Source organism: Telopea speciosissima, chromosome 2, assembly GCF_018873765.1.
Source record: "Telopea speciosissima isolate NSW1024214 ecotype Mountain lineage chromosome 2, Tspe_v1, whole genome shotgun sequence".
NCBI lineage: Eukaryota > Viridiplantae > Streptophyta > Magnoliopsida > Proteales > Proteaceae > Telopea > Telopea speciosissima.
The window spans coordinates 40,126,549-40,270,727 of NC_057917.1; the positions used below are offsets into that span (position 1 = coordinate 40,126,549).

General features: G+C 42.0%; 2 protein-coding genes across 2 annotated transcripts; both read right to left on the minus strand.

Moving 5' to 3' along the window:
• Nucleotides 1-5,193: 5,193 nt before the first annotated feature.
• LOC122652968 (ELMO domain-containing protein A-like) lies at nt 5,194-120,730 on the minus strand. Its single transcript, XM_043846855.1, has 10 exons — nt 120,520-120,730; nt 94,554-94,727; nt 94,340-94,442; nt 64,345-64,451; nt 62,010-62,078; nt 36,379-36,494; nt 36,239-36,293; nt 12,010-12,130; nt 5,745-5,887; nt 5,194-5,651 (listed from the first exon to the last, which is right to left on the minus strand). Exons 2-10 carry the CDS (start codon nt 94,692-94,694, stop codon nt 5,550-5,552), a joined length of 957 nt encoding a protein of 318 aa, XP_043702790.1. The 5' UTR covers nt 94,695-94,727; nt 120,520-120,730; the 3' UTR covers nt 5,194-5,549.
• Nucleotides 120,731-142,800: 22,070 nt separating this feature from the next.
• LOC122650706 lies at nt 142,801-143,160 on the minus strand. Its single transcript, XM_043844098.1, has one exon. It carries the CDS (start codon nt 143,158-143,160, stop codon nt 142,801-142,803), a length of 360 nt encoding a protein of 119 aa, XP_043700033.1.
• Between the last annotated feature and the right edge of the window lie 1,019 nt (nt 143,161-144,179).

Below are 144,179 nucleotides of genomic sequence, written 5' to 3' on the forward strand. Positions count from 1 at the left end.
AGGGTTTGACACTTTGACCACTATTGTGGTATATATGTAATGGAATGAGCCCTAAAGGCCTGCGACATAGGTCATGTGATGGACACTCAACCTATGTGAAGATGTTTAACTCCTGAAGGGTACAAACGAAAGTCATCAGATGACTTGACTAGTACTACTAAAATTTGCTCATTCTGGTTACATGGGAAAATAGTAGCACCACAATGAAATGAGGTTGAGTCAGATACTCTCAATCAAGCCAAATCCTACGATGTGGGTTATGTTAACTGTGATGCATATTGGCTGACCTAAGTGGATGTAGGAGGTGAGGCCGCCTACCAATGAGAGTTTTAAAGACGAACTCATCCATGAGACCAAGATAGGGGACAAGGCCGATTTTAAAAAATGTCCAATTTTATCATGAATGAGATAAGTCACGTAAGGTCGACTAGTAGGATATGGATGGTGAGTTTGTCGACTACGCCAATGAGAAAATGTTTAAGAAGTTTGACTTCACCCGTACACTGTAGTGAAGTTCATCAGACCTAGTGTAGGTTCAAGTCCGAAAGACACTTGCATTGATGTATCCTACTATGTTTAATATATTCACTAGTTCAGTGTTTTGTTTTATCAGTGTTTTGAATCTTGTGGGGGATTGTTGTATCTTTATTTTTTTTAATTAAATGTTCAAAATACGCTTTTGTTGGGTGTGTTAAAGGATTGAGTCTTTCCTAATAGACACCTAAATAGCCAATGGGTGTGCCAATTGGAAGACTTGTTTGAGTGGCTAACAAACAAGCCTTGTAGAAAAAGACATGATTTGGGGCATATCTTTTGGAGATATCCCTTAGTGGTGTCTCTTCCTCTCCTATATAAAGAGAGGACGCCTTACTCATGCTCTAACTTTGTTTTGAAAAACATCTTTAGAAGCAATTTTAGTTTATGTTTCCTTCCCCGCCACCATAGTCTATCAATGTCAATAAGTTAGCGAATATAGTCTTTGGATGCCCTTTGTAATCACATTTGGAACTGCAACCTATGTGATTAGAGAGTTGTTTTATCTTGGAGGTATAGGTGCATGGTCAACCCGGATTGCTGAATTGGGGCATCTAAAAACCTTAAGGAGAGCATTGTTTGATGCGACTCAACTCTACCATTTACTGTTCGGGTTACACAAGATGACGTGTATTGCTATACTTCTTTTTACAAGGATATTTCAGAGCCATACTACTTGCCTTACTATTCAGATAAGCCTTTGTTCATTTATTATATTTCTAGTCTTATACTTTCTGTCCTACAGGTTGTATTCTCTGCATCTCCAATTGTTGTTTAGTCTGAAACGAAATGTCTTTACCAAAGGAGAGAAGACTAGTACTCCTGCAAGTACTGCGATTATTGTTGGTATCTTTAGGAGAAGAGGTGAAGGCGACCATAAGTGAATCTCAAGAGATCCCCGAGGAGATATGTTGAGGTTCTGTGGAGTTGAGATTGAGAGAAATTAGGCTTTGCAGGAGTCTAGGAAGCAGAGGAAGAGGAGGAAGAGGCTTTGGTGGACATTGAAGATGGAGAGGGAGAGAAAATGCCATGGGAGAATCTGCAAACTAGAGAGAGAGATAAGAATAGAGTACAAACCGGCATTATACCTCTCTCGTTGGCGGTGACCAGGCAAGGGGTGGAGGTGATGGTGAATGGAGATGGAAGAGGGTGTAAAAACGTCAAGAAGATATAAGAAGATGAGGGAGGGCACTGTTTTGGGTAGTTATGTAATACTCATCTTTATTTCGTATAATTTTGTTAAACGCAAGATTTGGTGGTTAATTTTGTAAAGTAAAACCCAATTTTAAATAACCTTGTAATTTTCCTAAAAAATATAAGGGGAGAGTTTTTGTACATGGTCATGCATGGTGCACAGTCGTGCTTTCAACCATTGGATGGACATGATCGTATACAATACACGACTCCTCATTCCCATCCAACAGTTGCAGGTACGATCATGCACCATACACGGCCGTGCACAAAACCTTTTGCCAAAATATAATTTCACCTCAGTGCTTATTTGATTGGCTTGAGGTTAAAAACTTATAATATCTGCCATTCTGTTTCACCAATTAAGTAGGGAGAAGTGAAATAGAAACCGGTGTCCATTGTTAGAAGAGGAAGCTGGGCTCTCTCATTAGCAGAGAGAAATAACGTACCATTTTTTTCGGCACAACTAACTCAACAACAGTCCTCCCCCACCCCGCCTCTGTTATAAACTAATTTTTACTCTTTCTTTTTTTTTTTTGTTTTTTTTTGTTTTTTTTTTTAAATTATGGGATAACAATTAGAAGAAACTCTGCCATCGTTTTATGTTGCCAGTCCCAAGTTTGGATAAAGGAGGGTTGATGTGTTAGCAACTGATATTGTAAAAATTTACCCAAACCCTTTTTCATGGATCCTAGAATATTATATTTTCAATATTATGCTAACTTATTCCTCAGAAGTGACACACTGCATTATGATCAGGGTGAAGTGGCTAGTGAGCAAAGGTTTACTAGGACATCTTCTGTAAGTGATGCACTGTTTCAGATTGCGATGACGTGGGCAAGGATTCTTGCACCATGGACGAGTGCGAATAAAGAAGTTAGTCTAAATATGTAGACTTAGATTAGTATATTAAAACATTGGAATTTTACTCGAAAAAAAAAAACAAAGAATTGTTAGGTGTAATGAGAAGAAACCCCAATCCACACTCTTGAAACCCATTATCAAAGTCACTTAGAGATCCAAAATGGAGAGAGAGAGAGAAGTTGAGTGGGTGGTGGATTAGGAAAAAGGTGATGTAACTGGAAGTGGATTTCAAAAGGTTGGTGGTAAGGTTGGCAAAGGGTGGTAAGCTTTTTTTATAGGTAATATCAATTTATTGCAAAAAGAGAAAAACAATTACAATACAAAGGAAACCTTGCTAAGAGATAGGCACAAAACCTCTATACTCAGAAGACTCCAACACCACTAAGCTAGGAAGGCACTATAAAAACAAACTAATACCTTGAACAAGGCAAGAAAAACCTACAAGGATTAGCTCAACAGGACCAATTCCTCTCAATCTAGATTGAATGCACTCTCCATTTCTGAACAAGGTAGAGGTTCCTAGGGGATTGCTTGCCCTTAGAAATATCAGCTTTACACCTATCCTCTACATTTTCTTTGATATCTCTAATGATATAAAGTAAAGTCTTCATTTTTTTGTGTGAAATAAACGAAAGTTTCTCTCCTAAATATGGGAATCGTGGCATAGCCATAAGCTTGGAAATACAATAAATATGATATAACACATATGCTCCCAAAGAAATATATTTATACAACCAAGTCCCTGCATTTAACAAGATCGTACAATGAATATGAATATGTAAACAATTACTATCACCACCCTAATTCGTTAGAATGTCTTTTGCGAAAAATCTTGACCATGGATTAGAAACCAAAACAATTTCCATAACCTTTGAAAAAAATTATTAATACTTTAAGACAAAAGGTTTTGTGCACATCTATGCATGGTGCACAATTGTTCATGGGACATAGCCGAGCCTTCAACCATAGGATGAGGATGAGGGGCCGTGCACTATATAGTCATGCCCATCCAATGGTTGAAAGCATGACCATACACCATGCATGGCCGTGCACAAAATCTCTCCTCATTTTAATAATATTTTGAAACCTTTCGTAAACCATTTACAAAATGTGACACCAAATCTAAAGCTTCATCCAATCATGATCAAATATTCTCTCTTGATATTCATCATATCTGAGAAATAGATTCTTTAATTCATTGTCAAACACCATGAATCTAACGAGTGACATCAACCATTGGTACACCCAAACCTATAATACCTAACAAAAAAGATAAATCTTGTTCCTTATACATTTACTAATAGTCAATTTAAGATTCTTAGGTGATCGATCCAATTCAATATACATACAATATTTATACTCACTTGTCTCTAGGAATCTCCATTCCTGAGAGGTTATAGAGTGACAACCATATTACCAAAATGGCCAATTCTTTTCTTAATTGAAAATAACTTTTAGGTTAAAACCTATAGATAACATCTACCCATTTTAATCATGCAAATTAGCCAAGGATAAACAGTTTAGGGAAAACAAAGGCTATCAGGTTTTGTGTCACCTATGCGCCTCACCCCCGTGAAATGAAAATTCCCACCCATATTGGATGCCCCGTGAGTGCTCTCATTGCCCCCCGAGCTGGTGTAAACACCATGCAGCCTGTCATTATCCCCCTCCCAACAATTTATATATAGATTTGATGGACACTTCCAACACATGGCAGATTTAGGTGCTCACCACCTTTGTTACATGTGGGTTGATATTCAGCACAACCCCATACTAATAAATCACTTCTTTGTAATAAATACCAGATATTTTATTTGGTGTTTACAACCTTTATCATTAAACCTTGTTTTGATAGGACTAAGGTCTGTTAATGGATCTGATCCGAAGCCAAAGCAATATGGCTTACGACCAATGAAGCATTGATTTGATCTAATCCAATAGGGTGACTAATAACAAGTGGATCAACTTCACATTTACACCTAACTGATCCAATCCGACTGATCATATAGATTTACATTTACATTCATTTCTTTTTTTAGGTGGCTTGGATACAACGTCATTACTTGTTGATTTGCATAAGCTGGATTTATATAAGTTAGCTACGTGACATGGGCCTGACCCAATCAACCCTAAAATGCATTTGTTAGGGGGAGGAACCATCCCACTATATATGCCCAAGATCTTCTCCATAAATGGGTGATGTGTGACTATTGGGAGTGGAGTTTGAAGCCGTGACATACAGCTCTTGACTTGCAGAAGAAGATATTTCCTTACTGCTCTCACACTTTTGACCCTGAAGAAGCTCTTGTTTTGCACTGCACACACTTTGGGTGCTTATGTATTGGTGAAAACCCACCCCCTCCCATTCCTACCAGATTTCAATACAGTGAATTCTAATAATTGTTTGTGCATACAGCTACAGACAAGCAATGAAAGAATACCCATCTTCTACATGAGAATTACTTGATGCTTTTCTTGCTCTTCAACCTATAATCCATTATGGACTACAGTGCAACATCAAATGGTGAAATATATATTGTCGTCGCACCTCTTGGAGTTGCCGATCCTCTGAAACAGTCGAATGTTTAAATAGGATGAAAATCCTAAACAACAGCAGAAAGAGTCACAAATTACACTTGCCTGACTAGCAAGGACAGGTACAAGTGGAAATCTTGCTGTTTGAAAGACAAAAGGAAATGCAAGTACATGCTATGGTCATCTCTCTGTGTTATAAAGGTCAACTTGGCCCACTAAGAATGTTGGTGATGAGACTCAATAGGCAAATTTGCTTTTATAATGTAGTGATTTACAGATTAAAAAGGGGTTATATTAATTGAAATCAGAACTTTTCACATGAACAAAAATTTTCATGTGATGTCATCAAGCTGAATGAAAAATCTTCATAGCTTACAGAGGGATAAAATGCTTTATACCTTCACAAAACAGGCAAAAGTGGCTGGCTACCATTTCAATAAGTTGTATGCAGGTAAGTCCTTTACACTGGCGACATCTTCGAGAGCAAGCTCACGCTCCAACTGCGTTCTTGTTGCCTTCAGAACCTCCTGCAGGATAAGGCCAAGGCATGAAAATTAGGGAAGAGAAGTTACTTAACCCTGACATAACAATAGGCACCGTCAAGCTGGTGGCATATTTACATTGAATTCCATGTAAGTAGCACGCTTTGCAAGCCATTGGGCATCCATCATTTGAAATGCAACACAGAAAAGATTATCAAAAGCCATTTCATCTTCTCTCAACAGTTCTAAGAACTGGATTCCTGCCATTGATGTTGGCTTGCCTGGAAGAAAACCAAAATCCTGTAAGTTATATTTTCCAAGTAGTCCTTTCTCCCTTGCTTATCTATAAATAAATAAATAAATAAATACATAAATATATAAATAAATAAATAAAGAGTTTAAAACTTGCAACGCATATGGATTAGGTGAAAGGGTAAACTTGACTATCTGGAAATTCAATTGACATGTATCTGAATACTTAAACTACCCATTATATGGTACAGGTTGGAAGAAGTTTTTGTCAGTTAACAAAATTTAAAATAATCTCAATAGAGCCTATTGGAGGGCAAGGATCCATGTAGCAGACCCCATTTAGCTGGGAGTCTCCTGAGTTGGTGGGTTGTGCCTCTTTCCTCTTACTTTCATCTTTTATCTTTCTTTTGTCTATTGATTTTCATTTTTTCTTTTGTCATCTTCCAGTTTTCATTTCTCATCTCATTTCCCATCCCCCCCCCCCCTTTTTTTTCTCTCTTGTTTAAACAGTATAGCTTTCCCTACTTTGTTTTGTTTGGATCCATGTAGCTGACCCCGTTAAGTTGGGATAAGGCTGAGTTTGTTGTTGTAGAGAGGAAAAGGTTGGCAGCTGCAAGCGTCATGTGGCAGCCCACCTGGCACCCAAATTCAGAGCATATTTATGCCCCAACCTTCCCTAATCATGTGTCCGCCAAAACAAAGCAAAATAATTGAAAAAAGAAATGTCGATGATGGCAGAAAAGTTGAATGGTTCAAAGATGTATGGAAATTGCAATACATGATGCCCATACAATTGAGATAGCCCATGAAATTTGAAACAAGGCCAATTTCAGAAAATTACATAATTACCCTATCCATCAAATAGTTCAGACCAGACATTGTGCTCCATGTGGCTCAATTTAGGCTGCAAGCTGCTAAGCCAAACTAACAACTGTCCATACAACTTATTGCCATTTGCAAATAAAAAGTTTAAGAACATATGGATAAATGCTTGATATAGAGTAGGTCCCCATACTAGAAATCACCACAATGGACACTAATTTTTATTATCCTTAAGAATAAGTAGTTTTGTGTCATTTCTACAAAATATCTCACAATTCCTGCTCAAACATTAGTTTTTTCTTTAACCATTCCATCTGTTAGCAAATGTACTGGGAAAACCTTCACAATAACATGGGGAAGAAAAAATAAGTAGAAAAAAAAAGGCTTAAAAGGTTAGTTCTCAACCCTATGGGGTCAGCTAGATTGGCCTTATGTAGTTATACAGATTCTGTTCCAGCATTCAACTCTATTCAAAGCTGTACTTCTTGTCAACCCTAAAATCCATGCATGCCTTTTCTCATTACTTCCCTCAAAGTAATTTTGGGCCTAACCCTTGTTGTTGTTGCTTCTACAATGGTACAATCAGAATTATATCACTCCTTACTAGTGCATTTAGAGATCTCCATTGCACATAAAGCTAGTCTTACTAGATAATAACAAGAAGGTGTTGGGGGGGGGGGGGGGAAGCGGAGGTGATGCATATCTGAAAGTGTACTCAAGGAAGAAGAAGAAGAGGCTGCTACCCAGCAGCCACGATTTTGAATCTTGGGTTGTTTTGAGTTATTTTGTTTTATTTCAATCCCTTATGTCTTAGTATGAACCGGTTGGTTCAATTTAAGTTATGGTCCAGCCTAGTGGCCTAGTTGATGTTAGCTACTTTCTATTTTGTTACCTTCTATTTTCTTTGTTAGAAATTGTCAACAATTAGTTCACATCAGTTTAGAAACTGACTGTGCCTTGTATTCCAAGCAAAGGGGGACCAATTGGAAACTTTCTAATTTTGGACCTTGCTACTCCTTTCTATTATTATATAAAGCAACCCAAGGGGGCAGAAGAGCTCCACGCTTTTTGCTTCAAACCAATTGTTGTTGTTGCATGCTTGCTCCCCATGGAGATTCCTTGGTGTTTGATCCAAGGTGGAAGGGGTTGGTGTTCAATCCAGTCGACTCCCTGAGGTGTGAAGCCCGAGAGGTTGTTATCAACATGGTTCTTCATCCCAACACTGTTCTACAGCCATTAGAGGTTGTCTTCAACCTTCAATCCTCTCTGATGGAAGTTTCAGAGCAAAACTCTGGTTAGTTTATATTTCTGTGCCTTACCCTCTAATTCCATAACCGCAACCCCCAGTCCTATCCTGCCATCAACTCCCCTCCATCTTTTGATCGAGTTTTGAACCCACCAAGAGAGATACCCGATCCAATAGGAAACCCATTCTGACTAGCTGATCCCCCGTTATCAGAAATTTTTCCTATCCTGTCCTTGCTTGATTTAAACCCAGTTCCAGACCCAGTTTTGAAATCGGTATAGGGTTTTATTCATAGTTGCCAAGTCGGCAAGGCGACCTAAGGTGGTGGAGGGGTGCCTAAGCGTTGAGACAACAAGGTGCCTGCTTAGGCGACCAAGGCGCACGAGTGTTATTTTTTATTTCCCCACTTTTCTAACATTATTTAGTATGCTACAATATGTACGTTATATCATCAAAATCAACATTAAGCCACATCAAGTCATAAAAAATCAATATTAAGCAACATCAAGTCATCAAAAATCAACATTAAGTCACATCAAGTAATCAAAAAATCAATATTAAGCCACGTAAAGTCATCAAAATTCAACATAGAACTAGAAGACAGCAGAACTGAAGAAGCAAGCTATTGGAAGTTTGAAACATAAATTTGGTTTACTATTCTTAGAAAATATGATCTTATCAATAAATAATTAAACTGCTCTCGATTTAGAGAAATGTTCTTGTTCTCTAAGAAATTTGACTGATCAAATGATTTTATTTTTACAAGAGACTTTTTTGTATCAGGTAGAACACCAAATGAGCTTTTCAACAAATCCAAGATTGCTTAAATCTGTTTTATATTGAAGGAATTATGTTCTGGTCAAGCTTTATTTGGTGTGCACGAATGCTGTCAAAATCGCTCTGAATGAAAATATTTTTTTAAATATAAAAACAAATTAATATTTTACTGCACATAGGGTTTTACCATATTAAGATTTATGGAATTTTTTGGTTTGAGAAAAACCCAGCATTAGAAAGTTGAAGATTTTACCTACCACCAAAAATCCAATTTTTGTTCTTGAACTGAAAGGTTGACTTTTTATCCTTTTGGAATTTGATTTTTTAACTATTTTTATTGGATTCAAATAGTGATATTTGCTTATTTATGACTAATATCTTAAGTAAATGAAATACAAATATAGAAACATTAACTTAAATGGTATTTGGCATAAGTGTCAGAACCTGGTTCGATACCAATTAAACCAATGCAAGGCACGTTGCACTAAGGCGGCAATCACCTAGGTCCGTAGAGATCCACCTGGACGCCTTGACAACTATGGTTTTATTAATGCTGTTTATAGATTGATTAGTGGTACTGACTTATCACTTGTTTCAGACCATTATTCAATATATAATCAAACCCTAAACTCTGTTATTCAATTTCATTCTCTGTTTCACATCCCTAGTACTGTCACCGATTGCATATCCTTACCAGTGTTGCTGTTCTGCTGGTTAGGATACTTTCAGATTGTCTCCTTTATTGTGCTTTGATTCCATCGTAGTACTTAATCTTTGTTTCATACCCATAACCCAGAGCCTTATTACCACCTGACCATCCCACAAGTGTGACCTAATTTCCCTGTTTTGGGACTATTTGAAGCCTTCAAATCTGTCTTACATTAGGAGGTTGGAGACAAGTGCCTATAAGAAAGTTTGCATCAACTTCTTAAGCTTTCTTATGCACCCTTTTCCATAGTATGCAAGAACATCTAGGTTTCTCCTTGTATCCTCCAATTCACATGGCTACCAGAATTACAACATCCGCCATCCTTGTATGATGCAGATTTATCACCAAACTGGGCTTCTTTGCTTAGGAATAAGTCTAGGGTTGGGTTATATACACGTTGAGCCTTTGACCCCACAGGTTTCCAATGTAATAGATCACTTTTATGGACCTAAAGTATGGGTAATTAGGTTGCATACGGGATTTGTTGTTTAGTTCCATACTTAGTTTTATTTTGGTGTTTTTGTTCATAAATTGAACCGGTTCAACCAAAGGTTCAATTTAAGTGATTTTAGTAGTTTACTTTTAATTGTTTAGTAGGGCTGGAATCTGGATTAGGACTTTGTTTGAGTCTATTTCAGTTTCCTAGTCAGTTTAAGTTACCTAATAGGTCAAGGATTGGTTAGGCCTTTCCTTTTTAGTGTAGGAGTCTATTTTTGAGTTTTTATATAAGGTTGTAAGGGGGGCAAGTATTGAACACGAATTTTGATACTAATGGAAAACTTTTTGCTGCTCTTCTTCTCCATTAAAGATTTTTGTCTTGTGAATGATCAAGGCTGGTGGGAAAGATGTTTGATCCAATCGACACCTTGCAGTGTGAAGCCCGGGTGGTTTGTTCAAGCTCTCTTTGTTCTTTTGAAGCCCTACTTTCAAGTTCAATTCAAGTTTTGATTTTTATTCAAGATCCACAATCAAACAAGCTGCTGCCAAGGAAATCTGTAACAATAGTGAGTTTGAATCATCCCCATCCCCAACCATTCTTCTTCTAATCCTCTCACAGCCCAAACCCTAAATTTCACCTATTTGTTTTCAATTTTCCCAATACCTAAATTCTGGCCAGACCAAACCAGCCAGCCAAATCACACCAAACTTTGATTGAATTCTCCTCTCATACTAGGGAAAACTCAATCCAAGTTGCTCCCTCATCTGAGCATCATACATCGTAAAAATCCATTTTTTCATCTTTTCAAAAACCCGAAACCCTGACCTGCATCTTGCTGCCGATTCGTTCCTGCACACTTCACACCATTAAAACTTAATGTAACCTTCACTGATAGACTCCCCTGTATCAACTTGACCTAACCCTACCATCAAACCCTAGGTCCCATCAAACCCAAACCCTAATTTCATATTTTCACCTATTTTGACCTAGCCGAATTACCTAGTTCATAGCAGATCCTAGTTATTGGCTTCTAATTGGTCTCCTACCAATCTAGAATTACATTATCATACATAGGAAAAGGATGAAAGACCCTAGTCAAGGGAGCTTTGCCTTAATCGGCATAGGAAGATGATTTGGCAATTCTGTCCATTGGATAGATAAGGTAATTTCTAAATTGACCACATATCAAACTTTAGGACATCAACTATATGACTCACCATGTTTTTGCTTTTCCCCCTGTATTTCAAGCCTTCCAAACATTTTGTCCAGGGGACAACTTCTCTACAATTTCACAAAGCTCCATACAGGCATGTGGTAGTAGCCCTTTTGGCGAAACTTATGATTGGATGAAGGTGCAAGTATTTAAAACTAATTATCAGATATGGGACTGGGCTCCACCAATCCCAATCTTTGGTCAATCCTGGCAGGTATCAGCAAGTATTGGATGGGTTGGTGTTGGTCAATCTTGATCCTCATACCTTGAGTTTCAAAGATGTATTGTTGAAGATACTAGAGCCATCAATGAAGCCATACCTAGGTTATGGGTAGCCCATCAATGAAGGCTGGAATGGATCACCTGACTATTTGAGCCATGTATTGGATTTCTTTGCTTTTGATTTTCGGACGTCAAAATTTTGACATTTCGTAGTTAAAAAAAGATAGAGGACCATACAAAAATCCAATATGAGAACACCAAGCCCCGATCCCATCTTTTTCGGTCCACATACTCCTCATTCATTTGGAACATTTAGGCCACTAACTTTGGCATTGTAGTCCCATTTTCTTTGGTCCACATACCCCTCATTCATTTGGAACGTTTAGGCCCCTAACTTTGGAATTGTTGCCACTCTGTAGGCATTCTCTGTAAGGCTTAAGGTCTTGGTCTATCAGAGGGCCAACAAAGTAGCGAATTTGCTGCACCAAAGTCTGAAATGTGTGTCTGTGTGTGTGTCATTGAAATGCCAAAAAAGTATTAAGTCCCAAGAATAATATGATGAGCAATGTCCATAGTCCAAGAAAGCTGTGTTTGGTACGTCATTGACTTGTATTATCATAACAACTCAAGCTGCATTCTTATCAAATGCGCAGCAATTCAGATCGACACCACATTATAACCGCAGCATCATAGAAGATAGTTGTCCATTTTAGAGAGTTTTACCTGATTGCAGATCCAACATTTGTATCAGCATAAAAGATATATTGATTCCTGCCACGGCAAAGGGATACTCCCACTCAGCTCTCTGTCCTTCTTGTTTGTGTAACAGCATTTGGAATGATTCCTGCCAAATGACCAAAATGCAAGCTAAGAATTGCACTCCCCTAATTGTCCAAACTTCCAAATATGAATTTCACCATTGGGCCTCATACGTTACTTAAATGTTCTTAGCCTGAGACTTGCGAGGGTAGTGTGTGTGTGTGTGTATATATATATATCTCCAAAGTCCACTATTTACAACATTTTTCACAACAATGCTCTATTAGTCAATCAATATTCTAAGCACATCACAACATCAGCATTTATCATTTGAAAACCTGGTATAAAAAACCAAAGGCTTCATGCAGCATTGATTGCATAACTTACAACATTATTCATAAATTGTTTATGTCGCTGTTTCAGGATTGCTTTCAAAAGGAAACATTTCACTACTCTAATAGTTTTGGTTAAATTTCAGTGAAATAACTTGGCAACTATACAGGAGCTAAACATATATGTGGGTTCCAATCCTTCGATTTTTTTGAAATGAATAGCCCAAAATCCTCACCCGATAGGATAAAATCAGTTCCAAACTAGAAAATCTAGAAGAACCAGAACTGACTAGAAGAACCAGGACCACCAATATAGAGAAACAGAACAACTAAAGAAGAAATTTAATTTATTGATACAGAAAGGTCAGAGAGTTCTAAATTTTTGGTCAAGTGCTAATCTGTACTAGCAGAAAATGTCAGCAGAAATTCCTAGAAAACAGAGAATACATATGGCTTGTATGCAGAATTCCAGAAAACATATTGTCAAAAGCTTGTATGCAGAATTTTGAGATAGATCTCAACAATACTCAGTGAGATATCTGAAGTAGAATGCAACCAGAGGTTGGATGAAAAACAGGGGTACCACAGGTGTATAAAGAGCAGAGAAATCTGACCTGTTGTCGAAGACAAGGAGATAGAAGAATAGAAAGGATAGAACAGGCCAGGAAGCCACCTGAAAACCCCCTTGGAATCCACCAAGAGCCATCAACTCAATTTAATTCAATTCAATTCAACTCAGCCTTATCCCTACTAAATGGGATTGGCTACATGGATCTTCTTTCTCCAATCAGTTCTCAAAGACATACTTATTAGTTGTTACTAGCATGGTACTAAATCTCGTTTCGGTCTGACCGAAATTTCCGAGATACCGAAATTTCGTCGAAATATGGTATTTTTCTGTGGGTGTAAAATGCCAAAATGACCGAGATTTCCGAAATTTTCGAAACGAGTTACCGAAATTACCGAGATTTCCGAAACGAGATGACCGAAATATTCGAAATATTGCACGTGACTTTTTCAATATCTCGCGATATATCGTGAGTCCACGATATTTCGTCGATATCTCACGAGATATCGTCGAAATATGGTATTTTTCCATTTCGGATTGGTATCGTATCTCGGACAGCTCGAGATATACGAAATTTGGCGAAATTTCGCTAGATTTTGAACTATGGTTACTAGTCCTAAGCCATGAAATATTTTTTCTCACTTCTCCTAGGATCATTTCAGGCTTTACCCAGTTCTTTTAACCCCTCTAATCTAAAACATATCATTGCCCCTTAGTGGAGGCATTCAAAGGCCTCCATTGTACATGTCCGTGCCACCGAAAATGACATTCTCTATTATGTATCAGAGCTACTACTAAATTAGCCCTAATTTGTTCATTCCTTATTTTTTCAATTATAGTTTTACTACTCTTTCATCTCAATGCATTAAGGCTGAAAATTATAATATAGATAGATGGTGAAATGGACATGTATACAAAACTCAAGCACCAACTTCCATGACGCAGATGTTCAGGGTTTTTTTTATGGAGCCTTAACATCCCATGAATGAAAAATTTTCCCATAACATATAATTACTCTATGTAGGATGTTGACACAGGTTGGGTTTACTCAAGTAGTTGTCCCAAGCAACCCAGGATCATTGAGATATGCATTTTTTAGACTCAACCTCAACTTGAAAACTGATTAATAATAATAAAAAAAAGGGACAGCTTGGGCCGATGTGGGTATCGCTTCGGTTCCCCAAGTTGCAGTTCTATATTTCTATACTAATTAATGGTCTATCCTTTTCCAGACAATTTAATTTGTAGCATGTTTTCACTAAACCCCAATTACACATTAACTGAACATTGTATCCAAAACATCTCATGATCTCAACCTTTCTTTTGGGTAGAACAGGGTACTGTACAATTGTATAAGTTTGAGCACACGCAAAGGTGATAGAATTACCATATACCGTGATCCACCATGAAGGGTTCCTCAAAACAAAATCAACCTATTCTAATAAAAACAAAATATCAAATATAATCCATACTGTCTGAGGATTACATAGGTGGATTTTCCATAATATTGTCCTTATTGAATGAATGAATTAATTATAAATAATTTCTGGAACAACAACTCTGCACTGGTCACTCCAATTGATAATTCCAAATCAGTAAGGGAACTGAGTGCAAATGGACATCTGGATTGTGTCAGTAGAGTGTAGACAGGATTTGATGATAATCATCAGGGAATTTTAAATATTCCACCTTGTCAGTGTTAGATTTTAGGTTGAAGAAGGAGAAGAGAAGAAAGAGAAGAGAGCAGCCACGGTTTTGGTGTTCAAGTGTTATGTCTCTAACCTAGAGACTTACATGCTTATATTGAAAAGAATAGTAAATTACACCTAGGCCCTTGGCCTTATACAAATGACAAAAAAAAAGAAAATAATACAAGGGGATATTTACACATATACCCCTGATACAATACAACCATTCTTAACACTCCCCCTCAAGCTGGGTGGTATATGTCATACATACCCAGCTTGTCTAACATAAAACTAAAGTGATTGGAGCCAAGTCCTTTGGTGATGATATCAGCCACTTGTTCATTCGTCTTCACAAAGGGAGTACAAATAGCCTTAAAGTCTATTTTCTCCTTAATAAAGTGTCTGTCAACCTCAACATGCTTTGTCCTATCATGTTGAACTGGGTTGTGAGCAATACTGATGGCTGCCTTGTTGTCGCAATATAGACTCATAGGTTCAGTTGTCTCAAACCCCAATTCTTGGACAAGCTTCTTCAACCACAAGACTTCACACACACTATGAGCTATGGCTCTAAACTCTGCTTCAGCACTTGACCTGGCTACCACTGGTTGTTTCTTACTTCTGCAGGTGACCAAATTGCCTCCAACAAAGGTACAGTATCCAGATGTGGATCTCCTATCAGAGATAGACCCAACCCAATCAGCATCTGTATATACTTCAATTCTCAAGTGACCATTCCTAGAGAAGAGAAGACTTTTCCAGGGCATGACTTCAAATACCTGAGGATCCTATAAACTGCATCAAGATGTCCCATCTTGGGTGCAGGCATAAACTGACTCACTACTCCAACAGCATAGGTAATGTCAGGTCGGGTGAGTGAAAGGTAGATAAGTTTACCTACTAGCCTCTGATACTTTTCAGCATCCACCAAAGGTTCACCACAATCTTCCCCTAGTTTGTGGTTTTGCTCAATAGGGGAGGAGATTGGTTTGCATCCTAAGTAGCCTGTCTCCTTAAGTAGATCAAGAACAAACTTCCTTTGGCAAACATTGATCCCTTGCTGAGATCTTGAAACTTCAATCCCCAGAAAATACTTCAATAGACCAAGATCTTTGATCTCAAACTGCCGAGCCAAATAAAGCTTAAGCTTTGAGATTTCAGCTTCACTGTTTCCCGTGACCACAATGTCATCAACATAAACAATGAGAGCTGTAATAGTGCTGCCCTTCCTATGTATAAACAATGTGTGGTCAGCTTGACTTTGAGTATAGCCATTCTGTAGGAGGGCTTGTCTGAACCTCTCAAACTAAGCCTTAGGAGACTATTTGAGTCCATAGAGAGCCTTCCTAAGTCGACACACTTTCCCATTATCATCAGGATGCTTGAACCCAGGAGGAGAGTACATATATACTTCTTCTTCTAGGTCACCATGTAAGAATGCATTCTTCACATCAAGTTGGTACAATGGCCAATCAAGATTTACAGCCATTGAGAGAAATACACGGATGGAGTTATGCTTGGCCACTGGAGCAAAGGTTTCCTGATAGTCAATGCCATACACCTGTGTATACCCCTTGGCGACAAGTCTTGCCTTATACCTTTCCACAGTACCATCAGACTTGAACTTGACTGTGAATACCCATCTGCACCCAACCAGGATTCTCCCTTTAGGGAGTTTGACAAGATCCCAAGTGTGATTCTTCTCAAGAGCCAACATCTCTATGTTCATTGCTTCTCTCCATTTTGGATCTGCCATAGCCTTTGTTACATTCTTGGGAATAGAGATGGATGAGATAGCCACAGTAAAGGTTTTACCTGTAAGGGAGATAGAATCATAGGACACAAACTTGGCAGTAGGATTAGTGCATGCCCGAGTTCCCTTTCGGTGAGAAATAGGAAGATCTAAGTCTGAGAATGGAGAATTAGAGGAAGATATACCTGTCTCAACTGATGAAGGCTCAGGATGAGGAGACGAAGAAGGATTTTGGCAGGTCTTCTTTATAGGAAGCCATGAAGCAGGATTTCTCCTATCCTTCGTATACACCAATAACTCCCCCTATTCTCTGTTTTCCTGTGCACTAGGAAGCTCCCCCTCAACAACAATATCCACAGAATTTTTCTTCCCTTTGTCAAGCTGGAAAGGAGAAATAGGAACAAGAGAGGAGAAAGGAAATGACACAAACTCGGGAACCTCTTCACCTTCAACACCACCACCACACTCCCCCTGAAGAGGGGACTGAAAATACGGAATGTTTTCAAAGAAATGAACATCCTTGGAGAGGAGCCACCGACGGGTAGGAGGATGATAGCATTTATACCCCTTTGAGGTGGAGGAATACCCAAGAAAGATGCACTTCAGGGCCTTAGGATCCAATTTAGTGCGGGCAGATTTGCTAATATGGACATAGCAAATACACCCAAATACCCTTGGAGGGAGAGAAAAGAAGAGGACCTTGAAGGCAAGAGATCAAGAGGAACCTGGAAGTTCAAGACACTAGAAGGCATGTGATTAATAAGAAAGACAGTAGTGAGTAAAGCATCAGACCAAAAAGTTTTTGGAACATGCATGGTAAACCAAAGTGATCTAGCCACTTCAAGGAGATGGCGATTTTTTCTTTCAGCCACCCCATTTGTTGAGGGGTATCAACACAAGCCACCTGATGAATAATGCCATGGTCAGAAAAAAAGGTTTCCAAACCACTATATATATACTTCCCACCTTTGTCTGAGCGAACAAAATGGATTCGAGTTTGAAATTGGGTATACACTAACTCATAAAAGTTTGTAAATGCAACATGGACATCACTCTTATGTTTCAAAAGAAAAACCCAAGTAACCCGAGAAAAGTCATCAATAAAAGAAACAAAGTAGCGGAAGCCACGCAAAGAAGTAACAGGGGAGGGCCCCCAAACATCAGTATGGATAAGATGAAAAGGTGAAGTAGATCTATTACCATTAGATGCATAAACTGTTTTACGACTTTTGGCAAATAGACAAGGTTCACAATGAAAAACATGCGAGACAGGAAAAGAAGTAAACAAATGTGGCAATTGTTTCCTCATAACAAAAAAGGAGGGGTGCCCCAAGCGACGGTGCCATAGCAGAATATCCTCCTGAGTACGTCCACCGTCTTGCCCACAAACATAGGACTGAGCTTGCAGAATAGGGGAAGTACCAGTCTCCAAAACATACAAGCCATTAGCTTCACGACCACTGCCAATCACCCTCTTCGCTACCAAATCCTCAAAAAGACAATGGGTAGGAAAGAAGGTGACAAAGCAGTTCAAAGATCTAGTCAATTGACTAACAGAAAGAAGGTTAGTGGCAAAGTTGGGAACATGAAAAACAGACTTCAAGGGTAAAAAAGGTGCAACCTGGATATCTCCCATACCAGAAATAGAAGAGAAGGTACCATCAGCAATTTTTACCTTATCTTTCCCAGAACAAACAGAATAGGAATTATATAGCTGTGACCTACCAGTCATATGATCTGTGGCACTTGAGTCAATGACCCAAGAGGTGAGGCCGGAGGAGGAAGCCCGCAGTGCAGTGGAAGAACCGGTGGCAGAGGAACCTGAGGAAGTGGCAGAGGAACCATCCAAATGAGCCACAATCCGGCGAAATGTAGCAATGTCCTCCTTGGAAAGAGAGGATTCATCAGATTCAACAACTCCAACATGAGCCTTAGGCCCTTTCTTCCGCTGTCCTCGCCCTCCAGATGAACCAGCAGGAGGCTTCCCATGGAGATCCCAGCAAAAATCCTTAGTATGCCCATTCTTACCACAATGGTCATATAGGAATCGACCCTTCACAGCTCCCTTAGCAACCCCCTTATCGGCCCTCTTGGTGGAGTCCTGAGGGATGGAAGAAACAAGTGCAGAGTGCTCACCAGTGGGGGCAGTCCCCATAGCACCTCTACGGGTCTCCTCACTCTGTAGATATCCACACACCTCCTCCAGTGAGGGAAGACTTGGACAGCCAAGGATTTGCACCCTAAGAGGCTCAAAATCAGCATTAAGACCTCCAAGAAGAAATAAGACCCTCTCTCTCTCAAACAACTGATGCACCTTGACCTCATCAGTAGGGCATAACTGGAGATCTCTATAATGGTCATACTCTTCCCACAGGCCCACAACAAGGCTATAGTATTCAGAGATACTTCTCTCACCCTGGCGCAAGCTGACAATCTGTTGGAGAAGTTGGTACACCTTAGTAGAGTCCCCAACCCGATCAAAAATATGGGCCACACTATCCCAAATGTCCTTGGCAGTCTCCTTGCCCATAAATCTTCTTCCAATCTAAGGCTTCATGGAGAAAAGAAGCCAGGCCATCACCAGGGAATTCTCAGAGTCCCACTTGGGATACCCTTGCTCAGTCGGAAGAGGGGCATGTATACTACCATTGATGTAACCCATCTTTCCCCTTCACCGGAGAATCAATTTCATGGACCGGGACCAATCCAAATAGTTGTGGTTCTCAAGTTTGGCAATAGGGAGTTGGATATTGGGACTCTCAAAGCAGGAAGGAAGAAATGGGGTTGTTTGGGTTGTGTCTACAAGAGGCAGGGGTGTTGCAGCATCTTTGTCACCCATTTTGACCTTTAAGCAAACACTTGATAGGCCCAAATAACAAATATCTCAACCACAACAACAGTCCCACAAATACAGCAATAGAAAACCAGGAAAAACAGAGATAAATAGCCTGAAAATAGGCCTTTAAATCCCTAAAAACTGATCAAACAACCACGGAGTAAGGATGAGTATTGTTCCTTACCAAAAAACGATTCAAATAGACCAAAGAAACTGGTCAAACAAGAACCTATTGAAGCAACAAGAGCCAAAAAACACTGCAGCTGGCGGAAAACAGAGGCAGAACAGCCTGGCCGAGATTCCCTTCTACTCCTTGGGTGCTTCCAAGAGATGTGGGAGGACACAATGAGAAGAAACAAGACCTCCACACGAAACTAGAGCACTTGGTTGCTCAGTATTTGGACTGCGGACAAGAGAGAAACAGGTCTGAGAAGGTATGCTATTTTCCTTCACAGAGACTGTTCTTCACCTTCCAAACAATCTTCAATCACCTTCAAACTCCAGGAGCAAACAGCTTTGATACCATGCTAGATTTTAGGTTGAAGAAGGAGAAAAGAAGAAAGAGAAGAGAGCAGCCACGGCTTTGGTGTTCAAGTGTTATGTCTCTAACCTAGAGACAAACATGCTTATATTGAAAAGAATAATAAATTACACCTAGGCCCTTGGCCTTATACAAATGACAAAAAATAAGAAAATAATACAAGGGGATATTTACACATATACCCCTGATACAATACAACCATTCTTAACAGTCAGGCCATAGATAAAACAATACCCAACTAAATGACAGTCAGAAGAAGTACCTAAAAGCAATAGGAGTGCTGCATTTGTTGCCATTACAAAATGACATTCAAGTCATATCTACATGCTTACATGTGAATGCTATGTTCCCTTTCTTACAATTCACATGGGAAAGTTTTGTAACACCAAGACCACAACTTCAAAAGTGATTATTCATTAACTGTTAAATTTCTAAGGTCTTTCCAATTTTGAATCAGGCTAAGGTTTCCTGAAGGCTTTTCCAGCAGTTCCTTCCCTCCTTGCTAACTTAAGAAATTGTAAAGAGTTAAATTGTGTTACATCATCACTAATAACACATACTTCAGAAATCTACATTATGATTAAAAAAGAGTTGCATATAACTTGCTCCTTGGGCATGAGGCCCACCACCATGACTAATCTCCATTATCCTGGCTGATGTAGTTCAAAAGAACAAGAAGGCAAACAACAAGAAGCTAGCTTGTGGGTTGACATAGCTGACATTACTAGACAATAGGCATTGTAGATAGTAGAGGGTGGACCTTGGTGCAACGGTAAAGGTTGCTCCATTGGGTTTGACTCTGGAAATAGTCTCTTAGTGAAAGCAGGGGTACGGCTGTGTACATTAAGACCCTCCCCAGATGCCACAATGGTGGGAGCCTCCTGTACTAGGTACGCCCTTTTTAGGCATTGGTGATGCAGATTCATCACCAAATAGGGCTTGTTTCATTGGGAATAAGTCTAGGGTTGGGTTACATACATGTTGGGCCTTTGATCCCGGATTTCTAATGTACTAGGCCACTTTTATGGGCCTAAAATATAGGTAAATAGGTTGCATACGGGATTAGCTCCCATACTTAGCTTTTTATTTGGTGTTTTAAATTGAACCGGTTCAATCAATGGTTCAATTTAAGTGATTTTAGTAGTTTCCTTTTAAGTATTTAAGTTGGGTTGGATTAGGACTCTGTAAGTCCAGCCATGTTTTGAGTCTATTTCCTTTAGTATTTCAGTTTTCTAGTTAGTTTAAGTTACCTAATAGGTTAAGGATTGGATTAGGCCTTTCCTTTTTAGAGTAGAAGTCGATTTTGAGTCTTTTATATAAGGTTGTAAGGGGGCAAAGCCTTGAACACGAATTTGATTAATAAAAATTAGCTTTATGCTTGCTACCATTGCTGCTATTGTTTTACTCTTCTGAATGTGCATCCTTGTGGTTCTATCAAGGTGGAAAGGGATCGGTGGAATCCGATTGACTCCTTACACCGTGACGGCTGGGAGGATCCTCTACAGTGGAAAGGTGGTTCTATCCTTTTATCACAGAGCTGTTGCCTCCATTGAAGATCTTCTTCAACCAGTAAGTTAGTTATTTAGTTTCATTCATCCCCTTCTTCTAATCCTCCAACCTAAGCCCCATCTATCCTAATCGATCTCCATTATCTTCCACCATTAAAACCCATCGATCCATTAAACCCTAGACCTTCTACATTCTGTCCAGCATAATTCCACCATCCAATTTCATTCAAAAAACCCTAAAATCCCATTAAAAACCCTAGTTTTAGCCTAAGTTCTAAAACTCAAAACCCAAAACCCTAACCCTAATTTTCTGAAATTCAATTTTTTAGTTAAACATCATTCAAACCTACATTAATAGCTTCTCCTAGACCTGCCCATCAATACCCTATAAGATTCATCTCCATATTCATAAACCTAACCCTAGATTTGACCTAAAACTGCAATTCTGTCCTACTGAGACTGCAGAACCAGCAGCCCCTTGATTCCTTTGTTATTAGATCCTCGATAATTGGCCTCTAGTAGGATCTCTCCCTATCTAGAGCTACATTAATTGGCAGATAGTTTTGATAGTTGGACAGTTGGTTTGGCATGGTGAGTACCTCTGGTAGGCATGGTTATGGGCTGGTGGCAAGTGCAGTGGCTTGCAGTTGCACATTGCATGAGCGTTACCTTCAGCATAGTTCTGAGAAGACAGTATGGCAGCAAACTGTAGCAGTGAGTGGCAGTGTCAAAGAGATGTCTCAGTTGGCATAGCTGGTGAGTTGGTTGAAAATCATGGTTGAGCTAGTACAGTCACCAAAGGCATTACATACAGTTGTTAGTGTCAGTGAGGATGGATGGCTTAGTTGGCAGTAGGGCTAATACGGTAGGCATCATCATGATTTGGCAGTTGAGAGATGTGTTGGCCTGATGAAGTTCAAGTCCTAATGTGCATAAGGTAATGTTGCCGGAGGTGAGAAGGTGTTGCCAAAGCTAAAGGATGTTGTTATGTGCTGAAGACTGCATGTTTATGTTGTAGCAAAATCTTCAAGGATTTTCTCAGCTGTCTTTTAGTGAGAATCTGGAGTTCAAAACATATGAAATGAAGAACTGTGACTTAGAATTCCAAGAAAATTTGAATCAAGTAAATCTGATATCGGAATGGAGAGTTATGGCATAATCTTCAGGCATGGTGCGTAAGTTGGAAGTAATAGTGTTTGCATATTAGTTGAGTTCAAGCCCGGTTTTGGGATCCGTGCATTGTTTCTGGCATGTTGGTGTCTTCATGAAAAATGTAGTCTTCAAGTCTTTTGTACATAGGAAAAAGAATCGGGTCAATCTTCAGGCATGGCGCGTAAGCTGAAAGTAGCAGTGTCTGCATATCAGCCGAGTTCAAGCCCAGTTTTGGAATCCGTGCACTGTTTCTGGGGTGTTGAGACCAGTAAGATAATCGTACACCCATTCCATTTCAAGTTCTTTAGCAAACGTGGCTGCATCAGCAGAACTGGTCATGGCAACGGGGTGATAGAAGTCCAGTTGCTGCCATAATGTAGTGAGGGCAGAATAATATGCAGGCACAGACAAGTTTTTTTTTGTGGTGTCACGAACCTGGCGATGAAGCTCATAGATCTGAGCATAATTACTGGCCTGTCCATAAGTATATTTCACTGCATCCCATAACTCCTTGGCTGAATTAAAGAGAACAAAACTGAAACTAATGGTAGACTCCATGGAGTTCAATAGGAACGACATGATCAATGCATCATTATCTAGTCATTTGTATCTAGTCGGAGACTCAATGGGCAAGGGTGTATCATCAGTAATATACCCCAAATAATGGTTGCCATGAATGGTAAGGAGACAGGCACGAGACCATGCAAGGTAATTCGGTCCATTCAATTTTGTGGGTCCTGGCTGTAGAGAATGGTGATGATGGGGAGCAGTACGGTGAGCCACATCGCTTCCCCCCAGACCAAGGAACGTACTAGAACCTTCCGTCATATTGCCAAACATAAGCACAATGTGAATGAAAGAAAAATACCTCACTGGAGATGAGAGAATGCCAATCTCATAGAATAAGGCACCAGTTATGCTCACAGAGAAGCTGAACAAAGGGCTGTCATAGTCCAAAGAGGCCAACAGAAGCAGCAGTAGGGGCAGGCTGTACCCCAGGGGTGTCGGTAGGAGATGGTAACCCGCAGCAGGGTCAGGCGGAGGGCCTGACAGGGGCTGGCAATTGGCGGCAGGGCCAGGTGGAGGCTGGCAGGCAGCTACAGGGCTTAGGGAGCCCTAGGCCGGAGAAAAACGAGCCTTTGGGGCGGCGACGGTAGACCACATTGAAATCATAATGGTTGGGTGGTTAGAGTCAGCGGTGGTTAGCGTGGTCCGACATGCATTATCACTTGTTCAGTTAACCATGATGAACCATGAGGCTGAAGCCTCGGTGGCGGTGGTGATTGTGCAACGGTGGTGGTGGGGGTGGCGGTGAAAAATTCCCAAAGAGGATTGGTCTCTGATACCAAGTTGAGAGAAGAGAAGGAGAGAATGATTTGTCTTTTCAATGAGACAAAGGCCATGCATTTATTTATAACTCGAGAATATAAACTGAACTCATCCTATAGTCTTCGGAATCTGTTTTCCAGTCCAGGTGGGAGGGTTCATTTAGGATTTACTTTTGTTTAATTTAAATTATTTGGTGTCCTAGAATCAATAGGAATTAAGTTGCAATTCTCCCCTTTCCATTTATGTCTAGTTCTAAGAATCCAAGTTGGATTAGGAGTGCCACCATAAGCTAGCAGCAGGGTTGTTTGAGTATTTTCAATTTTTCAGAATCCCTATGGAATATGATTTGGAATTGGATCCTAGTTGAGTTTACAAATGAATGTAACGCCACAGACCATAACTGTGATTTTTGAATGCTCATAAAGTCCAATTTTTTTTTTTTTTTGTTTAATACTGTTTGCTGTGAGATAAAGGATCCATGTAGCAGACCCTATTTAGTTGGGATTGTTGAACCATGGGTCCATACCTCATGTTTTGGTGATGAAACAGTCTTTTGGAGGATGGTAGTTGGGATTACTAATATGTATGTGTGCAAGCAAAGATTAATCAATCTCATGAGTATTTCGGCATCAAAGATGATTATTATTGTATACGCAAGAGCTAAAGTAATGGATGTCTTGAAGAGTCAAAGGGAAAAGCTTCAACAAAATCCAAGTTCAGCAATATTAAGTCTTGAAGCATCTTGAAGAAGACGACCTCCTTTAACATAGGATTTAAGCTTTATTTTGCAATTCTTTGTAATCCCATGTATATATCTCTCTCATGTCTTAAAACTATTGACATAATTGTCCACACTCTTGCATAGACTTCGGATGAAAATGTTAGAGTACGTCCGCTTGAATTAAGGAGACATCTGCATCCTTGGACAGACATCCTCGCTGGTCACTATTTCTAGTAGCAGTAGGACTTCTGCATCACACCTGCAGTTTGTTCTCAGATTTCTACCATATTTCACCAGCAGCTAGATCCATCAGAGGACCATTCGACCAGCATCCTAGGTCCGTCTGACCAGTCCACTGATGATTATTACTATTCTCCCTTGGAACTTCTATTCTAGAATTTCTGGGTCTAATTATACTCTGTCCCAGTAGTTCTCGGTTAGCTTCTTTCTTGTTCTCTGCATTGGAGATGCTACTCTGTAAATCATTCCTTAGGTTCTATCCTAGAGCTCGAGCCTCGAGGAATCAGTTTTGGCCTTACTTAGCAAAGCCTCTAATGTCTTTTTGTGTGTAACATAGGAGGGTTCAACTAAACTAAGAACCACTCTACAGTAGGATCGATGATAGGTTGCAGCAGAACATCAAATTAGAAACAAAATCAGAATTAGTAACTTGGTAAATAAGAACCAAACCAGCCAGCAGAAGGTCATCAAACTTAGGTTGAATGGCGGTGATGTTGAACAGGTTCTATGCTCCAAAATTCAGCCAGTTCTGATGGATGAAGGCTGAGAGAAGGGGACTAGAAAATAAAAACTTAGCCCTCGAAATAGAAGGTTGTGCAGTATCTCACAAACCAACAGCAATCTGGACTCCAAACAGGGATCAGATATAGGCCCTGGTAGTAGTGACAAGCCCTCAAAATCTGCTGAGATATGTCTTTCACAAGTTACAGCAGCGAAATCAGATCGCAGTGAGCAGCAGCAGCCTTCAATCGATGGTTTGCAGCAACAGCAGCCTTCGGAGTTGATTGGGAATGGATTTTGATCTTCAGGGTGTGTTCTCGCAGCGATTTGTTGCAGTCACAAGCAGCAACAGCAATGGAGATTGAGTAGAGGTAGGAGAAGAAGATAGAAGAGGAAGGGGGTAAGGGGGATGGGCTATCTCAGCCCTGGGTCTCTCACCCACAGTTATCCCAACTCTTGAACAGGGATTTTACTCCCATAATTGAGTGCAAGAATGCCTCAAAACTTCATTCATTAACTTTGTGTCAATCAATTACAATAGCTGCTTTACTGAGGCTAGGCTACAAAAATAGAAAGTAAAACTCAGCAACTGTTTGGAAAATAGAGACTAATGGAAATAGAAACGGAATGAAATTAGAAACTACTAAAGGCTTAACAACTCAACCTTCAAAACATGCAAAAATAACCAAATTAGAAACTACCTACTATAAACTGAAAATAGAAACTAAACTATGGCAGCATTAGGATAGAATCTTCCTCCACTTGATGGGCCCACAAGATCTTCTAAAAATCAATCCCAAACAAGGCAAATTTTGGCTTTGACACTGTTAATGTGAACAGTGTTTTAGTCTTCAACTTCGATCTTCTAGAAGGATTCTCATCAAGGCAGTATGGGCTGTGACACTATACATGTGAACAGTAATTGCTGACTCTTCTTTTCTTCAGGCTTCGATCTACATCAACTCTCCCCTTCTTAGAAAAATTTCGACCCCGAAATTTGAGAAGAGTAGGACTGATCTTGGTGTTGTGCACATCTGCCTTCAGCCCGTAGCAGAACTCAGGTAGTTCTTTGAAGATACGAATGTAGTCCAGAAGATGTGGAGTTCGTTCTTCAGTGTACTTTGATGGAATAATAAATTCCACATGTTAAACTTTAACATCCTCAGATGTATCCATGGGATCACCCACATATGTGTCGACAAACATTTCTGATTCAGACTTGGACTCTTCCTGTAAAGGTGCTACATCTGGTTCCGTACTAGCTTCCTCCGTTGTTTGTGGCTTCTCAAGAATTGGCTTCAATAGTTGTTGGCGCTTCACTTGGGCGGCCTTCAATTCTGCTTTCATGGCATGTTGAGTAGGTTAGGTACCAATGGTTTTTTCTTGAAGTCTGAGAAACATTGGTTCTTGGTACCTCCCACCAAGACATTATTATCATACATCCATGGTCGTCCAAGTAAAACATTAGACAATACCATGGGTATGATGTCGCACCAAAAATCTTCTTCATATTCTCCCAATTCAGCGGTACTCAACATCGTTGATGTGCCTCCAAAGTGATGTTGTTGAGGAGGGAAACTTTATAAGGTTGTTGATGAGCCTCTATTTTCAACTTTCTTGCAGTGACAAAGGCTTGAGATACAGCATTTACACAGCTTCCACTATCCACGACCACCTATGATGTCAAAGGTCCACTAGCCATTAAAGTATAAAAACTACAATGTCGGCGCCAATCCTCACCTTTTGCTTCTGTAAGCGATATTCTATTCACCACATTGACTTCATAGATCTCTTCAGTTTCATCATCCAAGAGGTCATCATCATTGTCACCATCAAGGGCAGCATTGGCTACCCAATCATCATTGAACTGAGGCTTGCAAATCTGTACGTAGGGGTTAGCTTCCACACCCACAATGACTGAATTCAGTGTATTCATGGCTGGCCACGGTAGGCACTGATACCAAATAATGTAGGAGGGTTCAACTAAGAACCACTCTACTGTAGGATTGATGATAGGTTGCAGCAGAACATCAAATTAGAAACAAAATTAGAATTAGTAACTTTGTAAATAAAAACCAAACCAGCCAGCAGAAGGTCATCAAACTTAGGTTGAGAGGCAGTGATGCTGAACAGGTTCTATGCTCCAAAATTCAGCCAGTTCCGATGGATGAAGGCTGAGTTATGAAGGGGACTAGAAAATAAAAACTTAGCCCTCGAAATAGAAGGTTGTACACTATCTCACAAACCAACAGCAATCTGGACTCCAAACAGGGATCAGGTATAGGCCCTGGTAGTAGTGACAAGCCCTCAAAGTCTCAGCCAATTCTGATTGGAGGTTGCTGAGATGTCTTTCACAAGTTACAGCAGCAAAATCAGATCGCAGGGAGCAGCAGCAGCCTTCAATCGATGGTTTGCAGCAGTTGATTGGGAATGGATTTTGATCTTCAGGGTGTGTTCTCACAGAGCTTTGTTGCAGTCACAAGCAGCAACAGCAATGGAGATTGAATAGAGGTAGGAGAAGAAGATAGAAAGGGGGTAGGGGGATGGGCTATCTCAGCCCTGGGTCTCTCACCCACAGTTATCCCAGCTCTTGAACAGGGATTTTACTCCCATAATTGAGTGCAAGAATGCCTCAAAACTTCATTCATTAACTTTGTGTCAATCAATTACAATAGCTGCTTTTCTATAGACTGAGGCGAGGCTACAAAAATAGAAAGTAAAACTCAGCAACTGTTTGGAAAATAGAGACTAATGGAAATAGAAACTGAATGAAATTAGAAACTACTAAAGGCTTTATTACTCAACCATCTAAACATGCAAAGATAACCAAATTAAAAACTAATATAAATTAGAAACTAAACTATGGCAGCATTAGGATAGAATCTTCCTCCACTTGATGGGCCCACAAGATCAAAATCAATCCCAAACAAGGCAAATTTTGGCTTGACACTGTTCACGTGAACAGTGTTTTAGTCTTCAACTTGGGTCTTCTAGAAGGATTTCCATCAAGGCAATATGGTCTGTGACACTATACATGTGAACAGTAATTGCTGACTCTTCTCTTCTTCATGTTTCGATCTACATAAGTGTGCCTATGCGGTTGGGCTGCCCTATCTAAGCAAACTATGTAATAAGTTAAGCACTGCAAACCTAGGATTTATTCTATAATTTTTCGGATTTTCCTTTTTTTTTTTTTTTTTTTTTTTTTTTTTTAAGGTTTACTCTGTATGATCTTGGTTAGAGCCTAATCAGTCTATTGGAGGGGAAGGATCCATGTAGCAGACCCCATTTAGCTGAGATTCTCCTGACTTGCTGGGTACTGTCTCTTTCCTCTTACTTTCATTTTTCTTTTTATTTTCCTTCTTCATTGTCATTTTCCATTTTTCAATTCTCATCTCATTTCCTATCCCTCTTTTCCCATTTCTTCATTCCCTACTTTGTTTTGTTTGGATCCATGTAGCCGACCCCATTGAGTTGGGATACGGGCATACGGCTGAGTTTGTTGTTGTTGTTGTTTGTTGTATTTATTTTTTTGGGATAAAAAAAAAATCTAGGCTCTCTTATGTGCTACAGAACTTATGTTTCATCATCTTCTATACTAGTTAAGCAATTGTTGCTGATTATTTGTTTTGTTTTTTGGCTCATGCTTTTGTCATAGTGTGTAAAGTGTCGTTAACTATTTTACACTATCCTTATGATTGTGTTCTGCCATCTCTTAGTGTTCTAATATTTTGTTCATAATCTTTTTATATATTGCACCTCAGTTAAGTCAGAAATATACCTTTCCTTACAACTTGGAACTAGGATGCATTGGTGCCATGCATTGCTTCCAAGAATTTTCCAGAATATAGGAAGAACATTTTTCATGATCAAATTTTTATTCCTAAGAAGTTACTCTATTCATATTAATCAATTAAATATGGAAGTTTTTCCACATTAAAATCTTGGAAGCATGTCATACCAAACACTTGAGATCATTTGAGGGACTACATTCTAATAAATTCACTTCCAGGAAAAAAACAAATTTCAATTTCTACATTCTCTAACCTATCTGTATATATAATATCAGAGTACCAAAACTGTAAATTTTTTCATTATGTTTTTTCTTCACATAAACATCTGTAATTTCTTTAATTCTGTTAGCTGAACAGAGAATGGGAGAATGGCTTAAGTGTGGTTTCTTCACTCACAGCCCTTTCATTTATATCTTTTTACTAATGAGCAGAATTACAGTACTGCCCCTGTATAGCCAACATGCTTATATCAAGGGAATAAACAAAGAAAGAAAAAACACCCAAAATACCCTTATCGGGTTACATAACTCAACACTCCCCCTCAAGTTGGTGCATAAATATCACACATGCCATACTTGACTAGCCTAGGGTGAAATAACTTTCCACTTAACCCTTTAGTGAAAACATCTGCAAGTTGATTGTCGGATTTCACAAAGGGTATACAAATCTGCCCACTTTCCAACTTTTCCTTGATGAGGTGTCTGTCGATCTCCACATGCTTGGTACGGTCATGTCGCACTTGATTGTGAGCAATGTTGATTGCTGTTTTGTTGTCACAGTACAGCATCATTGAACGATGAACAGAACAACCAATATCCTGGAGTAAACTCTGAAGCCACAACACATGTGCCCTGGGCCATGGCATGGAATTCAGCTTCAACACTAGACCTAGCCACCACATTTTGCTTTTTACTTCGCCATGTGACAAGGTTACCTCCTGCAAAGGTTCAATAAGCTGAAGTGGATTTTCTGTCTGGGTTACCACCCCAGTCAGCATCTGTGTACGCCTCAATGCGAAGGTGATCATGTGGAGACAGGAGAATCCCTTTCCCTGGAGCTGACTTCAAATAGTGGAGAATCCGAAGAACAACGACCATATGGGTGGAGTAGGGATCATGGATAAACTGACTAACCAAAATAACAGCAAATGCAATGTTTGGTTTGGTGTGGGAGAGATAGATTAGTTTTCCCACCAACCATTGATAACGCCCCTTATCAACAAGATCACTGTGCTTCTCTTGTAGATGAGTAGTAGCCTCCAAAGGGGGGTCACATGGGTGACATCCTAACAAACCAGTCTCTGAAAATAAATCTAGAACATATTTCCTTTAGGAGAGAAAGATGTCTTTGGGAGAACGAGCAACGTCAATCCCAAGAAAATACCTGAGCTGTCCTAGATCCTTTATTTCAAATTCTCGTCCCAAGAAAGTCTTCAGATGAGAGACTTCATCTGCATCATTACCAGTCACCACTATGTCGTCGACATAGACTATGAGAAGAGTAACCTTATCTCCATTCCGCTTGATGAACAAGATGTGATCAACATTGCTCTGTTTGTACCCCACAGAGATCATTGCCTTATGGAACCTACCAAACTAAGCCCGAGGAGATTGCTTCAGCCCATATAACGCCCTCTTCAGTCTACAAACCATTCCATGAGTCTTGTCACAAGAAAAACTTGGAGGGATCTCCATATAGACTTCCTCCTCCAGCTCTCCATGAAGGAAAGCAATTTTAACATCCAATTGCAGCAAATCCCAGCCAAGATTGACAGCATATGATAACAAGACCCGAACAGTGTTCAACTTTGCCACTGGAGCAAATGTTTCCTGATAATCAATCCTATAGGTCTGGGTAAATCCCTTGGCCACCAGTCTAGCCTTATATCTGTCCACGGTTCCATCAGGCTTCTGCTTGACAACAAACACCCATTTACAGCCCACTATTTTCTTATCCGAAGGAAGAGCCACCAGTTCCCATGTCTCATTCTTAGATAAGGCCATCATTTCTTCCAACATGGCTGCTTTCCACTTTGGATCTTCCATTGCCTCCTGCCATTTCTGAGGAATAGAAATAGAGGAAAGAGAGGACACAAATGCATGGTAAAAAGGAGATAAAGCATCATAGGAAACAAAATTGGTGATGGGATGTTGGGTGCAAAATCTAACGCCTTTACGGACAACAATAGGTAAATCAAGAGAGGGATCTTTACCAGGTAATGCAGCGGAATCTGGATCTGGATTAAGTGCTGACGGTTGAAGAGGTGGTACAGTAGTGGTAGTCTCAACCTGCTTTTTGTGCTTCCTGGTGTAGGTTTGATCAACAGGAATTTAACTCACAGGTCTGCGCTCCCCCTGATTAAAACGAGACCGAGAGGCTGAAGTTGGCTTATCCTGAATAGGAGCCGGAAGAGTAGAAGAAGGCTCCCCCTGAATATCCTGAATAGGAGCCGAAAGAGTAGAAGGCAGCTCCCCTTGAATAGAGGTTGGTAAAAGATCAGGCAAAAAATCAGGCACATCTTCAAATACTAAGTCATGCTCCCCCTGAAGAGGTGGCTGAGAGTAGTATGCCAGGGATTCATGGAAGACAACTTCCATGGTAATAAAAGTACGCTGAGAAAGTGGATGATAACATTTGTATCCTTTCTGGGTAGGAGAATAGCCCAAAAAGATACAATGAATGCTCCGAGGATCAAGCTTACCATGAAGATGATGATTGCGAGCATAGCATACACAACCAAAGATTTTTGGGGAAACCACAAAAGAGGAGGAACCTTGAAGGAGGTCAACAGGAGTACAACCATCAAGGACCAGGGTAGGCAGTGGTGAGAATAGCATCATTCCAATATTGAGGAGGAACCCGTGCAAACATAATGGCCCAAGCCACTTCTAAAAGGTGCCGATTTTTTCTTTCGACGACTCCATTCTGGGCAGGGGTGTCTACACAGCTGGTCAGATGGAGGATGCCATTCTCAGCCAGATAGGATTGGAACTGACCTTCCATGTATTCTTTGCCATTATCACTCAGTAGAATTTTCAATGTGGCATTGAATTGGGTCTGAATCATACAATGGAAGAGCTGGAAACATAAAAAAACCTCACTTTTGTGTTGCATCATATACACCCAAGTGGTCCGAGTAAAGCAATCAATGAATGAAACAAACCATCTATGGCCAGAAATAGAAACACAACGGGCAGGGCCCCACACATCAGTATGAATAAAAGCAAAAGGAAAAGTACTTCTTTTATTAACTGAAGAGTAAGTAGAACGAGTCTGCTTATCCAAGACACAGGCTTCACATAAAAACTCATCCTTGTTACAACTTTAAACTAACTGAGGAAACAAAAAAGCTAAAGTTCGAAGAGGAGGGTGACCAAGCTGACAATGGATCCTAGGAGGTGGCTGAATGTAACTGATAAACCGAAGAAGAAGCTGATGGTGGAGTGGACGGACCCGTGTCGAGAAGATAGAGACCACCATGTACCTTACTACCCCCAATGGTGTTGCCTTTCACCAGATCCTGTATGACACAATTAGAGGGAAAGAAAGTTATTATGCAGTTCAAATCTCAGGTTAAACTACTAATGGAAGGAAGATTAGTAGGAAATGAAGGAACATGCAAAACAGAATTTAGGGTAAGGGTAGGAGAGCAGTGAATGGAACCCTTTCCATGAATGGGAGAAAGAGAACCAATGGCTGCTCGAACAGTATCTTTCTAGAACAAGGGAAATAATAATGAAATGCATGAGAAGAACCAGCCATGTGGACAGTGGCACCGGAGTAGATTATCCATGGACTGGAGACAACCGATGCACATTGACGACTGACTGGAATACCTGAGGCAAAGTAAGAACTAGATGGGGTAGCAGACGCAGGTGCAATGGAAGGTGCAACGGAAGATGGCTGGAGCATGCGACGGAGGGCTAGTAGCTTGTCCAGAGTAAAACCAGTGTCAGCAGAGGGGACTATAGCAGTAGGAGCAGCAGCTTTAGTCAGATTTGCCTTCGGTTTGGGCTTCCCCCGGCCTCGTTTAGCCTCAAAATCAGTAGCTTTCCCATGTAACTTCCAACATTGGGCCTTGGTGTGATAGAGCCTGTGGCAGTGCTCACACTTGACAGGCTCTCTAGAGGCAGCATTACCACTGTCAGTAGTGTTAATAGGAGCGGGGCTAGAAGTCGTCTGTAGGGCAGACCTAGTAATAGTAGGAGCATGCAGCATCGCAGCCCGGTGAGTATCCTCAGTATGAATCATAGCAAAGGCCTGCTCCAATGTAGGAAAGGGGGACTAGTTCAACACTTGCATCCGGATAGGGTCATACTCTACATTCAGACCAGCCAGGAAATCGTACACACGGTCACTGTTGAGGTGTTTACGGTAGGCAGCAACATCAGTAGGTGTAGAGGGCTAATAAGTGCAGCAATGATCCAATTGCTGCCACAAACTTTTGAGGGCAGCATAGTCTGTAGAAACAAACAACTCCTTCTGAGTGAGATCATGAGCCTTCTTGCGAATCTCATACACTTGGGCAGCATTCCCAACATGCCCATAAGTCTCCTTGGCAGCACTCTAGATCTGATTGGCTGTGTCCAGAAGCATGAAATTGTCAGACAGATCTGGCTGTATCGATTGCAACAAGTAAGACATGACCATGGCATCATTGGACAGCTACTTCTCTTGCGGAGGCCCAGCTGTAGGCATGGGAATAGTCCCAAGTATGTGACCAGTCAGTCCTCGACCAGAAATGGTCAAATAGGTGGTCCAAGACCACTTAAGATAGTTGGAGCCATCTAGCTTGATTGGAGCTGAAAGTGGAAGAAGATCTGTCAGGGGCTGTCCATCTTGCACAGAGGATGCAGAAGATGCATCTGAGTCTGCCATTGAAGCATCCCAACAAGGAAGGAAGACCCTATGAAATCAGCCAAGAGAAACCAGGAACCTTGATTGATAAAGAAGACAATCGATCTCAAGAGAGGGAAAACAGAATCTCCAAGAAAAAACTCAGAAGTTGAGGCTGAAACTACGGACGAAGGAGGCTCCTGATGATAGAAATCAACATTGAAAAAATCAACCTCAATCTAAGAAGGAGAGCTGAAAGAGGCAATTTATCAAACACTTGGTAGGCACTCTTGAAAAAGCACAGAATCTAAGGCTGAAATTAAGGTTGAAGATGGCTCTTGATGATAGTAAGCAACTCTGAAAGAATCAGCACCAACAAAAAGTCCAGCAGCTCCAATCAAGAAAAGTCGATTAGAGTTAAGTTTTTGAAAAAAACACTGAAAAAGAGGCTGAAAAGGAAGATCAATTAGGGTATGATCTTCAAGGGACTAATCAGAAAGGTTTTAAGGATGGATAAATGCTGCAAAGGAGTTGCAGGTGAAGTTCCAATAAAGGGAAGAGGAGTCTGTACGGGAAGGAAGGCTAAATCTTCAAGAATATGGAAGTCTTCAATACCGCAGGGAAGGAGCAGCACCTATCGAGCAAAAAAAAGGTTCAAATCATTAGAAAGAAGGGAGGTAAGATTGAGGGCAGTAACTAGATCGAAAGATCACCTAATTAGTGCTGCCCTAAGGTGAAGAAGAGAAACCAAGAGAAGAAGGAGAGAGGAGATCGAAGGTAGAAGAAGGAGAAAGGAGAAGAGAAGAGAAGAGATGGAGGCTGTGGAAGGTTGGATCAGAATAGGGTTAGCTTTGATACCATGTTAGCTGAACAGAGAATGGGAGAATGGCTTAAGTGTGGTTTCTTCACTCACAGCCCTTTCATTTATATCTTTTTACTAATGAGCAGAATTGCAATACTGCCCCTGTATAGCCAACATGCTTATATCAGAGGAATAAACAAAGAAAGAAAAAACACCCAAAATAACCTTATCAGGTTACATAACTCAACAAATTCGTTATATAGTATTAAAATCTTTGAGAAGTTAGATTCTTTTACTAACCTTTTGGTCAAAACTGTCCTTTGATTTCTCGTACAAGGACATGCTACGATGCATGATAGTAAGGTGATGCTGAAAAGGTTAATGAGGTAAATGAAAATGATTAAGAACCTTGGCATTTTCCTTTATCTTGGTAAAGGATTTTTTAATAGTCTTGCATTCAAACCCATCATGTGCAGAGGAGCAACTCATTTAGAGCAGGAACCTAACTTTGGTGTAGTTACTGATATAGTTCAAGAACTCGCCGAGATCTCGGTAATATCTCTCTTTCTGAAAAAAGTGAGATGAGACTTGAGGCGAAATGAAATATTACCCCAACTCGATCGAGTCAAGATCTCGGTTCAAGATTTCGGTTGAAGAGGAGCAATTCATTTAGACCAGGAACCTAACCTTAGTGTAGTTACTGGCATAGTTCAAGAACTCGCCGAGATCTCAAGAACTCACAGAAATCTCGGCAATATCTCTCTTTTTTAAAAAAGGGAGACGAGACTTGAGGTGAAATGAAATATTACCCCAACTCGGTCGAGTTGAGATCTCGGTTCGAGATTTCGGTTCGACCGAGATTTGGACCAAACTTACCTTTAATAATGTACATATCTCGACCGAGACAGTCGATATCTCTCCAGAACTCGACTGTCTCAGTAAACTCGACAAAGAAGTGTGCATTTGACTTTATTTTTGAGGATTTTCGATGGTGGTTTATGATAGAGATATATGTAATATGTTAAGAGTGATGTATTGTACACTTTTACATTTGTAATGTTTATTTAAGTTGTTTTATATTAATTGTATGATTTGATTGCTTTAAATTACTAAATTATGTGTAGAATAGGGCCTATTAGTTCATCGTCGTCTACCAACCAAAGGTCCGAAATGAAACTCTCATTAGGACTTTGTTTTTGCAAAATCTGATAGTGCCATTGTGTTTAAATGGCCTAAAATAGTCTAAGTACCAAGTTTCAGGCCCAAACTAGGTCTACAACCCACCGAAACCAGCCTTCGAGTACCCAAAACAAAAAAAAAAATTACACCAACTCTTTTTTGGCTGGGCGAAACTTGTACCGAAACTGAGTTCTTGAACCTTGGTTACTGGTTGGTAGGACTTTCCCTAGAAAGAGTAACTTTATTCCTAACCCACTTCTCATCTCTATGGGACTTGTGGCCCCTTCTCATAAGTGCTTTATATATAGGTAATTTAGTGGAGAATCCATTTCTGAAATTTAGGTACCACCTTAAGAATGCCCAGAGTTGAGGAAAAGTCAAATGCAGCCCATGTGCAAGATAGGGGAACATACCGGATATTTCTTTGCAAAGAAGATAAGATTTTCCAATGAAATATATCCACCTCCCCTGAAAACCAAGTCCACAATATCAAACCCAACTCCTTCACAAAGACTAATCGAAACACAAATTTCAGTTTGAAGCTTCCATATACCTAAAATCTGTTGAAGGATCTGGACCTTGCCAACCCATCTCCTTCCAGAGCTCTGATTTAAGAGATGGTAGTTCTCTATCAGGATAAGCTAACCTCCATAATTGTTTAAGTGCATCCTGCAACCAAATGCCACTTCTAGTAAATGGTACAGAAAAATAAAATTCAATTTCTAATGAGTATTACTTCTAAAAACACATTAACAATAGATTCAAAGGATTTGAAGGCACAAATCCTGGTAATTTCTCCTTTTCAGCTGCATGAAGAGATGACTAGCTGATAGAGAATGTTGACCAGATAGGTAACTCTGGATTGGCCAGATTAATCTATGCATCTCTACAAACTACTTTCCTTTGAGCGAAAATGGTCACAATTTTAATTTATCTTTTCCAAAATGACAATGGCAGCACAGAAACCCTATTTGTGTTATATGATCATCCAAGAAAGAGGATAATTGTTGCTTCTAAACTAAAAAGAAGCATCATGTAATTCAATTTTAATGACTACAAGAATCTAAGGGTGAGGAATTAGGACGCAAACACAGTGTTTTCATCAAAACCTAATACATTTTACAAGGTAGTTTATCTTATACATTAAAATATATCCACAATGAAAAAAAAAATCTCAAACAGATCCTGCAACAAAGTTTTGATACAGCTCCAATTAAAGCACTTTACAGGTTTGGCTTGGGTTATAGAACAGAAGCCAAGGTTGGTAATGAAGGCTAATCTGGAACCAGAAAATTGTTGAGCTAAATATGCCTAGTAGATGTAGATAACGATGCTGACTCATAGACACCTTACCTAGTTTGTTAGGGTTGTAATTTCATTATAAATAAAGCTGAGCTCTGTCATTATTGACAACTCGAATCATTCCCCTAATTCCCTGATTCTCAACTAAAATCCAGCAAGAGACTAGCACATAACAGAATGCAGAACAGGGAACAAAATCAGAAGTCCAGAACTGGGAGATTTATTACTTTAGATAGACAAATCAGAATACCCCAATATTTCAGTCGAGTTTCTACTCTGTTAGTGGATAGACCTGCAGAATCTGATAGAATTCTGATAACAAAATAGGGATCTGCAGAAAACTCCTAGTACTACTAGGAAAACTAATCGCAGAACTAGAACAGGGTTTGCTGCATATTAGAAGTAATAATATATGCAAGGAAAAGGACACACATGACAGCAGCGTCATGTGCTCTCTCACATTCTCTCTTCTTACTGACACTATGCCCCCTTTTATACAAAACATGGGAACACCCTCTCCCGTCCATTAGTTGGGCGTTGGGTATTCATTACACGCCGCCAGTGTGGTAATCCCTTCCCCCAATAATCAATAGCAAAAACAATAGTAGAAGAGAAAAAGGAGGAAAAGCACACCTGAGAAGAAAGATGAACAAAACTAAAAGGAGGGAGATCAAATCTGGACTACCATCTTCCCCTCCCTGATGACCTCATCAACATCTTCCCCCCCACCTCCCATCTTCCCCTCCCTGATGACCTTATCAACAAATTCCTCCCCCCTCACCTTCTCAACTCCCTTAGTTCCATCCCCTCCGACTCTGAAATCACCTCCGCTGTCTGCTCTCATAAGGCTAGTAAAGCTCCAGGCCATGATGGGTTCAGCATGGGATTCTTCTCCACTTACTGGGATATCATTGGGGTCAAGCTTATCAGTGCCATAAAGAGCTTCTTCTTCAACCCTCATCAGATCCAAAATATCAACCATACCTTCCTCTGTCTCATCCCCAAGTCCTCTGGAGCTTCATCCATGTCCGACTTCAGACCCATCTCCCTTTGTAATCTTCTTTACAAGTCCATCGCTAAAATCCTTGCCAATAGGCTCAGCCTTGTCATAGATGCCCTTGTCAGCTCCAACCAATCTGCCTTCATTGCTGGCAAGCATCTCGGACAACATCATCCTTTGCCAGGAAATTGTTCGAGGCTTTGACCGCAAATCCCACTCTCCTGCTGCCCTTCTAAAAATTGACATCCACAAGGCTTTTGACTCCATCCGTTGGGACTTCATCTCACAAGTCCTTCTCAAGATGTCCTTTCCCCCCATTTTTGTCAACTAGATCCATTCATGTATCTCCACTCCCCGCTTCTCTGTTCTTCTGAATGGCAGTCCTGCTGGTTTTTTTCCCCTCCTCGGTCGGGATCCAACAAGGCTGCCCCCTCTCCCCTTTTCTCTTTTGCTTGTCCCTTGAGGTTCTCTCTCGCAGCATCCAATCCAAAACCGACCTCCACCTCATCTCCCCCATTCCTAAGTGTAAACCTACCAACCTGACTCACCTTGCCTTCGCGGATGACCTCATGATCTTCTCTAAGGCTGACCCTCTCTCCATTGAATCCATCATGTCCTCCCTCAACCTTTTCCAGGGCCTTTCCGGTCTCCGCATTAACCTGCTAAAGTCCTAGATCTTCCTTGCCGGAGTTTCGGACACCACCAAAGCCTCCCTCTCCTCCCTCACCAACTTCACCATTGGCACCCTCCCTGTCCGTTACCTTGGCCTTCCCCTCATCCCTGCCAGACTTTCTGCCCACCACTGCTCCCCCATCCTGGATCTCCTTCGCAAGAGGTTGTAGCTTTGGAAAGCCAAGCTTTTATCCTATGCAGGTCGCCTCGAGCTCATCAGATCGGTGCTCCGGTCTTGCTACATTTACTAGAGTGGTGTTTTTGGCCTCCCAAAGGCCACCATCAAGGCGGCAAAATCGATTATGTGTGCTTTCCTTTGGAAAGGTGTGGACTCTGCTAGGTTCCTTCATCCATTGAGCTGGGCTTCCCTTTGTGTCCCAAAATCTGAAGGAGGCCTCGGGCTTAGGAGAATAAAAGATGTCAACACTACTGGGTCAATCAAGCTTATCTGGAAGATCCTCACCAACAGATCTTCCATCTGGACTTCGTGGGTGTATGCTGGGCTCCTCCGCAGAGATTCCATTTGGTTTGTTAGACCACGGTCTGACTCCTCTTGGGTTTGGCGCAGAATTTTACAGGTGAGACATTTAGCCAGGGATGCCATTTCGTGCAGGATTGATGATGGTGCGACCACCTTGCTTTAGCTAGACAAGTGGCATCCTTCTGGTGTCCTCTCTTCTATCGTCAACCCCCGGGATATCTACTCCTCTGGATTGGACAGATTTGCCCATGTCGATACTATCATTACCAGTGGCTCTTGGGCCCCTCCCATCTCCCCTCCCCCCCTCGCCAACCTTTGGAGCTCCCTCCCCCCCATTCCCCCTGGCCACCGAGGTAGAGGTGACACCATCTTGTGGCTCCCATCCCATACGGGCAGACTCAGCTCTCACTCCGCCTGGGATTTCGTTAGACATAGAGGGACCCCTTGTCCTTGGCATAGAGTTGTTTGGTTTCGTGGCCACATTCCTCGACATAGCCTCACTGCTTGGTGCACCCTTGCTAGCTGCCTTCCTACCCAGGCCTTCCTTATTCATCGGCATATTCAGGTCCCCCCCAACTGCTGTCTCTGTTGGAATGGGACTGAAGATGTCGATCACCTATTCTTCACTTGTCCCTTTGCCTCCTCCATCTAGTCCCGTGTTCTTCGCCACTGTTGGCCTGGTCGGCGCACTCCTCTTCCTCTCAGCAGGGAATGGATTTGGATTGACATGACTTTCGGAGGGAAATCGACTTGTGACTCGGTTGGCAAGCTAGCCTTTTGTGCCACTATCTCCCATCTTTGGATGGAACGCAACCTTAGAAGATGGACATCCAAATCCTGCTCCTTTGACACGATTTGGAAGGCCATCTTTTTTGATGTTTCATCTAAAGTTAGATCCCTCCCCCTTTGTGATGTGAAGGATTCCCCAAGGAACAGGCTCATTGTTGTCTCCTGGGGCCTCCCTACTTCTATTTTGCACCCTAGCTAGCCCCTAGCTTCGGCTTGTTGCCCTTGGGCTTGTATATTCCCTCTTTTTTCTTCGTAATTTAAATTTTTATTCATCCAAAAAAAAAAAAAAATCTGGACTACCAATCCCATATGCGCAGCTCAACAGATCTAAAACTCTTGAAAAAAACTCAAATTCTTTTACTCAAAACATCTCCAATTGATGGGGGTTTGTACATGTATATAATCTTTTTATTTCCTGAACTGACTCATAAAAGGACTCCAAATCACTCTCTTATACTGGCTTAAAGTAAATAGACTCAAAACAGAACTCTTAGAAGCTATTAAGTATCCTAATCTAACTCAAACACTTGAATAATAATCCTATGTACTAACTTTCACTCTACTTCATGGGCTTATAAATTAGGCCCATTACAATGAAACCCAAGAAAATAAAAGGCCTAACCTATAATATAACTACCCACAACTCAATTTCCACCTATTGGGTTGCCCCCTGCCCCTGGCGAGCCATCTAGACTTGCATCTATGGCTCCATACGGGATCATAATCAGATGCAACTGCATCATTTGGATCTAGATGGCTCCCATAGAGGTTTCATGTAACCAAAGTGAAAGGATCTGCTGGCTTCTTTTCTTTCAGGAGCAAAGCTGCCTGGTTCACAGACAGATAGAATCATAGAATTGTGAAGGAAAAGTAAGAAGCAAGTCTTGAGGGAGTAAACAGTAGAGAGCCACCATTAGGTGGTTCTGAGCCAAGCACACATTACATATCTTTAGAAAATACTTTTCTTCCTTTAATCTAGGTGGCATAGAGGCTTAGCCATTACCTCCTAAATTGGACCACAAAGATGGTCTCACAATCGGACCCCTAGACGCATACATTGCTCTTGTTTCAAACCTCGCCCAAAACCAAGACTACCCAAACTTCCATATATAACATATTATACATAGTTATACTATACAGATCTAGTGATAGGAAGTTATCATACAAAGATGGCTTGTGATACTTATCAGGCTATATCAGCTCTTTTAGGCTTTGAAATGAAATAGTATGATTTCTATTTGTTATGGTAAATGTTATAGAGGTTTTCAAAGCTATGTTCAACACTCTAAAGACCCATTAACAATGAACAAAGCTACAAACCAAGAAATTCACCTGAGACAGACCCAACTTGAGCCCACAGAAGACTTAAATTTTTTTTCCTTTATTTAAAAGAAGTGCTCCATGGTTGCTCGCAGTCTGGTCAAGGTCAGGCCAGGCCTGGGCTGGGGCTGCCTTCTTAGTCCTCAAGTTGGGCTCAGCACACACCCCAGCCCCACCTAAACCCCACCCCTAGGTTAATGTAACTCTTGAAGGGATAGTTGATGAAAATTCTCTTTTATTAATTTTCCATCAAGAGAAGGTTTCATTCTTTGATTCCCCTAAAATAAGTCTTCTTCAACTTTGGGCCTGAAGCACCTGACCATGAATCGATTGTTCAAAGTCCATCCCCTACACTTTCATTAATTTGGCACTTCATTGAAACCAAGACTCCGATTTCATTCAGCTTAAGGAAACTTAGTTAGGAATCAACCAGTGGAAAGCATTGTTAAATTTACCCCGTCCTAACAAGAAGGTAAGACAGATTGTTTGTAAGAATTGTAAGGTTATTCCAGGGGAGACCTAACCACTCAACATAGAATGGTGGTCCTGGACATGTGCCTCACTACATAAAAGCATAGGATAGGAGAGCCTATTTCCCCTAAGATAAGGAGGTGGAGATTAAAAGGAGAGTCCTTGATTTCATTTACTGATAAAGTTATCAAACAAAGAAAGTAGGACCTTGAGGGGGACTCTAATACAATGTGGGACGAGATGACAGCTTGTATTAAGAATGTTGCTATAGGGGTTCTAGGGGAAACAAAAGGTATACCGCAGGCTCCTAGGGAGACCTGGTGGTGGGACGGTGAGGTCCAAGCAACCATTAAGACAAAGAAAACTAGTTTTAAAACATGGCAAAGGACTAAAGAGGTGGTGGATCTAAAAATATACAATGCCAGAATCGAAGCTAAGAATGTATGGAAAGCAAGGGCGAAGAAATATGAAGATCCTTATAATAAGCTGAACATAAAGGATGGGGGAAAAGCTATATATAAGATAGCTAAAATGAGATAAAGGAAGACCAAAGATTTCAACCAAGTTAGATGTATTAAAAATGAAGATGGTAGAGTACTAATAAGGGATGAGAATATTGAGGAGAGGTGGAAAGAGTACTTCTACGGGCTTCTTAATGAAGACTTCACAAGTAATAGGGCTGTGAAAGGCCATATTACTCATTAGGACACCACTCCGCACAGATATATATGCAAAGTTAGGAAGTCTGAAGTAAAAGAAGCTATAGGTAAGATGAAAGTAGGCAAGATACCAGGCTCAGATGAGGACCCTATTGAGCTGTGGAAGAACGTAGGAATTAGTGGTTTATCTTGGCTAACCAATCTGTTTAACAAGATTATGAGGATAAAGAAAATGCCAGATGAATGGAGCAGAAGTATTGTGGTCCAAATTTACAAAAACAAAGTTGATATTCAGAGCTACAATAACTCTAGAGGCATAAACTAATGAGTCATATGATGAAGTTATGGGAGAGGATTACTGAAACCCACATAAGAAAGGAAATTACTATTTCGGAAAATCAATTTGGTTTTGTACTAGGAAGATCCACGATGGAGGCTATTTTCTTACTTAGGAGACTTATGGAAAGATAAAAAGAGGGCAAGAAGGATCTCCATATGGTCTTTATAGACCTAGAATAAGCCTACGACAGAGTCCCTAGAGAGTTATTTTGGAATATTCTGGAGAAGAGAAGGGTGTCATGTAAATATGTGGACATAATTATTATGTTGATGTGGTGACAAGTGTCAGAACTATGAGAGGCCAAGGCAGTGAATTCCCAATTTCAATTGGGTTACATCAGGGATCAGCTCTAGGCCCTTATTTGTTTGCAGAGGGCTCTTGGTACCTTCGGCCCACCCGTCCTTCTCTGCTTTGAGAACCGTGTGAATTGAGAGTGGGCAGAAGAGAAGAAGGTCCTCATACGGAGTCGCACGCTTACTTGAGCAATGTGGGAGATTGGGGAATGGGTCGAGCAAACTCCTCTGGGGGCTTATCATGGATGATTTAACAAGAAGCATATAAGATGAGGTTCCTTGGTGTATGATTTTTACGGATGATATTGTTTTGGTGGATGAGACAAAAACAGGGATTAAAGCCAAAGTAGAACTATGGAGATCAAACTTGGAATCAAAAGGTTTCAAGATAAGAAGAACTAAAACGGAATACATGGTGTGTAACTTTAGCAACACTAGGACAGATAATGAGATGGTGAATATCGGTAAGAGGGAGATCCTGCAAAGTGGTTCTTTTAGATATATTGGATCAATCGTAAATAAGGAGGGTGAAATAGATGATGATGTCACCCATAGGATTAAAATAAGGTGGATGAAGTGGAGAGGTGAGTCTGGAGTTTTGTGCGATCGGCGTATTCCTTTAAAGCTTAAAGGAAAATTTTATAGGAATGTCATTCGACCAACTATGATGTATGATGTGGAATGCTGGTGTGTTAAGAAGTGTCATATAAATAAACTATGCTTAGCGGAGATGAGGATGTTGAGATGGATGTGTGGGAAAATTAGGAAGGATGAAGTAAGGAATGACCATATTAGAGCTGGGTTGGAAGTAGCTCCGATCTATGATAAACTTAGAGAGAGTAGTTTGAGGTGGCATGGCCAAGTTCAACGGAGGCCTTCAAATGCTACGATATGAAGGAGTGACTTGATTCGGATTGAGGGAACCGAAAGAGCCAAAGGCAAGCCTAAAATAACCATAGGAGAAGTGGTGAGGAAAGACATGCTTAGCTTAAGCCTTGATCATGTATGACTTCAAATAGAACTGAAAGGAGATCAAGGATCCATGTGGCTTAGTTGGGATTATAGTTAAAAAACTCATTTCGTCTCGGTCAAAATCTCGGAAATTTTGAGTATTTCGATCGAGTGGAAACGGAACGGAACTTCGAATTGAAAAAATACAAAAACTCGATCGAAATTTCGGACACAAACCGATATTTTGACTGTTTGTAACATCTCGCCGAAATTTCAGCAAGATGTTACAAACTCACTTTATAAAAGGACAAGGTCTCGTGAATCTCGGTTGAGAGCTCACAAGCCTTGATTTTTTCACTTTTTTCCTCCCATTTCTTCCTCTTTCACTTCTTTTTGGTGATTTTTTATTTCTTCTTCGAATCTTCGCCGCATCTACGTCAAAATCACTCGGAAAACAGTATCGAACCTTCTTAGCACATCAATGAAGCCTTTCCACTATTTCAGGTAAAACCAATTTCTCCAAAAAAAAAAACATAATCAATACATGTTTGTTTGTGATGAAATTATTATATGTCAGACACCGGAGGCCAATCTACAACCTCACGGTGTCAAAATTTCTTTTTCTTTATATATATTGTTTTTATTTTCTGCTTCAAAATTTTGATTTTCCTACAACAACAATCTAAAAAAATAGGGGTTATGTAAACTGTATGGGGATCAATTAAATATATGTTAGACACCATTGGCCAATCTACGGCCTCACGGTGTCGAAAACATTTTTCTACCAATAATTAATTATTTTATTTTTTGAAAATTATGAATATTATTTAAAAATTCAAAAAAATGAAAAAGTAGGGAAAAATATGAGGTGTTGGTTTGAAAATTAATGAAAAATATGGAAGTAAATTCTACATGTTTTTTAAGTGCTGCCCATTGCAAATCATTTTCGGTTTTGTTGTGCAAGGTGGCTAGGCCAATATTTCTTTGAAAAATATTTTAAAAATATTTTTTTTAAATATGAAAAATATATGGGTCAGGGGAAAAAGACTAAATATCTATATACTTGTTTTAGTGCTCTCAAACTAAAAGAATTTATGTGCTTTAGTAATTAATGAATTGTTTTATTCAAGCAACAGTAAACAAGTCAAATTATGGCGAACCGTGATACACGACAGAGGCAGGGGGAGCAGAGCCAGGCCCAAGGGGAGTAGAGACCACCCAAGTGCACTGGGGTGACATTGCACGGTTGCACACTGTGCCAACTAATGGGGATAAAAGAAAAACACAGTGCAATTACTGTCACCACAAGTTTTTGGGAGGTGGGGCCACTAGTCTCAAACAACATCTGGCTAGGAATGCTCCTGAAGCTGTCTCATGTTATATGGTCCCTGTTGAGGTCTAGGGCCGTCATTGAGTACATGAAGGGAGCGAGTAAGAGGAAGGCTCAAAGGGAGAAGGCAAGGGTAGCACTTGAGGATGCAGTGACGAGTACAGTAGGAGGCTACGATGATGTTGATTATGATGACGATGATGACAATGACGATCCTGCCTACGTTCCTGATGATATACAGACTGAAAAAGAGGCTAGAGATTGGAGATGGGCACAGTTGAGGAGCAGAACCACTTATCACGAGGATCAGGAGAGACAAAGAGTAGGTGGTAGTGGCGGAGCTGGTACCCCTAGAGCAGGTGGTAGGCAGCCTGGGTTGCCTAATCCCTTTAGGAGACACAGAGTACGAGGGCAGCTCCGCCTCCACCACCTCCAGTAGTACCACCACAAGTTGACCCTGCACTACACCAGGATCCTAGAGTTTATAGGAAGAAAGGCAACAAGCAGCTTAAGATAAAAGGAGCATGGAAAATTTGAAAGGGATGGTGAAGGAATCTATAGCTAAGTGGATGTTATACAATACTATCCCAGCAAACACTGCACAAGGCCCCATAAATTATCAGACATGATAGATTCCATTGTTGAGGTTGGTCTAGGGTATAAGGGGCCCACCCCATATGAGATAATGAATGTTTATTTGCCCCAATAGAAGAGTGAGCTTGAAGACTATATTGCTGAAATGAGGGCGATGTGGGATAGCTATGGAGTAACTATCATGTGTGATGGTTGGACTGGTCCTACAAGAAGGTCCATCATCAACTTTATGGTGTATAGTGATGGGAGGACAATATTTCTCATGTCTGTGGATGCATCCAAGGAGAAAAAGGATGCAAAATATATCTACAAGTTGTTGAAGGAGGTGGTAGCAAGGTAGGAGTAGAGAACGTTGTCCAGGTTGTAACGGACAACGGAAGCAACTACAAGAAGGCCGGTGAGAAGTTGATGAATAACAGTAAGTATCGGCTGTTTTGGACATCTTGTGCTGCCCATTGTATAGACCTCATGCTGAAGGATATGGGGAAGGTCAAATTGGTGCAGAGTGTTGTGGAAAAGGCAAGAGAAATAACCAATTTTGTATACAACCATGGGTTTGCATTAAACCTCTCGAGGGAGAAGTGTGGGGGTGACTTGGTGAGGTCGAGTATAACTAGATTCACCACCAACTACATTGCACTCTTGAGTACTGAGACCAAGAAGTCCGGAGTTAGAACTATGTTTGCTTCTGAAGAGTGGTTTGACTAGAATGGGTCCAATACCCAAGGTGGTAGGGAAGCACAGGCTACCATTTCATCAATGAATTTTGGACAAAGCTACATAAAGTGGTACAAATATTGGACCCAATGGTCAAGGTTTTGAATATAGTCAAGTCTGCTCTCAAGGGACCAACCATGCTACATTTGTATGCTGTTATAGACTTGATGAATGAAAGTGGTACAATGTGAATCCACGAGGAAGCAAATACTTCCTCAAAATTATCAAGGATCGCTGGGAAAATCAACTTATACATCTACTACATAAGGCTGGTGAGTTTTTTTTTTATGCAATTACATCTTTTAAAGTTATTTGAAAGATATATTACTAACTAGTAAGGCATTGACAATACGTAATGTGAATTTTCAGCATACTATTTGAACCCCAAGTACCAATATAGTCATAGGCTTGGGCTGAATACTAGTTTTATTGAAGCAGTGAAGAAAGTAGTTGCCAAGTTGGATCCAGACAATAAATTACAAGCTATCTGCAACACTGAGGTGAGTCTTATAATTCACTTGGAATTACCTCAATAAATAGTAATGAGTCATTACTAATTTTAAATATTTTCCAAATGAGTATAGATGAAGAGTTTTAGGGATGCATTGGGGAGTTTTGAAACTGATGCTGCAGAGCAAGGCTGAACACGCGGTAATGTTGGCACCCATTACTCAATTCAATATCTTATTATTTAAATTACGTATGTATTGAAACTTGTGAAATGAATTTAACATGTCCTTTTTGTTGTAATGCAGCTGAATGGTAGGTATTATAACTTTATAAGGGGGTACGACAGAGAATTTAAGTTAAATAGCAATCAAGGTATTCTCCCAGACATGTTCCGATCCGGTTGTGAATGGAATTGTAGTATATTTTCTCTCATCCACTCCAAGAGGAGAAACAGATTGGGTTCCCAACGTCTATCTGACTTGGTGTATGTACATTACAATTTGAGGTTGAAAATGCAACACATACGCATAGGATAGGAGGGTATCAGGGAAAATATCAATCTCGCCGACATTTTCAAGGTGGATTCAAATGATGAAGATTCTATTGTGTATTGGGTGAGGGACAGAGGTGAGCCAGTGTTGGATCAGGTTGGAGGTGGGCTTGACCCCATGATAGCCGAACAGATAGGTGTTGATGTGGATGAGTTCATGGCTAAAGAGGGTCAGGTACACGCACGGGAAGCGTCACCCATACCATTCCAGCCTACAGGTGGCAATGCTGATGAGGAGGAAGATGACTGGTCCATGTCCTTAGGTTGTGGGACTCAGACTCGCAGATCTTTACCACCAGTTACTCATACTGGTAGTCGTAGAGATGATGATGATGATGCTGATGGAGGTGATGATGATGATGGTGGTGGTAGTGGTGGTGGTGGTGGTGAAGCATATAATGGAATTTGAGAGCAGTATGTGGTAGAAGAGCAACAAGATTCGATCAGATTCACTGAAGAAACACAATTTGATCATGCCACACAGGATACAAACCACGGGGCCCGTGACCCCACACTGGCCACACGTAAGTCTTACTCTAGAGGGAATCGTGGCCAGTTCCGTCCTCCTAGTACTAGTAGGCAGACTGATCTTATGGACATTGATACCTTATCTAGCACTATTTGTGGATTGAGTACTGGCGACAAGGACAGAAGATCAAGTGGGCATTTTCGTGCCCCATCTTTTCGCAGAGAGAGCAGTCCATCTCTAGCACCATCAGAGTACAGTTCATCTCATTCACATCCATATGGGCAATTGACTTGGGGGGGGAGGGAGCATATATCTTCTCCATCCATCCACAGTTTTGAGCACGACTCCCACTCACAGGGACGTAGTGGATCGTCTTTTGTGGATGACATCTTTTCCTAGCCAACCCACCAGCCGTACCCGTACATGCTCCCAGAGCCGTCATATCACAACGAATCAGTGGGTAGTTCTTCACACTTTGGTAACCTATATCCTAGGATAAGTTGCCTTCAGCATGTCAATGATGGAATTTACATGACAACTGTGGAGGACTATACTCGTTTCTTCTCCTAGACTATGACATGGCATTCATATGTCCTGCAGTCAGAGAATAATGCACGTCGGCTCCATTAGACTATGAGTGGGGTCGATCCTGGACGGTGAAATAATTATTATTAGTAGACATTTGAGTCACTTGATGATTAGTTAACTTGTATTAGGATATTGATGTCATCCTATTATTGTACTTAATATTATGACTTATAAGTCATTGACTTTATGTTTCCTAGAGAATTTACTTGTTTAAATTTCTTATTAATTATTATGTCCTCTAGTAATTAAAGTCTTAAACAATGTGTATATGTAATTAACTAAGTTAGACATTAGGATTCAACTGTACACTGCCAATCAAGGGTGCAAATCCAAAACACCATTTTGGGTGACTATTTTTGCAATTTGAACATTTACATGTTTTTTTAAAGCCTAAAATAGGGTTTCCATGAAGCTTCAGGCCTTAATTTGGCCTAAAACCCACCAAAATGACCAACTGAAATCTTGTAGAAAAATACAATATTTCAGATATTTCGGTCAGACCGAAACACCAAAACAAAACGTGATTTTAAACCTTGTTTGGGATAAGGCTAGGATGTTGATGTTGTAAGGAGGGACTCCAGACCTAAACTTCCCAACAGAAGAATGCATATAACGTCCACTATAAAGAGAAAAATTACAAAAAGAAAAATGAAAGAAAAAGAAGTAGATAATTAAGATAATGGTAAATTACACCTAGGGTACCTAATGTTTAGAGAAACTGTGTTTAGGGTACCTCATGTTTCATAAATATTTTGTTTGGGATATCTCGTGTTTCATAAATGTATGCTTAGGGTACCTTTTTTTTTCATATTTTCAATTTTACCCATGATACCATGTTTGATTTTTTCCTCTCCTTCTCTAGTCGATCTGTTGTAGCACCCACCCGCAATGGGGGAGAGAGATGAAAAGAGAGAGCCAGGGAAGATAGGGAAAGAAGGGGCAAAAGAGTGGGGAGACAGTGTAGGGGGAAGTGAGAGAGAAACTAGAATTTCGTAAAGTCAAATCTACCAAAAACATTTTTTCTCCAATTAACCCAAAAGAACACAGACAATCACACTTTATTGCTTCCATTTAACACCCCCATCCAATATCCTTTTAATTTTTAAAAGAGGAACTAGAATCCAAATTTGTATACCGTGACATTCTTAATAGAAATTTGGAAGGATAATTGGAAAGAAAAAGAATATAAGCTTTTGTTAATCACTAAAATACACAAAGCATCAGCCATGTAGGGAAACCAATAAAAGCTACAACCTTCCAGAAACAAATCGAGAAGAATGAACAGCAGATTCTCCATGGCTTATTCCTAGGGTTCTTGCCTGAGAAATATGCAGAGAAAATCGACGGCCCAAGCTCAATTCGGCCCTACCGCTTGTCTATGTTTAGGATCTCCATATGTGGTACATCAAGCGATGAAGAGAGAAATAGAAATGGAAAGTTCTGGTTTATCTAGCTTTGGATACCGCTCGCAAGAGTCTACTACTGAAAAGTTCCGGTTTAGCGTGCTCTCAAGAAGGCTGGATTACTGTCTGGTTTGTTAAAAACGAATGTTTGAGTGAAGAAATGGAGACTATTACCATAGATTAAGGGTTCCTAGGGGGGGGGGAATAGTTGCTGAAACAATCTTCTGACTTTGGGACTGGGTAGAATGGCAAAGTGGAGCGGAGGGTGGAGGGGTATGTAGAAGGAAGCAAAGTAGAGGAGGGGTTGCAAGAGGGAGCAAAGGGAGGTGGGGGTTGAAGGAAGGAATAGAGGACAGAGAGGTTGTAGGAGGTAGCACAGAGCAGAGGGGGTTGAGAGAAGGAGCAAAAGACGGGGTTACGGAGGATGGAGGTTGCACAGAGGGCGGAGGGGGGTTGAGGGAGCAGAGAGCGGGTGAGGGAGTGGGGTTCCGGGTTCGTAGATGGGGACGAGGGAGAGAGGGAGGGAAGGGGCTACATGTTTAGGGAAGAGAGAGGCCGAGGGTGCAGGAGTAAGCAGAGGATGGTAGTCAGCCATCAAGGGAGATGGCGGAGAAGCTTGGTAGTGCTCTACTCCTTGGAGTTTGTGATGGTAGCAGCTGCATCTAACTTTCTTTGGCACATTGATTCTAGAGGAGGTTGTCGAGGTGGTGGGAGTTTTGGAGGTGGTAGTATGGGTATAGTTGGAAATGTGAAAAAAAGATACCCCAAACATAATATATCAAACATGAAGTACCCCTGTCGTAGTTTCTACAAAACGTTAGATACCCCAGATGTAATTTACCCTTAAGATAATGATCCTATGGTATGTAATTTCTACAAACATCAGGTACCCCTGGTGTAATTTATCCTTGTTAACAAAACAAGTTTGTAGAATAATGCTTGAATGATCAACGAGATCAGTTAAGCTCTCTATTTATAATAATAAAAGAGATTACAAGGAGAAACACTGTTCACGACACTGTTCACATGAACAGTGTCACAGCCCTAATTACATTTTTACCCTTGCTCATAAATACATAAATAAAGAATAAATAAAACACCCAAAAGACCAAAATACCTCCATGGTATTCTGGTGTACATAATTTAACACTCCTCAAGTTGGTGCAAATATATCAATCATGCCCAACTTGACTAGAATGGGATGGAACAATTTCCCAGATAATCCCTTAGTGAAGATATCAGCAACCTGATCAGTAGACTTCACAAAGGGAACACAAATCAACCCTTCTTCCAGCTTTTCCTTAATGAAATGTCTGTCCACTTCAACATGTTTAATGCGATCATGTTGTACTAGGTTGTGTGCAATGCTGATTGCAGCTTTGTTATCACAGTACAACATCATGGGAAGATGAACAAGAACACCAAGATCTTGTAGCAAGCCTTTCAACCAAAGTAACTCACAAATGCCCTGTGCCATAGCCCAAAACTTGGCTTCAGCACTAGAACGAGCCACCACATTCTGCTTCTTGCTACGCCAAGTGGCCAAATTGCCTCCTACAAAAGAACAGTACCCAGAGATAGACTTCCGATCTGCAGAACCAGCCCAGTCAGCATCGGTATACACCTCTACCCGTAGGTTACCATTAGGACACAGAAGAATGCCTTTTCCAGGAGCTGACTTCAAGTAGTGGAGAATCCGAAGAACAACCTCCATGTGAGAAGAATAGGGATCATGCATGAACTGACTCACAGTACTCACAGCAACAGCAATATCTGGACGAGTGTGTGAGAGATAAATCAGCTTTCCCACTAGGCGTCGGTACCGGCCTTTATCAATAGGTTCACCCTCCTTTTCTTTAAGACGAACAGCAGCGTCCATAGGAGTATCTGAAGGGTGACATCCTAACAGACCAGTTTCAGCCAACAAGTCTAGGACATACTTCCTTTGGGAGAGAAAGATGCCTTTAGAAGATCTGGCACCCTCAATCCCAAGAAAGTACCGTAGCGGTCCTAGATCTTTAATCTCGAATTCCTACCTAAGAAACCTCTTCAACCGGCTGATCTCATCCCCATCATTGCCTGTAACCACAATGTCATCCACATACACTATAAGAACAGTGAGCTTCTCACCAGCCCTCTTTATAAAGAGAGTATAATCAGCATTACTTTGCTTGTAGCCAACAGATGTCATTGCCTTGTGGAACCGACCAAACCATGCTCGAGGTGACTGCTTCAACCCATACAGTGCTCGCTTCAATTTGCACACCCTACATTTATTATTGTTAGAAGAAAAACCTGGTGGAATATCCATGTATACCTCCTCACAAAGTTCCCCATTTAGGAAGGCATTCTTTACATCCAACTGTTGGAGATCCCATCCAAGATTAACTACACACGATAGTAAAACCCGAACTGTATTCAATTTTGCAATAGGGGCAAAAGTCTCCTAATAGTCAATCCCATATGTTTGGGTGAAGCCCTTTGCAACCAAACGTGCCTTATACCGATCCACAGACCCATCAATCTTTTGTTTGACCACAAACACCCACTTACATCCCACTGGTTTTTTTCCCGGAGGGAGGGTTACAAGATCCCAAGTGTTGTTTTTTTCTAAAGCTCTCATTTCTTCCAACATAGCTGCCTTCCACTTTCCATCTGTATATGCTTCCTGCCAGTTTTTAGGAATAGAAACAGAAGATAGAGAGGATACAAATGCACGAAAAGATGGACAAAGAGAAATATAAGAAACAAAGCGAGAAATAGGATGCAGGGTGCAAGTCCTAGTACCTTTTCGATGAGTAATAGGTAGATCGGAAGGAGAGGTCTCACCACAAGGAGGAGGAGGATCTAACTCCTGGGTCGGCAATTGGATAGGTATTGGTGCCACAGTGGATTGATGCTGCCCTCTGTTGGAGTGTCTCTTGTAGGTGATGATATTAGAGTTGTCAATTCTCTTCTGAAATTCACTGATGGTTCTCTGGACTAGAGTCAACTTCCCCTGAGTCCTTGACAATGATCATTACCACCATTCTTTCCAACACACCCCCCTGTAAAGGAGTCCCTACAGATGAAGGGACAGCAGCCAAAGGAGGCTGGTCAACAGCCAAACAAGACTGGGCAGCAGCCAAAGGAGGCTGAGCAACAGCCAAAGGAGGCTGGACAGCAGCGGTAGGAGGCTGGGCAGCAGCCAAAGGAGGAATTTCAAGGGGAGGAAACACAAGCACATCTTCACTGGAACCAGAATTCTCCCCCTGAAGATGTGTAGACTGATAATAGGCAAAACTTTCATGAAAGACCACATCCATACTGACCAAAGTTCGACGAGAAGGAGGGTGGTAACACTTATAACCTTTCTGGGCTGAAGAGTAACCTAAAAAATACACCCTAACCCACAAGTATCAAATTTGCCATGAGGTTTAGTGTCTCTGGCATAACACACACAACCGAAAACTTTGGGAGGAACCACAAAGATGGAATTCCCATGTAAAATATCGGCCGGACTGCTGGAGTCAAGAACACGGGAAGGCAACTGATTAATAAGAAAGGTTGCAGTAAGAATAGCATCCCCCCAATATTGGGAGGGAACATGGTGCGAAAACATCAACGCCCTGGCCACTTCCAACAAGTGTCGGTTCTTCCTTTTAACCACACCATTTTGGGCTGGGGTATCAACACAACTTGTCTGATGAACAATCCCATTAACAGCAAGGTATTTCTGAAATTGAGTCTATGTATACTTAGTCCCATTATCACTTCTCAAGACTTTGAGAGTAGCATTGAACTAAGTTTTGACCATGTTATGGAAATGCTGAAAACAAGAAAAAACTTGACTTTTGGTGTGTAAAAGATAAACCCATGTGTGTCTAGAATGACAATCAATAAAAGAGACAAACCAACGGTGACCAGAAACCGAAGTCTTATGACTGGGGCCCCAAACATCAGAATGTACTAATTGAAAAAGTGAATAACTACTTTTATTAGAAATAAAATAAGTTGAACGTGTCTATTTGGCCAGAACACAAGCCTCACAAAAGAAATCGGTCTTATCACAATGTTTGACCAAAGTAGGAAATAAAGATGCTAAGATGCCTAAGGGGGGGTGACCTAATCTAGAGTGCTACTAATAAATTTCAGAAGATACTAAGGAATTCTGATGTAGTGGTAGTAATGGAGGTGGAGTGAGACATCCATCGTCAAGCAGGTACAGGCCACCATGTACTTTACCCAATCCAATCGTCTTCCCAGAGTCCAGATCCGGAAAAACACAATGGGAAGGAAAAAAGGTTACTTTGCAGTTAAGAGCACGAGTTATACTACTAATAAAAAGAATGTTAGTAGTAAAATTTGGAATATGTAAAATATTGCACAAAGGAAGGGAAGTAGTGCAATTAATGATTCCTTTTCCAGAAATGGAGGAAAGGGAACCATCAACCACCTTGACTTTGTCTTTCCCAGAGGGAGGAGAATAACGATGGAAGAGGCTAGAGGACCCGGTCATGTGATCTGTAGCTCCAGAATCAATGATCGAAGGATGGAAAGCTACAGAGGCACAATGACCACCAAACGAAATACCTGACCGAGCAAAGTGTGAACCTGAGGGAGTAGATGAAGTGGCAGTAGCTGGTGTAGTAGAGGCAGCAGCAGTGGAAGACTTTAGCACACGTAGGAATGCCTGTAAATCCTCCTGAGATAGGTCAGTGTCAGTAGTAGGGGCTATAGTGACAGACTCAGAGTAATTGGCCTTGGTTTTTGGTTTTCACTTGGCAGCCCGTTTAGCCTCAAAGTCAGCGGGCTTCCCATGAAGTTTCCAACATTTGTCCTTGGTGTGATGAGGCTTTTGACAATTCTCACAAGTAATGGTGCCGATAGTAGTACCACCCACAGAGATTGTGCCAACTGGTGTAGAAGGAGCCAGTGCAGTAGTCTGGAGGGCTGATCTGTCAGGGACAGCAGGGTGCAACATAGCAGCTCAGCGATTTTCTTCAGAGGAGACCAAGGCATAAGACTGCTCAAGTGTGGGAAAAGGGGAATGGCCCAACAATTGAACACAAATTGGGTCATACTCAACATTCAACCCAGCCAAGAAGTCATAGACCCTGATTTTATCCACATGTTTCTTATAGGCAGCCAGATTAGTAGCATTATCAGGTTGGTAATCAAAGAAGTGGTCCAACTGTTGCCAAAAGTTGCGCAGAGTAGCATAATATTTAGAGACTGTTAAGTCCCCCTGAGTAGTATAAAGAACCTTCTTCCTGAGTTCATAGACCTGTGCATCATTAGCAAGTTGTCCGTACGTTTCCTTACAAGCTGACCAAACCTGAGAAGTTGTATCAAAAAGGAGGAACCCATGTGCAATGTCCGAAGTCATAGAACCAATCAAATAAGACATGAGAACACCGTTGTTGGCAAGCCAGCGAGTCAAGGCAGCACCTGGGGCAGCAGGCATGGGAACAGTGCCATCGATGTGGCCAGTGAGACCACGGCCAGCGTAGCAAAAGAGGCTAACCGAGACCACAATAGGTAGTTGTGGCCATCAAGTTTGATGAGATTGGGCTGAAAAGTAGGATAAACTGATTTTTCTTGTCCAGGTTGTTTAGAAGTTGCAGTGGAATCAGCCGAGTCAACCATAGTTGCAACAAGGCTGTGGAGAATGAAAAACCAGCAATTACACAAAACCAAGAGCTGAAATCAAGGTCAAGTGGGCCAATATGAAGGGCAAAACAACTCCCAAAAAATCAGCAGCAGCAGAGATCCCTTCCACAGAGATCGACAATGTCAGGGTTTTGGAAGAGAACCCGAAATTGGAGATCGATGTGGTGATGGGGATCCCAAAAAAAATTGATAAAGAAGCTTGATCGAATCTGTCCAGGAACCTATAGAGGATGTCCTTAATGAAGAGAAGAAGCTCCAATAAAAAAACAGCAACAAACAGCCCAATTCCCAAAAATCGATAAAGATCAGGGTTTTAGAAAACCCTGAAAAAGAGGAATCGATTGGGGGGAGGGGTCTTCAACAACCAAAAGAGGCTTGAGGGCAGCTGGTCCAGATCGTAGATGAGTGTCCAATATGCAGAAAACCAGCCTTGATCAATGGTAGTGGCTAGGGCTTCAAAATTCTGGAAACTCCAAAAATCGCAGACAGGAACCAGCAGCAATCGAACCAAATAAATTATCTCATAAAGGAGAAAAACAGAGGTGCAAATAGGGCAGTAACTAGATCATATGATCACCTCTGTAGTGCTGCCCCTAGGAAGGGAGGAGAAGCAAAGGAAAAAAAAGGAGAGAAAAGAAATCGAGAGAAGGGGAGGAAAGAAAAAACGATAGGAAGGGGGTGGGTTTTGAAAACTTAGATTAGAGAAATTTTGGCTCTGATGCCATGTTAATAAAACAAGTTTGTGGAATAATGCTTGAATAATCAATGAGATCAGTCAAGCTCTCTATATATAACAATAAAAGAGATTACAAGGGGAAACACTATTCACGACACTGTTTACGTGAACAGTATCACAACCCTAATTACATTTCTACCCTTGCTCATTAATACATAAATAAAGAATAAATAAAACGCCCAAAAGACCAGAATACCCCCATGGTATTCTGGTGTACATAATTTAACAACCCTTAAGATAATGATCTCATGGTATGTAGTTTCTACAAATGTCAGGTACTCCAGGTATAATTTACCCTTAAGATGATGATCCCATTTTCCCTTTCACATTTATTCCCTTCCGATTGACAGTTTCCCTCCAGGAAGATGCACCAGTTTATGGTACCAAACATCAATTTGATAGTCACAGTTATCAAAATTGATGTGACATTTGGTAATGTGTACCAGCTGTCTGATTTTTTTGCCATTGCATGGAATCAGGAAGCTATGGATGAAAATCAGATGGAAACAATAGGTGGACGAAGGGTATGGGTCCCAAATCCCAAAAGGAATGTAAATGATTAGAGAGCTGAATAGAGTAACACAATAGATGCAAGTGCTGTAGGAAACCAAACTTAAAGGAGGGACTGTGAGGGTGTGATGCTTGGACTGGGAAGTTTTCAGTCAGAGCCTTTTACAAGATGTTGCACACAGGTCGAAGCATCTTCTATCCTTCTAAAAGCATTTGGAACCAGTGGATCCTTCCGCATATTGCCTTTTTAATGTGGACAGCGTCACTGGAGAAAATATTGAAAATTTCTAACCAGACAAGAAGACATAGAGGGCGGAGATTGAAGATTGTGACAGACTTTGTAATCAAGTATAGGAAGATACGGACCATCTAATTACTTGGATGTAGGTAGAACCATCAACTTGAAGTGCCTGAAGCTTAGGATATATGGATGATTTTGTCAACTAAGTGGTATACCCATAGCAATTGGGGTTATCATTATAAGTTCATGGGGCTAGTATGGGATCCATAGTAGGCGACAAAATCATCCACATGGCAACGAAGAACCAAACTATCACTATATTTATTCCTTTTTCTACTTCTTCCAAGCACAGGGCAACCCCAAGGGGTTGCGGGTTTTTTCCTATCAATTGAGGCCCCTCCCTTCACCACCCCTATGGGGATGGTCTACAGGGTTCATAACTACTACTCTTATTATAGGATGCTTTCCTAGCCAAGACTTAGATCCAGCTCTACCCAAACTTTTCTGGTTCACCCCAACATTACCCACATGTCCGAGAAAAAAAGTGTCCCAGTGCACGAGGCTCCCATTACTGTAGGGTCTGGGAGGGGCAAATGTACGCAGCACAAAGCCTTATCCCTTGCTTCGCAGAAGAGGTTGTTTCCAAGTTTTGAACCTGCAACCAACAGGTTACAATAGTGCAACTTAACCATTACCCACAAGTCCCAAGATACATATATTGGAAAGCAAAGAAGATGGTGTTTTGTGGATGTCAGTAGTCCCAGAATTTAGGGGACAGAAGTCACAGAACACATATGATTCGTGGAAGAAATGAGCCAATTTTATATGGGGAGTGATGCTTTTAATTGAATACGGGGTTCTTGAGTTCTCCATTTTGAATGTAGAATGTGGATAAAAATCCTCTCCAGCACTGATCTACCAGTGAGGAGCAGTAAGGCCCTCACTGGTTGCCACATGTCATTTTAAAATCCAACGCCCAAGATTAATTTGGCTCATTTCAATAATTGAGACATACACAGTTTGCTGGTAGGAGAAGGACCCGCTCGGATTGCAAGAGAGACCCTTTCGTCACTTTCGTGCTTCTCATCTACCATTCTCTCAGAAACCTCATTTGTTAATCCCTCTACTGTTCTGATGTTCATCTCTCTTCTCCATCCTTCACAGTCTAAAAATCATGGCCAAGTAAGACATAAGAAGCAAAGAGAAAAAATAGGAGGGAAATAATGGGATGGTTGAAGGAATGAACTCTCTAGATTATGTCCTCAAAAATCAAAACCCTATCTACTATTTCCTGCTTCGATTCATTCTACATATGTTTTTTTTGGTGTTCATATTCTTGCTTCTCTGGTGGGTTTTTCTTAAATTTCTGTCCCTCCCTTGTGCTGTCCTGGAAATTTTTTTCACCAGTGTTGTTTCGTCAAGCATGTGAAGCTGAGTAAGTATTTTCCCCCTTCCTTCTTTTTTGCCCATAGTGAAGGATATAGGCAGTCGTTCATATGGGAGAGATCTCTGATTACGGAGACTTTCTCCATTTGGAAAATCAAAATGAAGACTGAGATTGGTAGTTAGAGATTGATTTTGGAGAAACATGATGACTATCAGCCAGCGAAAAATGAAAGCAATAGATGCATCCGTTGGAGGCCTGGTTTGGGTTAGGTGTCGAAATGGATCATGGTGGCCTGGCCAGATAATGGGTCTCGATGAATTGCCAGAGAGTTGCTTGGTTTCGCCGAGATCGGGGACTCCCGTGAAGCTCCTGGGAAGAGAGAATGAAAGTGACGAAGGACGAAGGGGTCACTCTTGCAATCCAGGCGGGTCCTTCTCCTCCCCGCAAACTGTGTGGGTCTCAAGAGTTGAAGTGGGACTTTTGATTCTGGGCGTTAGTTTTTAGAAAAACATGTGGCGACTGTTGAGGGCCTCACTGCACCTCACTGGTAGATCAGCGCGCTGGAGAGGATTTTTATCCATAGAATGCTGGCTTTGGTCTATCATTAATACAAAGTTCCTCCTTATCTTCAACCAAAAAAGTATAAAGAATAACAGTGCAAGACTAAGGAAAGAGAGAAAATATGGGAGAAGATTGGATTACTTTAGCATGGTATCTTATTTCCAGGCTAACAAATAACAACTAGGTCAGTAGGGTGTGTGGAAGAAATTTAGCAACGTGCCAAAGCCTTCAAAACGAAAAATTCCCTAAATCCTGAAAGAGGAATTTCACAAAATCAGAAAACCATTACCATCTTCTTTTATAGTAGACTGGACACTGATTATTAGATGCCTAAAGCTAACCTTGGGACCCAAGAAAACCAAGCACACATTTCCTTCTACCATTTGGAAACTATAACCATTATGAACTTAGACCTCCAAAATACAACCACCTACTTACTAAACAAAGACACTACTAGTTAATGCCTCCAATCTGACCAATAAATAAATACACTATCATAAGATCCACTGAACCATTACTAACTATCCTTATATTAAAATAGAAACTAAATGTCCTGAATGAAAAGGCTACAATAGACATGATCTCAAAGTTCATACAAATCTAAGAATCCATGATTCCTAGTTTACAGGTCATTTCTCAAGAATGATACTGTGTTCAGGAAAAGAAAATGTAATGTTTAGACAGTTAAATAACTCTGTACTTGAGGTGGCAATAGGTGACTCAGGCACCCAACACAGCCCTAACTAGGAAGAAGCACTTTACATCATTGCGCAGGAATTTTCTTAATAGAAATTAATATGTTTTTCCCCTCTATGGCAGAGATGCCACCACATGGAAAATGGTAAAACAGTCTTGTGACAAGGATAATTTGTCATAAATGGTTGTGACAAGTAGCACGTCCATTTGGTCATCCCAGCCTCGCTGATTGCCATCACTAATGTACATTATGGTATTACCAGAGATATATAGCCTTTATTTTTGTGGCCTGTCCAAATTCTGCAGTGTTGAACATGGTCAAGCCACCTCAAACGACATTATCATAGCTTGTCATGTATCGAAGCTACTCCCAAATCAGATCTAATTTGATCATTCCTTACTTTATCCTTCTTAGTTTTGCCACACATCCATCTCAACATCCTTATCTCAGCTACACTGAGTTTATCTATATGATGCTTCTTAACTGATCAACATTCCGCACAATACATCATAGTCGGTCATATAACTGTCCTATAAAATTTTCCTTTAAGTTTTACAGGAATACGTCGATCACACAACACTCTGGACACAGCTCTCCACTTCATCCATCCTATTTTAATTCTCTATGAAACATCATCCTCTATATCACCTTCTTTATTTATGATTGAGCCCAAATACCTAAGATAATCACTCTATGGAATCATAGTTATCAAGGCGTCGCCATGGCTTCCAGGTTCCTTGGACGCCTTGGGCGCCTTGCGGCCATGGTGTTGTCGCCTTGACTTTTTGGCCCTCTAAAACGCCATGGTCGCCTTCCCGCCTTGATAACTATGTGTGGAATCTCCCTTTCATCAATTTTCACCACCTCATTATTCATCCTAGTGTAACTAAAATTACACACCATATACTCCGTTTTGAAGAATAATTTAATAAATCAGCATATTTAGGGGAAAATTTCATGATGCACCCAATAGAAAGCGTATGACACCTTGCGGATAGAATGAGCATATCCTAGTGTAACTAAAGTTACACACCATATACTCCATTTTGAAGAACAATTTAATAAATCAGTATATTTAGGGGTAAATTTCATGAGGCCCCCAATAGAAAGCGTATAACACCCTGCGGATAGAATGAACATTTCAAAATCTCGCAACAAAAAAGTCCTTTCCCTTTGGTGATTTATGTAAGCTTATTACATCATATTCAATGTGTTTGTTTCATGATTTACAAGTACCATACTGTTAACTATTTTAACTTCAAGAACCAAGGTTCAAGATTTCGATTCCAGTGGCCATTTCAACCTGGCTTGAAACCGATATGGCCAAGATCCAACCAGAATCTGGTGCATTTCAGTGGAATTTTGAAAATGGTAATTTCAGGGGCCAAAACCTGGAATTTTGCTCTGAACTTCAGAGCTTGTTTATTTAAGCATGTCTACACATTTTGAATCATTACACTAGAAGGAGAAAAAAAACCCCAAAATGGTTGTTTGTCTTTTGACCCTAGGTTGCTAGTGTATAGCATAGCATACTGTATCCTTGCCCTTATATAATCTAACCAAAAAAAATAAGAACCATGAAATGATTTAGGGACATATCTCTTTCTTGAAGTTTCAACCAAAATATCTCTTTGCAATTTTGTGGTGGGAGTTTAGATGATTTTGGAGAGGTTTGAATCCTCACCAATTTGTAAGTTTTTGAAGAAATTTGAAGTGTTGTAGCAGTTTTGACACATTTCCCTCATTTCGATTCAAAATTTGATATTTTATATGAAGGACTCTGAAACTTTGATTATTTCAACCAAATTTTTGACGTTTCGATCATTTCATTTTGCAAGTTTTCGACAAAAAATTTTCTTCTTTGTATTTTGCATGTCCTTTTGTTTCAAGGCCCATCAAAACCAAAATATTTCATAGAAATTTCAAACCATGACAGGAACTCAATAGTGAGAATAAGAAGACATCAAAGAAACAATGGCAACATATACCATTATAAAGCTAAGTTGTGGAGGAATGCTTACTTGATGTTCCAAACGAGAGCCATCAAAGGGGACTTCCAATCTTTGCTGTAGACTTTTGAGTCTTTCCTCCTAGGAAGTTACCAAATAGGAGCAACATTAAAAATTGACAAAAAACAGCTTTTTTTTCAGGTCTCAACAAAAATGGAATTTCCTAAAGAAAACCAGGGAAGATAAGGAACAGACGGAACATGTAAGTTTTAGTCAACCCTTCAACAGTAATAGCTGCTATGGCTCTAGGTCTTAATAGTGTTAGTCCACACTATTTGTGGGGAAAAAAATTATGCTTGATTGGAACAGAACACTTGGAAAACTCAAACTAACTCTTGAAGAGCAGAGCTTTTCCACTATATATAGTGACCCATGTTACCCAAATAAATCTAGTCATTCTACCGACTGAAACAAGAAGATAACTGAGAGTAATAAAGCCTGAACTTCTTTAAGGATTTGAGATACTGTCCATGAGGCATGGCCTAGATTTCTCTCTTAGACCTTAGCATTCCTCACCTCCAGGAACAATAACTACCATTACCTTTGAATCCAACAATCCGAGAGGTCCCAAGTACATGAGAAATACACTTACAAAAATACATGTTTGAAGATAGAAAACCAAGCATCCACGATCTAAACCAGAAAGATGGTTCACTCCACCATTTCCACCTATTTTGCAAAAATGACTCGGTATAATTTTTAGTAAAGAATTAGGTGGACGGATTGATATCTCAGGTCCAGATAGGGCATGTCAATTGCACTGTCTCAGGACCGGAAGACACTGATCCACCCGATCCACCCGATCCTGACGGATAAGGCGATACCAACCCATGTGATATTTGGCAGGCTGCATCAGCTGACCATCTTGCAATTTAAAACCTTGATGACATCACTCCGCTAGCCCTTTTCACACCCCCCCAAATAAAAAGACAAAGGAAACCCCAGCTCAATTTTATAGTTTTGTACTCATACTCGAATTGCATGCCACCTGTGGCATCGGTTCAACATCTGGTTACTATTTAATTTGTACAAGGCTACTGAACACTATATGGCAAGATTTCTACATAGTTGAATCGTTTGTTTCATAAACTTCTCTTTTTGCTATTTATGGCTGCTAAAGAAAGGAACGAACATAGTGGTGGAAATCATGGAAGAAAAACTCGACCGAAACCTGTCGAAATCACCAAGTTATAACTCGATTTCGCAAGTTTCCGAGACGAGTTGAAGGGGGATTTTATAAAATCCCTAGATTCGACCGGGTTTTTATAATTTCAACCAGTTTCGACCATATTTCGGTGGTTTCAACACATATGCCCATCGAAACTAGGGGAAACTTGGCTCAAAACTAAGACAGATAGGTATTTATGCTAGAAACCAGGCCAGAAACCAATAAAAATAGTTGAGTAAATGTTTTTGTATTTGTATTTCATTTACTTAGGATATTATTCATAAATAAATAAATACCCCTTATTTGAATCCAATAAAAATAGTTAAAAAATCAAATTCCAGAAGGAAAAAAAGTCAACCACCCAATTCAAGAACAAAACCTGGATTTTGGACAGTAGGTGCAATTTTCAACTTTCTAATGTTGGGGCTTTTCTCAAATCTAAAAATTCCATAAATCTTAATATGGTAAAACATTGATAAAAACCAAAAGTGCTGTAAAATATTCATTTGTTTTGATGTCCAAAAAACTATTTTCATTCAGAGCGATTTTGACAACATTGGTGCACCCCAAATTAAGTTTTGACGATATATAACTCCTTCAATATAAATCAGATTTAAGCAATCTTGGACTTGTTGGAAAACTATGAAAACAAAGCTTTCTAACAAAACCAAGATTGCTTAAATCTCATTTATATTGAAGGAGTTATGCTCCGGTCAAACCTTATTCGATACCATGTCCTAGAACAATATACAGTATCAAACTTGGGTCAAAATCACAAGTAATATTTTTAGTGTTGTCTATGTGAAACTAATGCATGGATTGAGTTTAAAATGTCAAAAATAGGCAACACAATAAGAATCAGGGCAAAAAAACAACTTCTGGGCCTCGAAACCAAGGTTCGAGTTAGCCTGGAGAAAGTCATAGGTTTTGACCAAGATATGGTCGAAACCGAGATGAACTCGTTTTCTGGCTGGTCAAAACCTGAGTTTAGAACCTTGGTGGAAATACAGCATCCTAAATAATCCACCAACATATTACAACAAATGTTTAACAGAAACCAAAAATACTTGTCAGAGTATTGAACATAGACTAGCAATCAAGGCATAGAAAATAGTATATGGTGAACATGCTAAACAAACATATACATAATCATATTAATTATTAGTCATTTAATCTTACTTGTAAAGGACTAACTGTAATGTTCCTCCAATCGTGTCCTTTATGAGAGCTGAAAGGGAGAGTTAGAAGCCTTCCAAGAAGCGACCCAGATCCAAAGACAATATTTGCTACAAAGAACAATATGGAAGAGATCAATTTACAGAAAAGGAAAAGAACTCTAAAAAATACATGTAATCAACAGAGACAATGTAGTATAGCTACAATAAAATTTTTGTTTCGTTGCAGGAGACTTTTCTCAATTTTATATTAATAAAGGTTTCAATTTTATTCCACACCCCCCCCACCCACCCACCCACCCAAGAAAAAAAGCACTTGATCATGATATCAGCATTATTGGAGGAAGGAAAGAAAAATTATCCATTATAGTTCTCTCAAGTCCTGTAACACAGTCACAAAGCACCAAGGATGTTTAGCAGCTACTTCCAAACATTATAGCATTTGAAAAGAATAATATGCTGGGTTTAATGATGCTTTAATGAATTATTTTTATTTCTTCCTTTGAATAGCTACAACAAAATCTTGTTTCATATAAAAAACTGTTCTCAAGTACTCAGTTTTAATCCCGCCCCCACCCACCACCCCCCAAAAAAAAAGGTTATTGAATTCATAGTTGTCAAGGTGACGCCTAGGTGTCCACGTGCCTTGGTCGCCTACGCGGGCACCTTGTTGGTGTCACCTTGCATCCAGGTCCCCTCCAATGCCTTGGGTATCCTAGACGCCGTGACAACTATGACTGAATTGCAATATTTGCATTACTAGATAAAGGGAACACAAGAATCCATTCTAATACTCCAGTCCTGTAACAAAAAGCACCACGGTGGTTTTAGCAGCTACTTATTGACATTTTATACCATTTGAAAAGAATAATGCATTGTTCTTAAAAGTACTCTTGTTAAGCCTTTTTATTTCTTCACTAGCACAGAGAATTACTAACCTGGATCCATTGATGTATTATTACTTCTAATATAGTCTTATTAACCTAAGAGATGCAATTAAACACAGCTGCTTTAACTCCATCAATTTCTAAAAATCATATTTTCTCTCCCTCTCTTACATCTTTTTTACTTCTACTTGGTAAAAGAACTTTCCAACCTTTAATATCCACCTTTGCTTTAACTTGATTGGAAACTGTAAATAGCAAAGAAGAAGAAGAGAAGAGAGAAAGAAGGGAAAAGCTGGCTCTCTTTAACTTAAAGAGTGGCCAGATATTTCAATATATATAGACACCTTTTACAGGGGTAAAATGGGAACCAAAACAAGTAGAAGGGGTACCCTCTCGGTATTAGCGCCAGATTCATTGACGCTAATCCCAAGAGGGCTTTATGCCCCTTTTACCCTTCCAAACATACTTCTAACACTCCCCCTCAAGCTGAGCATATATATAAATCATGCCCAGCTTGTTACAAATGTAATCAACCCTCCCACTAACTAGAGACTTGGTAAAATATCAGCAAGTTGTTCTCCAGTCTTAACATACTTTGTAGAGATAACTCCCTGTTGGAGTTTTTCCCTTACAAAGTGACAATCCACTTCAATATGTTTGGTTCGCTCCTAGAATACGGGGTTTGAGGCAATGTGTATTACTGCCTGGTTGTCGCACCATAATTGCATTGGTGCAGAACTCTCAAACCCTAGCTCAGTCAATAACATCTTCAACCAAACCAACTCACAAATAGCATGTGCCATGGCTCGGTACTCTAATTCTGCACTTGATCTAGCCACTACACTCTATTTCTTGCTCTTCCACAAGACAAGATTCCCTCCAACAAATATACAGTAACCGGCAGTTGACCTTCGATCAATCGGTGACCCAGCCCAATCCGCATCAGAAAATCCCTCAACTCGGATAAGACCATGATCAGTGTACACTAATCCTCGTCCAGGAGCCTTCTTGAGATACCTCAAAATCCAAATAACAGCATCCCAATGAGGTGTCCTTGGAGATGACATAAATTGACTCACCACGCTCACCGGAAATGAACTATCAGGTCAAGCGAAAGTCAAGTAATTCAGCTTTCCAACCAACCTTCTGTACTTTTCTGGATCATCAAGAGCATCTCCCTCATCTGCAGCAAGCTTGATATTTGGATCCATTGGACTATCAAGGGGTTTGCACCCTAGCATCCCAGTCTCCGTAAGTAAGTCAAGAGTACTTCCGCTATGAAAGAGATATTCCTTTCCAAGATTGAGCCACTTCAATTCCTAAGAAATAGTTCAACTTTCCCAAATCTTTAGTTTGAAATCTCTGTTGTAGATGAGATTTCAAACTATCAATGCCTGTAGAGTCATCACCAGTAATCACAATGTCATCAACATATACAATCAAAAAGATTCTTCCAGCACTTGTTTGGCGATAGAACAGAGAATAGTCACTATTGCAACGTGACAAGCCAAACTCAAGAACCACCTCTGTAAATCGGCGAAATCAAGCCAGTGGAGACTGTTTCAATCCGCACAAAGATTTCTTCAATCTACAAACCAGCCCAGACTCCCCCTGAGCAACAAACCTAGGAGGTTGCTCCATATATACCTCCTCATGTAGATCGCCATGGAGGAAAGCATTCTTGAGATCGAGTTGATGCATAGGCCATCGATGCGAGGCAGCAAGCGAGATTAATACACGAACAGAAGAGAGTTTGGCAACCGGAGAAAAGGGATCCAAATAATCGACACCATACACTTGTGCATAGCCCTTGGCCACCAATCGAGCTTTTAGGCGAGCAAAAGAGGCATCAGCATTAACTTTGACCACATAAACCCAACGACAACCAATAGCAGACTTTCCAGGAGGTAGAGGAACAAGATCCCAAGTGTGGTTATGCTCCAAAGCCTGTAATTCTTCTTCCATAGCTGTCCTCCAACCAGAAATAGATAATGCCTCTGCAGTAGTCTTGGGAATAGGATGAGATCCAACAGTGGAAAGGCAAGTGCGAAAAGTAGAGGATAAACCAGAATAAGAAACATGAGAAGAGATTGAGTGTTTAACACATTGAGGGGTACCTTCCGATGAGCAATGGATATATCCAAGTCCGAAACTATAGGATCTGTAAAACGTTACCGGGCTTTGGGCCCAACTTGATCGCCCACATGTGGGGGCTAATCGCAGGCCCCAGACGAGAGAGGGAGGAACGATCACTTAAGTAATCGATTCCTTCCCCCCCCCCCCTTTCTTATCCCTTGGATTAGATTCCTAGAGGGAATCGGATTAGTGGAAAGCCCTAGGGGTTTAGCCTATAAATATATTATTTGGCTCAAACCCTAATATAGTAACACAATTAGAAACTCTCTCCCTCTCTTTCAAGTTCTGCGTTGCCTAGGGTTTCCATCGTTGCCTAGGGTTTTGTGGTGTGGAGTTCTTCTTCGTGGAGAAACCTTTCGAGATTGTTCGTGATCGTGATCTGCTCGTAACTACAAGCCGCAATCGATCATCCCTTTCGCTGCGATTCCATTCGGTTCAGGTAATCCCTAAACCTTTGTGTATATGAAATTGGATGTATATTTCCCTAACAGTGGCATCAGAGACATTAGGGTTTGCGGTTCGCACATGGTGCATATTTTTTTTTAGAGATTAAAAAAAAAAAAGATTTTTGAAGATGCACAATCGGATCTCTTTCTTTCTTCTTTCTTTTTTTCTTTTTTTTTCCCTTCCTCTCTGTTCTTCCCATTCAATGAATCACATGGAGGCCGCGGCACTTGGCGCACAGCGAGGCAGCAGGACGCGGTTGCTACCACGGCTATGTGCGAGTGCATGCAGGAGAGGGAAACCGAAGGGAAGCAGGGGAGAGGCAAGCCGCGTGCGGCAGCGGCCTGCTGCTGCCTCTACCGCGTGCGCGCAGCAGGCTGGGGCAGCAGCCATGCTCAGCAGCGCCAAGCATAGCTGCAGTGTGGTTTTAAAAAAAAAAGTGCAGGCTGCGGCTGCAGCCATGCTCGGCAACGCAAAGCACGGCCTGCCACAGTCCACGTTTTATTAAAAAAAAAAAACAAGAAAACAAAAAAAAAAGGAAGAAGCTGCTGCCTAGGCAGCAGCACGTTAGAACCGAAACAGAGAAGAAAAAGAGAAAAAGAAGAGAAGAAAGAGAGAAAGAGAAAGAAAGACAAAAAAAAAAAAAAAAAAAAACCCTATTCTTTTTGTTTGTTTTATTTTAGTTATAAAACAGAATTGCATATATGGTTTAATTTTGGATTATAACTATATGCATGATATGGGGGTTTTGCTTCTGACAAAATGCATATGATATGGTTTTTATTTTATGCGTATGCTTTGATTTTTGTTATGCATGCATTGGGGTTTGTCCATGATAGCTTACTCATGTGGTTTCCTTATTGAAGCATATTTTGGGTTTATGTTTTGTTTTTGTGGCCCTTAACAAATTTTGGGGATCTCCCCCGTAGGGTTTTTCGTTTTTGGGGGGCATTTTATTTGTCATGTGCACCCCCCATTAGTGAGAAATCATTTTGTGAGATCCATGGGAGAAAAATGGGAGATAGGGTATTGTCCCAAATCGTCCCATATTTTTCCTTTGTGTATTGGAGATCGCCCAGGGCCACTTTGTTAATAAAGAAACATATGATTCCCCCCATTGCGGTACGGACTGGTTTGACGCTGCCATTAAGGTATCGCTGTCAAACACCCCATCCCATGCAACCATGTGTTTTATTATTTATTTCTTCATGGGATGGATTTGGTACTTCGAGTGACGTGTTTATTTGGATAGATGTGCGTTAGAGTTAGTACTTGGAAATGATACAAAGTGCAGTGCTCGCCGGTAGTTTGTAGTAGGGATCTTGTATGTAAAGAGCCGGTTGTAATTTTAATATTTTTTGAGAAGCCATGTAATGGGAACTATTACACTACGTATCACAACCTTGTACCGACTCGGCATATCACTTCGAGTACCAAATTTGGGTCTTTTGTGTGAGTCCCTTGCGCACCAGTGTGTATGGCGCATTAAACTGTGGTTAGGAGATTCTTTTTTTTCTCCTACATTTGTTCGAAATCAGTTAAAGTTATACGTCCCCAGACCCACACATTGTGAGATTTGATCACCAGCTTAGCGAAGTTTTTGGTCTCACCGTGTGGGGAAGGGTACCATTAATTTTAATGAGGGTTTCTTGAACAAATTTGTGGATTATGGATGTATACTAAATGTCCTCCCTTGCGCATTGTAGTAATGACTTCTAAGACTATTGTTGCCGACCTTAACCAAGGCATCAAGTTGGATGGCACCAACTATGACATGTGGCACTAAAAGGCCAACTTATTGCTTAATGAGCAAGATTACCTAGAACACTTGACCACTGAGATGGCCCCACCCGAAGTGGGTACTACCGCCCGTCATCGTCAAGAAAAAGAGGCTTACGACAATTGGTTTAAGAGAGATCGAAGTACGCGCTTTCTTCTATTAAGCAAGATGCACGATGATCTTATCGGCCAGTATGAGAAGTGCGAGACTGCCAAGTCCATGTGGGACCAGGTAAGGCTCGACTGTGGCGGTACATCCACGACCAGACTTAGGTCCATGACCTTGAAGTTTGAGATGTACCGTAAGGACCCCAAGCACACTATGGTTGAACACCTCAGGGTCGTGAAAGACATGATCCGAAAATTAGATGATGCTAGGGTACACCTTACCGATGACTAGCAAGTACAGGCCATCATTAGGATGTTGCTTGATTCCTGGGGGCAGATGAAGATAGTTCTGACACATAACGACACTGTCAAGACATTTAATGACATTGCCGCTCATGTGGAACTAGAGGCGGAGCGCCTAGAGGCGACCCAATCACATGCCCTTGTTGCCCAAGCGGGGCAGCACAAGAGACAAAGGACCACTGGGAATCAGGATCAAGCTCAGAAAGCTACGCCAACTGGGCGTAAGACCACCAAGCGCCGACGTGGCAAGCGAGGTGGAAAGAAAGATATCACCAAGGTCAAGTGCTATAACTGCCAGAAGATGGGGCACTTCGCTCGTGACTGCACTGAAGTGAAGCAGGTACCATTTCTGCCTCTCTCCTTGTACTTTTGTATGTACACACGTTTTGGTTGCCCAAACCCAATCTGATTGGATTGTGGATACAGGTGCAACAAGACACATAGCGCGAGATCGAGGAGGGTTCGTAGATTATAGAAAGATTCCGGATTACGCCCAAAGTATCTACATGGGGAATGACACAAGTGAAGCAATTCGAGAAGTTGGTACCTACCAGCTCACCTTGCGCACTGGGCACATTTTGCTACTTCATGATGTGCTATACGCACCATAAATCCAGCATAATCCATTTTCAGTTACTGCATTATTGACTTTAGGATATTCATTTATTTTTTATGGTGACTCTTTTGAGATATGATTGGATGGTAGTAGTTTTGGACATTGTAGGCTTGAGAATGGTTTTATTAAATTAGATTTCATAATTCCTATTGTTTCCTCTTCATCTTTTGTAGTTGATTCTAATACTAGTCCAGATTCAATTACTTGGCATGCTAGACTAGGACACATAGGTCGAGATAGGATGGGACGGTTAGCTCGAGAAGGCCTTCTTGGGTCACTCGCTAAAGTCAACCTACCGACATGTGAGGCTTGTTTAGCGGGTAAGGCCCACCGGAAGCCTTTTGGAAAGGCTAAACGGGCAACCCAAACCCTAGAGCTTGTCCATTCGGACATCTGCGGACCAATGAACGTGAAGGCACGTCATGGTGCTTCCTATTTTCTCACCTTTATCGATGATTATTCATGATATGGTTATGTGTATCTGATCGCTCACCGCTACGAAGCGCTAGATTGCTTCAAACGCTTTGTAGAAGAGGTTGAGAATCAGCAAGGCAAGAGGTTAAAAACCCTGCGCACTGACCGAGGACGTGAGTATTTGTCCGATCAATTTAAAGAGATGTGTGAGGAAAAAGGAATCACTAGGCAGCTGACTATTCCCCCCACTCCACAGCAAAATGGTGTAGCAGAGCGGAGGAATAGGACGCTTTTAGATATGGTTAGATCGATGATGGCGCAGGCCAACCTCCCAATATCTTTCTGGGGGGATGCTATGTTGACCGCCGCCTACGTCCTTAACCGCGTGCCATCACAGTCAGTTCCCTCCACTCCCTATGAATTGTGGAAAGGCGCAAAGCCCACTTTGGGGCATATGCGACCATGGGGATGTACAAGATATGTGCATAGTACCTCCCATAAATTTGGGAAACTTGGCCCTAGAGCTAAAAAGAGTATCTTTATAAGATATTCCGATACCCCGAAAGGCTATGTAGTGTACGGTGAACATCAAGATGGAGGAATGACAGAGAGTGAGTCCCGCGATGTGGATTTTCTTGAGACCGATTTCCCTAGCATCAGTGACGCTGGCAAAGACCTTGATCTCTTTAAGATAAAGACTGATGAAAGCATCTCACCTACTCTTGGCGAGGGTAAGGAATTAAACACTCATCATGAGATCGCCAGAGAGGATGAGAGTAATCATCAGCCCAGTGGGAGTGCGCTACCTAATGAAAGCGCATAACCCGCGGGTCAAGAACCCTCAGCGCGTAAGAGCGCACGTGGACACGTTCCCCGACGTCGTTTTGAGATTGAAAGGGACGCTGCCCTCGTCTGTGTCCCGAGGGATGAGGATGAGCCAACCTCAGTGAGTGAGGCGCTCTCTTCTCCAGCTAAGGAAATGTGGCAAGCTGCTATGGAAGATGAGTTAAGTTCTATGAGTAAGAACCAAGTCTGGGAGTTAGTTGATCTTCCACCTGGGCGCAAGGCCATCGGGAACAAGTGGTCCTAAAGGTCAAGCGAAAGGCAGATGGATCAATTGACAAGTATAAGGCACGTCTTGTGGCAAAGGGATATACCCAAAAGGAGGGTATAAACTATGATGAAACGTTCTCCCCTGTGGTGAGAATGGCCTCAATACGCCTCATTCTAGCCATTGTCGCAAAGTTGGATTTGGAGCTCTACCAAATGGACGTTAAAACTGCTTTTCTCAATGAAGAACTGGACGAGGAGATCTTTATTGCTCAGCCTGTGGGCTTTGAGAAGGGACATGAGCGCAAAGTATGCCATCTCAAACGTTCCATCTATGGCCTTAAGCAATCGTCCAGGCAGTGGTACATTAGATTTCACCATGCCATTACCACTGCGGGTTTTGACATGATTGAAGAGGACCACTGTGTGTATGTTAAACGGTCCAAGGCAAGGTTTCTTATCCTATCATTGTATGTTGACATCTTGCTAGCTGGGAATGACATTGAAATGATTGTCGCCATTAAAGAGTGGTTGTCCTCTACTTTTGAGATGAAGGACATGGGTGAGGCCAACTTTGTGTTAGGCGTGAAGATTGTGAGGGATCGCACTAGGAGACTTCTTAGTTTGTCTCAAGAGACTTACATAAAGAAAGTCCTGGAGCGGTTCCATATGAGCAACTCGAAACCCATTGACACTCCAATGGACAAGGCATACACTTTGAGCCTAGACCAATGCCCTAAGAGTAATGAAGAGAGAAACCAAATGTCCAAAATACCCTATGCAGCGGCAGTAGGCAGGCTGATGTATGCGATGATGTGCACGCGTCCAGATATTTGCTTTGCCGTTAGCATGATGAGCCGTTACCCGAGTAACCCTGGGCCAGCTCATTGGCAAGCTATTAAGAGGATTCTTCGATACCTACGTGGCACTATAGACCGCTCGCTCACCTTCAGTGGTTTAGACTTGAGACTGAAAGGCTACAGTGATGTTGATTGGGCTAGTGATAGAGACGAGCGCAAGTCCACTTCGGGGTATGCATTTGTCCTGGGAGGCGGGGCTGTCACTTGGAGTAGCAAGAAACAAACCTACATCGCCCTGTCCACGATGGAGTCAGAGTATGTCGCATGTTCGGCAACAGTACAGGAGGCCGTTTGGCTCAGGAGGTTCTTGCAAAGACTTGACGTTTCTGCTCACTCAGCTGACGTTGTGCTTATACACTGTGACAGCACAGTAGCGCTTGCATTTGCGAAGGACCCCAAGTTCCATGGTAGAGCCAAGCATATTGACATACAGTATCACTACATTCGAGACATGGTAGCGCGAGGTGAAGTGGTTCTGCAGCATATCTCCGCTGGTAATATGTTGGTTGATCCATTGACTAAGCCCATTGCCAGAGATGTTTTCCTAGTTCATGTTAGGAACTTGGGACTCAAGTGGATCTTATATGTATTTGCTTTGAGAACACTTTGTTTGTGATGGACATTTATCTATATTTCTCTTACATTTATTGATGAGCATATATATGTTTGAGGAATCTTGTGTGTATACATTCATTGTTTGTAAAGATGTCACCAGGCTTAGAATTGACCCACTCACACGGGTGATTCGGGGAGCCCATGAGCATGTGTGCTCTATAGCGCCTTAGTTAGAGCTAAGATGAGACCTTAACTTGGTCCAACTTGGAAGACACCACACTTCCAAGTAGCCTGTTAGAAGCCAGATGTGAGGTTCTAGGCAGAAACCATTAGGGTGACTGCGCTAGAGACTTAGGTTAGGCGCTTAGAGAAGCGACTAGACTAAGATCTGTATGGCGTTTATTTATTGCGAGTGACATGCCCACCCTAGTGGGAGTTACGCCATAGCATGCATATCATACTGCATGTGCTCATGACGACCGATTGTGAGAGTGACCGAATAGATCCCTGCTTCGTCACTGTGTGAGCCACGTGGATTATATTAATCCCACAATACCCTTATTACCCGAGACGATGTCATAAAAAAGACACCCAATGACGCTACTTTGACGTTCTCCTTAGGACCATGGATGATACGGTCCAGCGGGAAGCGATTGGGAAAGCTGTTGGGGATATTTGGATTGATATGAGGGGCTCAGGGAAAACCATTGGACGTTACACCTTTGTTATGTGACTCATTGCCCGGGCGACGCGTCGTATTTGTGATCAACGCAGTCATGAGTACATTACATACCAAGGATTTACACTGCTCATCATGAGGGGTCGAGAGTGTTAGATCGGGTGTAAGTGGATCATTTGGGGTATTTCGAGACTTTTGAGAGATGTGCTATGTTGGCTAGATGGAAGTTGGATATAGTACTCCTACCTTGTATCATCTCGATAGGTCGTACTCCCCATTACCTAAATGGAGGATAACGCGGAATGAGAGAAACTTGAATGTATAATTAAATTTATGCGCCCTATGTGGGCGAGTGGGAGATGTAACACGTTAATGGGCTTTGGGCCCAACTTAATCGCCCACATGTGGGGCCTGATCGCAAGCCCAAGACAAGAGAGGGAGGAACGATCACTTAAGTGATCGATTCCTTCCCCCCCCTTCTCATCCCTTGGATTAGATTCCTAGAGGGAATCGGATTAGTGGGGAGCCCTAGGGGTTTAGCCTATAAATATATTATTTGGCTCAAACCCTAATATAGTAACACAATTAGAAACTCTCTCCCTCTCTTTCAAGTTCTGCGTTGCCTACGGTTTCCATCGTTGCCTAGGGTTTTGTGGTGTGGAGTTCTTCTTCGTGGAGAAACCTTTCGAGAATGTTTGTGATCGTGATCTGCTCGTAACTGCAAGCCGCGATTGATCATCCCTTCTGCTGTGATTCCATTCAGTTCAGGTAATCCCTAAACCTTTGTGTATATGGAATTGGATGTATGCTTCCCTAACAGGATCCACAGACGGTACAGGCGTGGCAGCAGGCGGGGCAGCATTGGGGACAACAGCCTCTCTCCGTGGTTTATGGTGATAAACATGAATAATTGGAGGCTTCGCAGGAGGTAGCGCAACAACATCTACAAAGAAGGCTGAATAACAAAAAGAGGAAGGTCCTCATCCAAGGAAGGATCCATAACAAACTCATGCACAAAAGATTGAGACTCAAAGAAAGAAACATCAGCAGTAATAAAATACTTGCAATGAACAGTAGAATAACATCGATACCCCTTCTGAACACGAGAGTATCCCACAAAAATGCATTTAATGGCTCTGGGGTCTAACTTCGATAACCCTGGAGTAAGGTCTCGAATGAAACAGACACACCCAAAAACACGGGACAAAGGGAATAAGGGCTCAAAAGGAAAGAGTAAAGCATGAGGAGTGTCACCACCAAGGACAGAGGAGTACATCTGATTGATAAGGTAAGAGGCAGTTAACACTGCATCAGCCCAAAAGACTTGTCCACCTTCATTTCAAAGAGAAGGGACCGAGTCACTTCCATCAAGTGGCGATTCTTCCGTTCTACCACACCATTTTGTTGGGGTGTGGCAGAACAAGAAGACTGATGAATGATTCCACAAGTGGTCATAAAATCAAAAAAAGGTATAGAAAAGTACTCATGTGCATTATCACTACGCAAAACTTTAATGTAAGATCCAAATTGATTCTTAATTTCAGCAACAAATGAAGAAAAGATGGAGAACAATTCAAAGCGGCATTTCATTAAGTACAACCAAGTCACACAAGAGTAGTCATCAACGAAAGTAACAAAGTAAAACCCAACTTTGAAGGCACACGACAAGGACCCCATTTATCAGAGTGAACCAAAGAAAAGGGATGTAAGGCCCGTTTGTTGACACGAGGGGGATAATTCACACGGTGGAGTTTCCCAAACTAACACGACTCACAATTTAAAACTAAAAGAGAACGCAAACTAGGAAATAGTTTCTGCAAACTCTGTAAAGACGGATGACCAAGCCGACAGTGAAGCTGATGAGGGGAAGTTGTGCTTGAACAAGCAACGGAAGATGAGTACTCGAGAAGATACAGTCTCCCAGATACCCTGCCTCTACCAATCATCCTCTTCGTCTGCAAATCCTGAAAGACACAAGAATCAAGGTAAAAGGTTATTGAGTAGTTATAGGCAATGGTAAGTTAGCTAACAGACAAAAGGTTAAAAGGGAACTTAGGTAAAAACAATACATATGATAGGGACAAGGAAGAAGTGGGCTGAACAGTACCAGTGCCTCTGACTATAGCACAAGAACCATCAGCTAATGTAACACTGGAATGAGAAGGTTGTAAAGAGAAATAGATACCTAAGGTTCCAGACATATGGTCTGAGGCCCCTAAATCGATAATCCAAGGCCTAGAAGTGGAGAGACACGCAGTGGCATTACCTGTCTGAACAAAAGTAGCAGTGGAGGAAATGTCCTGAGAAGCCTTTGTCTAGCTGTAGCGAGCATATTCTTCCTCTGTCATAGTCAAAGTCACACGGCGGTCTTCCATGGGTGCACATGGGACGGCAGGATCAGAACTGGCAGTGTCGGCAACCTTGGACTGTGAAGGTTTGCCATGCAACTTCCAACAATAACGCTGAATGTGGCCCGGTTTGCCACAACGATGACAAGTCCTCAAAGGACCAGATCTCTTAGACTTCTCAGATGAGTCATAAGTACCAACAGAGGGTGCAGTTGGGGGGGGGGGGGTTTGGTAGGCTGATGGCCCCTACTGTGGCTACTACTCACAAGAGCAAAACTATCACCAGAAGAGATTCGAGTAGTATCACAAGATACACGAAGAACTCGAGAGAAAGTGTCGCCAAGAGATGGAAGTGTAACTCCTCCAAGAATCTGAGACCAAACTAAGTCAAAATCAGGGCCCAAACTGCCCAAGAAACTCATAACTGCTAGCTGCTCACGCTGTTGCTGCATCTGGGTAATATCAGAGGTAATGGGAAGCAAAGCATTCAACTCCTCATACAACCTCTTGAAATCAACAAAGTGTTGGGGTCAATGGTCGACCCTTCCTATCAACTCGATAAAACTCTTGAGAGAGTTCATAAATCCTGGAGAGGTTGTTGTGCCCAGAGTACAACACAACCAGATAATCCCTTAGATCCTTGATAGTGTTAATATGTGTCACATGTCACAAGGGTACTATCCATGAGTTTAACATCTGACCCAATATACGAGCAGCAGTGACCTCCCAAGTATAATCATCCATACTAGCAGGTTTCTTTCCAATCAAGTGACATTTCTCACCCCTCCCTGTGAGAACCAAGGTCACAATCTTGTGCCATTGTTGGAAATTCTGACTACCCTCTAATTTCTTAGAGGTCAAAAACTGTAGTGATGAGGATACCACTTCAGTGGCAGCTTTGGCTTCCTTGGAAGTTTCTCCCATAAAGGCCACAAACACAGTACCAAATACAATAACAGTCCACAAACAGCCACTGGAAACCAAGGCAGCAGATCAACTGAACACAAATAGATACTAAAAGGCTTCCAGAAAAAGTATAGCAGCGCAGGCAAACAGAATACACCTTGAAAACATGAATAGAGCATCAACTCCGGCATTTAATCTAACACCACACAGCCCATAGCAGTCCTTAACAGTGTATAACAGTCCATAATAACACAAAACAATCCCATAAAATCGATCTAAGAATCGATATCAAAGCTGAGATAACTCCAGCAGCAAAGAAACAAGCCACACAATGGATCTAATCAACCATCGATCAAGGAAAAGACATCAAACCTGAGATGAAGGTCTGACCGATGTCTTCAAGCCATTAGAGCTGCTTTCCAAATACTCCAACTCTTCAGAAATGGGGTAAAAAAACCCCTACAGCAGAGAATACCCCTTTAAACTACAAACCGAGAGTGATAGGAACCCTCTTTCTTGTTTAGATTGAAGAGATAAGCAAGTTAGAGATGGAAACAAGCCCTTCGGATCAGGTCAGTGCTTTGACACCATGTAAATAGCAGAGAAGAAGAAGAGAAAAGAGAGAAAGAAGAAGGGAAAAGCTGGCTCTCTTAACTTAGAGAGAGGCCAGATATTTCAATATATATAGACACCTTTTACAGGGGTAAAATGGGAACCAAAACAGGGAGAAGGGGTACCCTCTCGGTATTAGAGCCAGATTCACTGATGCTAATCCCGAGAGGGCTTTATGCCCCTTTTGCCCTTCCAAACATACTCCTAACAGAAACCAAAATCTATTAAATAAAAGGAGGAAACAAGGTCCTCCAAGTAATATACACGGCAAGGCTCTAGAACAATCATTTCAATATTTTTACCTTTATTAAGAAGTCTTGGATCCATCAATAATGTTTTATATTATTAATTTGTTGATCAGATGAATTTATTTCAGAACTTGAGGTGTGTAACGATATCAAAGCATTAACAACCACCAACAATGGAGAAGAAGAATAGAAAGGAAGAAGAGGAAGAGAAGTCGAGAGAGAGAGAGAGAAAGAATAAGCAATAGAACTCTGCCCACAGTTGAATTGTGAACAGCTTAATCAAACTGTGGGCCTAGAATTGTATTTATATTAACGAAGAACCACAAAACAACCAACCTTAAGCAATGTACCATCTAGTACCCAAAATAGCCCTCACTAAAAGACTAAGACTAAAACAATAGAAACACAATAACCAATAGAAACCGAGATTACACTTAACACTCCCCCTCAAGCTGGACTGCTGGAGTATAAACATCTCCCATGCCCAGCTTTGAACACCCTTGTAGAAAAACATTCCAAAACAAGGATTTGGTAAACAAATCCCCAAGTTGAAAATGAGAATTAATGAACGGAGTGGAGATCAACTTCTTCATCACAGCGTCCCGAACAAAATGACAATTACTTCAATATGCCTCCCATGAAAAACAGGATTATTAGCAATGTAAATGGCTGTTTGGTTATTACAGAACATCTCCATCGGTTTGTTGGTAGAATAATCAAGCCCCTGAACAAAGGACCAAAGCCACATCAACTTAGCTGCAGTGTGAGCCATAACTCGATACTTTGCTTCAGCACTAGAACGGGCCACTATAGTTTGTTTCTTACTTCTCCAAGTAACAAAGATTTCCTCCAAAGAAGGTACAATAGCCTATAGTTGACCGTCAATCACCATTAGCTCCAACCCAATCAACATCAGAATAACCAACAATATTAGTGTGACAATGCCGATGATAAATAAGGCCTTTCTTTGGAACACCCTTACGGTATCTCAATATACGACAAGTTGCTTCCCAATGAACTTGCTTAGGTGTCTGCATGAATTGACTAATCACACCAACAACAAAGGAGCTATCAGATCGGATAACACTAAGATATATAGTTTTCTAACTAGTCTCCAATATTGGTGCTTATCTTCAAACTTCTTGTCATCATTCACTCCAAACTTGACATGAGGGTCCCTGGGGTATCTATAGGCTTGTAGCCTAACAACTCTGTCTCACTCTGAAGATCAAGAACATACTTCCAGTGAGGCAAATTGAGTCCTTATTTACTACAAACGACCTCCATACCAACAAAATAATGGAAAGCGCACAAGTCTTTCATCTGAAAATGTTATTGTAATTAAGTCTTAACTACTTGTGTAATCCCAGACATGTCATTACCAGAAACAATGGCGTCATCAACACAAACAACTAGTACAATAACTTTAAAGTCTTGACGTCGAACAAAATTGAGTGATCGGAATAACACTGAGAAAAACCATATACAACTTTGCTAAATTTATCAAATCACGCTAGTGGGGACTGTTTCAGCCCATAAATGGCTTTGTGCAGCATACAAACTTTCTTAGTGTCCTCCCCCTAAGCAACATACTCAGGAGGTTGCTCCATACATACTTCTTACTACAAATCTCCATAAAAAAAAATAAAAAAATAAAGCATTCTTGATGTCTAACTAACAAAGGGGCCAATCAAGGTTAACAACCAAAGATATCAGGATTCGCACTGAATTTAACCGAGCAACTAGGCTAATGTCTCAAAGTAGTCAACCCAATAGATCTAAGTGTAGCTCTTAGCAATTGGACGAGCTTTCAACCTTTCTATTGAACCATCAGGCTTGTACTAAATAGCATGCACCCACCGACACTGTACAAAGTCCTTATCAAGAATTAGGTTTACCAATTTCCAAGTCTTGCAAGATAGCAAAGCATCAATTTCTACATCCATGGTAGTTTTCCACCTAGGGAAAGACAGAGCATTTTTGTAATTGGTAGGAACAGAGTGGAAGGTGAGAGATGAAGCAAATTGACAGAGAAAATCAAGAAGACGAAAAATAGAGACACAATTAACAATCGAATAAGCAACCAAGGAGTTCTCAAATAAGGTAACATCAGCACAAACAAATTGTTGATGAGTAACAAGATCAAAACACGGTAGCCTTTTTGGGTATGGGAGTAACCAAGAAATACGCACTTGGTAGCCCAAGGAGACAATTTACTAAGGCCAGGAGGAAGATTATGGACAAAGCATTAACAGCCAAAAATACGAGGCAAACTAAATAAAGGATTGGTAGGAAAAACAGCGGAAAATGAGGTTTTATTATGAAGGATAGAGGACCACATCCAATTAATCAAAAAAACAGGCGGCCAACACAGCATTGCCCCAATAAATCTTTGGAACATTCATATAAAATATGAGAGACCTAGAAATGTCTAATAGATGGTGGTTTTTTCTTTTCGGCAACACCATTTTGTTAAGGTGTATAAGAACAGATGGTTTGGTGAATAATGCCATTGTCATAACAAAAAGATGAAATCTCAAGTTGAGTAATCTCAATAGCGTTATTAGTATGCAAAATTTTTAAACAAACACCAAGCAAAAGTTACTAAACTTTAATTTCATTATAAAATTGTTCGAAGACAGACACAAAAGTAGAATGATACTTTAAAAGATATAACCATGTCATGCATGAGTGATCATCAATGAAAGAAACAAAATAATAAAAATAGGACTGACTCTTGAGCCCCAAATATCAGAATGAACTAGAGCAAGTAAAGACTGACTCTCAGACTCACTACGTAACAGAAAAACTGTACGGTGATGCTTGCCAAGCTCACAAGCTTCACACTCAAGACGGGAAATAGACTTGCAACTAGAGATCATATGGTGTAGCTTGAAAGAGAAGGTTCCCCAGCCGGTAGTGCTAATGTAAAGGAGAAATACCAGTAGAACTAGCAGACAGTGTCGTAGATGACGAGGCAACGTCCAAGTGGAGCAGTTAAGATGTTTAGTCAATTGACTAGCAGGTAAGAGATGAAGAGGCAATTTAGGGACATGAAGAACAGTAGATAATGAAAGCATAAAAGACAAAGGAACAAAACCATGACCAGTAACATCAGTAAGGGATCCAGCGGCAAGAATAACTTGTGATGGAGAATTAAACAGCTGAAATGAAGAGATCAAATTTTACTTACCAGTCATGTGTGATGGCGCGCCTGAGTCAATGACCCAACGACTGGATGATGAGGTAGTGAGACATGTAGACATGTAGCTAATGTAGCCGTGGATGTGGAAGAGGATGTCTCAAGTTGCTGAACTCGTTTGAGAAGTTGATTGATCATATCAGATGAAATGAGACAACACCTCTAGTGGAAAGACTTTGATTAGGGTCTAGGGGTGTTGGAGCTTTGGCCATTGACATTTTCGTTGTTGTCAAAACGGTCAGATAGTCATCACACCCACACAGTGTTTCTAGTGTGGCTGTGTCATTGGTAGTAGACATGTGTGGAAAAGTAGAGAGTTGATTGTGGGTTTGCATGATTAGGATACAGGCATTAGTCCTAACGTGCATGAGGTGTTATTGCCAAAGGTGAGGAAGTGTTGCTATGCAAGGAAGACTGCATGTTTATGTTGTAGCAGTAGCTTCATATATTTTTTGAGCTGCCTTATAGTCAGAATTTGGAGTAGCTCAAAACATGAGAACTGAATATTATTAAGTTATCTTTCCAACAAATTTTGAATCAGGTCAATCCGAGATCGGAGTGGGAAACTAAGGCCTGATCTTCAAGCATTGCACGAAAGCTGAAGGCAGCAGTATCTGCACATCAGTCAAGTTCAAGCACAGATTTGGAGTCCATTCATTGTTCCTGATTGGAGGTGTCTTCATGAAAATGCATCCCTTCGAGTCTTTATGTTGGCGAAAGAACCGGGTCAATCGAAGTTCAGACGAGGGAGATATGATGGTTTGAATGGGCAGACGACAGAAAATGATGGAGTAGATTTGGGGTCCATGCATTGTTCCTGAGTTGCAGGTTTCATCATGAAAATGCATCCCTTCGAGTTTTCTTTATGTTGGTGAAAGAATTGGGTCAATCAGAGTTCAGATGAGGAAGATATGATGGTTTGAATGGGCAGACGTGGGAAAATGGAGTATACATGTTCTCGGGTTTCTAATAAGAACCGGCTCAGAGGAGGTTCTGTCCAGCTCCAAAGACAAATGTTAATGTCACTTTGAATAAATATTTGAGCATCTTCCGAGCAAAATTAGAGGAAGGCTATTTTTGTGAAAGTTGTAGATTTTTTAGTACTGACAGATGCAAGAAGAATCAACCCCATTGGAGATATACAGAGAGAGTTATGTCATCCGCACTGAACAAAGGTCAATCTGCCAGGCACGCAACCGGTCTGAACCGGGCAGTTGGACCATGCACGGGATTGAGGCTTTTGTTTGCCTATTTAATGTTTTTTTAGGGCTTTAATCCATAACTTTTTCATAGGCACAAAGAGAGAAACATAAAGAGAGAGCAGACTCAAAAAGGCAAGAGGAGAGGAGGAGAAAAAAAGGAGAAAGAGTTTCAAGAGGTGGAACCCTAGATTCCCAAGCTTCATGTTCCTTAATGGCTTCAAGCCTTCTTGTGAAGCTTTGGTGAAACACCACCAAGAAACATCACAAGGGTTTCTGAAGAAGAGGAATAAAGAGAAATAGGAGAGCATTAGTGATTAGAGACGTCTGATCTACAGTATCCCCAGAGGTTACCCATCAACATAGGTAACCAGTTGAAAAAATCCCCTGTTATTGTATTTCACAGTAGGTTAGATGTTTGTTAAAATGCTTATATGAATACCAGTGATGTATTGGGTGGGATTTGTATTTGTTTGAGCTTGTAATCGGGGCTTTATTATAAGCCCATTGTTATTTTTATCCGGGTGTCCAGTGGGCATTGAACAAAGAGGGGTTGTAGCTCCTTGATAGTTGTTGCCATCTAAAGGCGGGTGTTGTAGCACCTTCACAGTTGTAGCTATGTAAATTGAGGGTTGTGGCTCCCTGCAGTTGTAGTTGCTAAAGAGTGTTAAGCATATGTTGAGCCTAGTGAGGGCATTGCTTCGTGGACATAGGCACACCTCCAAACCACGTTACATCTGGTGCTATGTGGTTATGTGAATGCATGGACATATTAAAGTGTCTTGTCTACAGGATGGTTGTACACACTGGATAGACCTCACTACAGCATTGTGTGTGTGCCTGTGGTTGAGAGGCAAGGTGTGTCACACAATTATATGTGTGTGTATGGTTGAGTAACAGTGACACCGATGAGCAAGTTGAGGGAAAGTTTTTTGAGGGTCAGTAATTTACCCTCCCCAGACCCTGCAAAACGCGGGAGCCTTGTGCACTGGGTACGGCCTGAGTAATTTACCCCCCCCTCTCAGTGAAACATTAGGACCAACAACAGGGCACCACCTCAGTATTCCCATCAGAGATAGTAGTATTATCCAATTGTTGTTGAGCCCACTGGAGCTTGTCATGCTTCATCCAACATTTGTCAATAGTGTGATGGGCGACCACAATGAGTGCATCAGTGAACAACTGGTTCAGAAGGTGGATTGCCACGACCACCCATGCCATGTCCACAACCTCTCCTTGATCCACGACCATGGTCACCACCATTAGCAACGGCGGCCGCCAAATTATCCATAGAAGAAGTAGAGGAATCAGGTTTAACCAAAGGGGGTGACACAATCCGCTAAAACCTACAATAAGCCTCATTCATAGAGGGGATCTTCTCATCAGCTAATATTTGACTCTTGACATGCTGGAGATCAGAGTCTAATCCAGACAAAAACTTAGCAATAAGAAACTCAACACATTGAAATTTTAGAACATTAATATCAGTGGAGAGTGGCTGATAGACATTGAGTTCCTCCCAAATGCCTTTAAGTGTACTGTAATAGTCACCAACAGACTTTCCATTCTTCTTGAAGGAGAAGAATTTTTCATACATGTCATATATCCTTAACATATTCTTGTCTTGAAAAAAACTCTCTTTGAATTTTTCCCAAACACCCTTTGCAGTCTTATGAAACATGGCATTGGCAACTACAGAAGGCTCCATGCTATTCCAAAGACAACAAAGTAAAGTAGCACTCTCCAATTGCTAATCCTTGTAATCAGAAGCAGTGGCAGCAGGTGGAGTCATAGTCAAATAATCCATCTTACGTTTGCCTGTGATATAGACTTCCACAGCCTGTGCCCAGAGAAGATAATTGGAAGCACCATTCAACTTGATAGAGGTTATCTGGACATCATAGGAGGCTTGGACTCTACCATTAGTATGTAAATAGAAGAACAGCTAGAAATCAGGCAAGTGAGATCAATAGGATACTGAGCCGATGAAGGACCTACCACCAGCAATAACATAGATCAATGCTGAACCTGAAACCCAGAAATTCTGGGTGATAAAGAAGCACAGTAAACCAAGCACCAGATTATCTCCAAACTGAAGTTGAATAACCTTCCACAGAGGGCCAACACTGCCCTAAATAATAGCTGAAATTGGACGGTCAGATATGAGATAATGTGGAGAAATCGATTCTGCCAAGGAAGGGCCAAAACAGAGTACAGTAGGTTGATATGGAGATTTTGTAGTTGCAGCAAATCCAGGGCTCAGATCAGCCCCAAACTTAGGTCGAAGGACCTATTCAGAATGGTCTTCAAAGCCTTAAAAGATCACACAGATCCAAGGGACAGATCTGGATTAATTTTAAGAAAATATTTTGCCAGAAATTCAAGATACATACAGCACAATCAATAGAAGAATGGCAATTACTTTGCATCAGGAACTTGGATCAGCAGCATATCAATGTCGAAGGACTTACCCCCAAAGAGAACTTCAATGTCCTAAAAAATCAGGGTGATGCGATGGGCAGATTGAAAGTAATCAAGGAATCAAATTCTGCCAGAAAACATGAAAAAACAGGGTACTGCAAGCTTCAACTAGGGTTTCAAACAAAACACTCATACAGCATTGGTTGCTGTGGACCATAAAGGAGAAGCCCAAGAAGGACTCTGAAGTTGAAAGGAATATGAGAAGCACTGGATCTTAATGCTCTGATACCATTTAACGATATCAAAGCATTAACAACCAGCAACAATGGAGAAGAAGAATAGAAAGGAAGAAGAGGAAGAGAAGTCAAGAGAGAGAAAATAGAACCCTGGCCACGGACGAGTTGTGAACAGCTTACTCAAACTGTGGGCATAGTTCGAGAACTCGTTTCGTTTCGGTATTTCGAGCTGACCGAAATATCCGAAATATTCAAAATTTCGGATATTTCGGTCGAAATATTGTATTTTTTCTGGTATGTTTCGATAGGTCATTTCGGTGGGTTTTAGGCCAAGTTAAGGCCTGAAACTTCATGGAAACCCTATTTTAGGCTATATAAACACATTTAAATGTTCAAATTGCAAAAATAGTCACCCAAAATGGTGTTTTGGATGTGCACCATTGATTGGCAATGTACGGTCGAACCCTAATGTATAAGTGTATAACTTAGTTAATTACACATTTACACATACACATTGTACATTAAACAAGTAAATTGACTTGGAACTAAGTTGGAAACATAATGACTCATAAGTTAAGTCATAAATCATAATATTATGTACATAAGACATCAAGTCAATAACAAGTTAATAAATAACAACTTAAGAGTTAAGATTTAAGAAGATGATATCAAACATTCCAAATCACAATATGTCAATATCCCCAATTGTCCCCTACAAGGCTACAAGTCAAGTAGTCAACTAGTCATCATTCATCTCAAATGTTTACAAATTTGCTAATAATAACTACTCCGCCGTCCAGGATCAACCGCACTCATGGTCCGCTGGAGCCGACGTGTATTGCTTTCCGACTGTAGGACAAATGCATGCCACGTCATAGTCTGGGAGAAGAAGCGAGTGTAGTCATCCACAATGGCCATGTAAACTGCATCATCAACATGTTGAAGGTAACCTATCCTAGGATATAGGTCACCAAACGTGAAGAAGTACTACCCATCGATCCACTATGATATGAGTCATATGACGGCTCCGGGAGCATGTACGGGTTGTACGGCGCGTGGTGGGTTGGGTAGCCAGATAGGAAAAGAAGTCATGCACAAAAGACGATCTACTATATCCTTGTGAGTGGGAGTCATACTCAAAACTGGGAATGGATGGAGAAGATATAGGCTGCTGCCCCCAAGGGTACTGCCCAGAATGCCCTTCGCCACATGGATGTGAATGAGATGAACCATGCTCTGATTGTGCTGGAGATGGACTGTGTCTACATGAAAAGATGGGGCACGGAAATGCCCACTCGATCTACTATCTCTATCGCCAATACTCAGTCCACCAACAGAGCCAGATAAGGCATCAATGTCCATAAGCTCAGCCTGCCTACTAGTACCACTACCACGACCACCAGGACGGGACTGGCCACGCTGCTTTCTCGAGTAGGTCGAGGTGGACGATGTGGGCCGTGTGGCTGGTGTGGGGCCGGTGGGGGCACGGATTGCCTCTTGCTGCTCTTGTACCACAAACGGGACTCGAGTTCCCTCATATGCTTGACCACCATCACCATCATCATCACGTCCATCATTACCTTCATCATCACCTCCATCATCACCATCTCCACCAGGACCACCACCACCATCTCCACCATCACCATCTCCACCACCACCATCTCCACCAGATGACATAGACCAATCTTCATCCTCCTCATCAACACCACCAGAGATCGGAACGGTATGGGTGGCGCGTCCCGTGCATGTACCTCACCCTCCGCAGCCATGAAGTCATCCACATCGGCTTGTATGTGTTCAGCTATCATGGGGTCGAGTCTACCTCCGGCGATCTAACACCGGCTCACCTCTATCCCTCACCCAATCAACAATAGGATCTTCATCATCTGACTCCACCTGGAAAATGTCGGCGAGATCGATATTTTCCCTGATACCCTCTTGTCCCATGCGTATGTGTTGCATCTTCAACCTCAAATTATAATGCACATACACTAAGTCAGAGAGACGTTCAGAACCCAATCTATTTCTCCTCTTGGAGTGGATGAGAGAAAATGTACTCCAATTCCGTCACACCGGATCTGAACATGTCCGGGAGAGAACCTTGATTGCTATTTTTCTTAAATTGTTTGCCGAACCCCCATACAACACCCACCATTCAGCTGCATTACAACAAAAGAAACATGTCACCTTCATTTCAAAAGAATAAGATATTGAATTGAGTAATGACTAATGAGTACCAGCATCACCGCGTGTCCGGCCTTGCTGTGCAGCTTCGGTTCCAAAACTTCCCAATGCATCCCTAAAAGTCTTCAACTATAATCATTTGGAAAATATTTAAAATTAATAATGACTCGTTACCATTTAGTATTGAATTGAGTAATTCCAAATGAATTATAACTTATAAAACTCACCTCATTGTTGCATATCGCCTGTAATTTACTATTCGGCTCCAACTTGGCAACTACTTCTTTGACTGCGTCAATAAGACTATTATTCAACCCAAGCCTATGACTGTATTGGTACTTGGGGTTCAAATAATATGCCGAAATTGACATTACATATTCACTAGTTAGTAATATATCCTTCAAATTAACTTTAAAAGATGTAATTGCATAAAAAACAAAGAGTGTACACTCACCAGCCTTATGCAGTGGATGCATAAGTTGATTTTCCCAGCGCTCCTTGATAATTTTGAGAAAGTGTTTGCTACCTCGTGGATTTGCATTGTAAACACCTTCATTCATCAAGTCTATGGCAGCATATAGATGTGGCATGGTTGGTCCCTTGATAGCAGAATCAACTATATGCAAAACCTTGACCACTGGGTCCAGAAGTTGTACCACTTTATGCAACTTAGACCAAAAGTCATCTGATGAAATTGTAGCATGTGCTTCCCTACCACCATGGGTATTGGACCCATTCCAGTTGAACCAGTCTTCAGAAGCAAACATTGATCTCAGTCTAGACTTCTTAGTTTCTATACTCTTGAGTGCAATGTAGTTGGTGGCGAATCTAGTTATGCCTGGCCTCACTAAGTCACCCCCACACTTCTCCCTCAAGAGGTTTAGTGCAAACCCATGGTTGTAGACAAAGTTGGTCATTTGCCTTGCCTTTTCCACGACATGTTATACCAATTTGATCTTTCCCATGTCCTTCAACATGAGGTCTATACAATGGGCAGCACATGGAGTCCAAAACAACCGGTACTTATTGTTTTGCATCAACCTCTCACCGGCACTCTTGTAGTTGCTTCCGTTGTCCGTTACAATTTGGACAACGTTCCCCACTCCTACATATTCTACCACTTCCTTTAGCAATTTGTAGATATACTTTGCATCCTTTTTCTCCTTGGATGCATCAACAGACTTTAGAAAGACTGTCCTCCCATCACAATACACCATAAAGTTGATGATGGACTTTCTTGTAGGACCAGTCCAACCATCACACATTATGGTCACCCCATAGTTCTCCCACAACCCCCTCATTTCATTGATGTAGTCTTCAAGCTCTCTCTTCTGTTGGGGCAAATACACATTCATAATCTCATATGGGGTGGGCCCCTTATACCCTGGGCCAGCCTCAGCAATGGAATCTATCATAGTCTGATAAAAGGGGCCTTGTGCTGTGTTTGCTGGGATGGTATGGTATAACATCCACTTAGCTATAGATTCCTTCACCATCCTCTTCAGATTTTTCCATGCTCTCTTGATTTTTGGTTGTTTGTTGCCTTTCTTTCTATAAACACCAGGTGCTTGGTGAAGTGCTGGGTCATCTTGTGGTGGTGGAGGCGGAGGGGGAGCTGCCCTCGTACTCTGTGATCTCCTAAAGGGATTAGGCAACCCACCTCCTCCACTTGTACCTGCTCCTCCACTACCACTAGCACCAGCTCTAGAGGTACTAGCTCCTCCACTACCACCTACTCTATGTCTCTCGACTCTCTCCTGGTCCTCATGATAACTGGCTCTACTCATCATCTGTGCTCGTCTCCAATCCCTAGCCTCTTGCTCAGTCTCTATATCATCAGGAACATAGACATCATCACTGTTATCATCATCATCATCACGATGGCTTGATTGGCCTCCCGCTGTACACCTCACTGCTTCCTCAAGATCTACTTTTGCCTTCTCCCTCTGAGCCTTCCTCTTACTCCCTCCCTTCATGTAATCAATGACAGCCCTAGATACCTCCACAGGGACCATATGACATGCGACCACTTCAGGAGAATTCCCAGCTAGATGTTGTTTGAGTCTAGTGGCACCACCTCCCAAAAACTGCATGTGACAATAGTTGCATTGGGATTTTCTTTTATCCCCATCAATTGGAGTGCCATGCAACCATGCAATGTCACCCCTAGTGCGCTTGGGTGTGCTCACCTCCTCCTGGGTCTGGGCCGGCTGCCTCTGCCCCTCTTGCCTCTGTCTCTGTCGTTTACCACGGTTCGTCATAATCAGACTAGTTTACTGTTGCATGAACAAAAGACAATTCATTAATCACTGAAGCATATCAATTCTTTTAGTTTAAAATTTTAAATGTTTAAGAATTAAGATTTAAGAGCACTAACACAAGTATATAAGTATATAACTATTTAGTATTTTTCCCCTAACCCTCATATTTTTCTCATATTTAAAAACAATTTTTAAAAATATTTTTCAAATAAATATTGGCCTAGCACAACAAAATCGAAAAGATATGTAAATGGGCAGCAAATAAGAAGTATGTACAATTTACTTTTATATTTTTCAGTAATTTTAAAACAAAAACCTCATTATTTCTTATTTTTTGCTATTTTTTTGAATTTTTTAAATATTTTTTATAATTTTCAAAAATTAAAATAATTAATTATTGGCAGAAAAATATTTTTGACACCATGAGGCCATAGATCGGCCAATGGTGTCTAACATATATTTAATTCATCACCATACAATATACATAACCCCTATTATTTTTTGATTTTTGTTGTAAATAAATCCAATTTTTGAAGTAGAAAAATAAATAAATAATATATATACCAAAAAAAAATTTCGACACCGTGAAGTCGTAGATCGGCTTCCGGTGTCTAACATATATTTATTTCATCACAAACAAACATGTTGATCAAGCATTTCCCTAAAAAAAATCAATTTTGAGAATATGGTTTTACCTGAAATAGTGGAAAGGCTTCACAGATGTGCTAAGAAGTTTGTTCTCCAAGTGATTCCGGCGTAGATGTGACAAGGATTCAAGTGGGAAGTGGAAGATTGAAGAAGAAATAAGCAAAAACCAAGCAAAAGAGGAAAAATGCTCTGTTTCTTAGTCTCGGTCGAAATTTCGACCGAGACTATCGAAACATGGTATTTTATATAAAGCATTTTCTCGAGATTTTCGAAATCTCGCGAGATTTTGAAAATGTCTCGAAATATCTCGAAATCTCGAGAATTTCGATCGAAATTTAGTATTTTTTTTTATTCGAGGGGTCATTTCGTTTCGAGGGGGTCGAAATTCTCGAAATCTCATCGAGATTTGGCGAAATTTTGAACTATGACTGTGGGCCTAGAATTGTATTTATATTAACTAAGAACCACAAAATAACCGAACTTAAGTACCATCTAGTACCCAAATACCCCTCACTAACTAAGACTAACAATAAAACAAAAGAAACACAATAACCCATAGAAACTGAGACTACACTTAACAAGGTGCACAATAGAAAAGGAGCAAGACCTACATTAAAAGAAAAGAGAAGGCAACAGGCATGAGAAAAACCACACCCAACATAGGAGTCCAATCAAAAATAAAAGCACCCCTCACTTGATAGTCTTGATGCAGATGCATGGATGAACTGGCTTGACTCAGTCTAGAGACCGAGACCAAGGCAAACCAGGTCCAAACCTGGGTTATGGTCTGTTATGGATATTTAGTGTATTTTTTATGGGTAATTTTGTAATTTGAATCATTATTTTCTTAAATGCTTGTTAGACAGAACCTTAGGAGTTGGAGTTTTGAGTTAAAATTGTTTCCAGTTTCAGATATGATTAGGAGATAAGAAGATTAGGAGACTTTTACTCTTCATATAAATGCCTGTAACCAAAGATTAAGGAGAGTTGAATGAATTGAACTGACTTTATTATCATGGCTGCAGAGCATGCTTGTCGGTGATCATCTTCCTCCTGTTTCTTCACCTTCTCAGGTTTGAATTCACCCTCAATCTTTCTTTTGTTCTCTCTACTTGTTCTTAACTCTTCTTCCAACCTTTCCCTGTTCTTTTTGTTTGAATTCTTCCTCTTAGTTATCGATATTCTATTCTGGCAAGAGTTTGAGATCCATAAGGGAGAACTTGATCTCTCTCATGTCCTTCTCTTTCAGCCTCAAACCTTGAGGTGATAATCACTATCTAAGGGCGACCTAATCTGCAGAGTTCCATTCAAAAAGTCTGCTGGACTAGAAAGTTTCAAATCAAACTCAGTTTTGGTCTTCCTTCTTTATGCCAAGCCCTATTTCAGAAAATTTTTTTTTATATAATTTTAATAGCTAGTGTGGTGAATTATTGGATGGATTTAGAGACTATTGGGTTAGCAACATCTTCCTTAAATTTCAAGTAGATTGGGGTCATAAAGGGTAAGTTACTGTACCTGAAACGAGGCTCCATTTCCGCTGGCTCCTGTTCTTATCATGAGGAAGAAGCTCTCTTCTTATGTGGTACAAAATGCATATTTTGGTTTTACACAAAAGCCCCTCCTCTTCAAAGCTCCTTCTGTTTTTGTCCCATGCTAGTTTTAAATTCCAGATTTATCCTTTCCCCTAATTTATTCGCTGACTTGTCCCAATCCCTATCTATCTCTTCCAAAGGGTCCTAAACTGTTCTGAATATTTACGGAACTGCCACTACTCATTCAATCTGAGTTATTTGTCACCTGTGGGCCCATAGCAATCCAAATTTAAGGGTGTTAGAAGCCGGGATTCAACAGGTTAGTGATGTTTTCCTCTTTCTTTTCAAAAATATTTGTACTCTTTTATTTAAAATATTAAGTAGAAGTTACTAATAAAATCCAGCATAGTTAAACTATGACATAACAATCCAGAGAAATATAAGTTCAAATTATTTACAGCATACATAATTGTAGTTAATAACTTCAAATAATCTGTTCAATTAAAAAACTCTTATGTATAGCATAGTTGTCAAGTCGGCAAGGCGACCCAAGGCGGTGGAGGGGTGCCTAAGCGCTTAGGCGACGAAGGCACCCAAGTGTTATTTTTTTATTTCCCCTCTTTTCTAACATTATTTGGTATGCTACAATAGATACCTTATCATCAAGAATCAACATTAAGCCACATCAAGTCATCAAAAATTAACATTAAGCCATATCAAAAATCAATAATAAGTCACATCAAGTCATCATAAATCAATATCAAGCCACATCATTAAAATTCAAAAATCAATATAGAACTAGAAGACAGCAGAACTGAAGAAGCAAGCTATTGGAAGTTTTAAAAAATCAAAATATATGTCTGGTTTATACTGTGGAATTGATCATTGTCCTAGTAGACCTAGTCTCACATTTGGTTTATATTGTTCTTAGAAAATATGATCTTATCTACAAATAATTAAACTGCTCTTGGATTAGAGAAATGTTTTTGTTCTCTGAGAAGTTTGACTAATCAAATGATTTTTTTTTTACATGATACTTTTTGTATTAGGTAGAACACAACCAGCTTTCCAACAAATCCAAGATTGCTTAAATCTGATTTATATTGAAGAAGCTATATTCAAGTTAAACCTTATATTATGTGCGTGAATACTGTCAAAATCGGTCTGAATGAAAATATTTTTTTGTATATCAAAACAAATGAATATTTTACCATACTTTCGGTTTTTAGCAATGTTTTACCATATTAAGTTTTATGGAATTTTTAGATTTGAAAAAACTTCCAGCATTAGAAAGTTGAAAATTTCACCTTCCGCCAAAAAATCTACTTTTTGTTCTTGAATGGGGATTTTATTTTTTATCCTTTTGGAATTTTATTTTTTAACTATTTTTATTGGATTCAAATTGGGTGTATTTTCTTATTATGAATAATATCTTGACATTTACTTAAATGATATTTGGCATAAATAAGGGCTAGACTTAGGTCAATAACACTAAGGCATTCAATACAACTAAGGTGGCAGCCGTCTAAGCCCCCAAAAATCCACCTGAACTCCTAGGCGACGCCTTGAAAACTATGATATATAGGTTAAAAATTACGAAAAAACTGACCATGTCCAAATATTGTTTTGCTTCCTCTTCCATCTCCTTGGTGTAACATACAACAGAAAAACAACATACAAAAAAGCTAGGACTTGGGACTCACATTCAACCAAAAAAGGTGGCCAAACAAATAAACACCTGGACATTAGTAGGATAGAGAACATAGAAAATCTAAGATCTTATTTTAACATTTTCAAAAACTTGACCCAATGCATATCCATCTGGTTACAAGTGAAATGAAATTAATGGAAACTTTTGTAATCATGATTGTGTTAACTGATTTATAATATATCAAATATGGTGTAATCAAAATGTTCAAATAGATTTCTTAGCCCTGTCATATTTTTATATTCAAATCCAAGAAATGTGGTTGAAAGGTGAAGCAAATTTAAAAATTTAATAATCAGAAAGATTTTGAGATAGTTATACAATTGCTGATGGTAATGACTAGAAAGTTTCATTTTATTTATGCTTTAGTTTCACTTGACTTCATCTCACTTTACTTGCAACCAGACGGAGCCTACTAGATTTCTGAGTTTTACATTGCACTTCCACTCATTGTCCTACTCTTTTTCTTTTTTTTTCTGCGTCTTTTATGCATAGCATAAACCATAAACAACATACCAAACCTTGGACTTGGAATTCATGTCCAACCAAAGGTGTGGAACTGTGGATTACCAAACACACACGCAGATAATTGTGGGAGGGGATGGGCGCAAAATCTTTTACTTCATATAAGAGTGGCAAAAGCATCCATGAACAAAACCTCACCCAACCATTGTGCCCATTGAGCAATCAACTGGGAGAAAAGAAATGTCCAGTGGAGGCGTTCCTTTTTCCTTTCATCTTCCCAAAGATCTTCTTGAGTGTCTACCTACAAGGCAGCAATATATTATATCCACCAAGTTGAGGCTTATCTCAACCGCTATGATTCGTTCCATCAGCAACATATAACCCAATAGGAAATATACAAGAAAGGAGATACCTCTGAGCACGTACTATCATAGCTGGACTTCCCTAGTAAAGGCTCACTCAGGCTTTCCAATCCTGAAGTTTCCAAATGTTCATACCTTTTCCCATCAATATCTCCATGATGGACCCTTCTCCTCAAATTTCCTGATGTCATGAGATAAGCTTGTCGAGTCTTCACTAATAGTTCCTGTTGTAATTCAATTGATTAAATCTTTCATGAGGACATGAGAAAACATTATCAAATAATAGTGTTAGATTTAAGTGCAGACAATATCTTTCACCCATTTAAGCTGAACTTGTGACTCCAATCCCTTGGATGGAGTCCACCTAATGGTGGATTCTAATCCTCTAACAATTCAACATGTTCCAAGTTATAAGGGCCCCAGGTCTGTAGAATGGTCTCAGTACCCAGAACTGAGGAATTGCCTTTCTAATAAGTCACTTCAGTACAATCATGGTTTGAGGAATCGATATCGGATCAGCTGGATCGGCCGATTTGTATCGGTATCAATGGAGACCGATACCGATTCCTGGCCGATTCCATATCGGTTGATCGGTACGGACAAGGGTAAAAATATTTATAAAAAAAATCAAGTTTTTTTTAAGAAAACATGACCAATCCAGATCGATACGGACCAATTTAGATTGGTATCGAATCGATATCGGTAGAGACCGATACCGATACTGATTACTAAAACCCTGAGTACAATACTCACCAGTATCGTCTTTTTAATAATTATAATCCATCCATCATTAAGGAACATTGTCTCAAAAGTGCACTAATTCAGAAAGGATATATGAGGAAAACTTCAAACTAACTTGTTTTTCTCCAGGGAAAATGCAAAGTTTCGCTAGAAATTTGTTATATTAAACCTTTGGGAGTGGGTCTCCCGCACCCACAGCATTGGAAGCCATTCCAGCACAGACACTACTATTTTAGTGAGAAAACTTAAGTCGAAGATTCACAAGGTTCAACTTAACTATTTTACCTGTAAAAAACGCCCAAAATCAAAACGGCGTCCCCAGTGCACAAGGCTCCCGCCACTGTGGGCTCTGGGAAAGGTCATAATGTATGCAGCCTTACCCCCAACTTGAGGAGAGGCTGTTTTGCGACTCAAACCCATGACCACTAGGTTACAATGGAGCAACCTTACCGTTGCACCGAGATCCACCCTCTATGTAAAAAAGACTAAAGCAATCTATAATAATCCAACTTGAAACAACGAAGGTTAAGCATATCTCAAGCTGGGGATCTCAACTAGATTCTTCACAAAACTTGATCCAGGCCTGGAGCGACCCAACTCCTTTTGTTACTTCCAGTTTATGTTGTGATTCACTATTTACTACATTTCTAAGGGCTTGTTCTCATACCAGTAAAAGTATGCTTTTACAAGGATTTTAAGGACGGGGGGAGGGGGGGTTAAACAATTATTAAAAGAAAAAATCTTCCTCAAACTGGGGTTAGGTCATCTCAGCAGCCCAACAAAGTCACAGATTCAACTCAAATCAACAAACCCTTAACAACTAATAAAGGTTCAGCTACTGAATCCTGTCATTCAACTCGATCTAAGGTGGCATTAGTTATTAACCTAAAGACATGATGCAAAAAAAGGAGCGAAAAATTCCTTACTATGCCCGCAGGTAATGGGCCCAAAGGAATTCCAAGAAGAGAGATATAATTAATGAAGAAAAGAAGAACACAACAGAATGATGAAAATGAATAATAGAAGATCTAAGCCACAAGCTAGAAAATCAAACCAGCAATATCACCAAGTCGCTACCCCCAGGAAAATAGCAAAACAAAGGAGAAATCGCCGACAATTCTTACCCAAACCCAGTACCAATACCCTAAGGCTCAATGTCATTAACTTAACAGTTCAGATAACAACTAGCAAACTGATTCTCTTTAATAATAACGACTCATAATATAGCAACTACCTTGAGTGCTCAGCTCAACACCTTTCCCAATTAAACTAAGACTCAACATAGGATACTTCCACTATAATAGGCATGAAATAGAACTCTTATTCTAATTACACTTTCTAGAAAAGAAATCGCATCATTGATCAACACCCCATCAGTAAATCGGCCAAAACTCTCCAATACAACCAGGAACCAAAAGATTTTGCACTCGTTGGATAGGTAACTCAATAACCTATCAAATAACACCAATATCACCCAAAACAAAGGAGTTTTGACCATCCAAAAGTATCCTCAAAGAACACTGATGAAGATAACCCAATTTTTTTATGCTCCCAAACCACTAATTAGAATGCTCCTCCATTAGACATCCATATCTTTTTACTTCTCCCAAGGTGATTTTTGGCCTACCCTTTGTTCTTTTATTGCTCTAATCTGCACCGTATCACTCCTCTTCAATTGAGTCACTACCTACCTCTCTCTTAATTGTCTAATCCTATCACTAAGTCTTCATTTGTTTTAGACTTGATGGTAATTGTAAAAAGGCTTTTTTGTATATCAAAAGTCTCATGTATATCAAAACAAACGTATTTTCTTCAAATAAATCGATGTTGCTCCCTCCAAGGAGGTGCTGATTCCATCTTCTTTGAGTTCGGCAAAGTACTCTCTCTTTCCATTTGAATATTGATTAGGATGAAGCTCCTCTCTAGAAGCTTCCTCCTAGGGCAATAGATGACATTTACTGGATAAACATCCTAACCTTCTCTAAGATTTATATTACATGGTAATGTGAAGCTAATGTGCATCATACGACTTTGTGCAGTCCTGTCAGTGCTCTTTAAGGTTTCAGCCTCAAAAAGCCATTAGAAGCCCTTATTTATATATTTCAGTCAACTCCATCATACATCTCAGCATTCTTTACCCAATCAAAACTCAAAAACATGTAGCATCCCCCCACCATCCCAATGTGAGGCCATTTTAAGACCGCCAGACATCATCTTCCCTTTTTCTTTTTGCATGCGGTAGATACTTTGAGAATAAAACAGCATAGGACTGGAAGAAGAATACCTGTCTGCATTGTATATTTTATTGGCAAAATAAGGACACAGGTGTGAGTCAGACAAAAACCCTGTTAAGTTTGCCAGAACATAGAGAAAGGAATATTAAGTCAATTCCAACAGACAATCTATTGCTAACTAGGATTTACAAGATATGAGATCATTCTTGGAGAGTAGTACCGAAACATGTTTTTCTTCCTTTCAGGCCGAGCAGTATTGTAGATTTAAATGGCACAATAGATTTCTACAGGTAATCTGGGTCTGGCAGAGAAAGAGTGGATCATCAACAACCAAGCAAAAGCCTCTTAGTTCATTTCCAATTAAGAAGTCAATGGTTCCAATGGACAAACATCCTGGAAGAAGTGGCCCATTCTCCTTGGGAAACTCTTAAGTAATGTATGTTGTTACAACTGCTTATGCCAAAAGCTCGAGCTGGAAAGTAAGGGCCCCCCCGGACGTGCACACACACACATGGCTCTGCACGTGACACCATCACATGGCACCAAGGGGGGCACAACCAACACATAGGAGCACAACAACACATAACACAAACCCCTCACAATTACCAGGGAACGAACCCCTGACCCCCTGGCTCTGATACCATGTCACAACTGCTTATCCCACAAGCTTAAGCTGTTAAGGGCCACAACAATGTATATCAACACATAACATGTGCAATATGATAAATTATTCGGCATAGTCGACATGTAGTGATTCTATCTTTCCCCTTCTTTTCCTCTTATCCCAAAAGAAAAACGGTTATTAATTACTAGTTAACAGAGTCAGACCTTTCTTTTTCTGAAAAAAAAGCACTTACTTTCAGATCATGTGGCAACAAGCTGCTTAAGTTCATTTTCAATATAATCTTTTGCAGTCACAGATTTCGTCATTTCCATTGCTTCTTGGTTAATGGCTAGGCCTGAACTTTGCAATGGAACTCTTGATGAATTTGTTCCTGGGTTAATCTACTTAGCCTCTCTGGAGTCTCGGACCTTGTTAAAGATTCCCTTCTTCTCACTGGTTTCTCTCTGGGCTCCCTACCAATGAAATATCTTGGCCTCCCTCTCATCCCTGCTAGACTCTCCAGCCACCACTGCACCCCTATGCTGGACATGATCCGCAAGCGCCACCAACTCTAGAAAGGCAGGCTTCTCTCCTACACTCGCAATCCGGAATGCATTAGATCCGTGCTCCAATCTTTTTACATTTATTGGTGCGATATCTTTGTCATTCCAAAAGCCACCACCAAAGCTATGGAGTCCCTTTTTGCTGCCTTCCTCTGGAAAGGGAAGGAATCCTCCAGATTTCTTCACCCGACCAGCTGGAAATCTATCTGCCTCCCCAAATCCGAGGGAGGTCTTGGCATCCGCGATTCCAACACTGCGGGAATCCTGAAACTCGTTTGGAAAATTTCCACTAAGCATGACTCCATTTGGGTTCAATGGGTCTACCCTCACCTCCTCAAAAATGATTCGATCTGGACCGCCACCATTCCCAAGGATGTCTCCTGGATCTGGCGCAATATCCTCCTCCTTCGCCCTCTGGCCCTCTCGGCCATCTCCTCCTCCATCACTGACGGCTCTTCCACCTCCTTATGGCTTGACCCCTAGCATCCCTTTGGGGTCCTCTATAACTTCTTTGGCCCTAGGGCAATCTACTCCTCCAAGATACCAAAATCTGCCCCTCTGTCTTCTATCATCTCTCACGGCGATTGGTCTCACCCTTCCCCCCTTTCCCCCCCCCCCCCTTTCCCTGATCTGGGCCTCCCTCCCCCCCCTGATCTTGCGGCGGACAAGGTCTGTTGGCTTCCCTCCAACAATGGCCTCTTTAGCTTCAAATCAGCCTGGAACCTTGTTAGACCTCAAGCCCCTACTGTCCTTTGGCACAAGCTTGTATAGTTCAAAGGCCACATTCCCCGCCATAGCTTCCTTACCTGGAGATCCCTTAACCACTGCCTCCCAACCCAAGCGTTCCTAGCCCACAGAAGAATCCCTGCCCCCCCTCTTGCATTTTCTGTTGGAATGGCTCCGAAGACATTGACCACCTCTTTTTTGCCTACCCTTTCACCTCCACCATCTGGAAAAAAGCCCTGTCGTCCATCTGGCCCCGTAGCAGAAGTATTCTTCCTTTCGCTCATGAGTGGCTTTAGATGGTCATGACCTTCACTGGTTGCACCACTTGTGACACAATCGGCAAGCTCGTGTTTGGTGCGACACTCTATCACATTTGGATGGAGAGGAACCTTAGGAGATGGACTTCCAACTCTCGCCCTTTCGACCTGATTTGGAAAGCCATCTCTTGGGAGGTTTCCTCTAAGCTTGGTCTTCTGCCTCACAAGGCGTTTTTGGACACCCCAAGGAACAGGCATATTGTTGTTACCTGGGGTCTTGATAGCGCTCTGCTGCGCCCCCACTAGAGGGGCCCGGAGCTCCCCCCCCCCCCCCTTTTTTCTTGCCTCCCCCTCTTGTACTTCCCCCCCCCCCCTCTTTCTCCTCCTCGCCCTCCTCGGACTTTGGTAATACAATTTTTTATTCACCAAAAAAAAAAAAAATCTCCTTAGCCATTATTGGTTCAAGGCTCTTTATTTTTTTTTTTTTTTTTTTTTTCTTTGAACAAATTCATCTTGTTAGAAGTTGTACCATGGGAGTGTTGATAGCTCACCACGATAGGGGGAGTATCCCGATCGTGGTATATTGGGTTTACTGATTTGTTTGTACTTTTATGACTTGTATGTTAAGTAGTTGTGTTAGGTAGGCAAATAGTCTTGTAGTCTAAGTTTTAGATTGTGACTAGGATTTATTTCCTGTTGTGCCTACGACTCACAAAGCATAAATAAAGCTTGATAGACCACGATAGAACCATTCAATCTATCGTGGCTCTCTTCTTCCCTCATCGTCTTCTTCTTCTCTTCTCTTCTCTTCTTCTCTCTTTCAATCTCTTGTATCAGAGCACTAATAGTCAATTAGTCATCAATCTCATTCATTCTGTTTTGCTAGTCCTTTCACAGTCTGGTTTCTGTTTCTGGTTGCAGCAACCTATGCTGCCTATATTTTATTTAAAGCCCTAGTTAATGACAACATGAAGATAAACTAGCGCTTTCTACTATCTACCTGATGCAGATTAAAGTATGAAGAACAGGACTAAAACAGATTTCAAAAATAAAGTTACTGTTCACATGAACAGTACCTTTACATGAACAGTATTGTGGGTCCCAGCTTAGATCATGTGTGCCTCTATTCTAGAAGCCTTGGACAGCAAGACACTCTAGGATCAATGGGATAACTTTTAGAGGATTGAAGACCAAGTTAGCCTTTTTTTGACAAGGATCTAGTTTCTATTTTTGAGAATATTATTAGAAGATCCTTGGTGGAGACCACATGAGAATCCAAGCTTTGACAAGAAAGAGGATCGGCAGCTAGAAGACTTGAAAATCTGATTTTATTTTGTTACTATTCTCTTATTAGTACTCAGTTACTAAATCTATTAGTTTCTATTTTAGTTATTCTTGCATGTGTCTGAACTATAAAGCTTAATAATTTCTAATTTTACCTTCTATTTTAGTTAGGTTTTAATAGTTTCTATTTCAGTACTTTCTATTTTCAGTTAGTTTCTATTTTTATTGTAAGCTTGCCTAAGCCATTAATAGGTCCTCTATAGTAAGGAAGGAACAGATTTTGGAGAATAGAATTTGTGGCCAAGCTTGCATCGGTTATGGGATAAATTCCATGTTTCAACATCTGGGATAGCCGTGGGTGAGAGAGCCATTCCCCTACCCCCCCCCCTCTTCTCTTCTTTATCTTCTTCTCTTTTTTCCTATTTGTAATAAAATAAGCAGAAAGAAGAAGAGAGAAAGAAGAAGAGAAGAGAATTGCTGCAACTTGTTGGGTGTCACAGCCATAACAGTTACTGCCCTAATACATTCAATAAATAATAATAAGATAGACAATAGACAATAGGGTAAACAGCAAAGGACCAAAACACCCCTGAGGAAGGAATCGTGAATTAGCTCTTAGCGCTAATTCACGACTTCCCTCCCCCTTACTACGACAACTTCTAACACTCCCCCTCAAGCTGGAGCATATATGTTAATCATGTCCAACTTGTTACAAATATAATCTATTCTCACACTCCCCAAAGACTTTGTAAATAAATCAGCAAGTTGCTCCCCAATTCGAATATGACAAGGAGAGATAATCCCTTGTTGCAGCTTTTCACGAACAAAATGACAGTCAATCTCAATGTGTTTTGTTCTCTCATGAAACACAGGATTGGTAGAAATATGAATGGTAGCCTGATTATCACACCATGGTAACATAGGAGAATCATCACCAAACCCAAGTTCTTCCATCAACTGTTTAATCCACATCAGTTCACAAGTGCCATGTGCCATAGCACGATACTCCGACTCTGCACTAGACCGAGATACAACGGTCTGTTTCTTGCTCTTCCATGAAACAAGATTTCCTCCAACAAACACACAGTAACCTAAAGTGGATCTTCAATCAACTAGAGACCCTGCCCAGTCAGCATCAGTAAAGTCTTCAATTCTCCCATGACCATGATCAGAATATAGAAGACCACGGCCCGGAGCTTTCTTGATATAGCGCAAAACCCTTATAACTGCATTCCAATGAGACGTTCGATGAGAGAATATAAACTGACTCAGTACACTGACAGGAAAGGAGATGTCAGGCCTAGTCACAGTCAAATAGTTGAATTTCCCTACCAGCCTCCGATACTTCTCTGGATCATCAAGGATATCATCACCATCTGCCACCAGTTTCAAATGGGGATCCATAGGAGTATCCAAAGGTTTAGATCCCAGTAACCCGGTCTTTGAAAGCAAGTCAAGGACATACTTTCGCTGTGAGAGCAAAATTCCTTTCCGTGATTGAGCTACCTCAATACCCAAGAAATATTTCAGACATCCCAGGCCCTTAGTCTGAAATTGCTGTCCTAAATGTGTCTTCAAGCTCTCAATACCTGAAGAATCATCTCCTGTGATAACAATGTCATCTACATACACTACCAAAAATATCCTCCCTGCATCAGAACACCAGAAGAACACCGAATGATCACTCTCAGACCGAGTCAGTCCAAACTTCAACACAACTTCAGTAAACCGGCCAAACCATGCCCGTGGCGACTGTTTCAGCCCATACAACGATTTCTTCAGCCTACACACCTTACCAGACTCCCCCTAAGCAACAAAACCAGGGGGTTGCTCCATATACACATCCTCATGGAGATCACCATGCAAGAAAGCATTCTTGACGTCCAACTAAAACAAAGGCCAATGGTGTGTAGCAGCCAAAGAGAGAAAAATGCGAACTGAAGTAAGTTTCGTAACAGGAGAAAAAGTATCCAGATAGTCTATACCATAGACCTGGGCATAGCCCTTAGCAACAAGACGAGCCTTGAACCAAGCTACAGACCTATCAGGATTAACTTTCACTACAAATATCCACCGGTAGCCAATTGCAGACTTACCAAAGGGTAAAGAAACAAGGTCCATGTCTGATTTTCCTTCAGCGCAAATAATTCCTCAGTCATAGCAGCCCTCCACCCAGGGTCAGTCAAGGCTTCGACAACAGACTTAGGAATAGGATGACCCTCAATAGTGGATAAACAAGCAACAAAATTAAAGGACAAACCAAAATAGGATACAAAATTAGAGATAGGATGCTGGGTACAACTCCGAACACCCTTATGGAAAGCAATAGGAACATCTAAATCAGAAATAATAGGAGCGGGAGGCGAAGAGGAAATACCTATTGGAGGATCCGGATCTGGAGGCGAAGAAGACGTGGTAGAGGTAGCGAACCGTTTGCTATATTTGTCAAAGGCCGAAATGCAAGGTGTCGGCTCGTCAGATGAGCGACGATGAAACACAGCAGGTGGCTGGCAAAGGATTCTGCAAAGGAGAAGATTGCTCGACAACATAGAGGGGCAGATCATCGTCCAAATCTGAAGAAGGTAGCAAAGACTCAACAAATAGAGTGGACTCAAAGAATTTGACATCAGCAGTAACAAAGTATTTCTTTAAATCAAAAGAGTAACAACAATAACCCTTTTGAGTTTTAGAATACCCCCACAAAAAGACATTTAGGAGCCCTAGGATCCAATTTAGAGCGACCAGAACGATGATCCCTAATAAAACAAACACTCCCAAAAACCCGTGGGGGTAAAGCAAACAAAAGTTGCAAAGGAAACAATAAAGAATATGGAATACTCCCACACAAAACTGAAGAGGGTAGACGATTAATAAGATAACATGCTGTCAAAACTGCATCAGCCCAAAAAATTTTAGCCACTTTCATCTCAAACAAAAGAGAGCAAGTGACCTCCATTAAATGTTTGTTTTTCCTTTCGGCCACACCATTTTGTTGTGGTGTGTCCGCACAAGAGGACTGATGAATAATGCCGTGCTGAACCATAAATGTAGAAAAAGGAGCAAAAAAGTATTCTTTAGCATTATCACTACGAAGAACTTTTAATGAAGTGTGAAACTGATTCTGAATTTTAAGAACAAAAGCACAAAAAATGGAGAATAACTTAGAACGATTCTTCATTAAATAAATCCAGGTAACTCTGGAATAATCATCAACAAATGTAACAAAGTAACGAAAGCCTAACTGAAAAACAACCGGACAAGGGCCCCAAACATCAGAATGAACAAGAGCAAAAAAGTAGGCAGCCCGTTTATTGACTCTAGGGGGATAACTTACACAGTGAAGTTTCCCAAACTGACATGACTCACAATCAAGACAAGATAAAGACTTAAAACGGCTATCCAAAATTTTCAAACTAAGGATGACCCAAACGACAATGAATCTGATGAGGAAGCGCCACACTCGAACATGCCACAGCTGATGTGTCTTCAAGCAGATACAGCCCCCCAGATTCACGGCCTCTACCAATCGTCTTCCTCGACTTGAGATCCTAAAATACACAATAGCCAGGGAAAAAAGTGACAGAACAATTTATGAGCTTTAGTAAACTTGTGAACAGATAACAAATTAAATGGAAATTTAGGCAAATAAGAAACAGAATGACAAAGATGAGGTAGCATGCACAGTGCCTGTACCCCAAACCTGAGCTAAAGACCCATCAACTAATAGTACATTGGAAGAAGACCCACAAAATGAGGAAAAAAATACCTGGAACCCCAGTCGTGTGATCCGAAACACCTGAATCAACGATCCAGGGACGAGAAGTGGATGAGAGGCATGCAGTAGCATTACCTGTCTGAACAAGAGTAGTAGTGGAGAACTGAGATGATTGGGAATTCTGAAACTGAGTAAAGCGTTCATAATCTTCATCAAACATCATCACAGTCTTACCCTCGGGCTTGGAAGAAGAAGAAACACCCGAATCGCTACTAGGCGAGTTGGCAAATTGCGGTGGCTTACCATGTAGTTTCCAACAAAAGCGTTGAATGTGACCAGGCTTACCACAATGATGACAGGTCCTCGCCTGTCCTGAAGTCTCCGAAGCACCAGTCGTGGGAGCTTTACTAGTGGCAGTCCCACGACCCCGACCACCACCACCACTATTACCTGACACTCCTGTAGGGACCACGGTTTGGTGGAAAAGAAGCAAGAGCAGAATTTTCAGCATTAGTGGGTTCTTGGCTGCTCTCACGGGAAGCACGTAAAACTCGAGAAAAAGTTTCAGAAAGAGTGGTGACCTTATCCCCACCAAGAATCTGAGACCTCACCGTCTCAAACTCCTTACGAAATCCACCCAAAAATACCATAACCGCAAGTTGTTCTCGCTGGTTTTGCATTGCTTGCACATCCGATGAGATAGGAAGGACAGAATTCAGCTCCTCATACAAACGTTTGAAGTCAGCAAAATATTGGGTAACATTGAGATTCTTTTGATCCACTTTATAGAAAGCTTGTGACAAGTCATATATACGAGACAGGTTATCTTGTCCAGAGTACAGGACATTCAAATATTCTCATAATTCCTTAACTGTATCAATATGAGTCACCAAATCTGCAATCTGATTTTCCATTGAATTTAGCATCTGGCTCAAAATCCGTGCATCAACAGTGTCCCATGATGTATCTCCATCAGGTTTTGATTTAGTTAAATGATCCTGTTGATCACAGCCAATCAAAGCTAATCGAACAACCTTCTTCCATTGCTGGAAATTTGATATTCCTTCTAATTTTCGATCAGTAATATGATGAGAAGATGAAATTTCAGCCACGGTAGTCTTGGTTTCAACCATTCTCACAAACCAAGGTAACCGTCAAACCAAGAGACAGCCAATAAATAGGTCACCAAATTAAAATAAAAAATCGTGTCTCTTCCAAAAGCATAAACCAACTCACCATAGAAAATCACGATTAAATATTGCTGACTTCCATCAAATCACCGCTCAACATTCTTCATCAAAACCACAAAAAATCAGACCTAGTTCTTCATATAATCACAAACTAGTCTCTAGATAAACATCAAAAACAGCATAGGGTGCTGCACCCCTTCCAACGAGAGCCTGAAAAGACCTACAAACCAATCATATTGTCGAAGAAGATTTCAGCCATTGTAGAGCCTTGATCAAAAGAGAACTACTGATCCTTGTAAGTGTAAACCAGTCCCTATCGATCCAGCTCTGATACCATGTAATAAAATAAGAAAGAAGAAGAGAGGAGGAAGAGGAGAGAATTGCTGCAACTTGTTGGGTGTCACAGCCGTAACAGTTACTGCCCCAATACATTCAATAATTAATAAGATAGACAATAGACAATAGGGTAAACAGCAAAGGACCAAAACACCCCTGAGGAAGGAATCTTGAATTAGCTCTTAGCGCTAATTCACGACTTCCCTCCCCCTTACTACGACAACTTCAAACACTATTCAACATACACTGCTGTGCTGTTTCTGTGACTGCTATAAACTATTGTGAAGATACCCTTTGAAGATAAAATTCAATTCCCAATCATCTTCAAGGTTTGTTGTTGTTGCACACCATTAATAGATCCTTATCGTGTTGATCCTGGCTACAATCGATCTCTCACTGGTTTCTCCTTGGTTCGAGGTCGACTTTTGCATTACTACCTTGCTGATTTATGAAGGTTCCTGATGGAGGCATCATGCCATACAATTACCAGAGCCCCTCTGTGCACCACTACCAAAGGCCCAGGAGACTACTTCCATGTAGCCAGTTGCTATGGTTCGATTATGATTTCAAAGGCTACAGGCTAGCACGAGGCTGTTTAGACATCTAGGGTTATTTTTGTCATTTTCATTTTAGGATTTAGGCTGAATAAGTGAAGGGCATTTTAGTATTTTTATTTGTTTAATTCTGCACTTTAGTTTCAGCCTTTATAACTTATGTGAGGGTACTTTGGGTACTTTGGTTGTTCCTTTTGTTTTAACTAGGTTAAGGATATTTTAGGGATTTATATTTTTTTGTCTTTATTTAAGTTGTATTCAGACATTTGATCGACTTAATGAATGAATATTGAAGAAAGACTTGCAGCAAGAGCAGTCCCCCCTCCCCTTCTACGATTCTCTCTCTCTCAAGGTAATTCTCTAACTCCCTCTCTCTCTTATCTCTCTCTTTCTTTCTTCCCCTCCCCCATGACTCTCCCTTCTCTTCTCCTTTTTCCCCCCTCCTGCTGCTGTTCGTGAATCCCTTTCCCCCCCTGCTGCTGTTCGTGAGTCCCTTCCCCCCCCCCCCCACTACTGCTGCGTGAATCCCTTCCCCCCCCCCTGCTGCTGCTGTCGTGAATCCCCTTTTCCCCCCTCTGTCCCTTGTGGCTGAAACACTCCAGCCCATTATTGCCATTCCCCTCCATCTCCCTCTCAACCGAAAATCCTTGTTCCCATCCTAACCCTATCTCTAGCCACCCCAGTCCCATTCCCAGATTTTATTTTTGAAAGCCTTAGTCCTAAACCAACCTCTACAGCCCATCCCTTCTTTAACCTTAGTAAACAGAATTTTATAATTTTGTTTGCATGATTTTCCCCAACCTTTTCATTCCTAAAACAGTAACTATTTATGATTTTCCCCAACCTTTTCATTCCTAAAACAGTAACTATTTTTTTGAATTAATTGCATTGCCTCGATATTGGTTTATAGTCCTAATCTTCTAATTAGTGGTTTATCAATCTATGTGGACTGTTATTCATGCTTAAGGATTAGTGATGCAGATCCAAGTTCACGCAGGAAGAAGAAGAGCAGCCTTTGAGCAGCCTTTGATTTGCGTTGGAGCCTTTTTACTTTTTAGTTCTCCCTCCACAATTTTAGAGGGATAATTATTTAGTTGTGTTAGTTGTTCAAACTTATACTCCTATTTAGAGTATAAGTCTATGATGTATTATGTTTGTGATTAGGATTCAGATTAGGAATTCCCACTCCTAATCTGACTAGGATTGCTTTTAAGTTGCTTATTTGTAAAGCCTTTTGGCCACCCCCTTTTATTATAAATAGCCAATTCGTGGGAGGCTCCCCCACAACTTTAAACATCAAAAAAAATCTCTGTTTTCAGATCAGGAATTGCTGCCTTCGAGCTGCTGCCTCTGCTCCTCTGCGAGCTTGCATCCTTGTGGACTCAAGGTGGTGAAGGGTGGGTTCTCCTGCGACTCCTTGCACTGTGAAGGTCAGGAGGTCTCTTCAATATTCAATCTGCTGCTGCTGCTTCTGCACATTCAGACCTGCAACCGTAAGTTACAGCTGTTCTCTTATTCCCTTTGCTTAACCCTAGCTTACAGCCCTTCTCTCTTAAGCCCTAAAACTCCTAAACTCTGCCCAGCCCTAACCAACCATCCAAACCTCTCCAAACTTCAACCGAACCCTTTCCCCCACCACTGTGACACTCGGCCAGAATCCCTTGGCCTGTCTCCCCTTAGAAACCCTAGATCCCTTTATTCCCTTCATTCCCAAAACCCAAAACCCTAACCCTAATAATTCTGAAACCTTATTTCCTATTCAAGCCTAAGTAAAACCTATACCAATAGACCCCTAAAAACCTGCATACCATTACCTAATAAAACCCTAACTCAATCTCCAATTTCTAACCCTAATTTTTGCCCTAATTACCCTAATCTGTCCATTCGGCCAACCTATTACACAACCTGGTCCTAAGTGAGACTTATTTCACCTAGGCTACATCAAATTGGTATCAAAGCTATGGAAGGACAAGGCAACCCTGTTGTTGATCCACCACGGCCACCCCCACCTGATCCAATGGCTGCAATTCTCGACATGCTCCATAAGATCAGTGATTGGTTACAGATTGTTGAGCAAAGGCCAGCTGTGCCTATTGTAAACAACCCTCTATATGTAGAGGAGGATCGATTACAAGTACATTCTGAAGTTCATGGAACTCTGGGAAGGGATGAACATCACAGAGATCATCCTAGACGTCACAGGGACCACAGAGATCAGTCTAGACATGAACGAGGTTACAGGGATCGACGTAGGTATGACAGAGATGACTACAGAGAAGACAGGGACAGAACTATTGAAGCACCTCGAAGACCTAACTTTGAGGAATACTTGAGATCCTACTTCACTGGAGATGAAGGCCATAACAGGAGATTTGATACACAAAAGGTCAAGCTCGAACTGAAAGAGTATGATGGGCATGGTGATCCACAAAAATTCTATGACTGGCTTGCTGCCCTAGATGACTATTTTGACTAGTATGACTTGCCTGAAGACCGAAAGATGAGACTGGCACGTACTAAATTAATTGGCTCTGCTCGAGAATGGTGGCGTAAGACAGAGAGGGGCATGGAATGTGAAGGCAAAGCACCTACCAACTAGGAGGATATGAAGTATGATCTGAAAGAGAAGTACTTACCAAGACACTATACAGCTCAGATGCAAGATCAATTCAACTCCCTTCGTCAAGGGAACATGACTGTATCCAAGTACATGCAAAAGTTCAATTCTCTCTCATCTCGTACTGACACCATAGAAAGTGCTACTCAGATGTTATCTCGATTTCAGTTGGGATTGAGATCTGATATCATTAGAGCTATTGGCGTTGTGGATATTCTGGACATCAAGGACTGCTTTGAGAAGGCATTGAAGGCTGAAGACCCATTGAGCACCACTAGAAGGTTTGGCTCCACTGCTGTCGACACCAGAAAATCTTTTCCAGCATCCAAACCAACTAATGGTTACAATAGAGGTAATAACACCACTGCTGGTTCTACACAAACAGCCCCCTACTCTGGCAGCTCTTCACGTGTGGACAAGGGCAAAGCCCCAATGACCACTAGTGAGTCAAATACTTGTTATCGCTGTAATGAAAAGGGACATTATGCTAAGGACTGCCCACAAAGACAAAGACCAATCAATGTAGCTGACAAGGAAGAAGACAGCCCTGACGAATTTGATGAACAAGGTATTTATGCATTACCCCCTGATGATGATAATGATGGTGCTGCTTATTTTGACGACTTGGGTGATGAACTTGAAGATACCCGAGGTGTACAAGTAGTAGCACGTATATTGAGTGCTGAATCTAAAGGTGAAAATTGGCGACGTAGTTGCATCTTCTATACCCGCTTACGAGCAGGTGACCGCACTGCCCAAATAATTGTTGAAAGTGGTAGCTGCGTTAATGTTGTGTCTGAAGATCTTGTGAAGAAGGCAAATCTGAAATTTGAGAAGCACCCGATGCCCTACAAAGTCTCCTTATTGAATGGGAATAAGCTTGATGTGAACAAACGATGCTATGTTCCCTTACAAGCCCAAAAATATTCAGAGGAAATTTGGTGTGATATCATTCCGATGAGAATGACTGATGTTCTACTAGGGAGACCGTGGCTTTATGACAATGACGTTGCTCTCCTAGGAAGAAAAAATCTGTGTATTTCAACATAAAGGAGAAGAAATCAGGTGGTACCCACTTAATTTGCCTGCAGAAATACGGAAACGCCGTGTCATGCGCACTAATCAAAAGGGGACAGAATCTGAAAATAAATTGCTAGCTGTTCCGCAAAGGGAATTTGAACAAACCAGCCATGATACAGGTCTGGTTCTTGCCTTGGTGACTCAAGAGGTTGCTGCCCCATCCGAACAGAAGTTTACATAGCCCATCAAGGAATTACTGCAGGATTTTTCAGATGTAATACCCGAAGAACTGCCCAATGAGCTACCTCCACTCAGAGACATTCAACATGCCATCGACTTGGTACCTGGTGCTATGCTACCAATTCTGCCCGCCTATAGGATGAGTCCCTCCGAGCATGAAGAGCTTAATAAACAAGTTGGAGAGCTTCTCAAGAACGGGTTTATTGAAGAAAGCATAAGCCCTTGTGGTGTTCCAGGATGGTTCGTGGTGCATGTGTGTGGACAGCCGACCTATCAACAAGATCACCATCAAGTATTGGTTCCCAATTCCTCGGCTTGATGATATGCTAGACATGCTGTCCGGTTCTAAAATCTTCTCCAAGATTGACCTTCGCAGTGGATATCATCAAATTCGCATCCGGCCTGGAGACGAGTGGAAGACAGCCTTCAAGACCAACAATGGACTATTCGAGTGGAAGGTCATGCCCTTTGGCCTGAAGAATGCACCTAGCACCTTCATGAGAGTCATGACCCAGGTACTTCGTCCCTTCATCGATAAATTTCTTGTTGTTTATTTTGATGATATTTTGGTGTACAGTAAAGACCCAGATGAGCACATAGACAACCTGAAACAAATTCTCAGAGTACTCCAGCAAGAGAAGTTGTTTATCAATTTAAAGAAATGTTCCTTCATGCTGCCCAAGGTTGTTTTCCTTGGTTTTATAATTTCTTCAAAGGGTGTTGAAGCTGATCCGGAAAAGGTCCGAAGCGTTGTTGAATGGCCTACTCCGAAGACATTTACTGAAGTGCGAAGCTTCCACGGTTTGGCTTCTTTTTACAGGCGATTCATTCGCAATTTCAGTGCCATCATGGCACCCATAACCGAATGCACCAAACAGAACAAGGGTCCGTTCGCATGGACAGCAGCCGCTCAAAAGGCCTTCCAAGTGATTAAGAAGAAGATGACTGAAGCTCCGGTGCTACGCCCGCCCAACTTTGACCATATTTTCGAAGTTGCTACTGATGCTTCCCATGTTGGTCTAGGCGGAGTTCTTATTCAGAATGGGCACCCTATTGCATTCTACAGTGAGAAACTCAATGATGCCAAGACTCGGTACTCTACTTATGATATAGAGCTTTATGCTGTTGTTCAGGTCTTGCGGCATTGGAGACACTACCTTATTGGCAAAGAGTTCGTCCTGTACACTGATCATGAGGCACTCAAGCACCTCCACTCACAGAAGTCCATTAGCACCAGGCATGCTAAATGGGTTGCATACTTACAGGATTTCAACTTTGCCCTCAAATACAAGTCAGGAAAGGAAAATACAGTGGCTAATGCACTGAGTAGAAAAGTCCTGACCTTGAACACTTTCTCAGCCCATGCACTTAGCGTCGAGCAAATCAGAGATGAGTATGCTAGTGACAAGGACTTTCAAGTCCTATATGCTGATTTGAAGCAGGGTGGACAGCACCCTAAGTACTCATTACATGATGGTTACTTGTTCTTAGGAACCCGGCTGTGCATTCCCGATTCGTCCTTACGACACCACATTATCCGGGAGTTACATGGAGGAGGTTTAGGAGGACACTTCGGGAAAGATAAAACCATCTTACAGGTGACTGATCGGTACTATTGGCCTCACTTGGCCAAGGATGTAGAGCATGTAATCAAGCAGTGCCGAGTTTACCAGCTAGCTAAAGGTACCAAGCAAAACACGGGCCTATATTCGCCATTGCCGATCCCTCACCAGCCATGCGTTGATCTCAGTATGGATTTCGTACTTGGTCTCCCCCCTACTAAAGAAAGATTTGACTCCATCATGGTGGTAATTGACAGATTCACCAAGATGGCTCACTTCATTCCTTGTCGAAGAACACTTGATGCTTCCCACATTGCCAAGCTATTCTTCAAGGAGATTGTGCGTATTCATGGGTTACCCAGTACCATCGTATCCGATCGTGATGTGAAGTTTATGAGTTATTTTTTGAAGACTCTATGGCTGAAGACAAACACCAAGCTTTTGCTCTCTACTGCATTCCATCCCCAGACTGACGAACAGACAGAGGTAGTCAACAGGAGCCTTGGTAATTTGCTACGGTGTTTGGTCCGAGATTATGAGAAGACGTGGCCCTCTATCCTTGACATTGCTGAGTTTGCATACAACAGCTCCGTGAACAGGACCACCGGTTGTACTCCTTTCGAGATTCTCCTTGGGATACAACCCCGCCGGCCGGTTGATCTCATTCCCTTACCCCCTCAAGCTCGGGTAAGTGTTGAAGCCGATGAATTCATCCGCCATATCACCGAAGTGCATGCAAATGTTCGCCGCAAAATGGCACTCAGTTATGATCACTACAAGTCCACTGCCGACAAGCATCGCCTGTTCGTTGAGTTCAAGCCCGGAGACATGGTCATGGTACGGGTAAATCTAGCGAGACACCAACCGGGTGTCAACAGTAAGCTCCATCCCAAGAAGATGGGTCCATACAAGGTGCTGAAACGTATTGGACCTAATGCTTATCTTCTAGAGTTGCCTGATGATATGGGCATAAGCAATGTTTTCAAAGTGGCTGATCTATACTTGTACACGGGGCATCATTCAGATGATGGCAATTCAGAGCACATGTTGCGGCTGCCCCAACTAAAGCCACCTCCGGAAGATGTGATTGAAGAAGTTCTAGACGATATGCACAAGACGACTCGTCAAGGTGCCGGTTACCACTCTTTCCTTGTCAAGTGGAAAGGTCACACACGTCAGGACAGCACTTAGATACATGCTGATGATTTCAAGAGGCTCGATCCGGAGTTATATGATCACAACATGGCATTCACCCATTCATCGGAGATGAATGTTTCTAACCCGGGGAGAGCTGATGCAGATCCAAGTTCACGTAGGAAGAAGAAGAGCAGCCTTTGAGCAGCCTTTGATTTGCGTTGGAGCCTTTTTACTTTTTAGTTCTCCCTCCACGATTTTAGAGGGATAAGTATTTAGTTGTGTTAGTTGTTCAAACTTATACTCCTATTTAGAGTATAAGTCTATGATGTGTTATGTTTGTGATAAGGATTCAGATTAGGAATTCCCACTCCTAATCTGACTAGGATTGCTTTTAAGTTGCTTATTTGTAAAGCCTTTTGGCCACCCCCTTTTATTATAAATAGCCAATTCGTGGGAGGCTCCCCCACAACTTTAAACATCAAAAAAAATCTCTGTTTTCAGATCAGGAATTGCTGCCTTCGAGCTGCTGCCTCTGCTCCTCTGCGAGCTTGCATCCTTGTGGACTCAAGGTGGTGAAGGGTGGGTTCTCCTGCGCCTCCTTGCACTGTGAAGGTCAGGAGGTCTCTTCAATATTCAATCTGCTGCTGCTGCTTCTGCTTCTGCACATTCAGACCTGCAACCGTAAGTTACAGCTGTTCTCTTATTCCCTTTGCTTAACCCTAGCTTACAGCCCTTCTCTCTTAAGCCCTAAAACTCCTAAACTCTGCCCAGCCCTAACCAACCATCCAAACCTCTCCAAACTTCAACCGAACCCTTTCCCCCACCACTGTGACACTCGGCCAGAATCCCTTGGCCTGTCTCCCCTTAGAAACCCTAGATCCCTTTATTTCCTTCATTCCCAAAACCCAAAACCCTAACCCTAATAAATTTGAAACCTTATTTCCTATTCAAGCCTAAGTAAAACCTATACCAATAGACCCCTAAAAACCTGCATACCATTACCTAATAAAACCCTAACTCAATCTCCAATTCCTAACCCTAATTTTTGCCCTAATTACCCTAATCTGTCCATTCGGCCAACCTATTACACAACCTGGTCCTAAGTGAGACTTATTTCACCTAGGCTACATCAATTAGTTGAATGCAATGCCTTGAATCTTCTTATCTAGCTTTGTGGATCTAATCATATTAGTTGCTAGATTTGTTTCCTACAGCTTATGGTGATTATTCATTTGATTTATGGTGATATATTGCTGGTGGTAAATTCTATTATTTACTTCTCATGCTGAATGTAAAATTGTGTAAATTCCAGCCCTTATCCTAAGTCCATATTAGGGTGTTACAACCTGTGGTCCTGTCCAATTGCGTGATACCTTAGCTCCTAGGGTTTATCCTGCACCAACCTGGTATCAGAGCATGGTCTAGAAGCCTAGCTTTCTTTTATTTCATTCTAGGAACAAAGTGTCTTAGGATCTCCCATGTCTTCCCGTGCATGACCACTCACAGTGGTAGGTAATATCAACCTATGGATCCACCTCCCAACTTTGAAGCACTAGTTAGGGAAATTCAAGCCGAGCTGCGTGCGAGCAGAGATGCTCGAAAAACTCAAGCCGATAACCTCCATACCCTCGAGCAGAACCTCCATACCCTTACCGAGAGGCTTACTATTGTGAAAACATCAGTCCCACGCACCGACAAGCAGCCAAACCACAATGAACATGATGATGCCTACTCTGAGGCTGATGACAGAATAGAGGTTCTTGTCCTAGGAAATGGTCGTGGTAGAGGTAGGGGTAGAGGTAGGGGTAGAGGTCATGCTCCCTGTGGGCATCATGCTCACAGAAACTATACCCCACACAGGGATAATGAAGACTTTGAGCCATATGATAGAGGATTTGATGCCAGGAGACTGGTGAAGGTAGATGTACCCTCCTACGATGGCCAGACCGATGCCAAAGTCCTGCTTGACTGGATCAGGCAAATGGACTGGTACTTTGATTTTTATGGTATGTTCGAAGAGGTCTGTTTCAGGTTTGCTAAGATGAAGTTAACTGGAGCCGCACAGGACTTTTGGACTGAACTTGAGTACCAGGAACATGATCAAGGTCTGGAGCCAGTGTCTACTTGGGCTGAGATGCAGGAAAGGCTCAAAGGGGAGTTCTTGTCTATCACCTATAGGCTGCAACTCCTAAATGGCATAAATTCCTTGAAGCAAGGTAAGCTGTCTGTGACGGGGTACATGGCTAAATTCAATGAATTAAAGATTAGGAGTCGTACCCATAAGGATCGGGTGCAGATATTGTCTAGGTTCTTGACTGGACTCAATTCCGATATCCAGTTACACGTGGCACCCCACCTGGTGCGTGATGTTCCCCAGGCCTTTAGAACAGCTTTAGAGATTGAAAAGTCCATGAGATCCTTTCCCCTGAAGAAGAGTTTCTCGACTGGAGACTCGAGCTTTAGAAGACCTCCACAGTCTTCCACAAACCCCTCTAAGCTTTCCAATAACCCACCAAGACAGTTTGACAGCAAAGACAAGGGTATCTTGGGAGTAAAACCATCAGCAGGTAGTCAAATGCGATGTTTTAAATGTCAAGGTATTGGACACGTTGCTAGAGAGTGCCCCAACCAAAATCTCTATGTGGGGAATCCTGAGAGGATTATGATCAGGATGGTGAATATGACGATTATAATCCCAATGAGTTCATTTCTAATGAGAAGGTCAATGAAGAGACCGACACCTCCAGGTTAGGAGTTGTGCGACGCATGGTCTCACAGACCCTACCCGACGATGAGCTTGAGGTAGTTAACATCTCTCGTCTGGGTGTCGTGCGGTGCATGGTATCACAATCCAAGGGCAACGATGACTGGCGGCGAACCAATATTTTCATTACCTATACTTGCCACCAGGGTAAAAACTACCGTGTTGCCATCGACAGTGGGAGCTGCATGAATGTGGTTGCCCAAAATGTTGTGGCCAGAATGGGGCTTAAACCTGAGGCTCACCCAAAGCCTTATAAGGTTGCGTGGGTTGATCAGTCCACTATTCCCGTTACATTGAGGTGTTTAGTCCCCTTACACTTTGTGGGCTATGAGGACAAAGTATGGTGTGATGTCCTAGACATGGATGTCGCCTATCATCCTAGGGAAACCTTGGCTATATGATAGAGATGTAACTAATTATGGAAGGTCTAACACCTGTGTGTTCGAATTCAACGGGAAGAAAATTCGATTGATCCCTAGTGCCCCTAAGGAGGTAAGAGCTCCAGAGAATAAAGGTAGTACTTCCAAACAAACCCCCAAGAAAACACTCAGCATCTTAAGTCAGAAGCAATTTGAAAATAAGTGTAAAGAATCCGAGGTTGTCTATGCTTTGGCTACCATACAGAGTAATACTGATTTATCACGCCTACTTACTGAGGCGCCTAAAGAAGTACAACCTCTGCTGAGGAAATTTGAGCAGTTGTTCCCTGAGGAGTTACCAGACGAGTTACCACCTATACGTGACATTTAGCACGCTATCGATCTAGTGCCAGGCTCCTCTCTGCCAAATTTACCTCACTACCATATGAACCCCAAGGAGCATGCCGAACTGAAAAGGCAAGTAGATGAGCTGCTCCAAAAGGGCTTCATTCAAGAGAGTCTTAGCCTATATGCAGTACACGCCTTGCTCATGCCAAAGAAAGATGGTACGTAGCGTATGTGTGTGGATAGTAGGGCCAATAATAAAATTACTGTTAAGTATAGGTTTCCCATACCTAGGCTTGACGACATGCTTGACATGATGGCTAGCGCTACAATCTTTTCCAAGATTGACTTGAAAAGTGGGTACCACCAAATAAGGCTTAAACCGGGGGATGAATGGAAAACTGCCTTTAAAACAAAGGACGGCCTTTATGAATGTCTAGTCATGCCATTTGGTCTATCAAACGCCCCAGTACCTTCATGAGGATCATGACAGAGGTGTTGAGACCATTCATGGGGAAATTCCTTGTGGTCTACTTCGATGATATTCTCATCTACAGTAAGACCAAAGATGCCCACCTTGATCACCTGAGTCAGGTTTTCCAAACACTTTTGAAAGAAAAGCTTTATGCTAATCTTAAGAAATGTACCTTCTTGAGTGACCAGGTGATCTTTTTGGGTTTTTTCGTATCAGCAAAAGGCGTATCAGCCGACCCCGAGAAAGTTAAGGCGATAGTAGAGTGGCCTGAACCAACAAACATTCATGAGGTGCGAAGTTTCCATGGTTTTGCCACTTTCTATAGGCGGTTCATTTACAGGTTTAGCTCCATCATGGCTCCCATTACAGATTGCATCAGAAAAGGGGAGTTCAAGTGGACTAAGAGTGCTTCATTAGCCTTCCAAGAGATTAGGAAATCAATGACAGAATCCCCAGTCCTACACTAACCTGATTTCTCCAAGGTTTTTTAAGTAGCCTATGGTGCTTCAGGGGTTGGGATAGGAGGTGTCCTTAGTCAAGAAGCACACCCCGTTGCTTACTTCAGTGAGAAGCTGAATGAAGCCAAGTAACGATACTCGATGTACGATAAGGAATTCTATGCGGCAGTCTAGGCTTTATGCTATTGGCGACACTATTTACTACCACAGGAATTCATCCTATTCTCCGATCATCAGGCCCTACAATATTTGAGCCCCCCAAAGAAACTAAACCCCAGACATGCCAAGTGGGTTGAATTTCTGCAGGAGTATACTTTTGTACTTAAACACAAGCCTGGGGTGGAGAACAAAGCCGTCGATACCCTGAGTCGAGTCAATGCTTTGTTAAAGCTTTATAGTGCATCTGGTCGAGTGAAGTCCCTCCTGCATAGTCTGAGTGTGCAAGTTGTTGGTTTTGATCGGATGAAGGACCAGTACCTACTTGTCCTGATTTTAGAGGAGTCTTTACTTCCCTCAGCGGGGACCCACGCCTCATTCTGATTATATCCTGAGGGATGGGTTCCTATTAAAAGGGAGCCGCCTTTGCATTCCCAGGATCTCACGGAGGGATCACCTGATCTGGGAATTGCATAGCGGGGGAGCTGCTGGCCATTTTGGTCAAGACAAGACCATTCCCCTTGTTGAGGACCGATTCTATTGGCCTGGCATACAGAGAGATATAGCAAGAGTTGTTCGCCAGTGTCGTGCTTGTCAGACTGCGAAGCAACAGAAGTAGAACACGGGCCTATACACTCCTTTGCCTGTGCTACATGCCCCATGGTAGGACCTTAGCATGGATTTCGTGCTCAGTCTGCCCAAGACTGTGAGAGGCAATAACTCGATCTTTGTGGTCGTAGATCGATTCTCAAAGATGGCCCATTTCATTCCATGCTCGAAGACATCTGATGCTTTTGCGGTAGCAAGATTATTCTTTCATAATGTCTTCAAATATCATGGACTCCCTCTCACTATAGTGTCTGACAGAGATGTAAAGTTCACTAGCCACTTTTGGCGAACCCTGTGGCACATGTTAGGTGCTAAACTCCGGTTTTCGTCTACATTCCACCCTCAGACTGATGGTCAGACTGAGGTTGTCAATAGGAGTCTTGGTAACCTTCTTCGATGTCTCGTTGGTAAGAGTCTAGGTACTTGCGATCGTGTTCTATCTCATGCTGAGTTTGCCTATAACATGTCCAAGAACCAGTCGACTGGTTTGTCTCCCTTTGAGATATGCTTAGGTATACAGCTTAAAGCACCCTTAAAGTACCCATAGATCTTACCCCTGCATTGGTCAGTTCTAAAGTTAGTGAGTCAACCAAGTCTTTTGCACAACGCTTACATGATTTGCATACAAAGATAAGACAATGGATTGCTTCTAGCAATGATCAGTATAAATCTTATGCAGATGTTCACCATCGGCTGCAAGAGTTCAAAGCAGGCGACATGGTAATGGTTCGGATCCATCCCGCTAGGTTTGTTAGAGGAAGAGCGAGCAAGCTTCATACTCGTGGGGCACGCCCATTCAAGGTAATCAAAAGGATTGTTGCCAGTGCATATGAGATTGATTTGCTAGCTGATATGGAGATTAGTAATATATTCAATGTTGAAGACCTTACTCCCTATCAACTTCCCTTTTTCTTTTGTATTGCAACTTCACGATTATCATATGTTAACTTCTTAATTTTCCATATATAGAAATAGAAAGAGATAACTAGAAAAAATGTCCCTTATGTCAGAGAAAAAGAATGAATTGATCTTGTAGGATTATTCCCAAGAAATACTTCGCTTTCTTCCTGAAGCAAATGATAATCTGCTTCTCATGTTCCATGAATAGCCAAGACATTGAGGATTATGTAGTGTCTATATTTATCTGACCGAGGGGTATTTCCATGGGTTTGCCTTGGTATCATGTTCAAACCGTGAATGATCCTTGTCGCTTGCTTTATGTTCATATAATGCATACACCTCTAGTTTCTGGTTAGGCTAGTTCAACCGCTCTTTATGAATTAGCAGTTTTGATCCCCCTGACCTCTATATCTTGTATATCTAGATCTAGATCAATTAAGATATAAGATTAAATAACTCAAATGCTTCTATTTCGGTTGTGGGTTGGTCATACCAACAACCGAAATGGAAACCAAACATTTCATAGTTTAAAATGCTGAATCTCATATCAATCATCATTCACATAATCGATCCCCTTCAACTGTACAAGAATATGTGGAGTTCAGCATGTCTGGAAGCATGGTAGAATTTTTTTTTTGCAAATATTAGTACTAGTATTCGATATTGGGTCCAGTGTTGCTGTGTTGCAAGACACTTACAAACTGTTTGAGTTCCTTGGGCTGTAACAGAAATTGAAGTGACCAGAAAACTTAACTTCCATCTATCCAAATTTAGTCCATAAAAATTAAGCCTATCAACATCTAACTAGGAACCCCAATGAAGCACCACCTTTCCTCTATCCCAATCTGGAAAATCTATAAAGAAAGAACCTTACACGCCAAAAACATCTCTCTCCTAACAAAACCACCTACCCTGAACTCCAATTCGATGTAACCCAATCATATTAACCTGTTACCATCTCTGACTGACCCTTAAAAGTCAAAGCCCAAAAATTCACAATGCAAACATATATGCAGCACCAAGATTCCCATTCCACTATCCCAAAAGTTTGACCACAATGGGCAAACTCAAGCTTGAAGAATAGATAAGAACAACAACAACATATAATAAAATAAAAGCTTAATTAGAGACAACAAAAGAAATCAATATGGGAAGAAGACGCATACTTACCGAAGACCAGAAAAAAAAAACAGAATTGTTCGCAACGACAAGAACAGGACCTCCTGCTCGGAATTCCGATACTCAGAAACTAAAACCAGTTTCTACGCCACCAGGTCCTCCAATTTTCGCATTAATAGGAAAACCACAAGACTTCAGAGACACGGCATGCAACAGAGAATCTTCATTTGTAAGGAAGCAAATGGAGTAATTGATTTAAGTATCGTCATTCCTAAGGAAGCAAATGGAGTAATTGGTTGTAAGGGCACCCGAAAACCATTCTCCTTACCAGGGATCTCCAACTGAGATCTGGGGATTCAACTTCTTCCTTTTATTATAGTTGCTCGAATTGGGATTCTGGGTTTCGTTGACTCAATACAGCTCAGTCGGCACACCAAAAAAAAACTCAACTCAGGCTTTAATTGCTCGAATTGGGATTCTGGGTTCGTTGAGTCAATACAACGCAGTCGGCACCCCCAAAAAAAATATCAATTCAGGCTTTAATTTCTCGAATTAGGATTCTGGGTTTCGTTGACTCTAGGCAGCTGAGTCGGCACACCAAAAAAGGAATTAATTTAGGCTTTCCCAATTAAATGGGATCCGCCATAGTTTCCTTCCTGTATGCGTTGATCTGCATGATTCCCAAAAAGACAAGGCCGGTGTCAACTCATACCGCATACCGTGTAATCGTATCGTTTTTTCTATACTGAATTTATCGGTATGAGGCAGTGATCAAGAACTCGATCGAAACCTATCAAAATCGTCGAGTTGTCTCGGTTTCGACAGGTTCCGAGACGAGTTGGACTAAAACTTTTAAAAATCCCTTAACTGGGCTTGGTTTCGAGCGTTTCGGTCTGGTTTCGATCGAAAGCAGGTCGAAATGGTCGAAACCATGACCAAACAGCATGCTTTTTCCTTGGTTTTAGCTGCACTGAACATGATGTCAATAATTCACAGACCAAGCATCTTTACTTTTACGTGCAGAACCATACTACACAGCCTCATCTTCTACTCCTACCTTCTTTTTCCCATTCAAACCAATAACAGCCTTATCTTCTATTCCTATCGTCTTCTCCTATTCTTTATTTTTGCATCTTCTTCTCCTTATTTATTTTTTTTCTTTTAGTTAAAATTCCATTTTGGGTCAAAGTCGTCCATCCTTCCAAAGATTTTTGGTTCAAAATGGAGAAAAGGATCTGATGAAGAAATATTTGAGAGAAATGAAGTTGTTCTTGGTATTCCTTTTGTTCTATTCTATTCTATTCTATTCCACAGTAATTGTTCAAATTGTATGTTGTGTTGTTTTGTTGATTTTGCTTCTGTTTTTTTTGGGTTCATAGATCTTGAAAAGAGAATCACTTCAAGGAGGAGAGTAGTTTTTATGGAGGCATCTCCTTGTATGACAAAAAGCTTCTCAGGTGGGCTAGGGAGATCAATAAAGAGTTTGACATTAAATTCCAACCCTGTGCTTTTCTTTTTCCAATTAGTAATGGACTATCAGACCAATTGGTCCCATAACATGTCATGGGATACGTATGTTGTGCATTCGGAGGAACGGCTTCGCAATCTTCAGTGGTACACTGCTCGTACATTAGATTCACCAAGAAACTCCTCATGGAATTGAAGAGGGGCATCTTAACGTTTTATTTGGATTCAATGTATTATTCATGGTTCAAGTACTTTATAATTATGTGAACTAATTATAAATTTATAATACCATTTTAGTGTCTGTATTGTATCAGCGTGTACGTTAGTAAACTTGGGTCAATAACCACAAGTACTATTTTCAGTGATTTTTTGGTGAATGTAATTCATGGATTGTGTTTAAAATGTGAAAAATAGGCAACCTGCAAAAAATCGGACCTAAAAAACCTTGTTTTGTGGTCGAAACCTTGGTTTCCCCATCAATGGAAAAAAATCCCAGGTTTCGACTGAGATATGGTAGAAATCGAGACGAACTCGATTTCTGGCTAGTCAAAACCTTGTCGAAACCCGAGTTTTAGAACCTTGGTATGAGGTACCTATATCGAGTCGATATTTGGTACGGTATCAGTATGGACAAAGTGATAAAAATAAACTATACCATACCAATACTGTACTAAATACATGTACCGACCTATACCGATACATATGGTGTGGTATTGGTATTAGATACATGTACTGATCCGATATTCAATACAGTATCGATATGAGGTGAAAGTACAATGTACCGTACCGGTACCATACCGAATACCAGATATCGTACCAATTGATATCCTTACTGTAGAGTTTCTAACTTCAAGCCCATTAGCTTGTGCAATGTGACCTATAAAATTGTAGCTAAATTAATGGCAAATCGTCTTAAGGTTTTCTTGTCTCTTTTATTTTCCTTTTTCAGGCAGCTTTTATCCTTGGGAGACATATTACTGACAATATCATTCTTGCTCAAGAGATTTTTCACTTTCTGAATCATAAAAAAAAAAAGAAAACTGGTTATATTGCTATTAAGATTGACATGGCTAAGGCCTATGATAAAGTAGAATGGTCACTTTTTAACAAACTTGTTCAGGTATTTAGGGTTCTCTGAAACCTGGGCATCCCCCCCTATCAATAATTTGATTTCTTCCACTTCTTTTTCTAATAAATTAGATGGAAGCCCTTTTGGGTTTTTTTTTAAGTCCTCTAGAGGCCTTCGACAAAGTTGCCCCTTGAGTCTCTATCTTTTCTTATTAATCATGTATGTCTTATCTCGCCTCCTGGGACCTACTGTGATCTGGGCCTTTTTAGAGGCATAAAAAGTGCTAGATCGGTTCCTAAGATAACCCATCTCCTATTTGCAGACGATACTTTTATCTTTTGCAAGCTTCTGAAGAAGATATTTTAATCATCAAAGCTATTCTTGAGCTGTTCTCTGATCTCTCAGGCTAGAAAATCAACTACTTCAAAACTGAGATTTTCTTTAGCAGAAATGTTGATGCCCCTTCCCGAAGAAAGTTGTGTTTTCTTTTAGGTATCTCTGAGATGACTCGTGACTCGCTATACTGAGGCACCAAACTTTGTCATTCTTGATCCATGGTTAAGGATCTTGAATTCATTATTAAGCGGGTCAGCACATGATTACCAACTTGGAAAGCAGATTTTCTCTCTTATGCATGAAGGACAATTCTAATTCAATCTCTGCTAGCCTCTGTCCCTTCTTATCTTATGTCACGGTTTCTTTTTCCTTTGAAAATTTGTAGACCTCTTGATTCCATCTGTCTCAGATTCTGGAATGGGGATTTTGGATAACAAAGGAAGCTCCATCTGATTGGATGGGATAAGATCTGTTCTCCTTCGCATACCGGGGATTTGGGTCTTCATAAAACGTTGAACACAACAAAGTTCTCATATTAAAGCTTGGATGGTGTCTCCTAAGTGAGGAATTTGCTTTGTGGACTCAATTTTTTAAAGCCAAATATTTTCCTCACAATTCTATTTTTTATCCATAGGTTCTATCTAAAAGAGAGTTTTGGTCTTGGAATAGCTTAGCCTCAATTATCCCTCTTCTAAAACAGATGGTCTACCTCAAAATTTGTAATGGTAATAAGGCCCACTTCTGGTTTGATCCTTGGATCCCATCAATCCTCGGTTGCTCGATCCCCTTTAATTTGGTTCATGCCCAGTCCATCTCTTGTGTTAGCGACTCTTATCTCTCGTTTATCTTGGAATACCAGTAGTCTTTTGACCTTGTCACCACCTCCCTTTGTTGTTGAAAATTTTAAAAATTCCTCTCTGGTCAAGAGGATCAATGGATATGCTCGATATCTAGGAATGGTTTATTCTCCACTCAAAGTGCTATTAAACTCATTCGATCCCCATCTCCCTCATGCCCCTTCTTTTCCATATGGTGGCAGTTTTTTTGGAAGTTAAATATCCACTTAAAATTTAAAATGTTCTTTTGGCATGTTTTAAATGCAGGACTACCAGTTAAAGCTACTCTCTCAAAATGGATTCCAATCAAGCCTACTTGTCTTTTGTATGGTTCTCATGCACAAATACATTTGGAATCTCTTCGTCTCTTGTGATTGGACTAAGTATATTTGGGCTGCATGCCCCCTTGAATTGAGAACTGAATTTCTCTCTAGCTCTTCCTTGGCACATCTGTGTGTTGCTCTTATCTCCTCAAAAGTTCTTGATAAACAATCTTGCACTTGGTTTTCCTCAGTTTTGATTATTGCTTTCTACTATATTTGGTTTGTCAGAAACAGAGTTGCTCATGGATTATTGAAGGTTGATTGTCACACCCCGAACCCACCCCCTGGAAGGATTCAACAGTAGACTCGAATACCCGAAGTATTCAAAGACCTCCAGGATCCAGATGCAGTAAATATACGTCACAAGCACAACACAATATTTGAGATAACAAGTGTTTCATGATCAGAGTGCGCTCAAAGTTAATATTTACATATAGTTCCAGTTACGTTGTCTTCATTCTAATCCCTACATTTAGATTACATTTTACAAACAATTCTCCCAAAAAGGAAAATGTAACCTATCTAATATTTACAAGGGATTTTCATCCATCAAAAGGATGTAAGGAATTTTCAAAAGGAAATAGAAAGGAAGGTCTTTATCATCAGTCCTTATTCTCCCAGGACGCCCTGATCGTCCGGATAATAGGGGTCACACCCCTCTCAGTCCAAACCAGCATACACACCATTATCATTATCCTCTACCTCGAAATTATCCTCCTCGCCACCATAATACCCACATGCAGGATCATCTAAAAGAAACAATTCCACAGGGGTGAGCTCCACTGAGCCCCAGTAAGTAAAAGATAGACCACATACACACAATCATAAGCAAGCAAAGCCCGATGTACATGAATTCAATTTTATTCTTAATTCCACCTCTCAGAAATGCCTAAGTCACCAAGTCTGTGCTACACCAACAACTCAAGAAACATTCTTGGTTCTTTCCCACTTTTCCGAGGCGTATCTTCAATTATTATATGGGACCCACAGTAGTCGTAATCCTCTAGATCTCCCCGTGGGTAAACCTCGATAATCATAGCCTGGACCCTATCCCAGCGTATTCCACACTCCTCAATGACAGGGAGCTATGATCACCCAACACCTGAACCCATGTTCATAAGGGTTGTAGCACCAAGGAATGACATTTCTAGCCATATGCAATCTAAATGACATAGTATGAGGTGTATAGTACTCCCGCATCCATACTACGGCACACCATACCTCTCGTTTCCAAGCCGACTACCACATCTAATCAAGCACAAGAATTCATATCTACAAATCATTCCACATCATGTCATTTACAACCTCAAATCATAAATAATAGAATCAACAATTTATTACAAATAAAACAGAAATTTAAACATGCGTATAGTTTCTAGCCTATAAATCAAATAACAAATTAAACATTCCCAAAAAAAAATCAAAGCCTACCTCCATTTACCTCAAGCCTTGGGTTGATGCCAAACAAAGAGGAGAGCTATCCAAGTGATGAAGAGAGAATCAAGATAGTGCAAATGCCCTAAAAATGATGATACAGAAGGTTAGGAAGGATGACATATGACCAACACCCAAGTCCAGCCCAAACTGGGCCAAAATCCAGACTCAGTAGAAGGTCTTATCTTTAAGCCCAGCCAGAGCCGGTCGACCTCCCTTGAAGATCTGCCCCCCAAAACAACTTAGGATTTTTTTGGGATTTCTCCATGTTTATGTTCTAGAACCTAAGGCTAACACAGGGAAAAATTATAGCACGATATTTGTGTATGAAATTTGGGTTTTTAGGGTTCAATTTAGGTTAGGGAAAATGGGTAATTGAGGAATTGGAGATGAGAAAGGGTGCATGCAATGTGTTTGGGGTTCCAAGTTCAAGGATTCCATCATGTATGGCAGAATTGATTTTCATTTTCTGTAATTTGGTATAAAAAATCAGAATTGATCATCATCTATGCACAAAACAGAATTTGGGGTTAAGGTAGAGTCCATGGATCAGACATGCATGTGGTTACTTGAGCCCACATAGCCTTACTCAATCAATTGAATGCTAGTCATCCCAATTCAAGTTATAAAATTAGAATCTGAAACATGGTCCATGATCAAAGAAGGGAACTAGAACCAGAATTTTAGGTTTAGATTTTTCCTTCTTTTTATTTTCCATTCTTGTTCAGTTTATGCATGTTTTTGGTCTGTGGTTTATGTAGTGAGTCTTTAGCTCAAAAGGAAGAGCACCTGGGTTCATTCCCAGGAGATGATGGTTTGATTCCATCACGACTCTCATGTAGCAGTAGTTTCTTATTTAATTTCTTATCTTGAACTGATTTACCCATCAGAATAGGGTGAGGCTTGGGGGAATCTGAACTTTTGTTTTACTGTTATTGGAAGTTGTGTTTCAGCCTATGTTCAACTTCAAATTTTGGTTTGAAAATCTCTTGTTTTTGAGTTAAAAGTTTCAGATGTGGAAGACAAATTGAGGAGGACAAATCCATAATGGTAAACAACAGAAGAATATCGAATAGGTTGCTTACATATCTTCTTCAATTGCAAGGATGAAGAATTGAAGATAATGCCATATGTCAAGAATAAATTTAAAAAAAAAAATGTTTTTTTGTAGCTTGTTCTCTTTTGAGTTGGATTGGATTATTTTCACAAGGGGAAGTGAAGATTATCCAAATTGGATAAATTCCTTTAGCTTTCTCCACCAACTCAGCAGATTCCCCCTCAGTAGTTGCCACTTATCATCAACCTTCATTAGTCTATAAATGTACAATTCTCTCTCTCTCTCTCTCTCTCAATATAAACAAATAACTGAAAATGCCTTCTAAACACTATTTTAATAGTTCATTGTAGCAGATAACCTATTTAACATTCTATATTGTATCATTGTACAGCCAAACATGTGGGTTTCATTAAAAAACCATTCAACAAAACTATGATTAATTTCACATTTTAAATTGTACTATGTCAAAAGTTCTATTCTTGCCCATGCAACTTGTTCTACCTTGAAGAAGAATAATGTGACAATGAACTAAAACTCAAAGTAATTGTGCTAAAACTTCACATGTGAGAAAGGGAAGCTTGGGGTCTACCTATCAACAACAGTTTATCATACCATCTGAATTGCCACATGACAGAAATAGGTGCTCATTCAGGGATTGCTTATCTTGTACTATTGTGTAAAACTGGATACTTTATCCCAAGTTCCAATTTCAGAGAAAAGGTGAACTGTTATAATGTTATTCCAACAACAAGGCTGACTGCAATATAGTGATTATGTACACAAGCAACAAAAATTCCCAACTCCAAATTCCAATTTTATTTTCTATAGTTGTTCAATGGAAGTATGTAGTGATAGGTTAGTAGCAACTAGTACTACTAAAATAGAGTGGTGACCCATAGTCAAGTAATACATAAATACAGAAGTTTGCAGAGTTGCCTCAATCACAACCCAGCATAAAACCTCCCTTGAGGTCAGCAACTTTCTGGGGCACAGATTTGCCCAAACCATTTTACATCCTAATAAAAAATGGGATATATTTAAGAGAATAAAATCTCATTCGGTTACATACTCTAAATTAAGACGAGACGGGATGGGACACCCCTTGCTGCCCCTACACCTAAGCACACACTCACACTCACACACTCTGCCCCACCCCTTGCTATCCCTACACCTGAGCACACAGTCACCCCCACCCCTTGTTGCCCCTACACCTAAGCACACACTCACACTCACACACTCTGCCGACCCCCTGCTGCCCCTACACCTGAGCACACAGTCACCCCCACCCCCTTGCTGCCCCTACACCTAAGCACACACTCACACTCACACACTCTGCCCCACCCCCTGCGACCCCTACACCTGAGCACACAGTCACCCCCACCCCTTGCTGCCCCTACACCTGAGCACACAGTCACCCCCACCCCTTGCTGCCCCTACACCTAAGCACACACTCACACTCACACACTCTGCCCCACCCCCTGCGGCCCCTACACCTGAGCACACCGTCACCCCCACCCCTTCCTGCCCCTACACCTAAGCACACACTCACACTCATACACTTTGCCCCACCCCCTGCTGCCCCTACACCTGAGCACACACTCACACTCACACACTCTGCCCCACCCCCTTCTGCCCCTACACCTGAGCACACAGTCACCCCCACCCCTTGCTGCCCCTACACCTAAGCACACACTCACACTCACACACTCTTCCCCACCCCCTGCTGCCCCTACACCTAAGCACACAATCACCCCCACCCCTTGCTGTCCCTACACCTGTGCACACACACTCACCCTCACCCCTTGTTGCCCCTACACCTAACCAGACACACACTCACACACTCTGCCCCACCCCTTGCTGCCCTACACCTTGCTGCCCTACACCTGAGCACACAGTCACCTCCACCCCTTGCTGCCCCTACACCTAAGCACACACTCACACTCACACACCCCCTGCTGCCCCTACACCTGAGCACACACTCACACTCACACACTCTGCCCCACCCCTTGTTGCCCCTACACCTGAGACACAGTCACCCCCATCCCTTGCTGCCCCTACACCTAAGCACACACTCACACTCACACACTCTGCCCCACCCACTGCTGGCCCTACACCTAAGCACACAGTCACCCCCACCCCTTGTTGCCCCTACCCCTAAGCGCACACTCACACTCACACATTCTGCCCCACCCCCTGCTGCCCCTACACCTGAGCACACAGTCACCCCCACCCCTTGCTGCCCCTACACCTAAGCACACAGTCACACAATCACCCCCACCCCTTGTATTTCCCGAAACTGTTTCTGTTTTTTCTCACTATACATAAAATAAAATATCAAAGGCAAAACTCAACAGGAGTCTTGGTGGATTCGAACCACCATATACTGGGTGTAACCCCAGTTGCTCTTCCTTTTTGAGCTAAAGACTCACCTAGCTCCATAAACCACATTAGTTTCCTCCAACATAAAAAAGGAAAAATTTCTTAGATCTACTAGATAAGAACGGAAATTACAAGATAAGTAAGTTTCAAATTTGTTTTACATCCACTACTTTCTATTTTAAAAAGATTTACTCCATCCCTAAAGTTGGTTTGTACTTGTGCCACTTGAGAATACAATAAAAAGAAGATGGTGGGTCCTAGGGTTCACAAACCCCTCCAGGGTTTTAGTATGTTCCAAAATACCCTCCCGATACCTATTCCCGCCCCCGGTGGAAGGAAACTTGGTCAAAACAAAAAACAAAACAAAAAATAAGAGTGATAGAAACAATATAAAAACAGATTTTTGGGGCAATTTTGGAAGTTTGCTTTTATTTTATTCTTGTGTGGAATGAGTACTAACCAACTTTGGGGATTGAGTAAATCTTTTCAAAATGGATAGTAGTGGATGTAAAAAATTTTGGACACCTACTTATCTTGTAATTTCCGTTTTTATATAATAGATCTAAGAAATTTTTCCTACAAAATTTCTTAAAAACAAATTCAATAACTAATAGCAGCAACAAACAATATAAAAGAATAGTAGACCAAATAACATACCTTGAAAACCATAATTGATCAATTTAACGAGTAATACTAGTCAAAGGCGAATAACTTTATAATTGTTTAATAATTTACAGTACCAAGAAAAGCAGAGTTCAACTTATTAATTGAGAGATAGATTAACCCACATATGTTTAATAATCAAAATGTAAATTTTCGGTAAGAAGGGCCAATTACATTTTTGAGGATTGGGAAGAGAACAAGGATGACTGGGAATAATCAATAGACCCCTGCACAATCACGACAGTGCAATTAACAAGTTTGATAGTACATAATGGTGTAATGAAATGAAAATAAGTTTTAAGATTTCTTACCACTAATAGTGAAGTAAAAGAAATGTTGTTGTTATCCATATCTTGTGATTCACCATTAGGATTCCAATTACCTACATGGGATGGTGCGCTTGGTTGAATTAGATGAGAAGATTGGGAAGTGTCAATTTTCACCGCTCGCTTGCTTCCTTTGCGAGGCTCTTTCTTCTTCAACCCTTTTATGTTTACATCATAATTCTCATTTGGGACATCCATTTGGGGGCCATCGACTACAATATTTTGAAGTTGTGCGCATAAATAATTGGCAACTCTGTCAATCAATGAATATCCCTCAGAAGAATTTGATGCTTCTGAGGCTATCCTTACTAGTTTAGGACAAAGAAGCCCATAAAGTTGTGTATAATCCAAGTTAACATCTTCTTCAACTTGGACTCCGTCACTACGTTCCTGTTGCGTGTGAAAACCTCCGATGCTTGGTTCGCCCCCGGATGAGCCTGCAAAAACCAAGCAATGAGCACAAGAGGGCCGGTGTGGCTCCGGCCTAGGACTCTCCGATGCTCAAGTCAGGTCTCCAACGCGACAGCGTAACTGCATAGTAAAAAGCAAGATCCGGAATAGTGCTCCATACCTGGGTATTTATAGAGTGAGGAGGAGATGAGACGGTTGGAAGAGTCCTGGTATGGTAGGAGTCCTTCTTTCGGAAGGTTCTCTCGCGTAGGGCGGAGTGGAGAGTTATTTTCGGGGTCGGACTCTTATTAAGGTAAGAGTCCATGTAGAGTGCGATTCCGTGTAGCGCTGGGATGGTGGCTCGATCCTTATCCCATGATTCTCGGGATGTGCTGATGTGGCCCAGAGATCCCCGACGGGGTGCTATGGCAGCTTTAGTGGAGGAGGGCTCGGCCTCGGAGGTCGGCCCAAGGGGTCGGCAGAGGAGGTCGGCAATGGAGGTCGGTCTGAGAGGTTGGTCTCGGCCGCAAGCTCGGTTAGGAGTCTGGCTGACCTGTATGAGCTCGGCCTCAGCCACCGGCCAGCTCGCTCGAGTCTGGCTCTGTTAGATGACTTATCGAAGATGGGGTCGGCCCATTCTCTTGCTCGGCTCAACTCGGTTCTCAGACTAAGGTCGGATCAGCCACATGGTAGCCTCTGATAGGTAGGGTGTTTTATGCCTCATCACAGGCCCCCCCACTCATCAAGAGTCGGCTCGACACTGATGAGTGAAGTTCCCAGGTCAACTTGTCTGGAAGATTTTTTGTGGTCGAGCCAGGCTTATTTTTTGCCATGGATTTGACGCTGCATGGTCTGACGGTTGGGTGTCAGTGCCACATCAGCAGAGTTATTATGGCAGGCTCGGGAATTTGAAACGTCCTTTGATCTGGGCCGTGGCTGAGCTCTGGTCGGCCGTTGGATCAGTAAAACCCAAGGATTATAAATAGGCGACTCCTAACTATTCATTCCTCACTGCTCTAAGTTATTGACTTCTCAGTAAGCTTGGATTCTTCAGCTCGGTAGCGCTCGGTGTTTACTTGTTCGTGATCAGCTTGGTCTTTGCTTCATTCGCGCTCAGCTCTTCTTCAACCAGTAAGTCTTCTCCGCCCAGTATGTCAATTGGTAGTAGTCCCATGGGCGAGCTGTTCGCCAGGGCGGCAGAGGGCGCGAGTCCGAGCCGAGAGCTCCCCGCTCGTTCTCCCACCATAGACCTGTTGGGCTCGACCTCAGATGAGCCCGATGTAGTGGAGCTTCGTCAGGCCGAGGTGGCCGAGCCTCCGTTACTCCTGGAGTTTGACCACGCGGCCCAATCCATCACCGCAGACCGAGCCGAGAACTCTGAGTCGTCCTCATCCGATGAGGAATCAAGTGAGAGAGATTCGTCCAAGGTGGGGGTTAGCTCGGTCAGCTCGTCTGCTGACGCCCCTGAGCCCGAGGAAGGCAGTGTCGGCACCGTTCCGAGCACGATCATGGAGGCTGACCTCGACTATCTGAGGGCGACCTATGCCATCCCCGAGGACACTCAGATCCGAGTTCCTAACCCCGGGGAGATGGCCTGCTTCATCAGGCCCGGCGAGGTGGCTTTGTACGAGACGCCCTTCAAGTATGCCTTCAGGCTCCCCGTTCTCGGCCTGGTGGACCAGATCTTGGACCACTTCCACCTGTCTCCTGGTCAGCTGGTGCCGAACTCTTGGCTGGCTGTGTACGGCTTCCACGCCTTACTCTGTGAGATGGGCCGAGGTGCGAGCGTGGCGCTTTTCTCTCGGCTCTTCTTTTTAAAGAAGTCTCCCGAGAAGGGGTGGTACTATTTTTGCCACCGATAGGGGAAGAGTGCGGCTCTGGGCGGCCACAAATTTCTGGTCGGCACGCCGACCTTCAATAAGTATTGGAAGCCTCTTTTTTTCTTTGCTTCCATTCCCAACAGTCCTCTCCGAACCGAGTGGAAGGAGATGAACTTGAACTATGTCAATAGGGTATTACCCCTGACCGAGAACGAGATGACCTCATTGGACCTGATCCTCCAGCGTCCGCCCTTCGATGTCCTCCAGCTTCGGGACGAGGGGTTTCTTCAGAGGTGGCATATCACCCCTGGTAGGAGCCTGAGCCGAGACCGTCTCTGTGGTCCGAGCTGACCCCTTTACTTAGTCTTCTTTTCTGTTTCTACTTATTTTTTATGTTGTCAGTTTCTCTTGCAGTGGTTGGCCACATTCCTCCTATGGATACAGCTCGGCTAAGGGTCGAGACCCTTGCAGACCGGAGGAAGAAAAACGCGGACAAGAAGTCCCAGGGTGAATCTTCCAAGGCCCCCAAGGGCAAAGTCGTGATGCAGGGCCCGTCGGATGCTGTGGTCGGCCTTGAGGCCGAGAAGAATACGGGCCCAGCGGGGTCTCCGAGAAAGGGGAAAGGCCGAAAAGGCGAGAGGAGCCCACCGAGAGACATCAAGCGTCAAAAGCTCTCAGTTAATCTGACGAGTGGTGGTCTTCCACCTGTGGTTTCGCCCACCAACATCTCCCGATACGTCTTGGGGAGGACCTCGGCCAGCAACGTTCCTGTGAGGCCGACCTGGCGCCTCTTCCCCGGGGACTCGGCGTTGACGTCGGCCGCGAACGCCAAAGAATGGCTGGATGCAGGTCAGCTTCCAACTGACAAGGAGAAGCTCGAGGCGCTATCTGACCCCGAGCTCCTCTCCACTCTGTTCCAGGATTTCAACATGGTAAGTTTCCTGGTCGGCTCTTGTAATTAGATATGATCTGTGTAGTCTGTCTTGATTTTTGTTCTCGTGCTTTTTGTAGGGCTTCGCCAAGGCAGTGGAGACCATGCTCCGCTTTGAGCGGCTCCTGACCGAGAACCATTCCTTGGGCATCCAGTGCAAGAAAGCCTATCAGGATGCCCAGGATGCCGTTCAGAGGCGTCGAGAGACCCAAGAGAAGCTCACTGCCGCCGAGGCCGAGGTGGAGAGCTCTCAGGCCGAGGTGGTCAGGCAGAGAGAAAAGGTCTGGGCTCTGCAGGCTCAGCTTGCCGAGGTGAAGGAGAAGGCCAAGGAAGATCTGGCTATGGCTCGGAGCGAGGCGGTCAGCGACTATCTTCAATCGGAGGAGTACGCTGATGTCTGCCATGAGATCAGGAGGCCTCCATCCTCCGAAGGTTTCGAGGCAGGCCGAGCTGAACTTTTGGCTGAGATCAAGGCGGCGTACCCTGATCTCAATCTCTCCCGCTTTGATGATGATGCGACTACCTTTGCCGGGGAGTTGGGAGATGAGGAGGGAGCCGAGGTCACCCAGGCTCTGCCCCTTGAGGAACCTACTCCGGCCGACGTCTTCCCTCTAGAAGCTGGACCACAAGACCCTCCTGCCGAGCTTATTGCCGTGGACACTTCCGAGGTCGCCTCCAAATCTAACGCCGAGGAGACCGAGATGTAAAATTATTATTATTTTTTTTTAATGGGGGCCGGACTGCCCCTTTTGTAACCGTGCCGATCAGTCGGCTTATAATGAATGAAAAAATTTATTTTTTGCCAAAATTTATCCAAGTATTTTAGCTCGGCGCCCTTATTTTTTGCCAGAATTTGTCCAAGTATTTTAGCTCGGCGCCCTTATTTTTTACCAGAATTTGTCCAAGTATTTTAGCTCAGCGCCCTTAACCTTCTTTTCCTTGAGTACTCTGTTCTATTTTTGGTCGAACTGCCGAGTCATTTTGCTAGCCGAGCTTAGGAACTTGTCTCTTTTTTACCCATGCCTCACGTGGTCAGCGGCTCGGCCATGCCATGCCCGAGGTCAATGTGATCCTTGCCTTGGTTGGTTAATTTGCCGTTCCCTTCGGTCCGATTGGACAGGCTATCATATAAGCGGACGCGTAGCCGAGCATCCTTCCTGGCCGAGCGTAATGCCTTAGTTTAGTTTTGAACTTTGTTAGGCTCGGCCAAAGGGGGATGTCTGCTCTTGAGAGGTCGGCCAGGTCTTACGACTTCACTGCCGACCTATGAGGGTCGGTCTTTGAGGTCGGCCAGGTCTATGAGGACCGGTCTTACGACTTGGCTGCCGACCTATGAGGGTCGATCTTCGAGGTCGGCCAGGTCTATGAGGACCGGTCTTACGACTTGGCTGCCGACCTATGAGGGTCGGTCTTTGAGGTCGGCCAGGTCTATGAGGACCGGTCTTACGACTTGGTTGCCGACCTATGAGGGTCGGTCTTCGAGGTCGGCCAGGTCTATGAGGACCGGTCTTACGACTTTGATTTAGGAGCTTGCAAATACGTTAAGTGGTGGAAAAAGACTTTATTGAATCAAATGTCAGAACTGAAGCCGAATACAAGCATGCTCTGTTATTGAAAAAACTTCTTCAAATTTTCCGAGTTCCAAGGTCTCGGTACCTTCTTGCCCCCCGGAGTCTGCAAGCGATACGTGCCAGGGTAAATTTGCTTGGAGACTATGTACGGGCCTTCCCAATTTGGTGCTAACTTTCCTTACTGCCTCGGCTGGGATGCGCTGAGTTTTCTGAGAACAAGGTCCCCTTGACGGAAGTGCCGCTCTTTTACTCTTGAGTCATAGTACTTTGCCGTCTTCTGTTGGTATGCCGCGTTCTGGAGTAGGGCATTTTCTCGGACTTCATCGAGGAAGTCAAGGTTGGCCCTCAGCCCATCTTCATAGGTCTTCTCATCGAAGTTGAGCACTCGGTACGATGAGGCCATAACTTCAACCGGGGCGAGGGCTTCGGTCCCATAAGCGAGGCGAAAAGGACTCTCCCTGGTTGGACTTCTTACTGTCGTCCGATATGCCCATAGGACACTTGGGAGTTCTTCCACCCATCTCCCTTTGGCCTCATCTAACCTTCTCTTAATGCCGGCGAGTAATGTTCGGTTGGATACTTCTACTTGTCCATTTGCTTGCGGATGAGCTACTGAGATGGGTCGGAAGTCAATGTAGAAGTGTTCATAGAACTCTCGAAAGGCCGGGTTGTTGAATTACGTGCCATTGTCTGTGATGAGTACTTTCGGTAGCCCGAACCGGTAGATGACCTTATCTCGGAAGAATTTCTCCATGTTCTTCTCGGTGATGGTTGCAAGGGGCTCCGCCTCGACCCACTTGGTGAAGTAATCGATCGCCACTACCGCGTACTTTCTGTTTTCCGATGCCGGGGTGAAATCTCTGAGAATGTCCATTCCCCACATAGCGAATGGGATTGGGCTTAGCATTGAGGTCAACTTTGTCGTCGGTCGGCTTGGGATTGGTACGAACAGTTGACACTTCTCGCATGTCTTCACATACCTCATGGCCTCTTCTTGCATTCTTGGCCACTAGAAACCTTGCCGAAGTATCTTGTATGCAAGAGCTCGGCCACCCATGTGACTCCCGCATATTCCCTCATGCACCTCGGCTAATGCATACTCGGCCCCCTTTGGACCAAGGCATCGGAGAAGAGGGGCCGAGATTGCTCTTTTGTAGAGCACTCCGTCGATCATCGAGTACTTGGAAGCTCGGATCTTGACCTTCCTTGCTTCTTCTCGGTTCCCCGGGAGCAGGTTATTCTCCAAGTAGTTGACAATGGGGTCCAACTAGGTCGGCCCGTCCTCTTCAATGTGCTTTACGCTTTCTTCTTATAAGGAGGGCTTCTCTAAGATTTCTATGTATACTGACCGGCTCAGATATTAGAGGTCGGCCTCGGCCAGCCTGGACAAGGAGTCAGCCATGGCATTCTCTTTTCTTGGTATTCGAGTCATCTCAAAGTGCTCGAGTTCGAAAATCAGATCTCAGGCTCGGCTCAGGTAAGCTATCATCCTTTCGTCTTTCGCTTCGTAGTCTCCATTGACCTAGTTGACCACGAGTTGGGAGTCTCCTCTTGCCTTTAACCGCTTTATGCCCATTGCTTTGCTGACTCGAAGTCCAGCTAGGAGGGCTTCATACTCAGCCTCGTTGTTCGAGGTGGGAAACTTGAACCTCAAGGCATACTGGATCAGAAACCCTTCGGGGCTTACCAGTATCAGGTCGGCCCCGCTTCCTCCGGAGTTGCTTGATCCGTCGACATTTATGGTCCAAGCCGGGTCGACCGTAGCCCCGACCTCTTCTACGGTCTTTTCTTCCCCGACCTCAAGGTCAGGCCCTGTGCATTCGGCGATGAAGTCGGCAAGGGCTTGTCCTTTTATCGCCGTCCTCAGACGATAGCTTAAATCGTATTCACTTAGCTCAACCGCCCAAGTAATCAGCCGTCCTGAAATGTCGGGTTTGTGCAATATCTTCTTAAGTGGTTGGTCGGTCAGTACCGCGATCGGATGAGCTTGGAAGTAAGGCCTTAGTTTCCTTGCAGTCGTAACCAGAGCGAACGCTACTTTCTCGAACCCGGAGTACCTTGTCTCGGCATCGACAAGAACGTGGCTGATGTAGTATATGGGTCTTTAAGTTCGACTCTCTTCCCTGATCAACACCGCACTGACTGCTACAGGGGTAGCGGCTAAGTAGACTTGAAGCTCCTCTTTTGGTTCGGGTCGGCTAAGAAGAGGCGGGTTCTCCAAATATTTCTTCAGCTCTTCAAAAGCTTCCTGGCATTCGTCCGACCAGATAAAGTCCTTTGGGTTCCGGATATTCTTGAGGGCTTTAAAGAACGGTAGGCACTTGTCTCCCGATCTCGACATGAATCGTGCCAACGCTGCCACATGCCCGTTTAGCCTCTGTACTTCTCGGATCGTCCTTGGAGGACTCATCTCTTGGATGGCTCTGATTTTTTCCGGATTGGCTTCAATGCCTCTGACAGAGACCATGAAGCCGAGGAACTTTCCCGAGGTCACGCCGAATGCACACTTGACAGGATTCAGCTTCATTTGGTTTTTCCTTAATACACCGAAGGCTTCTTCCAGGTCGGCCAAGTGGTGTTCGGCCTTCAAACTTTTCACCAACATGTCATCCACGTAGACTTCCATGTTCCTTCCGATCTGCCCGCGGAATATATAGTTCATGAGGCGTTGGTATGCTGCTCCGGCGTTCTTCAATCCGAACGGCATGACCTTGTAGCAAAAATTTTCTTGGTCAGTTCAGAATGCCGTGCATGACTCGTCCTCCTCATGCATCATGATTTGGTTGTCGCCAGAGTATGCGTCCATGAAACTCAGCATCTCGTGACCTGCCGTGGCGTCGATCAAGAGGTCAATCCGAGGTAGCGGGTACTCATCTTTTGGACAAGCCTTGTTGAGATCGGTGTAGTCGACACACATTCTCCACTTCCCGTTCGGTTTAGGGACCATGACGACGTTAGCCAACCAGGTCGGGAATTTTTCTTCTCGGATGAACCCTAATCGGCGAAGCTTTTCCACCTCTTCTTTGATCGCGGTTTGTCGATCAAGTGCGTAGTTCCTTCTCTTCTGTTGGATTGGTTTTCGACCCGGATCTACGTGGAGTCGGTGCTCAGCTATATGCCTGGGTATGCCCGACATGTCGGCGGCCGGCCAAGCAAAGACATCGACGTTCGCCTTCAAGAAGACTCCGAGCTAATTCCTTTGATTTTCATTTAGTAGTGATCCGAGCTGGACCACCTTTGCTGGGTCATCTTCGCTGAGATGAAATGGGGTAAGGTCTTCCACGGGTCGTCCTCTCCTGTCGATAAGGTCATCCCGCTGATCCTCGGGGAGATGTTCGATGCACATTGCCATTCCTCAAACATTACCCTTGTTTTGCTTGACGAAAGTAGCGTAGCAATCTCGTGCCTTCTTCTGGTCGCCCCGGACCTCACCGACACCGTTCTTAGTGGGGAACTTCATCTTCAAGTGTGTCGGGGAGATGATGGCTTAGAGGGCGGTCAATGAAGGACGACCGAGTATGGCGTTGAAAGCCACTACAGACCGTACCACCATGAATTTGACTTGAATCGTCGCCTGGCATGGAGCTTGCCCAATCGTGACCAGCAGGTCGATCGAGCCTTTGATGGTCGCGGCGGCTCCCGAGAACCCGTGAAGTGAGGTGCCCTCTGGCTTGAGCGCTTCCTCACCGAAGCCAAATTGTCGGTACACTTCTAGTGACATAAGGTCCACGGATGCACCGGTATCGACCAATACACGGTGGACGGGTCTGTTCGCAATTTCTACCTGCACCACTAAAGCATCATCATGAGGTAAACTTATACCTTCGAGGTCAGCTTCGGTGAAGGTGATCGTCGCCGCCGGCTTGAGTTTCTTGGCGGGCATCTCGGCCACTCCGATGAACCGCGTGTTTGCCTTAGCCTTTCGAGTAGTCTCTTGCCCGGGCCCTCCGAGGATAGTGTATATAGGAGCTCCCTTGTCACTGCTCGGCCCGGATCCATCTTTCTTCTCGGCTCGGACTTTATCATCGTCTCGTTCAACTCGCCTATTTTCGGCCCTAGGCTCGGCTCTTCTTTGATCTCGGTCTTCAGGCCGCCGACCTCCACGATCTTCTCGGCCTCCTTTGACATATTGCTTCAAGTGGCCCGCTTTTATCAGCTCTTCGATTTCTCTTTTCAGCTGATAGCAATCCTCGGTGTCGTGACCGGTGTCCTTATGGAACTGACAGTATTTGTTGGGATTCCGAGATGACCCCGCTTGCATTGGTCGCGGTCGGCGGATGCACCCTCCGTGTTGTATTTGCATCAAGATCTCCTTGCGTGAGGTATTCAGTGGAGTGTAGTCGGGGCTTCGAGCTCGATCCGACCTGTCAGCTCGGCGATCCTTCCTGGGCCTTTTGTCTTCCCTACGGTCGTTCGTTGTCGGCCTTTTCTTGTCGGGTCGGCCGTCATTTCCCTTCCGGGCCTGGAGGACCTCGGCCATATTTGTAAACTAGTTGCACCTCTCCAAGAGCTCGGCCAGGTTTCTTGTCGGCTTCCTGGCCAGGTCCTTGATGAGGTCCATGTTGATGAGCCCGTTGCTCATAGCCGTATGGGCCGTGGCCTCATCCAAATCCTTGATGTCCAAGGATTCCTTGTTGAAGCGGGAGACGAATGCCCGGATTGACTCGTCGGGCCTTTGCTTCATGCTGAGTAGGTTGACCGTTGTCTTCTTGTGTTTCATACTACTTTAGAAGCGCGTGACGAAGGCTCGGTAGAGTTGAGCGAAGCTTTTTATGGAGTTCGGCGGCAACCATGAGAACCATGAGGTCGCCGCGCCCTTGAGGGATGCAGGGAAGGCTCGACAAGAAACGATCTCGGTACCTCCGTACATGGTCATCATCGCATTAAAGTAGTTGATGTGATCCGTCGGGTCGGTCGTCCCGTCATATCGATCGAACGGGGGAGGTTTGAACCCGTTTGGTAGCGGTGCGGTCATGATCCCTGGAGGATATGGGTGGCGCCCGACCAAAGAGTAGGCGTCCGGGGTCGCTTGTTTCTTCAACCCCTCCACTTGCTCTTCCAAGTCTCATAGCCGCCTCTCCAACTCGGTTTCAGGTGCTCGGCCAAACAGCTCCTCGGCCCGGGGCCGATAGGGTCGGTCTCGTTGTGGTCGGCCATTCTGGTCAGCTTGGTCCTCACCATCCTTCCTTGTTCTTTTTTCCTCTTGGAAGTTGGACCCACGGGGGCTCCCCTGTTGTTCTTCTCGGAGAGGCGAGCTTTGACGTCGGGGAGTATGACGAGATTCTTCTCCTTGTCTCGGCGCACGCCTTTCAACCGGCTCTTTCCTTTGTTCTCGGACTCTCCTCGGCTGTTCGTCTTCTCCGAGCCGTCCAAAAAATATCGACCTCCTCGCTACCGAGCTGGCTGGTTCGATTTCCTGTCCTATTCGCGGGCTTTGGCGATGCTCTTGTTCATCCCGTCAAGTGCCTCTACTAGGGCGCGGAGGTGGAGTCTTCTGACGAGACGGGTATGAGGATGCGGCTCGGCTTGGCTCAGCCCTATGTCGGCCACCATTTTGTTGTAAGTTTCTCTCTGCGTGTACCGGGGCTGGAGGGGGCGCGGCCAGTGGTTGGCCCATCAGCCCGCCTCGGGCCATCTGGTTCATGAAGGTGCGCAACATCTAGTTGGTGTGGAGCATCTGCAGCTGCAAGTCCATAACCTGTCGATTATTTGCCAAGGCTTCAGGGTCCAAACTCTCCGGCAAGGGTGGCAGTGCTGGTAGGCCCATTCCGTCCAGGCATGGCTTAGCCTGTACCCGGCTAGCCGCGGCCGTGGTTAGCACACCTCCCCCATTCCCACTTTCTGGTGGGGGAATGGTGCCCGTGATGGGCTGCGCACCCCCTGCCCGAGGGGTCTTCTGTTTATCCCCTGTCGAGAGGCTTCGGGAGGCGGTGATCGCCTCGTCTGCCCTACGGGCTGCGGCTCCTCTGTGCGGGATGTCGAGCCATGCTGCCCTGACCTCGTGTGCACCATTGTTATTGCTCTTGGAATTGGTAGAAACGACGATGCTTGCTGATGTAGTTCCCACAGACGGTGCCAAATCTGTTGCATGTGAAAACCTCCGATGCTTGGTTCGCCCCCGGATGAGCCTGTAAAAACCAAGCAATGAGCACAAGAGGGCCGGTGTGGCTCCGGCCTAGGACTCTCTGATGCTCAAGTCAGGTCTCCAACGCGACAGCGTAATTGCGTAGTAAAAAGCAAGATTCGGAATAGTGCTCCATACCTGGGTATTTATAGAGTGAGGAGGAGATGAGATGGTTGGAAGAGTCCTAGTATGGTAGGAGTCCTTCTTTCAAAAGATTCTCTCGCGTAGAGCGGAGTGGAGAGTTATTTTCGGGGTCAGACTCTTATTAAGGTAAGAGTCCATGTAGAGTGCGATTCCGTGTAGCGCTGGGATCGTGGCTCGATCCTTATCCCGTGATTCTCGGGATGTGCTGACGTGGCCCGAAGATCCCCGGCGGGGTGCTATAGCAGCTTCAGTGGAGGAGGGCTCGGCCTCGGAGGTCGGCCTAAGGGGTCGACAGAGGAGGTCGGCAATGGAGGTCGGTCCGAGAGGTTGGTCTCGGCCGCAAGCTCGGCTAGGAGTCTGGCTGACCTGTATGAGCTCGGCCTCAGCCACCAGCCAGCTCGCTCGAGTCTGGCTCTGTCAGATGACTTATCAACGATGGGGTCGGCCCATTCTCCTGCTCGGCTCAACTCGGTTCTCGGACTGAGGTCGGATCAGCCACGTGGCAGCCTCTGATAGGTAGGGTGTTTTATGCCTCATCACATAACATTAAAATCCCCTTCTCTTTTAATAACAACTATGTACTCACAAATGGCTAGACTCTCATTTCGATATTTTACGTTGCAAGTAGTAATCCAAGCAAACTCCTCTTGAAATTCTTTAAATATTCTAGGAGTGTAAACTTCTAACGCTTGGGTCATAACGGGTGACATGGTAAAGATATTTCTTGGAGTTTTATTTTTTGCATAAAACTCGGCTTTCAACTCCTTATAATGCTTATCATTCACCACCCTCTCAAAGTGCTTAAAAACTGCACAAGATCCAAACTGGATTTCAAGTAATCCTTCAGATCCCCATTCAAACTCTCACTGAGTTGTGTACTTCGCATACCTATGGTGAAAGTCTTCTTCATAAAACACTTAGCCCATTTCTCTTTCAACCCATAGATACGATCTAACCATGAAGAGTCTTTAACTGGATAATCACTACGCAATTTCTCCCATGTATTTTCAAACTCTAATACTCCCTCATAATGAAATATACAAGTTTTAAAATCTTTTTGTGATCCATCTTTCATCAAATTTCCTAGATGTTTGATGCCATTTTGCATTATGTGCAAAGTATACAAACCATGCCATGTATTGGTAAACACCTCAGATATCGCCTTTCCCATTGTAGCATCTTAATCAGTAAAAATGGTTAATGGTTTCTTCTGCCCATGGGCTTCTAGGAAAGTCTCAAATAACCATTTGAAAGATTCTGAAGTCTCATCATATAACTAGGCAGCCCTAAAAATGCATATACCTGTATGGTGATTAAATCCAGCAAATGCACCGAATGACCTATATTCTTTGTTGGTGCAAAATGTCGTATCAAAGGTAATAACATCACCAAATTGGGCATAGTCTATTAACATCTTTGGATCAGCCCAGAATATATTTGTTATCTCCTCTTCACTATCCAACTACAACGCGTATGTAAAAGAAGGATTTCTCCTTGTCTGTTTTTCAAAGTACATCAATAAACTACCGGGTTCATCATAAGATAAGTCACTCTGACGTTTTGTTCGGAGATAATTCTTACGGTCTTGACTGGTGTATCCAAGGTTTTCTCTTCCACCTGCTTGCTTGCTCATGTAGTCAAATATGGCCTTAGGTCTTATTCCCGAATCACCGGCCAAATCAATCTCTACTGCATGTGCATTTGAAACTTTTTGTTGTGACCGCATCATATGGAAGGTAGATGGTAAATGAAGAAGATGATTATGCTCTTCAACAAAATCATTGCACTGATATTGTCCATTATCAACACGCATAATTCCCATCCATGCATGGCAACCAGTTCTTGTCTCTACTCTAGGTTTGTTTGTATCATTGTCTTGGTTGTCTGGTTCCCTCAAACTTTGTTGACTACATACGAATTTCCTCGAAGTTTAGGATTGACTTATCGGCTCTACTCCAATGTGCATATTCTCTCCTCACACTGAAACCCATCCTTCCCCCATAGGAATTGTAGAATTCATAAGCCTCCTTCTCTGAATTAAAATTCATGCCAATCTGAGGCTCATTATCAACATTTAGACCTATGTCTTGATCTCCCATGGTATTGTCGCCTTCCACGGTAAACTACAACTGCAAATATAGAAATCACATGGACAATCAAAAGGAAATTGTTACATATGAAACAATGAAATGATTAAATAAAAAACAGTAAAGAAAAAAAATACAAACTAATTTTTTATTCAAAAACTTCAATAGCAAGCAAATTCTTGAGAAAGTCTACTTAATAAAACCATCAAGGGTGAAACCTCAATCATATTTCGATTTTGAAAGACTAGATGGAAGGGAAAAGTCTATTAAAACTATTAAAAGATCAAGTGGCACAATAGAGTTCATTATAATTAATAATTAGTTGACATCTGATTTTTAAAATTTACAATAGGTTACTAGTAAGCACAATAGAGTTCATTATTTGAGGCTCCCTTGTAACCAAGCCTCCTCAAATACCATAATAAAGTTCCTACCTCTTCAAGTGTTGCTATCAACCAGCAATATTCCTCAATATCCCTTGGCCATTGATAGTAGTTTTCAGAAAAGACTTTACTACAACAATACTTCAATATTTTCCTCCGGAACTTCGAAATGTCCTATAAATAGAATCTTTGAGTTTGAACCATCATACAGCTCAATGGATCCACTCAAAAAGCTCAGTCTTAGCTTATGGGCAGAATTTCTTCAAATACTAGAAAAGGTGTCAACCTAAAAATTAAGACCCGTCAGTTAAGAGCACCAATAGCCATAAAATTTGATTCATGTGAAACCAAAGAAGAGATGCTGTCAATTA

Coding starts and splice junctions, on each gene's coding strand:
- LOC122650706 (XM_043844098.1), bottom strand. CDS start 143,160: ATGGGAATTATGCGTGTTGATAATGGACAATATCAGTGCAATGATTTT.
- LOC122652968 (XM_043846855.1), bottom strand. CDS start 94,694: ATGACATCAGGAAATTTGAGGAGAAGGGTCCATCATGGAGATATTGAT. Junction 62,079..64,344: donor TTACAGTTAGTCCTTTACAA/GTAAGATTAAAT, acceptor GTAACTTCCTAG/GAGGAAAGACTCAAAAGTCT. Junction 5,652..5,744: donor CTACTTACATGGAATTCAAT/GTAAATATGCCA, acceptor CTTATCCTGCAG/GAGGTTCTGAAGGCAACAAG.